The 144,179-nt window shown below is 36.2% G+C and overlaps 5 protein-coding genes, 2 long non-coding RNA genes and 1 pseudogene across 11 annotated transcripts; 5 read left to right on the top strand and 3 right to left on the bottom strand.

The window, feature by feature from the left end:
- Positions 1-9,179: 9,179 nt before the first annotated feature.
- LOC115994574 (chalcone synthase 1) lies at positions 9,180-12,135 on the bottom strand. The gene is made up of 2 exons (XM_031118777.1): positions 11,852-12,135; positions 9,180-10,356 (listed from the first exon to the last, which is right to left on the bottom strand). Exons 1-2 carry the CDS (start codon positions 12,027-12,029, stop codon positions 9,365-9,367), a joined length of 1,170 nt encoding a protein of 389 aa, XP_030974637.1. The 5' UTR covers positions 12,030-12,135; the 3' UTR covers positions 9,180-9,364.
- Positions 12,136-14,152: 2,017 nt separating this feature from the next.
- On the top strand, positions 14,153-20,290 carry LOC115994309. The gene is made up of 4 exons (XR_004093186.1): positions 14,153-14,565; positions 14,672-14,817; positions 18,648-18,706; positions 19,658-20,290. It is a non-coding gene; the product is annotated as an uncharacterized LOC115994309 (long non-coding RNA).
- Positions 20,291-35,345: 15,055 nt separating this feature from the next.
- On the top strand, positions 35,346-41,595 carry LOC115950006 (annotated as a pseudogene).
- A 4,965-nt stretch (positions 41,596-46,560) lies between these two features.
- LOC115950005 (translation initiation factor IF-2-like) lies at positions 46,561-47,623 on the bottom strand. Its single transcript, XM_031067260.1, has 3 exons — positions 47,540-47,623; positions 47,035-47,451; positions 46,561-46,962 (listed from the first exon to the last, which is right to left on the bottom strand). The coding sequence occupies exons 1-3, from the start codon at positions 47,621-47,623 to the stop codon at positions 46,561-46,563; spliced, it is 903 nt and encodes a 300-aa protein (XP_030923120.1).
- Positions 47,624-73,173: 25,550 nt separating this feature from the next.
- LOC115995084 (dihydroxy-acid dehydratase, chloroplastic-like) lies at positions 73,174-85,911 on the top strand. The gene is made up of 14 exons (XM_031119510.1): positions 73,174-73,836; positions 74,585-74,656; positions 75,298-75,345; positions 76,669-76,823; positions 76,911-77,105; positions 77,189-77,300; positions 77,466-77,535; positions 77,634-77,692; positions 77,810-77,933; positions 78,047-78,117; positions 84,522-84,623; positions 85,197-85,277; positions 85,421-85,579; positions 85,667-85,911. Exons 1-14 carry the CDS (start codon positions 73,300-73,302, stop codon positions 85,715-85,717), a joined length of 1,836 nt encoding a protein of 611 aa, XP_030975370.1. The 5' UTR covers positions 73,174-73,299; the 3' UTR covers positions 85,718-85,911.
- Positions 85,912-89,599: 3,688 nt separating this feature from the next.
- LOC115994412 lies at positions 89,600-99,467 on the top strand. 4 transcript variants are annotated; one of them, XR_004093209.1, is made up of 10 exons: positions 89,600-89,814; positions 90,709-91,721; positions 93,942-94,626; positions 94,723-94,809; positions 95,898-96,146; positions 97,901-97,998; positions 98,248-98,347; positions 98,521-98,619; positions 98,726-98,851; positions 99,174-99,467. XR_004093209.1 is itself a non-coding variant. In XM_031118551.1 (9 exons), the coding sequence occupies exons 1-9, from the start codon at positions 89,719-89,721 to the stop codon at positions 98,786-98,788; spliced, it is 2,490 nt and encodes an 829-aa protein (XP_030974411.1). In that variant the 5' UTR covers positions 89,600-89,718; the 3' UTR covers positions 98,789-99,058. The 4 variants fall into 4 exon arrangements, 1 of the variants encoding a protein (XP_030974411.1); XR_004093207.1 differs by having other exon boundaries at positions 99,141-99,467; XR_004093208.1 differs by having other exon boundaries at positions 99,186-99,466.
- A 21,273-nt stretch (positions 99,468-120,740) lies between these two features.
- Positions 120,741-126,558, bottom strand: LOC115994916 (3-ketoacyl-CoA thiolase 2, peroxisomal). The gene is made up of 14 exons (XM_031119257.1): positions 126,361-126,558; positions 126,016-126,092; positions 125,830-125,914; positions 125,523-125,649; positions 125,336-125,434; positions 125,045-125,112; positions 124,829-124,936; positions 124,670-124,747; positions 124,415-124,547; positions 124,222-124,318; positions 123,115-123,238; positions 122,924-123,032; positions 121,117-121,200; positions 120,741-121,015 (listed from the first exon to the last, which is right to left on the bottom strand). The coding sequence occupies exons 1-14, from the start codon at positions 126,472-126,474 to the stop codon at positions 120,906-120,908; spliced, it is 1,413 nt and encodes a 470-aa protein (XP_030975117.1). The 5' UTR covers positions 126,475-126,558; the 3' UTR covers positions 120,741-120,905.
- Positions 126,559-136,984: 10,426 nt separating this feature from the next.
- Positions 136,985-139,941, top strand: LOC115993968. Of its 2 annotated transcripts, none has more exons than XR_004093103.1 (3): positions 136,985-137,340; positions 137,669-137,846; positions 139,348-139,941. It is a non-coding gene; the product is annotated as an uncharacterized LOC115993968 (long non-coding RNA). The 2 variants fall into 2 exon arrangements; XR_004093102.1 differs by lacking the exon at positions 139,348-139,941 and adding an exon at positions 138,069-138,389 and having other exon boundaries at positions 136,986-137,340.
- Positions 139,942-144,179: the final 4,238 nt, after the last annotated feature.

Here is a 144,179-nt window from a genome sequence, read left to right as displayed (position 1 = left end):
GATTTGTGGTAGTGATTTTAATGTGTTAAATATAAAAGACCAACTATGATTCTCCAATTCTAGAGAGTTGGCTTAATAGTTTCTAAGACCTCATGAGATCCCGGGTTCGAAATATTTCTCCAACATCTTGGGGTCACCCTCATGAGATTTCTCTCTGTAATAACCTAGTGCGTGTGAAAGAAGGTCTGGATACTCTTGTTTGTCAAAAAATCTTTGTGATTTTCCAAAAAAGAAAAATCAAAGAACAACTAATCAATGAATTTTCTTGTTTTTTTTAGAGAAACTAATCAAAGAAAATTAGTATATCTGCATCTATATATATCTAATATAAATAAATAGAAAGTCTTTACATGTGATGTGCAAAGCATATCAAAAATCCGCAAAACACAAGAGTAACATTGATTTAGCCACTTCTAGAAATTAAAAATACTATAAGATTTGAATTATAGGCATTAGAAACATTGAAAATTTTTCATTTCATCTTTGGACATATAGGGAATAATTTTTGGGAGTGATCTTAGCATGCGTTTAGGTAAGAATGAAAAATTAAAATTATTTCACTATTCAGCTTATTTTTACTACTATTCATGGCCTCACTACACTTTTTGGTATTATTTATGGCCCTACTGCACTTTTTTGCACTATTCATGGGCCCCACTATATTATTTCAACTAACTTTTACTTTTATCTATTATACTTTCAACAATAATTTTTTAGTTTCAGCAAAATAAGTGATATTCAAACACACCCTAAATGTGTTAGATATCAAAAAAAAAAAAAAAAAAACTATATATGGTTCTCCAAAAAAAAAAAAAACAAACAAAGAACAACTAATAAAAGAAATGAGTACATCTATATCTTTCCTTTTTTTTTTTTTTTTTTTTTTACTTCTTCTGTTTTATATATATATACACACACATACATACATGCATACAGATTTCCAAAAATGGAGCTTGAAACCAAACGGCTTGAGCAAAGGAACACTCCCTAAAAAGATGATTGCATGATTTAGTTGCATCAAAATAGAGCACACAAGAGAAGGAATTGGAGATATGTCTACCAAATAGCTTGGTGCGGAGAGGAAGACTATTAGTGCAAGCTCTCCAAATGAAATATTTGATCTTAGGGGGAATCAACGAAGACCAAATATTGTTCCAAAAAGAATGCACACGACTAGAGTTTGAGGTTAATGCTGTGTTTCTAGTGGAGGCTTTCTCCAATTCTCTTTGAAGAAAATAGGCATTGTGAATTTTGAAATTTCCAAGTCTTATTTTTCATCCAATTTAGAGAATATGGGGGGAATATGAGATTCAAGGGGATAAATTTAGTGATTTTAGCCTCAAAGGGATAAAAGATAGAATCAATAAGAGTCACTTTCCATCTCAGCTAAAAGGAAGAGGCATCCATAAGATTTAAAACTCAAGCTTTTGAAGGTAGAATGGTTCGAGGAGAAATGACTCTCTGATTGAAAGCCATAGGAAGCCACTTACCTTGCCAAATATTGATCATTGTTCCAGTCTCCATTCTCCAATGACTTCCTTGAATCAAAAGATTACGACTTTGAGCGATACTCCTCCAAGCATACGAGGAATGAGATGGAATTGAAGCTTCCAAGAAAGAACCATCTGGGAAATATTTGGACTTAAACACTTTATAAAACAAAGAATCTTGATAGTGTAAAAGTCTCCACCCTTGTTTAGCAAGCAAAGCTAGATTAAAACTTCTCAAATCTTGGAAACCCAGTCCACCATCATTTTTAGAGAAACAAAGGTGTTTCCAATTCAGCCAATGTAATTTCTTTTCCACATGCTTTTGGCCCCACTAGAATTGCCCCATCATAGAGTTGAGTTCATTACAGAAGCCAATGGGCAAAAGAAAACAATTCATAGCATAAACCGAAATTGCTTGAGCGACAAACTTAATCAATACTTCTCTCCTTGCTTGCGAAAGCAATTTACCTTTCCAACCACTGAGTTTAGATTAAACTTTGAGTTTGATATCAGAAAAGGCTAGCTTCTTGCCCTTATCAAGGATAGGAGGAAGACCAAGATACTTCTCAAAAGGTATTGAAGAAGTGGCATTCAAAGAAACTCAATATCCTCCCTACTCTCCATAGGAGTATTTTTGCTGAAAAATATGGAAGTTTTATTACAGTTAACCTTTTTTTCCAAAGGCCATCTCATATATATAATCTCCTTAATGGTCTGACATTTTTCATTGGAGGCATTGCAAAATAAAAGACTGTCGTTAGTAAAAAGCAAGTGAGTAATCTTGGGAGCCCCTCTAGAGATTCTGATTCCATGCAATTTGTTGGTTTGAGTAGCATAAGAGGAAAAGATGAGGAGATAGAGGGTCTCCTTGTCGAATACCTCTAGAAGGCAAGATGTATCCAGAAGGAACTACATTCATTAAGACAAAGTAAGAGACCAAAGTGATCCCAATCATAACTAGATCCACCCAACGAGGATGAAACCCCAAATTCAGCATCAAAGCTTTAAGATAATCTCATTCCACTCTGTCATATGCTTTACTCATATCAAGCTTAAGGGCCATGTGGAACGTGTTACCCCACCTTTTGGTCTTCATGTAATGTAAGGTTTCAAAGGAGATTAAAATATTATCTGTGATCACTCTCTCAAACACAAATGCGCTCTAACAATCAAAGATAATCGTCCCCAAAATTTTCTTAAGTCTGTTAGCCAAAACCTTAGAAACAATCTTGAAAATTACATTACATAAACTAATAGGTCAAAATTGAGGCATATAGTCAGGATTTTTCTTTTTAGGAATAAGAGTGATATGAGAGAGACTAATACTGCTTAACACAGTCCCTAAATTAAGACAGTCAATAACAGCTCTAGAAACATCAGATCCGACAATATGCCAATAGTGTTGGAAAAAGAGAGGATTCATACTATCGGGACCAAGAGCTTTGGTAGGGTGCATCTGAAAAAGCACTGTCTTTACTTTATCATCATAAAAATATTTAAGAAGAATGTTGTTCATCTCGGGGGAGACTACCCTTTCTACATGTTGAATAACTTGTTGGAGAGAATTAGAAGAGACTGAAGTGAAAATATCCTAAAAATATTGAGTTATAGCAACTTCCAAATCAAATTGTTAAGAAACCCAATTCCCATTAGAATCTTCAAGCTTCAAAATCTCATTGCTGCATCTTCTTTGAGAGGCAATAACATGAAAAAATTTGGTATTACAATCACAAGATTGTAACCAGGATACTTTAGCTTGTTGATGCCAATAAGCCTCTTCTTGACAGACCAATTCATTCAACTCAGCCCTTGTAGCATTTCTAAGTTGGATTCAAAAGGAATTAGAAGGGTTAGAATGGCAATCCATCTCAAGACTTGAAAGAAGTTTCCTTTTGCAGCAATAGACTTAAAAAGGCCTCTAACATTCCCTTCTCCCCATTGAAGTAAAGCAACCAAAACAACTTTAATTCTTTGTGTAAGGCAATACATAGGAGTACCCCACTAAGGAGTATCCCAGCTATATCTGATAACCTCTTCACATTTAGGAATTCTAGTCCAAAGAGCCTCAAACCAAAAAAAAAAAAAAAAAAAAAAAAAAAAAAAAAAAAACCTATGTTTATGTCCTCTTGGAATTACTGATAGAGTAGCTTTGATTTTAGTCAAAAGAGCTAAATGATCCAAAAAACCAAAGTGAGTATGAAAAAGTTTAGAATGGGGAAATAGATCTAGCCATTCCTGATTATACAACCCTCTATCTAACCTCACATAGACCAGGTTGCCCTGGAATCTGTTATTGCACCAAGTGAATTTAGGCCCATTGTAGCAATTAAAGAACTTCTGTTGAGAAGCAAATTTTACCCTTTTTTTTTCCTTTGTTTATTTTGCCTCTTATAATTGGTTTTTTTTTTTATATATTTTTTTTATATATTTTTCTATTGAGGATATTTTAATTTAGACAGAGTTTGGATACAAATTTAGTTGTAGCAAATAGCTACAACTTTACTCAATATATTTTTATTGGATTTGAATTTTGACAAATACTATTTGGATAACATTTTCTTTTTATATCCTCCATACTTGCAAAATTTCTAAAAAATCAAAGAGTAATAGTTATGTTATCAATCAAATGATTAAATTTTAAGTTTTTGTAATATAAAATTATGCGCAAAAAATAAGTTTATGAATCAAATAGTAAATAATATCATATGGTACGAAATTTGACATGTGTATTAAGAATATAAAGAACTTGAAATCCAATAATTTGATTTTCAAAATATGTAGTCATATTGTTATTTTTAGTGGAAGTTGTAACCATTGGCTACAATCAAGTTTGTAGCCAAACTTTTTCTTTTTCTTTTTTATTGATTTGTTTTGTTTTAAATTTAGGATAAATAAAAATACAATTATACTTAACACATAATTTTATTTTTAAAAAATTGTACATAAATTGACAACAATAGTCAAACCACATTAAATGTTGGAGTGGGCATGACCCTCCATAAATTTAAAATTTTCTAATACATATCCCAAAAATAACACTATGTTTGGGAGTTTAAAAAACAATGAAATATGATGGAATGGATAATTTATAAAATAATGGATTGGAATGCAATGGAACATGATTTATATTGTATAATGTGTTTGGGAGTTTTTAAAAAGAGAAGCAAAAGGGAAAAAGAGTAGTTTTATTATTATACCATTCACCTTGGAAAAATATGGACAAAATCGTTATTTCAATTTCATTTTATTAAAACAATGAGTGTTCCTTTAACTTTCTCATAATCATTCCATACTTTGCTATGAAACTTCCAAACAAGGGAGGTGATGAATTATTCTTAAAAAAATTATTTATAATCCATCCCAATCCATTCATTTCCTCCCTTTCAAATGAACCGAACAGTTTATCCCTCCCTTTTTTTTTTTTTTTGGCCGAATAAGATATTCTATTAACAAATAAAGAAGGACAACCACAAACAAAACCAAGAAGAAGGGATGGGACTTCGCCAACTCCTCCTTCCACAAAGCGTCCCCAAATTTAAGCTGCCCAATGCCCCTCCACAAGGTAAGCCATTGGTTTGTTGACCCAATGGCCCAAAAAAGGGAAAAAAAAAAAAAAAATTGGCTTAGAGGCCCACTAATTTAGAATAAATAGCTCAAACTTTTATTAAACAAATGGTTCCTTTACGTCAAACCGAAAGAAGTTTGAAAAGTAAATGGCACGAGTTGATATCATTGAAGTCAATGGTAGGATAAGATGGGATTTTGTGATCATAATGGAATCGACGTGATGTGCAAAACTTACCACTTGTGGCCGTGAACTATTCTACTTTTCGGCCAAATCCCTTTGTTTAGACTTCCATTTCATTAAATTCACAGTCAAAATTAGGTCTTGTTACTTTTAGGACGTTTCTTAAAGTCGGACATGGTTTGTGTTTAATGTATTAGACACATTGGGATACAGACACGTATTTACATCTTAATGTGTCATGTGCAATTGATACACTAGACACAATCTCAATCCTTTAAAGTCAATTGTATTGTCTTATATAAATTTCTCAAATTTGGTGATTTTTTTTTTTTAAGCCTAATTTCATACGTAACACGGTTAGGGTTTCCTAACTATCCTAAGACGTCATTTATATAAATTAGTGGCTGTAGGACCTTGGGCATTCAAACTATTTGATAATAAATTTACAAAAAGTGTTTCTCTTATTTTTTTGGGTGAAATTCCATTAAAAATTTCCTTGTGAATGTAAGGAGTTCATAAAAACTTTATGGGTTGGGTTTATTCTTGAATGGATGTGTTCAATTTCTTAGGACTACCCCTTTGCATCACCTCTCTTCCCAAAAAAAGACTTTTTAGAATTCTTTTTTTTAATATATATATTAGCGATACTAACAAACTTTCAATTACAAAAATTAAATAGTAGATTTTGTGAGCAAGCAATGGAACTTCATATTGGTAAGTTCAACTATATATAGATTTTAAGGATATTTACAAATCATTCAACGTTGATCATGTATGTAATTTGGTTTAAAAGTTTTATCCTCTTGATCATTGAGCAATATAGACAATCATTCAAGATTTCATTTGCAACATTATAGCTTGATATATCAAAGCATCCAAATTTCCAAAATATGTATGATGGGGATTGCTCTTTTGATTACGCTCATCCTTGATATTAGTCAAGTAATATGAATTTCCACTAGACTTATCATATGTGCTTATTTTTTAGCACACGACAAATAAAACGACCTTCCATGTAGGACGAAGATGATGGATGATTGCCTAACATCCAATGAGACATAAAAGAGGGTAGTTGGACGAGATCTACAAATGGAAAGGCATGGCCACCTAAACTAAGGCCCTGTTTGGATGGAGGGAGGAAGGAAGGGAAGTGGAGGGGAGTAGAGTAGAGTTAGCAAAAAATAAGCTAATTTTGAGCAAATTCTACTTTACTCTACTCTACTCTCCCTCATCCCTCAATCCAAACAGACCATTATAAGGAGGTGGGCTGTGCTAGTGGTGTTGGGCTGCCTCCTGCTGCACTAAACCCAAGTTTTCTGGATAAGAGAGTTGGGACCGGCCCAACTTCAACTTAAGTTGGTCCGGCTTGTGCGCAAAAAGGCTAAGTCTGCCAGGGACATGTTCACGGTAGACAAAATTGTTTCAGACAAATTGTGACAGACAGACATAATAATAATAAAATAAACAAAAAATATCTAGCCACTTTATGGGGAATTGACCAAACTGTCCTTAAAATCAATTACAACAACAATACTAATTGTTTTCTTTTTGTGGAAGAGAAAAAGAGCATAACAAAGGATGTCAAATATTAATACGCATGGGTTAGTCATAATATTAGGGAAAATCGACCAAAAATCCAATCCGCAGGAGCAGAGCCATAAAGGGAAGAACTTTCCTTCTCAACGCAGTCAATCTCTCAGGAAAGAGTCCTGCCGTGGAGATTAACCGCCCTGAGGGAAACGGGTCTGAGTGGTTTTTCTGCGTAGATACTCTCGAGGTTTTCATAGAGGGCCGGATTTCATGAGGGAGAGAATGGACCAATCTACCGATGCATGCCCACCGTTCTAATTCTCACTATTTCTTTCTTTCTTGTGGTTTCCTTTTTTTCTTTTCCCACTCGCTTTCTTTGCTATTTCTTTTAAGTTTTCTGTTTCTTAGTCAAAGTTCCCGTTGTTCCTCCTCCCTTCTGTACACGGCAAGACCCTCCTTTTATAGTGCCTGCCATGATCAGATTTTACTGTTTTAGCCCTTAACTCCTTTTGTCTGGTCTGGGTGTACTGGCCGACCTCACTGTTTCGTCTATGTGTCACCCTCCCATCACCAGACAAGGAAGAGTATTTTGTTTGCTAGTCTGCCTTGGCACTCTTTCCTGCTACGGTCTAGGTTATTTCTCTCTTCCTATCTCTCATGGCATGCACCTAAAGGTTCCAACTCAGTTTGCCTCTTTTGGGTAGTAAGCCATCCCAGCAGGACACCTCTCCGAAAGAGCCTGAACCGGAACCTTCAAAATAGATTTTTCCCCTTTCCACACCACCAAACCATGCCCTCTGAATCTCTGACCCCCCGACCTCACCATGCTCTGTATTGGCTGGGTACAAACTGGTGGTGCCTAGGCCTTGCGCGTGCCTTCATTTCATATGTGTCCAAAACCTGCCTGCTGCCCATTCGTCTGCTGTGGTCCGGAGGCTCGCCGTCCGTGTTCTTTGACCTCTTATGTGGGCTGCTTTTTGTTTTCCCGCTCCTCTCAGGAGTTGGGCTCTATTTGATGATGGGCCTGACATTTCTTTGGCCCACTCCTTGGTTCCTCTCATTTCTTGCAATATGCTCTGTTATTCCTGCTATAATAATTTAATCCTGTTGGGCCTCTTTTAGGCCAGTCATTTATTCCTTCTCCCAGTGGCTTGGCATGACCACTGGTTTGCTTTTATTTATGGGCTCCTATGTCCCTTTTGTCTTTCCCTTGGGCATCCTTGGCCCGTTGGCTTTCTTTGGGCTTCCTCGGCATTTTTGCTAATTCTGCATTCCTATGGGCTTTTAGTAATTTCATTGGACTTCCCCGGCCCAATAACCTTATTCTCTTCCTTGGGGTTTATGGGCCCGCCATAAACCCCTTACTTTCTTAGTTTGTATTACTTTGGGCCTGCGGTAGCCCTTTCTTGCTTTTCTACCTCATACACTGCCCATGGGATGCTATTTCTCTCTTTCCGGGCTTCTTCAAGCCCACTTGCCGCTTCAAGACCCATTTATTTATTTCTTAGGCCTGTGATCCATTATTCCTGCCGCTTGGGTCTAATGGTTTTGCTGTCTGCTTTATCAATTCTTTACTGTCCTTGTTATTGGGCTTTCTTTCTTTCCACCTAGATTCTCACAAATGGCCCTCAACAACCATAAAGCGCGAGATTCTTGCCTCATCAACCCACCATTTGTAATAGTGGCCATTAAATCATGAGATGTGTGCCCTTTAACCCCCATTATGTTATGACTTCAGATGGGAGGGGGTATCAGGAAGTGAATGGGCAAGAAATACCTTTATATAAACATCGTACAACACCCATTCCAAATTAAGTATGAGAGAAGAAACCTAGAAACTCTATTACTTTTTTACGTAATTTGGTTTCCAGTGAGTTCCAACATAAGCATCGATCGGAGGAGCTTAGGTCGGAACAACACTAGTGCTCTTCAATTGAGTGTTATATTTTGCAAGTCTATCATTTGATTAACATTTTCAAGAAAGTAAAAAATCTATCATTTGATTGGTAGGCTGTTTCATTTTAGGTTGACTCCAATTATAAGAAATAATAAAACAAGTTTTTACAATCATAAAACTTTTAAAATATAGACTTTGTGATAAACTTAAGGATGCGTTTTTGGCAAACAATTTGATGAAGAAAAATCAGTAAGATTTCTACTAAAATTATACTAATAATAAAAGTATAACTTTGAATGAAGATATAAATATATATATATATATATATATGCTCATTGCTTATGATAGTTTTGAATATATGATTTTTTTCAGAAATTATTTGGTATGTATCAATCGAAATCAATAATTAGTATAAAATATATTTATGAGATAATTTACTATATTATTAGAAAAATAACATTGGTATGTTTTCAACCCTCCATTGGCTAAGAATTATAAAATTTACTTCACCATATCATAAAACAGAACAGAAATTATTATATCATAATATAAGTTGGTACATGGTTGCTGGCTCTGTTGTAATAAAACAATCTACAACATCAAAATAAAATATAACATACCCAGCGACGCTTTAAAGCGGTAAACACAACGAGCCAAAGAAAGCAAGAGCAGTAAAAATGGACCAAAATATATGGGGCTTTAAGCCGAGACGCTGTGGAGCACAACAGTCTCGACGGTGAGCCCAGGGCCGAACCCAAATAGCACACCCCACTCGAGCCCCTCACCGGTGGTCTTGAGCCCATCTTCCTTAGACTTCTTCCTCATTTCATCCAAAATAAACAAAACGCAAGCACTTGACATGTTGCCATACTCACTAAGCACGTGACGTGTGGCACGCATCTTTTCGGGCTTGAGGCCCAATTTGAGCTCTACTTGGTCCAAGATGGCAGGCCCACCAGGATGTGCAATCCAGAAAAGGGAGTTCCAATCAGAGATACCCAAAGGTTGGAATGACTCAACTAGGCTCTTCTCAATATTCTTTGAAATGAGGCCAGGAACATCCTTAAGGAGATGAAATGTAAGCCCAACTTCACGAAGATGCCCATCAATAGCTCCATCACTATCAGGAAGAATGGTTTGGTTAGCAGAGACCAATTCAAATAAAGGCTTCTCAACCTCAGGAATTGGGTCAGCCCCAATTATAATAGCAGCTGCACCATCACCAAATAAAGCCTGACCCACAAGACTATCAAGGTGGGTATCACTAGGTCCACGAAATGTGACTGCAGTGATTTCAGAGCACACAACAAGTACCCGAGCACCCTTGTTATTCTCAGCCAAGTCTTTGGCTAAACGTAGAACTGTGCCACCAGCAAAGCAACCTTGTTGGTACATCATGAGCCTCTTAACTGAAGGGCGTAGGCCCAAAAGCTTAGTGAGTTGGTAATCAGCACCAGGCATGTCCACACCACTAGTGGTGCAAAAGACTAGGTGGGTAATCTTGGACTTGGGCTGGCCCCATTCCTTGATGGCCTTTGTGGCTGCTTCTTTGCCCAGCCTTGGTACTTCTACAACCACCATGTCTTGCCTTGCATCCAATGAAGGTGCCATGTATTCGCATACATGTGGGTTTTCTTTTAGGACCTCTTCTGTCAAGTACATATACCTCTTCTTTATCATGGATTTGTCACCTGCATATGATAATTACCAACCATTTCTATTACTAAATTGAATTAAAATTTCTTGTTTGATTAAAGCATAATTGAGATTTTTTTTTCCTTTCTTACCATTCATTTGTTTGAAACCTCTAATTAAAGTTATTTGGTTGTCAGACTGAACATAATTGATTAATTACGCACTACTGCTATGAATGTTAACCTTAATATATAGGTCATAGAGAATTCTATAAGAAGGGGACACATTATCTTTTTTTTTTTTTTTTAATAAATATATATATATATATATATTTATTTATTTATTTATTTGTTTTGCTAGCTCGGCAGCTATGAACAATTGATCAATATGCCGCTACCCTATTTTATGAGTAAAAATTTTAAACTAATATTCACGTATTTATATAAACTCCTATATATTGTATGAAATTAAAATATTTCGATTTTTTTTTTTGGGATATTTGTATTTGTATTTGTATTTGAAAACATAATACACATTTTATTTTTATTATTATACTTGTACAAAAGTATTATTAAGTTTAAATTTAATATTGTCTGTATATACCATATAGTTGTTTATTACATCAAATTGTATTTCTATAATTGATCGATGAACTATTAAATTAATGATTTCATATATTTATTCTATTGATTTTTTTCTATGATTTGGATGATTGGATCTTAACATAAAATATGTTTTTTTTTTTTTTTCCTTGAAAGTATATGACCAAAATTTGAAGAAAAGTAATAAAGAAAAAAATATGTTATTTCTTTTCTTATAGTACTCAATATATTTAATTACTTAATTACAATAGTTGGCCTTTTAAAATATTTTCTTATAAAACTCTCTTAAAATAACAGAAGTATGCCATTAAATTGAAATATATTAAAAGAAATGATTTAACCTATAAGTTTTGTTACAGGATTTTTGTTTAGCTTTTATCTCATTTTGCTTACATACAACTTATCAAAGTCTTTTTTTTTTTTTTCTTCAAAGTACAAATATACTTTAACTTATTTTGTAAAAAAAAAGAAGCAAAATAAGTTAATGCTAAATCGGATAATGGTGGAACTTTCTTGATATTTCACCCATGTCCAATCCATAGTACATCAATATGTTTTTCTAAATTTTAAAATTTTTATGTTGAATTTTAAAAAATTAATAAAATGTGTATTAAATCTATTGGAATGATGATATAGGTCAAAAGTGGACATGTGTCACCATTGTAACAAATCTAATGTAACTGGACACTTTGACCCCAAACTTTGTCCTTTTGAACGTATTTTCTTCGTTGTTTCATTTATTACTAAGTGAGTAACCTCTTAATATTATGTCTTCACTATTCACATGTCATAATAAGGACAACTTAGCACCCAACTTTCTAAACTGAAAACATATATACCATATGCATGTATATGTATATGTATATAACAATATATGGTATTTGATCAGCCAGAATCTAAGTATTAATAAACTACAAGAAGAAGTTAAAAAAGTGAGAGAGCTGCTTACACATGCGCTTGAATTTCTCTTTGAGCTCAGTCTTGTGCTCGCTATTGGTGATGCGGAAGTAGTAGTCAGGGTAAGTGCTTTGGTCTACACAATTGGGAGGAGTGGCAGTTCCAATAGCCATGACTGTGGCAGGACCCTCAGCCCTTTGAAGTTTGCGTACTTCATCAACAGTCACCATTTTTTTTTTCTTTCTCTAAAAGAAAAGCTCAAAGCTTAGCACCTTCTCTACCTAGCTAGTTGCAGTGGCTACGATTGTATTTTAAGTTGTGGGTGTCACAATATGTTGGGAAGGAGTGTTTTTATATATAGGATTTTTGAGAGGAAGGGAGGGTAGCTGGGGATCACGTGCTTGACCAATGCCTTATGTGAAGCTCCCAACTCCAACAACTACTACAAACTAGTAAGGCTACAGGCTGGCACGTGACAAGTGGGTTTGGTAGGTTTGCCTTTCAAACCCACCGCATGATTTTCTTATTATTGGTGGTCTGGTGCTCTCCCCGTCTCACTTACCAAACAAAACAAACAACTATATATCCTGTATCGTCATCATCATCCCCTATTATTAACCAAACCCTTTGTATTGGAATTCTTGACTGTTCTCATTTTTGTATTTTGTGTACCCATGCATGACAACTCCAAAACTATCACCCCAAATTTTGGACACTTGTGTAATATGTCACACGGTAGAAGGTTTTATTTTTATTTTTATATATATGTATTGGACAGTGATGGCTCTATAAATTTTGCAAGGTGGTCATTATGAAATTTAAATAATACAAAATTGAATAAAAAAAAAAAAAGAATTTTATATATTGACAAAAAACATGTAAATGTATAAAATTTTGCAATTTCCTTCTACGATTTTTTTATTTTATTTTGAAATTGTTACATAATAGTCTCATTATCAATGTTACAAACTAAATCTTTTTCAAAATTTTAGTTTTCTCAAAAAAAAAATTTTAATAAATTTTTCTTTGGCTTTTCTTTTTTGTTTGTAAAGGCCAAATATATTGTTAAGGAGACTAAAGTTTAAGGATCAAATTTGGTTATAAACTTTTATTTGGAGAAGAAATTTGGCTATACAAACGTAATTGTAGCTTAAGGCTACAACTCTTACTAAACAAATTAATATGACTACATAATTTGAAAATCTAACAGTAAAATTGTATATTCTTTATGTTTTTTAAAAAGATCAAATTTCATGCCAATCAAATGTTATTTACTATTTGATCCATAAATTTCTTTTTATGTATAATTTAAGACTAAAAAAAACTCAAATTTTAAATATTTAATTGATGACATAGCTATTGATCTTTGATTTTATTGATTTTTTGCAAGAATGAAGGATATAAGAAGGTGGATTTTTCAAAATTCACATTTAATAAAAAAAATATTAAGTCAAGTTGTAGCTTTAATCTACAATCAAGTTTGTTGCAAAATTTTGTCCAAAGTTTATTTACATTGGGTCTAGAAAAATTTAGGATGATCACATTTTTTTTTTTTTTTTTTAAAAGTTAAAAGATCATAAAATTTTTATTTTTTTTATATATAATAATTATTTTTTCCCAAGTCAGGGCGATCCTGTGACCACCTTGACATCAATGTAGAGCCATCCCTAGCATTCGTGGATGTAAAATAACATAAGTTCCAAATTTTGCAACCAAACCCACAAAAATCATCTGATTTATTATGCATTTATTGTGCAAAATGTATTTTGTTATCATACTTGTGCAAATATACACAAGCATTATTGTTATATATTTCAATTTTTATTCTTTCTTTGCATTTTTTGAAGTTGAAAGAAGAGATAGATAGTAGCTGTGGTGTGTAAAAGAGAGAAAAATAATTATAAAAAATAAAAGGCTTTTAATAAAATAGAGTTTATAATAAATAATTTGATGTAAGTATTTTCAAAAGTAGTTAGGTAAAATAAAAGAAATAGATTTTTATATTAAAATAGATAAAATCGGAAGGTCAGTATTTGCACTTTTTTGATGAACAGGTCAGTATTAGTACTTGTTATGTGAGTCCCTGATAGTTTCATGTCATGAGAGGTATAAGGCTTTGGTAATAAAAGGCGTGACCCCTAATTAGGGTGTTAGGAGGATAACACAATACTTGGATGACTAAAATTATTGAAATTGAAGTGTCGTAAAGGCTTAAGAATTTGCAGATAACAAGCATTTCTTGTGGAACAGTGTAAAGGTTATGTGTTTTACATCATATCATATATATATATATATATATATATATATATATATTATATACTATATAATAAAAGTTGGGTTTAGAAGCAGTAATTGGACCAAGTAGCTTCACCAAGTTGCAAAAAAATTATTAGATGTCTCAAACTCAAACTCTTAATAACTAAACTTTCCCACCATGTTACAATTATTCATAAAGTGAAGGAAAAAAAATGTTAATATCAACATCAAGCTTTTGTGTTTATCCAAAAATAAATAGAGGAAAGTTGATAAGAAAAATTAAAATTTTGTATTTATCATTAGTAGAGGAAAAGTTAATAAGAACAATTAAGATTTTGTGTCTATCTCAAAAAATTGCTTCAATTTTTTGCTTACCTTCAAGTATATCTAAAACTTGAGATTAGATCATAGGGAATAAATCAATTGGGAAAAAAAAAATTTTAATTATAAATATTTTTGCTCTGCCTCCCTTGAACTGCTCATTCGGACTATGCTCTCTCTATCATGAAGGTTATATTTTTTGTATTCTTAGTTTTTTTTTTTTTTTTTTTTTTTTGTATATTTTTAGTTGGATGGTTTTGTTCTATAATGGGTTTATTGATTTTTAAGTTTTTAGGTGTATCAGCATCCTTATCCAATAGGAAATGGGTTAGCAATGGAAGCTATAATGGAAGCACCACAATGTATTGTACCAGGCCAGATTGTGTGGATACTTTAAGCATGCCAACAATGAAAGCTACGAGTTCTATTTTCCTCTCCAAGGTTATTTAACTCCATCCTTTATTCATTTTTTCTTTTTTATTTCATTATGTTCATAAAATACATCATATTTTATATACTACAAGTAACTATATTGGACTCTTTGAAGCTATAGAGTTTGAAGGAAACTTTGAAAAGCTTAGTTATTATAAGTTTGAATTGTCAGAACATAATTAATTAGATCTTCATCAGCCATAATCTATTGGGATATGATTGCAACAAAGGATTCTCAAGAGAGATAAAAATGTAGTTGGCTTAGCAAGTTTGGGTCAATTGAAATATACAGTATTGGAATAAAAGAAGAAAATAATTGCTAAAATGAGATTTATTGAAGGTATAGAGTTTATTGAAGGATATTGGTCAAGATATGCATGATCCATTGAAGTTTTAAACACCTGATGTTATAATCTATATTCCAAATGCATCATTTAATCATAATATAGATTGTTGTTCACAAAACTAACCTAAGAGGGATATGCAGGACCTCGCAAAAAGTATTACTTTTTAATTTTCATCACATCTCAATGCTAATGAAGCTATTTTTAGTTGTTGATGCAAACTTATTACCAGGTCTTAACTCTTAGTTTTTCTCCAAAAAATTTGTTGAAATTTATATTTACACATTTTGTTTTTATAGGTTGAAATTTTGTGCCTCCTCCCTCGCTTTCAAATACAAAAATTCAACTATTATGTTAATTTTTAATGTTTAGTAATTTGGGTTGTTTATAACTCTTAACTATTAAATTTACCAATTAAATATATTTTATTATTTAATTTTAATTAAATTAAAAAATATTTTCTTATTTTCTTCAATTTATACATGATTCTTGATTAAGTCGTGCATCGCATGGTTATAATACTAGCATTTATTATTACAGATTAATAATACAAGCTACTCGATGGTCTCAGTGCTAGTTCGGAAATGAGATAAATGCTTATGTTGGGAGAAGGTATTTTATATCAAATGATAACATATTAGCAGTATCAAAATCCAATAAGTGTGAGTCATGTTAGCAAAAAATAACTAACCCACTAACAATTGAAAGACATATGTCAATGATAGTTATTTTTGCACACGTCTCTCGTTTATTGGATTTTGATACTGATAATGTGATATCATTTGATATAAAATACTTTTTCCTACGTTGGAAGTTCAAAAATGATATTAATTCTAGTAATAGTACAATTTGTTTCATGTAAGGACGAATGTCTTGGTGATATTTAAATAAATAAATAAAAGACCTTTTTTTTTTTTTTGTGAGAAAGAATAAATAAAAGACTTGGTAGGCATTAGCAGAAACAGAGCAAAATAAATATATCAGGGCCAAGCTAAATCATATACTTATATTATATACTAGTCTTACCATACGCGCTTCGTGCATGAAATGTGACTTTTTTCATTTTTTATTTTGATTTAGTATCATAATGTTTAAAAGTGTGATAGAGATAGTGTCTTAATTCTTAGAATCTTTCTGTGTTAGTTTTTTTTTTTTTTTTTTTTTACATGGAATAATGTTTAAATATGAGATAGAGATAGTGTCTTAATTTTTAAAATATTTCTCTACATGAGAGTTGATAAAAGTTTTAAAATTTGAATTTAAAATAAAAAATGGTAATTCACATTGGAGAAGAGAAAGGAAAAAACCTAAAACTTAGGAACTTTTAAAAAAATAGTAAATTATTCTTTTAATCGGTTTGTAATTCTAAATTTAAAATTATTTAACTAAAAGATAAGGGCATTTTAGTAAATTTAAGAATTTGTGTAAAGATATTTTAGTATGCAAAATGATGAAACACAAATAGGAAATCCTGTTATTAGTGATATATAAATATAAATAATAAAAGTTGGCTTAAAAATTATAGTTGTGCCAAGTGACTTTACTAAATTGCAGCAATTTTTATTAGAGTCCGAATTTGGTATGGATGGGGTGTAAAACTCTTGTTTTACACTATCTAATAAAAAATTGTCACATCAGCATTTTACTTAAAATTGAATACATTTTATTACACTTAATAACATCTCAATAAATTCCTAATTTGATTGAATTTATATATGCGTATTAGATTGATTAGGTGTGGTTGTGCTTATTCTTAAATATGTAATAAGATAATATGTTATGTTGGGATTAGAGGGGCAAAACATGAGTTATATACCACATTCTTACAGAATTTAATTTTTTTTTAATTTTTTTTTAAGTTGTGGTTGTGCCAAGTGGTTTTACCAAATTACAACAATATACTAGATAAAAACAATTTTTTAGATATAGACAATAACTTATTTGTTCTTATCAATTTCTTTAGATAAAATAACAATAAGTGTTTAACAAAACATGCAACATGCAACTAAGTTTCAGTTGATAGAGATAACAACTTATTTCTTTTTATCAATTTCTTTAGATAAAGTAGCAATAAGTGTTTTATCAAAACATACAACATGCATCTAAGTTTTAGTTGACAGAGATAATAACTTATTCGTTCTTATAAATTTCTTTAAATAAAGTAATAAGGAATATTTTAACAAAATATACAACATACATCTAAGTTTTAGTTGATAGAGATGACAACTTATTTGTTCTAATTAATTTCTTTATATAAGGTAACAATAAGTGTTTTAACAAAGCATGCAACATGCATCTAAGTTTCAAAAATTTAAATCCTACTCTAACTAAAAATCTATTATCAAAATTTCAATACTTATATATATATTCACCAATGATCATTTCATAGAATCTCTCATGTACCCCACATTTTTTGTTTTGTATTTTTGAGTAGCAACTTACGCATATTATATGTACATGTGTAACCCCGTGCATATGCACAGGTACATTTAAAAAAAAAATCATAATTATATATGATTTAGAATCTAATTGGATTTAGACTCTTTGGTTTTTGCACTCAATAATTCACTTGCCATAAAAATTAAAAAAATTAGATGGGACACATGGCATAAAATTGAACTTCAATTCAAATTCAATTTAGAATCTAATTGAATTTAGACTCTTTGATTTTTTCACCTAATAATTCACTTGACACACAAATTTAAAAATTAGATGAGATATGTGGTGCAAAATTAGACTTCAATTTATAATTTAATTGGATTTTCTCTCAACTTTGGCTATATATATATATAGATTGGAATGATATACATGTTGTGTAGATTCATAGGAGTTGATAAATTTCTGTGATACTCTCTCTCTCTCTCAATTTTTTTCCTATTAAACAACTACTCTCATTAATTATTAATTTTTTTTTATTAATTGTTAGGATATATTTCCTCAAATTAAGGGATAAAATTAACAATAGTTTAATTTATGTAAAACTTTATCATTTAAATTTTAAAAAATATAATTCAATTCAAACTAAAAGTCTATTATAATTTCTTTTAACTTCCTTCCCTAGAAAAAAAAAAATCAATTCTAAACTAAAATTCAGAATTGCACACAACACCCCATGCTTTTTTTTTTTTTTTTTAACCTTAATTTGCATCTTACGTTTTATTAATTATTTAAAAAATTATTTTATTAATTGTTAGGATATATTTCCACGAATCAAGGGATAAGATATAATTATAACTTAATTTAGCTAAAACTTTATCACCTAAGTTTCAGAAATTTAAATTATACTCCAACTAAAAATCTATTATCAAAATTTTAAAACTTATATACTAATGATCTTTTCATAGAATCCTTCTTATTCCCCATGTTTTTGTTTATTGTTTTTTTCAAGTTGCAACTTACGTATATGTATCTATATATGATAGTTTTGATTAATGAAATTCATCTTACTTATTGTTATTTGTTTTTTAATTTTCATGTATGGATATCGTGTCAAAGGAAGTCTTCTATAAAGAAACAAAATAAGGGACACCCATTTCAGTTCTTGGTTTCCTTAAGTAAGTTATTTATTTATTTTTTTAACTTCTCAACTTTTGAACTATTTTGTGTGTTTTAGGTTTTGGTTATTCTATGTATTTAGCTTGTAAGTGTTTTGATTTTTTCAATTGACTATCACTACGAAAAATCTAGTTCAAAACATATCTTTTATGTGCTGTAGTGCAATCTAATTTCAAGTTACTTTTACTTATTGATTGTTAAGACTTTATCAATGTTTATCTATTTTTATATTTTAAAATTGTTTGTGATTTTTGTTAATTTCTTAGTATAGGAAATTCCCCCCATATATATAATTCAGGGTTCATGTGAACTTTTTCATGGTTGTATTTCTTCGAATTTCTAACAAAATTCAAGTTAGAATTCCTCCTATATCCTTTTAGATCATAAACAACATTTGGCTAAATTATATCCATCGGTCCAAATTCTTATCTAAGTCTATCTTTACTTAACTTCTTTTTCATTTTTTTTTTAAAGTTTAGAAATTTGGATTTTTTTCATTAATGAATTGAGATTTTTGCTTAATTTTGTTTTCAAATGTTTTAATTATTAAATTTATTTTAATATAAATATATGTGCTTTTAAAGAGTAAAGCATAATATAATTAGAGACATTAATCAAGTTGTATAAGTTAGGGTGTTAATCATCTGAATAAAATCAACACTAAAACAAATTATTTAAATATCAAAACAAGACTTAAAAATGAAATTTCTTTTAGGTGTACAAATACAATTGATTTTTTAATATTAAGTTTGGAATTAATTATTTTACGATAACCTTATTTATGCAAGTACTAGAAAGATTTAACTACTTGAGTTCAAATCACTCTATTCATTAATAAATAAGAAATTATAAAAAAAATAATTAGAATAGTTTTTATTGATCATTTTAATTAGATATATTATATATAAGGAAAAATATACAAAATTATGCATTTTATATAATAATTGTAGGGGCCCGAGAACCGAAGAATGATACAATGAGATGTGGTCATCACTATAAAAGCATTGTAAGCCCAAAGAGGGGATTTACTAGAGGATAGGAGGAGAAGAGACAAAAGACTCCTAGGAAGTCCGAATGAGGAGGATGGGGTTTAGAGAGAGAATCATGGTAGGTAAAGGAAGTTTCTAGTAAAAGGTCATCTACTGCCTCCGCATTAAATGACTGGCAACAGCTTTATCAGCTGCATTGATGAGGAAGTGACCTGAACAGTGGAATTCACAGCTAAGCAGTTCCTTCTACCACATTCAACAAAAGTTTAAGGGGACAAGTGTCATAGGGAGAGTCTGGGTAAGTGGAGACGAAGGGCCAGGATACGATGGGCCGATGAGTATATAAAGAAAGGGAACTTCCAGATGACAGGGATCCAGAGAAAAATATTCTAAGGACAGAAATTAGAGAAAGAACATTAAGAGAGAGAGAAAGTGAACAACAAATCACTTATTGTTTTAGCTTTGTCCTCGGGCGAGCTTGTAAAGAGCCTCTTATACATTAAACTGTGACTTCCAGTTGTTCCTTCTCTGTTTATATCCTTGGGCTAAGCCCTTCCCTTGTTTTACCCCACTCTCTTTTTAAATATTTATTGATTTGGGCTTAACTGGGTTGCATAGACCTCACTATTCTAAGTGGGTTTGGGTTGCTTGATCTTTGAGTCCTTATAATAATAATAATAATAATAATAATTCATTTAGTTAGAAAAGAGTTTTAAAATTATGTAATAATAATTGATTTAGCTATTATTTTTCATTATATATATAAAAAATTCATGACTAAAACCGTGCAATGCACAAGACTTTCACTAGTATATGAAAAAAAATTTAAATCTAAAGAGTGACCTCTCTCTCTCTCTCTCTCTCTCTCTATATATATATATATATATATATATATACATACTAGTATTATTCCCGTGCGATTAACAACTTTATGAAGATTCATATGTAAGCTAATTTTTTTAATTAATTAAAAATAAATTATTAAATAAATAGTAATAATAAATTATAAAATAAGTAAAAAATTACTTTATGTTCTAATTTTTTAGAGTTTATACTTTATCAATCTTTATCTATTTTTATATTTAAAAATTATATTTGTGCTTTTTGTTAATTGCTTAATATGAGATGTGATATGAGTTTGAACATTCCTATTTGAGTTATATTTAATTTATATCTTAACCAGCATAAATAATAATAATAATAATAATAATAAAGTTCCTTAATACCGATTTTTTTTCCTAGTGATAGTCTAATTAAAAAATCAACACACTCACAAATTAAATACAATAATATATATATAGTTGGGTTCAAGTTACACTTGATGTAACTTTAAACAATGTTACACCACTCAATATTTTTTAATTAAATGCGAATATTGACAAATATACCATTAAATTACATTATTTTCGTATATTCTTTATGTTTCTAAAATTTCAAGGTGATCAAAGATTAATAGCCATGTCATCAATCAATTGTTAAAATTCAAGTTTTTGTAATTTAAAATAATACATAAAAGATGAGTTTATGGATCAAATGGTAAATAACATCCGATTGATATGAAAATTGGCATGCATGTCAAGAACATATAGAACATGTAATTTAACTGAATTTTCAAAATATTAATTTAATAACAAGTTATTGGGTGGTGTAACATTACTTAGAGTTACACCTGGGGTAACTTTAAGTAATGTTACACCACTCAATTTTTTTTAATTGGATGTAAATTTTGACAAAATCATTGTTAGATTATATTATCTTCATATATTCTTCATGTTTGCAAAATTTCAAGGTGATCAAAGATTAATCGTCATGTCATCAATTAATTATTTAATTCAAGTTTTTGTAATCTAAAATAATGCATAAAAGGTGAGTTTATGGATTGAATGGTAAATAATATTCAATTAATATGATAATTGGCATGAATGTTAAGAACATATAAAACATGTAATTTAACAGCAAAATTTTCAAAATATGAATTTTATAACAAGTTATTGGGTGATGTAGTATTGCTTAGAGTTACACTATATGCAACTTGAACCCATATATATATATATATATATATATATATATAAAAGATGGGTTCAAGTTACACCTAATGTAACTCTTGTAAAGTTACACATTTTTACATCATAGATTTATAAGAAATCTAATGGTTAAAAAAAAAGTCATTAATTGTTATTGCTTTCCACCTTTTTCTCTCTCCTTATTTATTTATTTTCACTCGATTAAAGGGCACACGCCATTTTCAACAACCTTCTTTTCAAATGATTCATCCTAAAAGAGAAATTAAATATGTAGAAAAATAAATAGATATTTTGATGATGAAAATATTATTTAAAATAAAATTTATACAATTGAACTTAAAAGCTAAAAGTTGCTTTTTATTTCTATAAATTTTGATAATAGACTTTTAGTTGGAGTAGAATTTAAATTTCTAAAATTTAGATGATAGCATTTTATCTAAATTAAATTATTATTAAATCTTACCCCTTAGTCAAGAGTCTTGTAGCTTAATATCCTAATGAAATATTAATTTACTAAAATTAACTTAAGGAAAAAAAAAAAAAAAAAAAAAAAAAAAACACTTGGGTTGTGTGGGATTTAAGTTTAGAAAATTTTGTTAATAGACTTTTAGTTTGAATAGAATCCCTTAATCAAGAGCCTTGTAACTTAATATCCCAATAAAATATTAATTTAATAAAATGCATTGAGGAAAAATAAATAAATAAATAAAAACGTGAGTTGTGTGAGATTTAAAAAATTTTGATAATAGATTTTTAGTTTGAATAAAATCCCTTAGTCAAGAGCCTTCTAGCTTTATATCCTAATAAAATATTAATTTAATAAGATGCAACTTGAGTGGAAAAAAAAACATGGGTAATGTGGGATTTAAGTTTAGAAAATTTTGAAGATAGACTTTTAGTTTAAATAAAATTTAAATATGTTGAAATTTAAATGATAAAGTTTTTATCTAAATTAAACCATTATTAAATGTAAGGACCAGATTTGAGTTCCTAGCCCAAAAGATGGGTGGACTTAGACCCAAAAAGTCTAAAACAATGAATTTGTAGAGAGTAGGTTGGAAAAACTGGGCTTTAATGAATCAAACAAGCGCTAAAGTGGATTTCAGATCACAAGAGAATGAAAATAGACAAGTTTATACTAAAGAAAATTGTCCTCAGCACAGTCCGAGGAGATCAGCTCTTATATATTCCTTTCAGGTTTGATTACAAAGTCAGTTCTTAATGCTACAGTGTTTTTCTCTTTTTCTCCCGATCCTTTTCTCCCATTGCTTCCTTCCTCTTTTATACTCTCTTCTCCTTTTATCTCTCCTTTCCATGTGCTGGTCAGGTGGTTGGTACTGATACTTATCTCATCAACACCTTCCTAAAGTATTCATGTAGTAGCTGTAAAGTGGATTTCAGATCACAAGAGAATGAAAATAAACAAGTTTATACTAAAGAAAATTGTCCTCAGCACAGTCCGAGGAGATCAGCTCTTATATATTCCTTTTAGGTTTGATTATAAAATCAGTTATTGATGCTACAATGTTTTTCTCTTTTTCTCCTGATCCTTTTCTCCCATTACTTCCTTCTTCTTTTATACTCTCTTCTCCTTTTATCTCTCCTCTCCACGTGCTGGCCAGGTGGTTGGTACTGTTACTTATCCTATCAGCACCTTCCTAAAGTATTCATGTAGTAACTGTAAGGCTAAAAACCACTGTTCTGGTATCACCTCCACTTTAATGCTGCCAGAGAGTTAGTTGCAGAGTATTTAATGTGATGGTAGCAGCTTTCCCTTTAGATATTTTAGGACTCTCCCCTATCATGTATCTGTGCAATGCTTATTCGTACCAACATAATTTCTTGGAACGTTCCCCTAGACGACAAACTACCTTTTCGGACCTCAGCTATGGTTAGTTGAGGAGGCATTCATCCTCGGACCACCCTCCTGGGCCATTATGTTTAAAACTAACTTCTTCTTCCACTAACACGGACTCCCTTGACAATTTTTACTCATCCTCGGACGACCCCTAGTCCTCGGCTTGGGCCCTAGGCCCAATATATACATAGAAAATGAGCTCCTGGGCCCAATAACCCTACATTAAATATTATCCCTTAATTTGAGGAAATATATCCTAATAAATAATATAGAATTAATTTACTAATTAGTGAAAGTAGCCATTTGGCATAACCACAGCTTTTAAACCCAACTTTTATTGTATAATAATAATAATATATGATATTAGTTACTAACTTGTGTGATGAACGAATAGTTAGCAAATGTTAAAGATCTTCACTTTGTATAATGTTACAATGAGTTAAAAACAAATGAAAATCAATAATTATAGTTCAAAATACTGGTTGAAAACAGATATAAAATTATTGGTCTTATATACAACGATCAAGAGAACAATTCAATCTAATTTCCAAGTGAAGATACTCGAAAAAATCTGATGGTTATAAATCAAAGCTTATGATTCTTGAAAGTATAAGGATAAGAGCACACAGAATTTTTTTTCTAAATAACAATAAATATTAAAAAATTTAGTTAATTGTCACATTTCAAAACAATTTTGAAAACTAGCATCTCAAGTGTCTAAAATTCGAGTTCCAAGATAAAAATCGAGTTTTTAAGTCTCGATTTGTAAGTGGATTAGTGTAAAGTGGAAAAAAATTAAGCTGAAAATCGAGTTTTAAAGACTCGATTTCTATTAATTGAATAAAAACGCCGCTATAGGTCTATAAAACGTCACTATAGGGATTAAAAACGCCACTATAGGACTCCATAAATCTGTCCTTATGTAAAAAAATTTTCCAGGAAAACGCCGCTATAGGGCTTTAAAACGTCACTGAAAGGCTTAAAAACGCCACTATAGGTGAAATTTTTTTCGCATGAAACTCGAGTCTTAAAGACTCGAGATTTATGTGGCGTATTTCTAATATGGATCTCGAGTTTCTAAAACTCGAGATGCTACTTTTCTTTATTGTTTCAAACGTTGCCTAACTAACTATATACAATTCTTTACCATTGCTGCTTTGCACATTACCTCGAGCACACAAAAAAAGCTTTGCATATAGGTGTAATACATGTGTTTTGGTTTCTTAAGAATGTTGCTACAAGAAATTGCGATGCATCCATATCTATATATATAATAATAGGTGAAGCTGAGAGAAACTCAAATTAGATTTCAAACTAGAGTTCCAATTTTGTTACATGTGTTTAGATTTATGTGGGGACCACACTATAATTATCCTTCCAATTATTCAATTCTAATATGAAATTGGATTCCAATTTTGGACCATCTGTGTAAATTTAGGTGGGACCACGTTATAATTATCCATGCCTCATTTAAAAAAGTTGTGCTCCGATGATGTCTTCTCTCTAGGTTCTCTCTAGAGCCCTAGAGGTGAAAACTCTATCGTCTCAGTACAAATGGCTCTCTCCACTTTACGGTAGAAATGGCTGTTAAACACTTCTCAAGGAGGCTATGGATGATATTTTGAATAGATGCGCGGGTTTACAATTATCAAAGAAGGAGGAAATAGAGATTGTTATAGGCGCTCCAGTGATAGACAGTCGTAGAGTGTTGGCTGGGAAGTTCTTTACGAAATGGCGAGTTAATCTGGAATTGGTGGCGCGGGTTCTGAGATAAGTTTGGAAAACGACTCAAAATTTTGAGGTTAGTGACTTAGGAGTCGAAGGGTGATGATAGATATCTCGTTTCCAACTTATAAGGGTGATGATAGATATCTCGTTTCCACTATGCAGGAGTCGAAGGGTTCATTTGGAAGGCTTGAGTTAGATATGGGTTGATTTCAAATATGAACGAATGCCAATATTCTGCTATCTATGCAGCATGGTGAACCACAATGAAAATGATTGTTTGGTAAGGCTTCGTCGTATAGAAAGGTTGAATTCAGAGGATTAGCTGTTTGGCTCGTGGATGAGGGCAACTCAAGAAAGGCTCCAAAAGCCTCAACTGGTCTTGGCACCATCGAATAGTGACAGGGAGACACAACGAAACACAGGCATTCTCGCTCAGCCTGCCATGGTAATGGATTCTTCCTTACGAAGTGCAGCGGAGGGAGGCCATGCCCAAATGGCGACAGTAAAGGATAACGAAGGAGGTAGGGCTGACGTGGAGAGTGTGTTGGTGCATACCGATAAGGAAATCCCTAGAATCCCTCAATCTCAGTGATTTCATAATTTTAATGAGTAGTTAAAGGAGATTGATGTCGCAATTTATGGGTATATGGCTGGCGCAACTAATCCTCACCATGCAGAGTACATTACGGGCACGATTGATACACTATGTAATAATTTCCATTCTCCTCATGCACAAGAGAAGGATATTGGTTCAGCTAGTCACAATGGGCCCCATGGTGAGTTTAATAATGGCAAAAATGGCCCATTAGCATTAATTTTTGAAATAATTAGCAACAGAGCACTGTTTCGGAAATAATTAGGGAAATACCACTTTTTTCCGAAAACGCCGCTATAGGGCCCGAAAACGTCACTATAGGGCTTAAAAAACGCCACTATAGGGCCCCTTGAACCTGTTATGGGAACTATAAAAAAAATTTTGCAGGAAAACGCCGCTATAGGGCCCAAAAACGTCGCTATAGGGCTTAAAAACGCCACTATAGGGCCCCTTGAAATTGTTATGGGACTTACAAAAAATTTTTGCAGGAAAACGCCGCTATAGGGCCCAAAAACGTCACTATAGGGCTTAAAAACGCCACTATAGGGCCCCTTGAACCTGTTATGGGACTTATAAAAAAAATTTTCAGGAAAATGCCGCTATAGGCCCGAAAAAGTGGTAGATTGCTATATAGTTCGGAAACAGTGTTTCTGAGCAAATTATTTCCAAAATTGATGGTAATGGGCCATTTTTGCCGTTTAATAATACTATGGATACAGTAATTGGGCTACAAACGATTAACTTGTTAGAGGATCAGGCCCAAGTAATACTTCAAACAAATACTCCTTTTACACTAGGCCCAACTTCACCGTTTTGCTCGACCAAGTCCAAGTCGAAAAGCTCTAAACAGGCATCTCAGAAGAAAGGTAGAGTGGGTCTATCCATGCAAGGAAAAGAGAATAGTTTTCGTAGCGTGACAAAGGTGAAGGAGAGGACCAGACTTGGGAACGAGTAATATGATGGAGTTTGAACTTATTGATCAGAGTGGTAAATGCAAACCTCGTCCTCCTCTAGAAGACATCTCGGGTATTGTAGAGAACGTGGAAAGGACCAGGTTGGAAGGGGAAGTCATGGCCTTTAGCAAACTCATGGCTCAAGAACATGGATCGGCGGTGGCTATAGGTCAGCCCCGCTGAGAGCAATGAGTGCGATAAGTTGGAATTGTAGGGGGCTTGGGAACCCCTTCACATTTAACGCACTCAACAAAGTTGTGATGGAGGAAGATCCCACTTTAGTCTTTTTAATGGAGACTAAATATGATGTTACAAAGATAAAGCAAATTCAAAGGAAGATGGACAGAAAAAAGGGGCCTGTTGTACCGTGTGTTCATCGAGGGGGTGGACTTGCCCTTCTATGGAGGTGTTCTACAATTGTGGAGGTGCAAACATACTCACCCAGTCATATAGATGCTATCGTGTTGGAGGAGCAAGGTGCAAGGAAATGGAGGTTCATTGGCTTTTACGGATATCCCAAAACTAGTAGACAACATGAATCATGGGCTTTGTTGGAAAGACTCAGCACTTGCAGTGACTTACCTTGGATGTGTATGGGGGACTACAATGAGCTCATGTTTGCAAGTGAGAAGGATGGTGGCAATGCTAGACCAGAGGGCCAGATGAAGCAATTCCAGGATATTAATAGATGCAATCTCAGGGACATGGGGTATAACAGTTCGGCATTCACCTGGAGTCGGAGATTGGGCAATCGTGGGTGGGTCCAAGAACGGTTAGACCGTGCACTAGTTTCAACCAATTAGGTTGGGATGTTCCCACGTACCAAGCTGTTTCATATTGCCTCCTTCACCTCTGATCATAGCATACTTCTCCTAAAGGAAACCAACTCTTTTCGGCAAAAGTATAGGAGGTCTAAACTATTTCGTTTCGAAGACATGTGGCTTAGAGATGAAGGGTGTAGTGAGATTGTGCAGGAAGCTTGGGAAAGAGGCAAAATTATGGGCTCTCAATGGCCAATTACTAGCTGTTTGGAAGAATGCCAATTTGCATTGATGTTGTTGAATAAAAACGTGTTTGGCCATGTGGGTAAAAGAGTCACGACCTTGTAGTAGAAGCTCCAAACATTGGAGAATATGAACTTGGGTGGCTCGGCCTTGGAGGACATCCATGAGACCAGATTACATTTAAACAAAGCATTAGCCATTTAGGAAGATATGTGGTTACAGAGGTCAAGAAATAATTGGTTGAAAGCAAGGGACAAGAATACAACTTTCTTTCACACCAAAGCATCCAACTGTTTGCAGCGTAATACTATTAGTAGGTTGCTGGACTCAAACAATGTGTGGATAGAAGATGAGGAGTAGATTGGCCGAGTGTTTGTGTAGTATTTTGACGACCTCTTTACTACCTCAGAGCCTCGAATTGAGAGAGAGCTTATTGATCTCGTTCAACCCAAAGTTTTGGACAGAATGAATGTCTTACTGAATAGGGAGTTTCAAGCTCCAGAAGTGGAGAAAGCCTTGAAGCAGATGCACCCCATGATAGCCTTGGGCCTCGATGGTATGCCCCTTTTGTTTTATCAACATTTTTGGCCTATTGTTAGATCTATTGTTGTATGTACTGCTTTGAATTTTCTTAACCATGGTATCGCACCGCCCAAGTTTCACGAGACTCATATTGTGCTTATTCCAAAAATAAAAAATCTAGAAAGAGTCATGGATTACCGACCAATAAGCTTGTGCAATGTGGCTTACAAATTGGCTTCAAAAGTGGTGGCAAACCAAATGAAGTTAGTATTGCAGGAGATTGTGTGTGAAAACCAAAGTGCTTTTGTAGCAAAAAGGTTAATCACGGACAATGTTTTAGTGGCACATGAAGTGATGACTCACATTGGCAAACAAAGGAGAGGTAAAAGCGGGGAGTTGGCATTGAAGTTGGACATGAGCAAAGCTTATGACCGTGTGGAGTGGGAGTGCTTGAAGCAGATTATGTTAAAGCTAGGATTCCATAAACATTGGGTGAAAATTGTCATGAGGTGTGATAGGCCAAAAACGAATTGACCCTTTGTGATTAATTAGCCAAGTTTATTAATTAATCAAATTAACATGCAAACACATGGTAGTACAAACAAATCACCAATTAAACCATGTGCAGTGGAAAATAAATTGACACAGTGATTTGTTTATGAATGGGGAAAACCAACATGGCAAAAACCCTACCGGGTGATTTTAAGGTCACTACTCTCGAGAATTTACTATTATCACAACAAGCGGTTACAAGTAAAGGAACCCCAATACCTTATACCAACCTACAGTTGAACCCTTACCCCAATACCCAATTGGACTTGTTCTGTAGTGACAAACTCTCCTTGTAATGCACGGCTCCCATCACATGACTAACCAATTGCGTGGATCCTAGTACGCGACTTCAATCACCAACTAGAGAAGGTTGTTGGTTGCAAAGTTCTTCAGTTCATCCCAACAATGAAGATCAAGAAGATACTTGGTCACAAAACCCTACGGTGCACAAACACTGCAATTTCTTCACAAGAATGATGAATTAGGGCAAATTTTGTCTCCGATTACAATTTGCTTAAACAAACTTTACTCAACACTTGTGCAACTTGTGTCCACTTTGACGGCCCTTAAAATAATCATTTTATATGTCTAGGGTTGTGAGAAAAAAGGCCTAAACACATAATCACTAATTAGAGTCAAAACAGAATTGAAATTCTGTTTTTCATAAACCTCGATAGATGCCTATTTGTCGAGCTACTGTCGAGCTACTGTCGAGCAGTTGTCGAGCCACGGGGCTGGAACAGCTCTTCAAACTCGATAGATAACTAGCTATCGAGCTAGCTGTCGAGCTTTAATGAACTTGCACTTTTCAGCTTGAATCTTGGATAGACTTGTATGGCTTTAACACTTGATCTTGAAACACAGTTTCTTGAAGTATTAAACACATCCTAGATCTATCCAAATGCAAATAAAGTGTGTTTTGTCAAAAGATTAGCCAATTACATAAAATAGTGATATATGTTCCTAACAAGTGAATCACATATGTTCTAACAATCTCCCCCTTTGGCAATCCGTGATAAAACTACAACAAACAAATGAATATATAAGAGAAGTCATAAATCACTCAACTCATATTCACTTGTTGAATACAATAAAATCTATCCTAACACAAACTCTTGAAAAAATTTGCAAGAAGAGAGTTTATGGCAAGTAGACTTTGACAACCTGTATTTCTAAAACACTTTAAACGAAACTCAGCAAGGCATATTTGTGTGAAAAAGAAATAATAGATTGCATACAAGTAATAAGAAGCATGTGCATAAAGAGAGGAAAAAAACAACACATGTAAGGGTAGGTGAAAGAAACATACATCAACATATAAAGAAGATAAGTACAATGTATATCAATAATGGTCACAAGACCCATGTACAAGAATAAATGTATCTAGAATAGAGAAAAGAAAAATATACAAATAATCCTCACTACATCCCTTAGATATCAACACTCCCCCTAACAAAAATGTCCTACACTAACTCTCCCCCTAAGAATGATTACTCTCATATCCAAAACTACTTCCCCCTTTTGTCATAAGTGACAAAGAGTAAAAGTGTCAAGTAGACATCTCATTGGTAGAGCTAGCATCTCCATCATCATCATCATCGGAAGCATCATCGTCATCACCATCATCATCATCCTCAGCCTCAGAATCAGAAGCCACTAGAGGAGGTGGAGGAGAAGCCTCAGGAGCGAAGCACCCATGCCTGATGCCGTGCAATACAGCCGACATGAACGTTCACCTGATACAGCTCTGTAAAGAGTGTATCAAGGCGAGCATCCATGCGCTGAAGCTGTGCCATGATGTCTTCGAGTGACACATCGCTTGTAGAAGAGGAGGGAGCGGATATGGATGGAGCAGATCAAGATGGAGCCAAACGGGAGGGAGGAGCTGCTGACCCAGATGCCTCAACCTAAATTGCGCCTCACTACGTTTAACGGTAGCGTAGTCTATGGCACACATAAAAGAAAAGTGGTCAGACGCTAGAAAGGGAACAAAAAAATGGCCTTATCAATCTTCAAAGATCCATATCCTTTTTTCCTACCTTTCTTCTTTTTCAAGGTGTCACAAATCTCATGTGCAAGCAGAATATTATCAGTAATTATCCTACCCTTGATAAAGGCATTCTGATATGGAGTTATAAGTTGATCCATCAAAGGTTTAAGTCTAAAGACAAGGATTTTAGATATGATCTAGTAGGTAACATTGTAGAGGCTAATAGGTCTGAATTAAGTAGCCTCCTCAATAGGAAAGGTCTTAGGAATGAGGGTGATGAAGGTTTGATTAAGGGACTTAAGCATGGTGCCCGAGTGAAAAAAGGCATGCACATAGTTAAAGATGTCCTTCTTTACAACACTCCAAAATTCTTGATATAATAGAGCTAGTAATCCATCAAGGCTAGGAGCCTTGTGGGATCCCAATTGAAAAACTGCCTCTTCAATCTCAGCATTTGTCACTTGCCTATCAAGGTGTTGTTTTTGGGATTGGCCTAGTTTTGGTATTGAAAGAGCTTCTAATTTCCTTAAAATACTATGCACATCCTTTGAATCAGACTCGTGGTATTGGGATTTGAAATGATCAACCAAGAGTGCCTCAATTTCATTCAAATCTTCTATTTGTTGTCCATCAGACTTCTTCAGCATTGTTATTCTAGTCCTGGCTCTTCTCTGTTTCACTAAGGTCTGAAAATACTTGGTATTCCTATCACCTTGGATGATCCAATCACTACAAGCCTTTTGTGATCACATAAGTTCTTCCTTAATCATGAGATTTTCAATCTCTTCCCTTAAAGTTTTTTCAGCTTTAATATCCTTAATAGAAGAGATTGCATTTTGGATTTCTTGCAATTTCCTTTGTTTTTCTTTTAAATCCCTATCCACCCTTCCAAAGGTATCCCTATTCCAATTAATGAACTGCCTCCTAACATTTTTGATTTTTTGTTATAGTTTGTAGGCCCTTGACCTCTGTGTGTGAGTAGTCCATGCATGTTGTGCCATAGTTTTACATTCAGCATGAGTGAGCCACGTTCTCTCAAATCTAAAAGGTCTCTTCCTAAAAGGTTGTCTTAGATCAAAATCTAACAAAATGGTCCCATGATCAGATCTTATAATAGGTTGGTTTTGAAGGTCATAGTGAGGGTAAGTATTAATCCAATCAACAGAAGCATAGGCTTTGTCCAACCTTTCCATAACAAAGGTATCATCCTCATGCCTATCCGTCCAGGTATACTTCTGGCCTTTAGCTTCTAATTCATAAAGCTCCAAATCAAATAAAGTTTGTTGGAGTAATTCAGCACCCTCAATCTTTCTAGATTTAAAACTAAACTTCTCATTTTGGGAGAGGATTTGGTTAAAATCCCCAATGCATAGCCAGTTCTTATGAGCAATTCTACTAATAGATTTTAAATCTAACCAAACTATGTCTCTCTTAGACTGAATTGGATGCCTATAAATAAAGGAAATAGATAGTGGGTTACCTCTGTCATCAAGGAGATTTGCATGGATCAGGTGTTTGGAGCTGTATTGAATTCTTAGCTTGTAAGGTGACATCCATCCCAGAAGTAGTCCACCACTAAGGCCTTCTCTAGGGACTTCCCAACCCTCCATAAAGCCACATTTTTCCAAAAGTTGTTTGCCTTTGTCCTTACTTAGTCGTGTCTCCATCAAAAATATGATATCTGGTTTGCTTACTTGGGCCTTTTTTTGGCATTACAGAACTGTAGAGGGGCTGCCCATTCCTCTACAGTTCTAGCTTAGGACCTTCATGGTTGTTGGGGAAGCTGTTGAAGGCCAGCTTCTCGAAGCCTTGAACTAGAGCTAGATTTTGCCTCAAAAGATACCATTCGATCTGAATCCTTTTCCTCATGTGTCATCTCCTTGTCAAACACAGCACATAGAATTCTCTGCTTGATATTCCTTCCAAATTTGCCAATTTCCTTTCTGATTCACTTCCTAGAGCAAGGTTTTGAAGTCTCCATCCCATCCGGCATAGGTCTAGACTCATTACACCAAAGGCTAGGTGTTTGGACAGTAGGGGTGGGTGTTGTGTGTGAAGTGAGAGCTCCTGAACCCAGGGTTAATTGTTTAAATGGGCCCAAATCTCTTACATTGGGCCCCAACTCAATGGGTACATCACTGCCTAAATTCCCACCCTGAAGGCCTTCTTGTGTCACTCCTTGACCAGAATTTCTTATCTGTGTTGTCATCAGCCCAGGCCCATTACTTGAATCCCCCAATTCAAATCTAAACCTCCCTCTGTCTACCTGTTGAACTAGGTTTTCAATGTAGGAGTCAGGGGACTCAGGAATACATCCTTTCTCCCAACCATGGCACTGCATGACCTCTGGACGAGTCTCATTTAATCTATCCAGGTTGAACAAGGTTGCAGTAGTATCACTACCTGATTCTGAGTCCACAAAATGTGGGTTAAAGCTCTGTCCATTAGTGATGAAAGGATCACTACCCTCTATCCAAGCCCATTGTAAATTAGAATTTGTAGGTGGTTGCCAAGATGTTCTATTTGAGATGGGTGGTACATTGGTGTCAACAGGGGTATTATGGTTACCCAGAATGTCATTTAAATGCTCTTGGTTGGATTCCATTATGGCAGGGGATTTAATAGGGGTTTGGGGTACAATGGGTGGTTCAATAGGTATGTTCTGAGAGGGTTGGATATTTTGGTCCATGATGTTAAGGTTCAGTACGTTAATTGCTGTCTGTATGATGGAAGTGGGATTGGCTTGAATCGGATTAGATGGTAAATTGGTTGCATGTTGGAAATGGGATGTGCTAGGTGTACTGGGATCAGGGTATTCATTAAAGAGATGATGATTATAAGCTTGATGAGGGTTTTAGGTTACCTGTCCAAAACGAACTTGAGTAGTCCATCTTCTCCGATGATTATGAAAAGCACGAAGTTCATTTTTGAACTGAGGTTGAAGCTCATCAAACCTGTACTAGACTTGATATAGTTCTTGTATTCAAAGCCTCTATCTAAACAACATTACCTCCACATCATCCAAACTGTGAGAGTAATGCCCCCTTGTATGCCCGATTAGCCCACATCTCGTACACAACTTATGGAGACACTCATAATGACACTGTATCCAAACCCTTGACCCATCATCCAAACAGAGCATGAACCCAACAATCAATGGTAGCCACGGATCAATATGAACCTTGATCCTCATGGAACGAATATTCCTAGGAAGAGTATCTTCCCAATCCACATGCTCCACTATGCCCATCATCTGCCTCATTCTCTCCACTAACTTAGGGTATTGGTACTCTAAAGGCAATCCGTGTAGCTGAACCCACATGGAAATGAAGTTAATTTGCAAATTCCCTAATATTAGATTAGGTCTCCACCTTTCTACGACCAAAAGGGAACCATCCACAGCCCAAGGTCCTTCATGGCAGATGTGGTGAAGATCCTCCAGAAACTTAAAATGGAAAATGTAGAAGTAAGAATCCCTACCAACAATAGTTACATTCCCTTTGATCCGCCATACATGGTTGATAATGTGTTGTAAACGATGAACGGAGAATTTTCTATAGTCCATTATAAACCCAATGGCACAAAAGTTCCAGAATTCCCTTTGACTTGCAACATCCTTTGCATCAAGTATAACCAAAGGACCATGCCTTGCAAAAGGCACCTCATCTTCATCGCTTGATAGTAGATCAGACTCCATTTCTTCTTCAAACAAATCAGTACTGAAATTGGAGTCACTACTGTCAGTCCATCCATACTCTCTGACGTTGATGTTGTTGTCCATTAAAAGATGGTCACTGGGAGTACTAGGAGGAAACTGGTTACATGCACAGTCTCAAGATAGGAAGACACTGGTTACATGCGTAGTCTTAAGACAAAAGATAGTCACAAAATGATGCAGCTAGTGAGATATTAATACTTTAAATGAGTAGTAGTACGATTTAATTAATTTTAAATGAGTATTAATACATTTAATATATATATATATATATAAATATATATAAAGAGGCCTATTAATACTTATATATTTTGAGTAATGTTACCTACACAAACTATTTCACAACATTTTTACAAAATGCTGATGTGGCAAATTCTTACTTGTTCTAATATGGATCAATCCATCACTAACATCTCATTTTTACTTATAATAGCTATTTGGAAAATTCTAAAGCCACATCAGTAGTTTGTAATAATGTTGTAAAATAGTTTGTGTTTATAACATTACTCATATATTTTCATGAACGTATGCTTTAAAAACTCATGAAATTTATGAGTTATATATGGTAGAATAAAAGTGAATATTATCAGGAAAAAGATTAGACATTAATGCTCCTGAGCTTTTAAACTTTTTTTTTTATATAAAAAAAATGAGGTGGTCAAAAAATTTTTTTTTTTTTGAGAAAAAGGATGAAAATTCCATTCATATATGAGGTAAATATGCAAAAACAAAAAATTAATATTTTTTTATATAAAATATGTGGGTGTTAATTGAGTAAAATTGAAACAAAATTTTAAATTTTTTATTAACGAATATAGGAGGAGGGGGTTAAAAGGCCAAAGGGCCCTTTTTAAAATTTAACGTATCTTTTTTTTTTCTTTTTCTTTTTCTTTTTTCCATTTTTTGAGAGAGTTTTAATAAAAAGATAAACGTATCTAAATGCACAAGAAAAAAATAATAGCATGGTGAAAATTAGGAAACAAAGTGCCAAGGTGTAATTAAAATTTTTGAGTGAAACCGTGTATGTGGGACTGAATACAAATTTACCTTGCCATTTTTTATGTTTTACTTTATACTGTATCAATTGTGGTATGTCATGTGTTTATTTTTTTTAATTTTAAATTCAATTATTTTATAAGGGAAGTAAAAAGAATACATGATAAAGTTGTAAATGGAGTACGAAGTGGAATACAATTTTTTTTTTTAAAATAAATAAATAAAGTGGAGTACAAAAAGTGATACAAATAATTTGTATTATCATGACTAGTCAATGGTAGAATGAAAATTCTCTATCCAATTTTTCGTGTTCCATTTTTTTTTAAAATTTAATTTTTACTCCACTTTATATAATAAACTTGTTGCATACTATTTTTTCTTTCTTCATAAAATAAACAATGTATAAAATGAAAAAAGAAAAAAAAAATCGGATACATATCATTATGCAATTTTTTTTTTTTTTGGTTGAGAAAAATATCATTATACAATTAGTTTAGTATAAAGTAAAACATTAAATATTGAACAAAGTTATAGTTCAATAATAATGACATTCGTTATGGTGTCATATGCATATGATTCAAACCTCACCCCCTCTCTCCCACTATCTATCCATTTGATAAATAAAGAGAAATTGAGAAAAAGGAATAAAAATTCTGCCCATAAAAGTTGGACCTATGGCATTTTACAATTGGTGGAGCACAACTCCTATCCATAACTTCTCAACCCCTTGCATTTAAGTAAAGCAATTAAAGTAGAATACAAGAAATGAGTCGCTTTTGGAAATCATAATATTGTTTTATTTATTGTAACAAATATTAGACTACATACAGAATTAAATCTCTACCATATAGGCTAGTGCAAAATTTAAATATCTAACAAGGTTGCTATTTTTCTTTATAAGAATTTGATAGTTATAGAAATTATGATTAAAAAGAAAAGCAAAAAATATCACTAAATTGAAATAGACTTATCAATTAATAGGCTATTACTTGGAGGATTTTAGAGCCCATAAATAAACTTGCTTTGAGAACTTTCTCATTTCCATCAAAAGTCCTGTGTCCTGAAGCTTTAGATAGGTCAAAATATTGTGTTTTCGACTGGGATAGAGGATAGTGACTTCATAGAAGAAAGGTTGTACGTTTTTAGACCTCTTAAAACACAACCAGATTAACCTAGTCAATTAGCCAAGTGATTACTTAGTCAAATTATTCAAATTTAGGTTAACACAAATATATCTTATCATTGTAAAGTGCGGAAAATAAATAACACAACGATATGATAACCCAGGAAAACCAAATCAGTAAAAAACCTGGAGAGGATTTAACCTAGCTATCCTCAAGGTAAAAGAGATCCACTATGAAAGAATTGAAGTTTACACAATAGCGACTTAGACCACTAACATTCTATTGCTACCTCGAGTAGGAAACTTATTACCACGACCACATGATAGCTCCGAGTTCACGAAATACTTCTTTCTTGGATTCACAGCAAGTACAAGCACTCCTGCTTGTGTATCTTTAAGCTCTTTATGCAGCAACCGAACTAATCATCAAGTTCTTGACATAATCTTGATTCTTGATAACCCTAAGTATATGTGAAGGCAAACACCTCTAAATCTTACAAGAGATTCACACACACAGCATAAACAACAACTATAAAATGTGGCTAGGGTTTTCCTTTTATACTTAAGGCAAAACATAAAACCCTACACGTCAAACGGGCTTGGGCTGAGTTGGAAAATTTTGCAGGAAAATAATCTGCATAAGCTTCGATCGATCGAGTCTAATTCTCAATCGATCAAGCCAGGCGAATTTACACATTAAATCTTGTAGTACACTCAATTCAAACTTTACACATAAACATACTTTGAGCAAGTCTAAAACAAGACTAAACGTTTTGATCATGGTTTGCCAACATTACAAAATGAAATTCTAATATATTTAAACCTAAAGTCTTAGAACCCAACAAAGGTCACAAGAAGAAAATAATGTAGAAGAAGAAGAACATGAACATGAAGTTGATCAATTCATGGGACTGACAACGGTTTCAAATGTAGAAAACGTTCTAGGAAAAACCTTGTTAGACTTGACTCTTTCAATTTGGAGGCTGATAGATTCACCTCCAGTCAAGTCCCTAGATTTTCTCAGGTATTTTATTTCTTTCTCTCAAATTTTATTATTCTTACAATACACTATAAGGAAAAAGACTTAATGCAACAAAAAAAGTTGTTGCAATAACAACTAATGTCGTTGTAATAGGTGTTATTGCAACGACAAAAAAGTCGATGCAAGTTGTTGTAATAAACTTTGAGGTAATAGATTTATGCAACACTAGATTTTCGTTGCAATAAATTCCATATATTGCAACAATTTACTTTGAAAATCTTGTTGCAATAGTTTTTTTTTTAAAAGAAAAGACAATAAGTTTATGCAACACTAGATTTTCGTTGCAAAATTCCATATATTGCAACGATTTACTTTGAAAATCTCATTGCAATAGGTTATTTTTTTATTAAAAAAATGTTTTTTTAATTTAAAAATAAATAAATCATTTATTTATGTGAAGTGTTTGAGCGCAGGCCTTGGATTGGGAAAGCAAAATGAAGCTAGAATTTCAGAGCATTGGCTGTGTATGGTGATTTGGGCACGTCGCCTTTGTACGTGTTAGCAGACATTTTTCCTACTGGGGTTAAGCACAATGATGATATAGTTGGCGTGTTGTCTCTAATCTTTTACTCACTCATGTTTGCATTGTGCTGACAGCCAACGATAACAACAATGGTAATTGATAATCTTCTCTCATGCTTAGCAATTTATTTTAATAGATTAGTTATTGTAATTCTTGGATTTTCATTTTTATTGCTAGATGATAAGTAGAAAGAAATTAATATTTCTTGATGATAAGACTTGCACACAAAATAAAAATGACATTGGGTGATGCTATATTAGTGTGTCAATAATAATACTTTGAACTTTGAATGGTGTTGATATGTTACATATTGAATTGCTAGCAAGGAATACATTGTCATCAAACTATTCATTATTTTATAATGGAAATTGTATTGTTGCAGGAGGAACTTTCGCTCTATATTCTCTCATATGCCGCTATGCCAAGGTCAGCTTGACGCCCAACTAGCAGGCTGAAGACAAAGAAGTGTCTAACTACCGACTAGATGTGCCAAGCCGACAGCTAAAGAGAGCATCCTTTATCAAATCTATGCTTGAGAGTAACCAAATACTAAAGTATTTCATCTTGTTCATGACCACGCTTGACACCTCCATGGTGATTGGAGAGATGGCATCCTCACACTATGCATATTAGGTACAATAGAGTGATATTCCTAAGTCCTACTTATCTCTTTACTGTTGGTTAAGATGGTGTAAAAATTAAGTTGTTTATTCAATTCATTTAGCTTAGTTACAATTATTTATAACTTCACATTTCATGAATTCTTTGTATCTAATATTCTGAATAATAATTTACATTATGATTTCCTCCTTTATGTAGTATTGTCAGCAGTGGGGGGAAGTTAAGGAAGCTACTAGTGCGCTTACTGATAATATGATCATGTGGATTTCAGTAGGAATCTTGAGTATTTTGTTCCAAGTTTAGAGATTTGGGATAGTTAAAATTGGCTAAAGTTTTGCTCCAATACTAACAATTTGGTTTATTTTCATCGGAACTATTGGCATGTACAACTTTGTGAAGCATGATCCAGGGGTTATCAAGGCAATCAATCCAATGTATATTGTTGACAATTTCATTAGGAATAAGAAGAATGCATGGATTTCTCTTGGAGGCGTCATCCTATGCCTAACAGGTGTGTATCATAATCTCATCTCATTGTTTAAGCACTTTGAATGTACAGAAATGAGATGTAGTGATGGACTTAGGCTGTTGCATAGCTACTGTCTCAAGTTTCAGCTTTAGAAACATACAATTTACAGTAGTGATTGGAATTATTTCTAAAATCATAGTAAATTTTGATAAGAAAAAATCCTTGATGATCCAAGCACAATGCTCCTAGTAAAATGGTTAAGTGCAGCTTCATTATCAGTCCATCTCAAATCCCAAATTATCCCTGATTGCGCTTTCATCGCAAATAATGGTTTCCTTTATTAAGAACATGCTTTGAATTTTCTACAAATGTCTTGTCCAAGACTATGAACTTACTTTGAATAGTCCTAACAAATGATTGTTGTCTTAAGTATTGTTTGAAGTTTCATAAACCAATAAATTTATGGAAATATGCAAAACAGACTCATTGGAGGTTTAAGTTAAGTTCAAACAGGTCTCTTCACACTTTTAAATTAATGTTATTGACTACTGAGGAACATTAGTCTCATTGTCACAATTGACAGAAGTGATGAAGGGATCAATTTTGTCATTCTTGATATCTTAAGAACCAACAGCACTAAACCAAGAGTATAATGGATCCATTTGAAATTTTCCTAAACCTCATGCTCTTTTTTACTATTGTAAACTAAAAAAATATTAGTATTGCTTCAGAACCTGACATTGTTTGCAGATCTTGGTCACTTCAGTGTTCGTTCAATTCAAATAAGCTCATGCACTATAGTTTTTCCCTCGATTGTTCTTGCCTACTTTGATTAAGCTTCATATCTCTGAAAACCCAATCAGGATGCTAGCAATGCCTTCTATAGTTCTGTTCCAAGTACGTTTACTATTCCTTATAATATGGTGTTTTTTTTTCCCTCTTGCTATCATATTGAGGTGGTATCTTTATTTTCATATGACTCTCTCTTATGCAGAACCACTGTATTGGCCAATGTTTATTGTGGCTATAATGGCAGCCATCATTGCTAGTCAGTCGTTAATCTCCACTTCTTTCTCCATCATCCAACAATCTTTGGCCCTTGGCTATTTCCCATGGGTTAAGGTAGTGCACACATCCACTAAATACAAAAGGCAAGTTTATGTACTAGAGATCAACAACCTTCTCATGCTGGCTTGTGTGGGTGTCACTCTTGGCTTCAAAAATACATTGAAGATAGGGAACGCTTATGGTAAATCACCTCAAACTTTTCTTTATCTTTTAATATAATTTTAGAATTCTGAGAGGTAGTAAAAGACAATTGAACAATTTTTTGGATTTATTTGGATGTTGATATGAATTAAGACTTGTCGAAACTCAAAAGCCATAAAAATATTAAGAGTCTTGTGGCTTAGCGTCAAGCATTACCTGGAGAGAACCTTATTCAAAATCCTCTTCCCATGATGATGATGATGATGTTTCAAAGCAATGAAGTGTCCTAAAATGAAGTTAAAGTAGTCAAAAAATGTCTTTTGTGCTTGTTTATGAGAGTTTATTTTCATTGACTTTTTAGGTTCTAAAATTAAGTGAGGAAAAAGTTGCTTCAAAACATTGTACATAAGCTAAATAAACATAATAAACAACTTAATTCCATCATACAGTTCATTCAAACGAACACTTAAAGTTGTATTCTTTGTATCAATATGTTATTTTACTATGTTGTGTTGTGAAGAATGAAATCATTTTCTGTTAGCTTCCTTTTGAATTCTACATGTGCAAGTTTTTCCAACTTTTTTTCTTGATATTCTTTCAACAGGAATTGCAGTGGCATTTGTATTTACAATCACATCTTCGTTTCTTCTCCTTGTGATGGTCATGATATGGAAGACAAACATCTACTTGATCATCATGTATGCTCTAACTATAGGGCTCTTGGAATTCCTATTCTTTAGCTCAGTACTCTACAAGTTTGTTGATGGAGGGTACCTTCCTCTATCTTTTACCTTGACTCTTATGACCATTATGTATTTATGGAACTATGGCTACCGGAAGAAGTACAAGTATGAACTAGAAAACAAAGTTTCTACTCATAAATTGGTGGAGGTAGCCTCTAATCCTAGCATCCATCGGGTTCCGAGTGTTGCCCTATTTTACACTGAGCTTGTCCATGGAATTTCCCTTATCTAATGGGTGAAAATGAAGTGATGGCTTCAATGGGGTCTAGCCTTTTGAAGAAGTTAGCTATAAACTATGCCTATAATTGGTTGAAAAGATGTGTGAGACAAGCAGATGAAGTTTTCATGATTCCTCGCAATCGTCTTCTCAAGGTGGGGATGACTTATGAGGTCTAGACTTTTTGATCAATTTGTTGTGATTTTCTTTCAACTTGGTTTGCTAATGGCATGAAAATCCATTTCAAATACCATGTAGTGTTTAATGCCACTGCAGCCACTATAGTTTTTAAAAAGGTGTTTTTGCAACGACAAAAAAGTCGATGCAAGCTGTTGTAATAAACTCCGAGGTAATAGATTTATACCATACTAGATTTTCGTTGCAATAAATTCCATATATTGCAGCAATTTATATATTGCAACAATTTACTTTGAAAATCTCATTGCAATAGGTTATTTTTTTATTAAAAAAAAGCAATAGGTTTATGTAACACTAGATTTTCATTGCAAAATTCCATATATTGCAACGATTTAGTTTGAAAATCTCATTGCAATAGGTTATTTTTTTTATTAAAATTTTTTTAATTTAAAAATAAATAAATAATTTTTTAAATAATAATTTTTTATTAACCTATTTTGCAATTCAAACACCATATTTAGGTACTATACTAACAAATTAAAGATATGCACAAAAGATGAAAAATTTGAAATACTTCATTTCAATACATATGTCAAAAAACACAAATATATACACAACTTGTTGAATTTATATTCAAACACATATTTGAGTGGCATTGTGTTGTGTGGATTAAGAAACCAAGAACCAATTAAAATTATGTGTGGAAACCGTGTGTGTGACCCTGGTAATTCAGTGTGGCTTATCACAAACGTACTACTTGATATCATCACGCAAGCCATAAATATAAACTTCTATCTATAACCAGGCCTTTCTTGTCAATCCCTTCCACGAAGTAAAGCAAATACAACTAAAAGAAACAGGATTAGCCTTAAACTTAAATAAATAAAAAATAAAAAAATACGAAATTCAATCCTCTACATTAGAGAGAAAAAAAAACTTTTAATTATTCTTTTGTAATTTTCGAAATTATTTGATTGTAATATTTATCCTTCTGTTTAAATAGTTGATGCATGTTCAAGAGTAGATTTTTTAGGCAAAGATTACTAGTAGTAGTAGGACTAGAAGTCTAGGAAGGATTTTTGGTAGATTTTTGGTGGAAACTAATCGGCAATTAGAGCCTATAAATTACCTTGCTTAATTAAGGGCTTTCTCATTTCAATTTTAACTCCTGAGTTTAGATAGGTCATAAGATTGTAAGTTTGAGTGAGATGGAGGGTGTTGATGCTAAAGAAGAAGAAAGCTCACAAGAAAAAAAATCATGTAGAAGAAAAAGAACAAGAACATGAAGTTGATCAACCTGGGATTTACAATGGTCTCAAATGTAAAAAACTCTCTTGGAAAAATATTGTTAGATTTGATTCTTTTGATTTGGACGCTGACAGATTCACCACCAATCAAGCCCCTGGATCTTCTCAGGTATTATTTTTTGTTTTCACTTTTTAACTTTTCGTTTATCTTGTTATTCTTATGATATATATAGCCTATTTTAAAAATTATAGGAATAATATAATGTTAGATAAGCAATAAACTACTAAGTTAGTCTAAAAAATAAAAATAAAAACTAATCCAATTATTATTGTTGTTATTATTTCATTTCAAATATGATATTTGAAGTGTTTAAGTGCAGGCCTTGGATTGGGGAAGCATAATGAAGCTAACATTTCAGAGCATTGGGGTTGTGTATGGTGATTTGGGCATGTCGCCTTTGTGAAAGTTTTGTGGAAGCAATATAAAACAAAAATTTATATCTTCATTTAAAAATCGTTGTAACACACAACCATGGATTCTAAATAGAACAAAATTGCATACCTCTCTTAGCAACCCAAGCGTGCTGCCTCCCAAGGTATTCACATCTCTCCCTCTGTTTGTTTTTGAGTTTTCAAAAGACTACAGTATCACTCAGTAGTTCTAATGGCCAACAATTGATATGATATTTTAAAATCTTATTTTTTATTTAAGACTTCTAAAACCCAAGAGAGAGATTGGATGTGGGATCCTTAGGGATCCTAATCTTCAGCTAAAGGATTCATCAATAACTTTTTGAACGTTATTGACTTATCTTGAAACTCTTTCAAAATTATTCCTTAATTTTTTCAACTATATCAAGAAAATATTTGAACTTCTACAGATTGCAATAATATCCATCAACACATTGCAATTGACCCCTGAAGATTAGAGAATTACAAATGAGGTCCTATTGCTTACAATTTTATATATATGTCCTTCCACCATACTATATTCCCACAAGCCACTAGGACTAGATTAATATCACTGTCATGTTCCTAGCTTATGTAACCCTTAATTTCTTGATTTCATAATTTCTATTGAACTCCAAAATATTTTGAAAAACTCTTTAAATATATATATACAATATTATATATATGAAAAACATTTTTGAAAAATGTCACCGGGCGTTCGCAACTCTAGAGTGCCAGAGCTGAGGTGAATTATACGTACCTGTTTTCTGAGAGTCTTTGGGTTTTTATAGTGGTGTAAAATTGAACTATTATGCTTGCGTAGCAAGTCTTTTCCATATAGGGAAGATCCTCATTAATGAGTGTATCTTCCAGAATCTTCTTTGTATTAAAATTCTATTCGTATTGGGATTCTATAGATTAGGGTTAACCGTGAGACGCAAGTCGTTTCCATTTAGGATTTCTTGGGGCCCACATAATGAACAACTAAGTGCCACGTGGCCTTTTGGTCCGTCCACCCCTTTTGTTCGTCCATGTAGGATCCGTCTATTATTGGCCCATTTGTTTAGCAGGCCGTCCATATAATCTGATCCATCACCTCCAATATTCTTCCTCTTCAATAACAATAACTAAATTTTTATATTTATCTAAAAAATTGATAGAGATGTATAGAAAAAGTTGATAAGAATAATTATAATTTTGTGTCTATCATGGGGTGTTTTTAAAAAATAAAAATAAATTAAATTAAATGTTTTTTTATAAAAAATTAAATGTTAAAGACTTTGGATTGTAATATTAAGAATAAAAAAATGATTAAATGAAGAATTTGGGTTGTATTTATTATTAGTATTATTCTTGTGGGGCCAGAGAATTTGTGATCCCGGCCCACTTTCCATTAGGGCCCAAGGCCCGTGCCGAGGAGAATAGTTGCCGAGGACAAGTATTAAAATACCAAATAGCCTAGGAATGCAGCCGAGGATGACCATGTCCTCGGCATCCTAAGGCCTAAAAGGGAAGAACGACACGTCATCAAAGGCAGCCTCCAAAGCGCTCCCAGAAGAAAAGGCGAGTAGAATGGGACACGCACGGGGGTACAGTGTGGGATTGGTTCAAGGAGAAGACGTCACCTCCGCATTGAATGCGCCAACAAACGTCCTAGCCACATTGATGGGAAAAGACTCATGAACAGTGTGGCTTTGGTTATTGCAACTAACAGAAAGTGGGAGGAGGCGGTTGATGGGACAGGCACTCGAGTAGGTATCTGCCTGATCAACAGATGGAAGGTCAGGATCAACTGGGAAGAGATATATAATGCAAGGGCTAATGCGCCAAAAGGGAAGGGGCTGGAACCATGGTATCCAAATAGAGAGAGGAATAGTAAGAACATGAAGGTTCATGGACAAGATCCTTGTATAAACTTAGTACATCTCTGTGTGCCCACCATGAACACGATGACCAACCACTGTCCGATGACCAAGGCCTAGCCTTTCAGCCCACGCTCTACAAATTTTATTATTTAAGCCTTTAATATACGAACTCAATACCAATTTGGGATCGTTACAAATTGAGTCCTTACAATTGGCACCGTCTGTGGGAAAGGCTTGTGCGTTAGCCCAGGCGATGGTAGGTCGAGCTCTTGTCAAACAAGGGTCTGCGGAAACCCTTCCATCACTTCCAGCAGCCCGCTGTTGTTGCCCTAATATAAAGTTCCACTAGGGGCTACACTTCGAAGCACCAGTGGCACGGGTAGTTCTAGGGGCTTCCAACATCAGTTCAACGCCCCACACCTTGGCCGAGGGGCTAATCCTCGAAACTTAAAGAAAATCTAAGTTTTGGATAGAATCAAGGTATTGCATGGTCCTCAAACTCAAGCCTATAGGAAAACCAACTACTTAAAGAAAATCTAAGTTTTTGACAGAACCAAGGTATTGCATGGTCCTCGAACTCAAGCCTATAAGGAAACCAACTACTTAAAGAAAATCTAAGTTTTGGACAGAACCAAGGTATTGCATGGTCCTCGGACTCAAGCCTATAGGGAAACCAACTATTTAAAGAAAATCTAAATTTTGGACAGAACCAAGGTATTGCATGGTCCTCGAACTCAAGTCTATGGGGAAACCAACTACTTAAAGAAAATCTAAGTTTTGGACAGAATCAAGGTATTGCATGGTCCTCGGACTTAAACCTATGGGGAAACCAACTACTCAAACCTAAGTACCAAGCTCGGCCTAACAACACACTCGGCACCTCGGATGATACCATTGGCTCCCTAGAAGTATGGTCAGATACAAGTTCAACGCCCCATGGGCATGGGTAAGTTAGAATTCCGAGATGTAATCCCAAATAAATCATATGCACAGCCATTCATACATGTTAAAATAACTAGTTCAAAAACCATGAGATTCGCAACAATAGTAAATATCGGTAAGGGCAACGAACATGTAATTTAAAGGAAAAAGGAAGAAAAGAATTTCATATAAGTGGTCAAAGAGTACAACTGCAAGCAAACTCTAAAGTCCTCAAAACAAAAGCGAAACTAGTTAACATTTAAACTAGAAACAAATACAAAAGTTGGCCAGGGCTTCTACTTCTTCGATCTCGTTTTGGCCACATCCTGAGAAGGCTAAGCAGGACTAGCTTCGAGGCCCTAGGAGACATCCCCTTCTTGGGAAGACTGAGCAGGATTAGTTTCAGTGCTTTTGGGGACATCAGTAAGGGGAATGACCTGTAGGGGCTGAACAAAGATGGCTGGCTCCTCGACACCAGAGATCTGAGCACTGACCGCAGGCTCGGCACCCTCTTTAGGCATCTCGGGATCCAGACCTCCAAGTGCTTCTGTCGCATCATGAGGCTCTCCTTCTTCAGTCGACTTGCCAAGAGTGACGATGATCTGAGCAACTTCTAACTGAGCAGCCTCAGCCTCCTGTGGAGCACTCACAGCCTCGGAGCTAGCGGAGGCGGTCTCACGGATGGCTGGAGGATAAAATACGCTCTCCGCCTTCCACAAGTCGGACGAAACTTCCACCCCAGCTCGTTTGAGGGCCTCTTCCTAAACCTAGGAGCAGTATAGCCTGCATACTCCAGGGATTTGAGCTTTGAGGGAGGTCTAAGTTTCAGCCACCCCCGCCTTGTAACCCTCCTCCTCGGCCTTGTCCCTAGCAGCTTCGGCCTCAGTTCTGGCAAACTCAGCCTCCTGTTTGGCCCTCACGATTTTGTCCTTGGCAAATTCCACCATGCCCTTAGCATTGTTTGCCTCGATCAGTTTCTTCTTTAAATCACTGATATGCTCCTTAGCAATCTGCAATTGCTCCACGGCAGCGAGTAAGCGCTTTGTCTGCTCCTCGGCCTGTTTTTGGGCACCAGTCAAACCTGCCGCAGCATTATCCCTGGCTCGGGTAGCCTCTTTTAAGTCCTCCCTGGCCTTCGCGAGGTCAGTTTCGGAAGTTTTGAGGGTCCGTGCAGCATCTATTTGTTTACTGCGCTCAAGCTCGGCGGTCTTACTCTGCCCCTTAACTTCTTCCTCCATCTTATAGGTAGCCTGGATAGCTTGTCAATTGAAACAAACACATTAGGAACGAGAATCTAGGAGTAAGAATCAACGGAGTTATAAATTTTAGGAGCCTTACCATACCCAGGTACCTCTTCGCGCTGAGGAAAACCTCCTGCATCCTCATATTCTTCAACTCTTCCATATCAGTAGGGAGCAGCATGGTTCTCCCTAACGCGTCGGCCACATAACCGCCATCGCCGTCTCCAATATGGATATTTTTTAAACTTTTTAGATCAAGATTTAAAAAAAAAAAAATTTAATTATAGGTTACACAATTAGAGTATATTAAGAGCTCTAAACAATTTGAAACATATAAAAATCTAAAATTTTTTGAATAATTTAAATAATAATAAACTTAATTTTATTTATTTCTTTTTTTTATACAAGATAGAATTTCTACTCTAGCCTAATCTAAGTGTATATGTGTGTGAAGCTCCCTCCTGGAGACTTGAACCCCGGCCCTTGCCCCCCACACCTCACAAGCACTTATACTTGTGAAGTAACCATCGTACCAAGGGTGTGCGGTGGTTAATTTTATTTATTTCTAAACATATGTAAGTCAATATAAGTAAAACACAAGAATAATAAAAACTAAAGAAAAACATTATTTTGCATGAACGACAAATGCCATATTGATCTCTAAGTCTCTCAACCAAAAAATCCGCAGTCATTTTTCTTCTAATAATTAAAAAAATAAAAATAAAATTTCAATATCCATATCTTTAATTATCTCAATGCAATTATTTATTTATTTATTAAAAAAAAAAGGTCTAAGTTTGGGTGAATAAAGAAAATTTATATTAAAGAGACTGACTCAGCTCTTTCTAGGAGCTGAATTACTCTCAATCTCATAAGTGATATTAGAACCCATAAAGCTTAGCTAAAGGTAAGGACACAATTTTCTTAAAAAAAGAAAAAGAAAAAAAGAAGAAGGTAAGGACATAACTTTATTCTCTTAAAGGATGGCATTCCAACACCAACAGGTTAATTGAGACTTGGCCCAACATGACCTCTACCTTTGCAATATATTAGACTTGGCCCACTAGGCCTCCACCAAACAATATGAAATTATTGGGCTATCAAGAAACAATATGTTCATAAAAATAGGCATAGAATAAATGAAAGTGTTAAAATGGTTTGAGAGACCGCGCCCCCAGCCCCTTTTTGAGTGTTGGGCCAAACCCACATGAATGGGTGTAGTCATGTTATTACCTCTCAAAATGGAAGTTCAACTAGTTATATTTTTCCCTTTAGATTAAGGGTTTTACAATGGAGTCACCACTTATTTAATTATTGGAAAAAATAAGAAAACCAAAATTGAAAAATTCCTCATTTTATTGATTTGCAAATAAATTTACATTGATCATAGGAAATTACATGGCTTTGGTCCTAGATACAATCTAAGATAAAGTACATGACTTTGTTTCCTAGTTACAATCTAGAAATTGAAAATTACATGGATAAACATTTGATCTACTAATCTTTTATCTAAGCTCAGAGGCTATATTACAAGGTGGGAAGGTGTTAGGCACCCACCTTGCCTAGTGAAAACAGTATTCTATACTATGGTGGCCAACATTCATATCATATCATCCAATATGTCAATTAATTTGCATGTTAAATTTAATGTGTGTGCGTGTGATAAACTCTAATTTAATTTACTAAGCATTGCATTTGGATTAAAAAATAAATTCTAGTGTATGTGGGTGGTTGGTGATATCCTAGATTCAAGGATTTGAAAGGATTGTGAAACAAAAATCTTTTTTCATATTTTTTATGTGGATTTAAGATCAAAACTAGTGTTATGCATAAACATATGATGAACAACCAAGAACATATGAAAAACATATAAGAACATTTAAGAACATTCAAACATATTCAAGGGAATTTAAATAATTACTATCATGCTTTAATCTTAAATTCTCATTATGACAACACAAAAAACAAGTTAGTGTGCGTTTGCATATTGCTTTTTTGCATCTGTATTTGCATTTCCCTGGGTCTCGTGCACTGTTCAGGGGACTTGCAAGTACGAAATCTGACAAATTTTGCTTTTAAATTGGGTCTCATGGCACTATTCACACATTTAAAAATTATTTTGTTACAGTGTTTTCAGTAATAAGTTTTCAATTTTCAACAATAAGCGGTATCCAAACAGAACCTTAGAGAAATAGATTATACATTCATGCAAGATCCATACAGTGGAGGAAGAGACTCTTGGTGGAGGTCTTAAGGGTGGAAGGAAAAGAAGAGTTAGGAGAGGGAGAATGAGTCTCACTCAATACCTTGAGTCTCAGAAAGACTAAGATATAACAAAACTACTCTACTTCACTAAAACTCAAGAGAGGAGAAGAGAGGGTTTTTTTTTTTTTTTTTTTTTTTTTTGTATCTTGGAATGGAGGAGAGTGGGGTTTATATAGTATTGGTGGAAAGAATATGAATGGAAGGTCATTTAATGAGGGTTGACAAAGAATCATGAACCTAAACCTTATTTTAGTCTTTGAGGAAATCGAGTGCATTAAATGTAAAGATTGGTGGGAGTGAGGAGCAATCAAAATTTGGTTTTCCCGTAACTACTGTAACAACCTGTAGAGCCAAATTCAAAAAATAATATCCTACTCAATTCTGATCGAAATTGTCTCTTTCTTATGCTCAAATTGAAGCCCCGGATTTCTAGTTTCTGGAAAAATTAACCTCATTCATAGATTCAAAATATTAAAATAGATATCAATGAAATGGTGAGCAGATGTCATTTGTTAGAAAACAATTTCAGCACAATTAACATTAATAGATCCCAAATTAGTTTCCAATTAACATTAATAGGCTCCAATCACTCCCATTTCAAATAATTAGTTCCAAATTTACCTTAATTAAAAAGATAATTGCACGAATTACTCATTAAATAATTAATAATTAACTATTTAATTAATTAAGTGTGTGCAACCTTACCATAAAATGTAGTCCTATCCAATCAAGTTATGACACGTCATTAATCTCAAATTGATTATAATTATGACCAATTCGAATCAATTGTTCATAATCACATATAGTCAGACTCAATTTGTGATAGTGCATCTCGGCCATTAAAACTTGATTTGATGATAACTTTCAATCTGATGGTCCGATCAAGGCTTATGACCAGTCAATTTGATCGTTATAACATTAAGACCAATTTGGTGAAATGAGATTAAGGATTTAATGACCAGAATCAAGATCTATATTGTCAAGGCAAAATTACATTTTTACCCTCCATGTGAGGTTAAATGCAGGTTGCAAAATGGGGTGTCAACAAATGGATGAATGGGCATTCCAAAAGGGATAAAATAAGAAGAAAAAAAATTTATTCTCTAAAGGTGGGGTGTTCTTAGATATTTAACCCAATTTCTAGATATATGAGATGTGAAAAATAAATATGTGCTAAAGAAAATAGTCATACAAGACAAGATTTACGTGGTTGGATAATGTACCTTTGTCCACAGAGCTGTAGATATTTCACTATTATCAAATCAATTACCAAATCCTTTCAAGTTTATGTCTAATTTAAGATCCACAGCAAATACAATAATACTCTAGGAATAATATAAACTCACCTAAAATCTTTAGTCACACTCAAAATAAAACAACTACTCGTGGTTGTAGTATCCAAAAAACTTATCCCTCGAGAAAATCTCAAATTAATCTTCTCTTGTGTGTGTCTCACTGCATCATACACCTGGCTACTCTTCTTTTTCTTTCTTCACTCTAGGCTAAACACTTTACTTCTCTTTTTATGCAACTGCCTCTCCTTTTTTCATAAAACCCCCTTTAAAGTAATCGCATAAAAAGTTGCCAAATTTTGTAAAATACAAAAAGTGATTAATTTTACACATTTTAACCAAAAAAACACACACATCAGTGCTTGCAAAATTGTGCATATATACAAAAGTGCTACAGTAACCATGCATTTTAATATTTTATTATTTGTTTCTCTCTCCTTCGCCTCACTCTCTTTTTTGCATTGTTGAAGGAAATAATAAAAAAATGTAAAAGAATGAATATTTTATTGAATAAATGTTTAGAATAGATAAACTGATGTGAGTGTTTTATAAAAGTGAGTGTGTAAAATAGAAAAAGTATGTTTCTTTTGCAAGATAGATAGAAATTTTACATCCTCTGATGCGGTTGCTCTTACGTTAGCTTCACTTATATATCATTGCCTTCCCCTATTTTTATTTGGAATAGGAGACCAAGATTAAACTAACAAGGAGACGCCTATACAATTGGGCCTTCACCACCTAGGCTGGACCAAGGTGTTTTATAAACCTCAATAGGGGTGGCCAGTGGCATCTATTGATCAATAAATGTGCCAGTAATAAAAGGCAATGGATTCAAGTTGATATGTAGGAAGGCCTCAAGGGAAAAAATAGCCAAAAAACACATTTTTTCAAACTATGTTGCAATCTTTTGTTATTATGACATTCTTTTCTGGTTGTTTACTATTTTCACTTTGCTAAGAACACATATTTGATGAGATGATTAAATTAGTAGCTAATTTAGCAGCCTATGTTCCTCTACGTCGCCCCATCTGAGATCCGACCTCAAAGTCACAACTGATTTGATTCCATATTCAATAAGTTATGTTCTATTACTCGGCGTGGTGGTTGGCTCTGATACCAAGTGATACAATTACAAACCCATGGGTAGAACTCACCCTTAAAAACTAGCTTGCAAGAGGAAGGTGTCTAAGAACTTATATACACATGGTTAAGATTACATTTAATACATGTAGGACTCTAGGATCATAATAATATCCCAATATATTTTGGTCACCATGTGTTGTGCATACCCTCAAATTGGCTTTGAAGAATATAAGTGCACCTAAATGCTCTCCGCAAAATGATGTCACACATAATGAATGTCAATGGATTGTGCAGGTTGCTGATGAGGCATCTTTAATTCATATTTTTATCATGAATCATTCAATGAGATTGGGAAATTTTAATGTATTTTCCCCTTTGAAATTACATGTTGTTGTTGAAACTTGATATGCTTCAACAATCACCATGCTTAAAAGATTACAACAAGTAAAAAAGAAATCTTAGAGCCATGGTCGTTAATGACCAATGGATGTCTTATAGAGAAGATGATTATGGAAAAGCTCAAACTGTGAGAGATTTTGTTTTGAATGATACGTGGTGTGTGGTTGACAATATTTTTCGATTCACAAGACCTATTTATGAGATGCTTCGAGCGGTTGACACAAATGCACCTATTCTTCATAAGGTGTATGAAATGTGGGATTTAATGATAGAACAAGTGAAGAATGAAATATACTAGCATGAAGGCAATCAAGAATATGAGTCATCTCCATTTTATTAGGTGGTACATAATACACTCATTAATTGGTGGAACATAAATTACACACCACTTCATTGCCTAGCTCGCTCCTTGAATCCTAAGTTAGTTTTCTATCTTTTTAATATTTTCCTTTTCAACCTTTTGAAATAAAACTCATTAATATTATTGTTATTATTACTACTTATTTATTTATTTTTAACTAATTATTATACCATCATTCAATGGATTGATGAAGCAAAAGATTGTGTTTTTCCACAAAAGGATGTTGAAATTTTAGAGGAGAGAAACAAGTGTTTCAAAATATTTTTTTTCCTAATCCTAATGATAAAAAGAAGGTGAATGTGGAGTTTGGTTTATTTTCAAGACATTTGAGCTATGATGATGATTGCAAGGAAGAAAGGTGGAGGTTAGATTCATCACTTTGGTGGTTAGTCCATGGGTCCAAATTACCTATGCTTTAAAGCATAGCTGTAAAGTTTCTTGGACAACCTTGTTTGTCATCATGCATTGAGAGGAAGTGGAGCACACATGGTTTTACTTATTGTTTAAAGAGGAACAAAACTACTCCTAAAAGTGCTAAAGATTTAGTATGTGTTCATTTTAATCTTCGAATTTTTTCAAGAAGAAGGAAAGAATACATTAAAGGAAATCTCAGAAGTGGGATATTGGTGGATATCCTTGGGATTAGCCATCTAGAGGACTTGGGTTGCTTGAGAATTTCATGTATTTATGTGTATGTGTTTTCTTTTTTTTTTTTTTGGATGTCAATATATTTAAATTCTATTTTTATTAAATTTTGTATAACTTAAATTTTTTAATGATCACCTAAAAAAAATTCCTAAAGTTGCAACTGAGACTGACTATTTAGTAGTCACCCTCTATATAGCTTTCTTTACAACCTAACCTACAACTCACAACTACAATATAGATGAGTTGTAGCAAAGTGTGTTTTTAGCTGTGGTCCTTAGCAATAGTGTAGATGCCACCCTTTTAGGAAAAATTATGGGTGAGGGAATTTCTGGGTTTGGTCATACATTAGGTTTTTGGCAACTTGACTCTTGTGTACTTGTGTTTCTAGGGTGGGGGGAGTCCACTTTTCTTATTTTTATTTTAGGAGTCACCACCAATCATTGGTTTTGTATTAGGTGTAATTGGTCACCTAGATGTCTAATTTATTTTGAGTTATCTAATTAACTAAACCAAATTTCAAAGGTTCATTAATTAAGGTATACCAAAAGTTTTTGAATAAAAAATCTTGGACTCGGAAGTTTGGTTACATGTGGGGAAGGTGTTAGGCACCCCATAACGCCTATTCAAAGATAATACTTCCTTTTAATTTATTTCAAATGTTAACTTTTTATGAAGAAATAGAATACTTGGCATTTTGAATTTTTTTTAAAAAGGTTTTTGCAAATAATATACATATATATGCATGTGAGTAAATATTTATGTATGGGGCAGAGCCCCGGGCCCATTGGGCTTTGGATCCTAGCCTTGTGGTACTGTACGGGGCAGGGCCCCAGGCCCGTTAGGCCTTAGGGCCTAGCCCTGAGATACAACACCTAGCCCTATCCTTGTCAAACCTATGAACTTGATTCGAACACACCTTAGAGCCCAATCTGAACCCAAAAACCATAATGGGACCATTATGTCTTGAACGTCAAAAGTGAGCCCCTCCCAATCAACTTCAACTTGGTCGGGAGTGTGATTGCTCAGGGATACAAGGTCTCGACGGCCTAGTATTGCCTTGGAGAATATCGCTGCTGAATAGCCTTTTGGAGGCAGGAACCAGTTCCAATGCCATTACCACTGTTCCCAACAGAACATCCACTTAGAAGTGATGGAATTGGACCCCCATCCGCATGAGTGAGATCAGGAAATAATCATAACACCTCCACTTACCTCAAGCTATAAATAGGAGGATAGAGTGAGAGGTTAGGGGGTTGGCAATTTTGGAGAGAAAATAGAGAGAAAAGAGCAACTATATCAAGAGAAAAGGGAGCAGCTCTGTGAGAAAAAAGAGAAGGGTTTGCAAAACAAGAGTGTGCAACTGGGTCTCCAAGCATAAGACTACCCATGGTAGGAAACTCAAAACCCACAATATAAATAGATTGTGAGCTCAAATATAGGTTGAGCCTGTTAACCATATATTGGGTGTGCACAATTTACGTGTGGCTAACATGTGAATATTAATTCCAAAGGATATATACAATCAAAACATGTGAGGTATATACATAGGTAATATATGAAAGATCATGCAAGTAAACTATACATTAGCACGTGAGTATTTATTTGCTATATAGCTATCATGTGAATGTAAGATAAAATTTAAAGTTGTAGCGGAAAATAAATAACATAAACATACCTTTAGGCTCTAGCTATAGTTGTTTAAGTGTTTAGAGAAAAACAAGATTCACTATATGATAGTGTATATAAAAAGTGTTTTCTAGTCTATGGCCTTTACCTCACATATTTCTTTTTGATGGAGACACGCAATATCTATAAGCTAGACTATGAACCCTTTTAAATTAAGATTTATTCCATAACCCTCTTTTCATCAAGGAGTTTAAAACTTGTAATATCAAGGTTTTTATTAACCAAATGGGTTATACCAATTGAGAGTTACTTAAAAATTGTTATTTATCATAACGTCTTTCACAAATAAAATCATTAAAACATGAGTTTTCATTTATCATTTAAATGTGGGCCATATAAAATTTCTTAAAATCTTACAATGAATACTACACAAAAATAAATTAAAACGTAAACTACCTCATACACTGCCCATGGGATGCTATTTCTTTCTTAACCTGGCTTTTTGGAGCTCGCTTGTCTCTTCAAGACCCATTTATTTATTTGTTGGGCCTGTGATCCATTATTCCAGTCGCTTGGGCCTATTTTTCTATCTATTTTGTCAATTCTTTGTTGCGTTCATTATTGGGCTTTCTTTCTGTCTACCTGGGCTTCCACAAATGGCCCTCAACATTTAGCCCCTTGAACATATGAAACGTTCCTTCGATTCATATGTGAATGAAAAGGCGTTTCTGCCCTTCTCTCATCTTTTTTCTTCTTCTCTTTTTCGCGAGTCTTTTTTAAGCTGTGGACCCCTTCTTATACATATATATATATATATATTTTCCTTCCTGCTGCAAACAGGGTTGTCTCTTCGAATTTCCCAGTTTGGCAGTTATTTTCGAAACAGAGTCGCCACTTCATTAATTTCATCCCATTCTTATGGCTGACCCGTTACCTTCTTTTGTGCTGTTATTAATGACCAGGGTATTTAAGGAAGAATCCTTCTGCACTTTAATCACAAACTCTTTCTTTTCCCAGAACACACACTCTCCGTCTCTTAGTCTCCTTCTTCTTTTCAAACACCCATACCCATTTTCTCCGACTAAGCCTCCTCACCATGTCACCGCCAAGGCTCTTCCGGCCACAAAGGGAAGGCGATTGCTTCTGATTCTCCCGCCATTCCTGATGTGGGTGAGGAGATGGAACGTTCCGATTTGGAGCTGTCCGCTGAGGAAGAGACACAGCGCGACCCCGACAACGAATGCGCTCCTTTAATCGACCCATGGTACTAAGTCAATCCTCACTTCCCAAAAATCCCTGGTGACTATGTACCGCTGCCGTCGGGTCGTGTATTGATTGCCCTTATCCGGCGAAACCCCGACGTCTCTTGGGCTCCTTTAGCATCTTCAATCCCCGATCTGTCCATTCGCCAAGGTACCTCGCTTCTCGTACCCCTTCATTTTGAATTTGGGTCCCGGCACAGCCTCGGGTTAGAAGGAATGGGTTGACAGTGAGCTTTCCGACACGGGCTTTATGGGTTTGTTGCAACAAGCTAGCGTCTTGAAGGCTATAGTCTTATCTCGCTGATTGTCAAATTTTTGGGACCTCTATAATCTCCGTCATTTGGTCTGGCGATGGTGCACCACCAACTACACCTTCTTTTTCTCGTACGGCGAACTCACCGTGACCCTTGAAGATGTGGCTAACCAAATGCTCTTGCCCATTCTTGGCGATGCCGATCCTGCCGCCCTAGAGCTTTCTCCGAAGGAAGAGACCATTGAGGTTGAACTAAGGAAAAGGATGGCCGGAAACGCCAAGTTGTCCTACTGGGTGAGTTCTTCCTCTAAGTTTTCTGTTGCTGCCCGCCGTGCGGCTTTTATTGCATTTTGGCTTTGCAAGTTTGTTTTTGGGTCCCACCCCCACTATGCCATAAAGCCTTTGTACTTTCATTTGACTATCAAAATATCTGCTGGGGTGAGCCTGCCGCTGGCCCCCATGTTCCTGGGACACTTGTATGTTCAATTAGATATTCTCCGTAGTGATGAGAGTCAGGCTGGGTCCTGCCACATTGTTACCTCTTCCGTTCACTGTACCATACTTCAGCAGCTGTTGTTTGAGTGTTGTGCTCAGTACTTGACAAAGTGTAGACCCGCTTGGTTTACTAGAGAGAAGTACCAAACATGTCCGAGAGTGATTACTGATTTTTGTGGCAAGTTTGAATCCAATTTTCCGCTTGCTTTTCGTTGGTCTGGTTTGAAGTCGATTGGCTATTCTGTGGTTGAATCTTTTGATGAGGGCGTCGGTTTCTCTTGGAGAGCCTATAGAAATTTGGGTGTAGATTACACTTGTGCGGATTCTACCATGGGTTCGTTTGTTGACACCATTAGGACCACTTCCCTATTGGTTAGCTTTAATGAAACTGGGATTACCTATCTTGCTGCTACCAATGCCGGATGGCTGCCTTACCTAGCCGATGAAGGCATTAGGTTTGTTCACTATCCTGCCAACCGGGTAAGAAGGCAGTTTGGGTTGGATCAAGACATCCCCGATGACATTTCTTTCCTCATGGAATCTCCTACGTCAGTTTGTCCTTTCCTGCGGCACACTGCCTTTGAGTTTTGGAGGAAGCGTTTCAACGCCGTTACAGTTCCTGGTTCACTAAAGGAGGGTGTCTGTACTTTTCCCATGCACGGTTACTGGCATGCAGTGATGGCTACATTTGTGGCTGAGTTAGTGGGGAGTCGTGGCTTCTCCCTTATTCCTCCTGAAGGGCTAGGTATGGTTATCTCAATTAACCCTCGCTTGCTGCTTCCTTCTAAGTCTGTTTTGGTGTATGCTAGAAAACAAAGCCGGTCAACCATCTTTGAATGGGACGCAGAGAAGAAATGATGGTTTTGGCATGTTGGTGACTATTCCCCTGGTTGGGAGAAAAGAGTTAAAGTAATAAACATCTCCGTACCGAGCAAGAAAGTGTCTGCCAAACCCAAGTTCGCCGGCAAAACCAAGCCTGCCACACCACTACCTCCTGTAGGTGCTCCTTTGGCTAGCAGAACTCGTGGTAGTAAAAGGAAAACTACTCCTCATCCCGTATCTGCCGCTGAACAAAGGGTAAGTTACTTCTCCCCTTTTTTTTTTTTGTTTCTTCTTTGACAAAACTTCTTAACCTTCTTGCTGCTAACTTGCTAATTTCCTCTGCCCTTTTTTTTCCTTTTAGTCCAAGCATAAGGAAGACTCATCAGTTACCCGCCCCATTTTGCTTGATGAGCCTGAATTTGAGGTGAGTCCCTTTTCTTCACTTCTCTCCTCTTTTTCTTTTTCGCACGCCTCTGCCATGGATCTTTTGTTTTTTTTTTAGGAGGAGCCTGAGCCTCTATCCAAATATCGCCCCACTGCCGAGAAGATTTCCGCCTCCATGGGTGTACCCATGGAAGGCTTTTTTGATGGGGTCGATGTAGTATTCGCAACGCCTGCTCCTTCTACTACTGCACATAAGGCTCCTGACAAAACTCTCACCCCTTTTGCCGAGCCAGTACCTAGAGAGGGTACTCATGTCGAAGGGGTTGGTGAGACTACACTTTTGCCTGCCGAGAGACCCACTCCTTCAGAGGGAGCCATTCCTCCTGCCGCTGTTCAAACCAAGGTCACTTCTCCCGTTCTGCCGCTTATGATTTTGACTAGTGACCCTTTCGCAGCTATCTCCCAGGCTGTAAAGGGAGGTGCCTCACTTGTTGTTACTCCTTCCTCCATTCCCGGTTTCGCTACCCGTGGTCCTGATACGGACTTATCCTCAGAGGGATCCGATGACATTCTTGAGGATCCTGATGATGCACCCGTCCTGAAAAAGAGAATTTCCGATTACGATGAAGAGGGGAGTGCTTCGCCCGAGCTTGACTTCATGGGTATGTGTCTTCCTTCCCCTTTTTTTTTTTTTTTTTTTTTGTTGTATTTGCGTTTCATTTGTATACTTATCTCCCCGCTTGCAGAGACTTCTGAGGGGCCAGAAATTGCAGTAGGCGTGGGAATGACTGCTCCTGCCACACCTATAGCGCCTATTCCTACCGCACCTTCAGCACCTATTTCAGCCGTACCTACTACTCCTGCTTCTTCTGTGCCTGTAGTACTTGTTTCTGCTACACCCGTAGCCCCCATTCCTGGTAACTTTGGCAAATTTCCTTTTCTTCCTATTTCATCTTCTTTTTCTGCAAGTCTTTTCTTCCCGTGCCATGGCTTTTTTTTTTTTTTTTTTTTGCCTTGCGTTTCCTTTTTTTATAAGTCCACTTCCTACTATCCCTTCTCAGTTTGAGGCGGGTAGTAGTTCTACCGCCATCCTGGATGATGCTGTGACCTTCCTTGCCCGCTTTGACCAGCCAAAGGTTAACGACCTTGGTCCGGTAGACTTTTGGGCTTCCGCTCCTCCTTATGTAGACTTTTATGGCTTCCGAGTCCCTGAGGATTACATCTCTCACTTAGTGATGATCTACAACCGTCACGACAACTTTATGCAGGAGTTTTGCCTTGGTCGTTCTACTAGGGAGCATTTCTTGAAAATGCTGAGGTGTGTGCTGAACGACATTGAGCATAACTTTATTGACTCTGTTTCTGCCGAGAGGATCCTGCAGTGGAGGGTCGTGATTCAAGAGCTCGTTAGTGTGGGTTTCACTGTGGAGTTTGTTCTTCATCATCTACGTGAGGTTGCCCCAGCCTTTTTTATGAGGAGAGTTCAACCAGTTGTTGATGTCATAGACGCCCGTATCGAGCTTTTGAAGAAAGAGGTGGTGGATTTGGAGGGTCGCCGTGAGCGTCTTCTTTCCGGCGTTAGTGGGCCTAGTCGCTTTGGAGATCAGAGTCTCATTTCCGGACTTCATTGATGATGGCGCGGTTTCCTTTCCTTTTCTTTGTTTCTCTGTTTTTATTATGTCACACAGAACACTTGTATGTTTCCTACCGTAGTTACTTGGCTTGTTGCCACAGTTTGGGTTTGTAATAATGCTACACTTTGCTACTTTTTCTTTACTATTGCTATGACATGATGCTAATACTTCGTACTTTTTCATTGCATATTCATGAAAGCACATTACAATTTCTTCTGTGACATAGTCACTTGGAGGAATAAAAAAAAAGAAAAAGTGAAGGAAACATAAACAAAAAACTAAAGAAAGGGACAACCACATAACTTTCTTCTCTAAGCAAAATAACGCTTCAGCTATTTTCCATTGATGGGATCCATCAAGTCCCTGCCATCCATTTGAGTTAAGCGATAATACCCACTTTGATGCGCTTCCCTTATCACAAGGGGTCCCTCCCATTTTGGTGTGAACTTGGATGGTCCTGCCAGACCTCGCCTGACATAGTTTGCCACTTTTAACACTAGTTGTCTTTCCGCAAACACTCTTTCCTTGGTCATCTTGCCGTAGACTTCAGTCATCTTTTTCCTGTACTTTCGACTTCATTCCTGGGCTTCTTCCCTCCTTTCATCCAGCTCTTTTAGGTCCTCGAACCTTTTTGCTGCGAAGACTTCTCCCTCTTTTTCTTTTTCTCGCATCTGCATGACCCTTAGGGACGGTGTCATTATTTCTACCGGACTCACTACTTCAGTTCCGTAGACTAAGGAAAAGGGTGAAAAGCCTGTGGCTGACTTTGGTGATTTTCTGTAAGCCTAGAGAGCATCTGGTAGGTGCATCGCCCATCCTCCCGAATACTCTTGGCTCATTTTGCTGATGATTTTTATGAGAATTTTATTTATTGCCTCTGCCTGCCCATTCCCTTGAAGGTAATAAGGTGATGACTTGTGGTGCTTGACTTGGTAGAACTCTAGCATTCTCCATACATCACTGTTGACAAATGGTGTACTGTTGTCACTGATGATCCTGTGGGGCACCCCAAACCTCACAATTATATTTTCTTTGATGAAGTTTGCCAACGCTCCCCCTGTGGCCTTGCGGAGTGGCACTGCTTCTACCCACTTAGTAAAATATTCTGTAGCCACTAATATCCATATGTATCCACGTGATGGTGGGATGACTGGCCCTACCAAATCTAGCCCCTAAGTGTGGAAGGGCCATGGGGTGACCATGCTGTGCAAGCCTTGTGGATAGGTATGAATCAAGTTGGCTTATACCTGACAACTATGACACTTTTTTACAAATTTTGCAGCATCTTTCTTCTTGGTTGGCCAGTAGTAACTCATCTGCAACAGGCATCTATAAAGTTTTTTCTTCCCTTGATGTTCACCACATTCCCCTGAATGTACTTCTTTTATCATTTCTTTAGCCTCTTTAGGGCCTAAACACCTTAAAGGGTCTCCATCATATCCTTTTTTGAAAAGGACCGTGTTATGCAAGAAGTAACGTGTTGCCAACCTCTTAAGCTTGTACCTTTCACTGTGCCTTTGTGGCAGGACGCCTTCTGTTAGGTATTGCATGAAAGGGCTTCTCCAATCCTCACTGATGAACACAGCATAACTTTCCTCCCTGTCTGCCACAAGCTGGCAAGTCCCACACTGGGTTTGGACTTGATCTGCGTCTTTACCCATGCTTGGCCAATAGAAGCCTGCCCTCTGGAGTCTGCGGTAAAGATTGACTTCCCCGCAAAACCCTCAAGTCTTGTCGTGTATTTCTTTTAATTTTCTCTGGACTTCCTCCTGCCCCATGCATCTAGATAAAACCCCACCTGGCATCCTGCGGTACAACTCTTCTTTTACCAAGGCATAGTCTTTTAATATCTTCAATTCTGTTGCATCGTCTCCCTTCACCAAGGTTTCCTTTATGGGGATTCGCCAATCCCTTTCGCCCTGTTACTCCCGGAACTTTTCCTTCAACACCTCAATGATGGATTCTTCCCTCTTGCTGACTTCTATATTAGTGTTATTCCCTTTGAAAATTATTTGCGAACCCAATGCAGCTAATGTGTCCACAAACCGATTTTCGTTTCTCGGAGCATGTTCTATCTCAAAGGTTGAGAATTTTTCTTCCATTCTCTGGGCCATCGCTCTGTACGGGGCTAGGCTAGGCTCCTTTAAGGAAAAACTTCATTTGGCCTGGCAGACGACCAAGTTCGAATCTCCCAGTACTTTCAAATGTTTGACTCCCATTTCAAGCGCCGTGGCAAGCCCAGTTAGATAGGCCTCGTACTCTGCTGTGTTGTTTGAACAGGGGAATTCCAACTTAAATGACAGCGCCACTGCCTTGTCTTCTTTATGATACAGAACTACTCCCACCCCTCCGGAATGAGTAGTAGAAGGCCCATCGAATTTCATTACCCACTGTTCCCTAACTTCTTCTGCCATAGCTACTTCCCCTGGAACTTCATCATCCAGTGGGAATTCTTCCTCTCCTAGAAACTGCGCCAATAAATCTGCTATAGCCTGACTTTTCACTACCCTAGGTGTCCCCATTCTCAAGTCGTATTATGATAATTGTAGCAACCACTGTGATATCCTGCCGGAGAGAATCGGCTGTTGTAACAGAGCTTTAATGGCATGGGACTTAGTCATCAGCCATACTTCGTAGGCCAAGAAATAGTGACGTAACCTCTACGAAGCGTATACAATGGCTAGACATGCTCTCTCTGCCCTTGGGTAATGAGTTTCTGCATCTTTTAAGGCGCAGCTGATGTAGTATATTGGCTGCTCGATACCACCTCCATCTTCTTGAGCGATTAGTGCGCCGATGGCGTGTGAGTTGGTAGCCAAATAGAGTAGCAGTGGTCTTTTATGAATAGGGGTCTGCACCATGGGGAGGTTCATCATTATCTGTCGTAGCCTTTTGAAGGCCGTCTGTTGTGCTTCCCCCCATTCAAAACTTTGCCCCTTCTTAAGCAACTTGGTGAAGGCAAAGGTGATTGATGCCAACCCAGGGATGAATCTCCGGATATATGAGACTTTTCCTAAAAAGCTCTTCAATTCTTTTACTGTGGTCGGAGGTCTCATAGTTGCTATGGCCGTGGCTTTGGCCGGATCTACATCTATGCCTTTGCTGTGAACCAGGAAACCCAAAAATTTCCCAGAGGACACTCCGAATGCGCATTTGAGGGGATTCATTCTTAACTTAAAAGCTCTGCATCTTTCAAATACTCTTTTTAACACCCAAAAGTGTTCTTCTCTTCTCCTTGACTTAACCACTATGTCATCCACATAGTCTTCTAGCTCCTGGTGCATCATGTCATGAAATATAGCCGTCATTGCTCGTTGATAAGTTGCACCTGCATTTTTTAACCCGAAGGGCATCACAGTATAGTAGAAATTGCCCATGGGTGCTCTGAAGGCAGTTTTCTCTGCATCCTTTGGCGCCATCTTGATCTGATTGTACCCACTGAAAGCGTCCATGAATGAGAACATGGTGCTTCCTGCTGTGGAGTCTATTAGTAAATCCATGTTCGACAATGGGAATTCGTCCTTTGGACAAGCTTTGTTGAGAATTCTGAAATCTACACAGCATCTTATCTGGCCGTTCTTCTGCTTTACTGGTACTATGTTGGATAGCCAGCAAGGATGCTGGATAGGCTTGATGAATCCTACGGCTAGCAATTTCTGCACTTCTTTGACTATCTGCCTTTCTATTTCTGTGTGAAGTATCCTGGCAGGCTGGGCCACCGGCTTGGCCTTTGGGTCCACATTCAATGTATGCGCAACAAGCCCGGGATCGAGCCCTGACATTTCATTGTAATCCCAAGCAAAAACGTCTTTGAATTCTTTCAACAACAGTATGAGTTCTGACTTCTCCTTTTCTGTCAGGCTTGCACTAATTGAGATAGGCCTTGGTTCTCGCGAATCAGACCCTAAGTCAACTTCTTCCAACTCTTCCTCTGCCATAACCTGGATGTCATTTTCTGCCGCAACTGCCTCATCCTTTTCTTCTTCTTTTCCCAAACTTCCTTTAGCAACGCAACACACTAAACTCTTGTGTTGCCCTTTTTGGGTGGGACCCACTTGCATCTCACCCGTGGGCCCCATGCACCTTCATAATTTATACACAATCCTGCCATCAAGGCCTTGGACCCTGATGCACTGAGGTATCTCGTCTGGCTCTACGGCAGGCGCTTCTTTTCTTTTCTTCTTTCGCGCCAGTAGCTCTCTTAAGTCGGGTTCTGAGTCATCTTGAACATCTTCCCACCTAGGCACAAAGGTGCCTCGTGGCTTTGAAACCGAATTTTCCCCAGATGGAGCCCATTGGTCATAAAACATGGTTTCCACCAAGTGGGCTTCTGCCTGCTCGAACGGCGAGGGATTTGCAGCTATGCGTATCATCCTGCCATTCAATCTTCCTTTCACACATTGGTGGTAGGTGGACGGGACTAGTCGGTGTTTGTGTAACCAGGGTCTTCCCAAAAGCACATGGTAAGATACTTCCGTTCTGACCACGTGGAAGCGAGCTAAAGAGGCTATAGGGCCTACTTTCAACCATAACTGAATGTGGCCTGCGATGTACTCACCTCTTCCACTGAACCCCGTTACTTCCATCGGGCATCCTTGGATCTTTTTCTCTGAAATTCCTGTGGCTTGCAAGGTGCTCAACGGAATGAGGTTTACGGAAGCACCCGTATCCACCAAGGCCCTTTTAATGGGGATTTGATTTATAGATGCTGCTAAATAGAGAGGCCTCCTATGATCTAGGTGCCCCACCTCCATATCTTCACTGCTAAACATGATTTCTGTTGATTCCTGCAGGAAGGACCTGTCTTCTGGCATCTCTGCTGACAGGCATTCCACCCCTGCCCCGGAGGCGATGCTTACCAAAGCCTCCGTGGCTATTTTTCTTTCTTTTGCTGTAAGTCCCAACTGGTCAAATAGATTTTTGAACTTGGCACTTTGCTGAAGAGTGGTAATCGCCACGGCAGGCAGGGCCATGTTTTCTTCCTCGTCTTCTCCCAGGTCTGCACATATCACCACTGTTGCTACATCCTTTCTCTTGTGATTTGGGAGTGGGTTTCTTTGGACTTCCTGCTGGGTCAGCTCTAATGTGCCTTCTTTAATTCTGCGGTGCACTAGCCTGCGGAGCGCCCAGCATTCTACGGTGGGATGTTATACATAGTTGTGCAGGCGGCAGAAGCAAGGATCCCTCCTTTCTTTCTCCGTAGGCTCTCTAGAAACCTGGTTGGGTTTAAAGATCCCGTCCACTATCCATTTGTCAAGTAGCACATCCAGCTCCTTAGAAGTACATGGTAAGGGTGGGGGCGTATCATACTCCCTCCCCTCTGTTTTCCTTCTCTGGTTTCCAGTAGACACCGCCATAGCCTGCGAGGCATTTCTCTTGTCTGAACTGGGTTTCACGAACTGAGCCATCTTTCTAGCTTTCTGCAATAGCTATGCGAACTGGGAAATCTCCAGATTCTCCAGGACAGCTCAAAATTCCCGAATCATATTGGTTATGCACATTTCTACTAACGTCCTTTCTTCACATTGGTCATAGCAATCAAGTGCTATGTCCCTGAACCGTTTGATGTATTCCATCAGATCCTCTCCATTTCTTTGCTTGGTCGCTTGCAGAGTTGCAAGCGTTACCGATTCTTCCCCGTGAAAGTATTTAGTGCAAAATACATCCACCATGTCATCCCAGGTTGGGATGGATCCTGGTTTTAAGCCAATGTACTAAGTGTATGCCCGGTAGCACAGTGACTTTGAAAACTCCCGCAGACATAAGTCTTCGTCTACTGCATAAGGGCCAAGGGTGTTAATAAATTTGCTCACGTGCTCTACTGCACTTCCCTTCCTGCCATCATATTGGGCAAAGACCCTTGGTTCATATCTCTCGGGGTATGGTTTGCTGAGTACTTTTAGAGGATAGGGAGGTCTTCATGCGTAAAACCTCTCATTTGGTGTTTTGGCTCTCTCTTGCTCCAAAAGAGCCACTACCTCAGCCATGGTAATGAAACGCTGTTCTGCGTTCCGTGGGACACCTCCTGTCAGTGCCTCTTCTCTGTCTGTCGCATGATCCGGGTCATGCTGGCTGCCTTTCTCTTTTGTTTTGTCTGCCTTCAGTCGACGGATCTCTTCCATCATTCGTTGCTGCGAGTGCTGTAATGATTGCAATACTTCGATGAAGGTGTTAACATTGTCTGCGGGGACTCTTGTCTAAGGTTGAGGATCAGCCCCCGTTCTGTTGGCACCTTCTGTTTGGTTAAGTTGCTGTTGGTGAGGCGTCGTTGGCCTGGATTCTGCTTGTGAAGGTACGGCACTCATATTCCGTGTCGTCCTGGACTTTGGTGGCATCGTTTGCGAGAGGCTCTATTTTCTTTTCCTTTCCTTTGCCCCTGTCTGCTTCCCAACTCCCCAGTGAAGTCACCAATTTAATGTAGGGGTCTATTTTATGTATGGTGTGTTGGGCTAGGTTGCCTTCTGCGGTGATGGGCCCGAATGTTTCTGAGTAAAGGAGTAGGGGCCGATCCAATTGTAACTCAACTTGAGCCGGTTTGTGCATAAACTTATGCCTTGTCTACAAGCAGCACTGTTGCAGACGAGTGACGGCAGGCAGATATAATAATAACCAAAACAGAGTATTCTAACTATTTAAATAAATGGCTATGTAATCCCTACTTATAAAGCATGATTACAGTCATGATGATGTCAATCACATAGAAAGTAAAGAAAATAATACGAACTAATCAAATGGGCATAAATCAAGTTTTAAGTCTAGTTTGTTGAAGCAAAGCCAAAGAGGGGAGAACGCCTCTTCTCAGTGCAAATAATCTCCCAGGAAAAAGATCCTGTTATAGGGATTAATGGCTTTGAGGGAGTCAGACCTGAATGGTTATTGCCCAAAAAGGAGTCCTTGTTTACGTTTTGGAAGAGAGCAAGATTTGAAGGGGGAGAGAAGGAAACCGATCTATCGATGCATGCCCATTGTATTACCTCTCATTCTTCCTTAATTTTCTCTCTTTTCTTCTCTGTTTTCTTTCTTATCTTTTTTTCTCTTCTTTTTACTCTGTTTTTCTTTCTACTCCGTAAATGCTCTGTTTTTCGATCTCTTTCTCAGGGCACGGCAAGGGCCCTTTTATAGTGCCTGCTGTGACCGATCTTTTACCATTTTGCCCCTTAACCGCCTTTGTCTGGTCTGGGCGTACTTGCCGACCACCAAGTCTGTGTGACATTCACCCTTGCCAGACAGAGGCAGGTTTGTTTCGTCCCTCAGTCTACCATAACACTTTTTTCTTGCCACGGTATAAATGTTTTCTCTCTCTACTCTCAAGGCATGCACCCAACGATTCCCCCTCAAACTTGCCTCTTTTGGGTAGTCTGTCATCCCAGCAGGACGTACCTCCCAAAAGGGCTTGGGCAGGAGCCGCAAAACAGATCTTTTCCCCTCTCCCCACCACCAAACCATACCCCCTTACCTCTTACCTCTAGCCCATGGCCCCACCACGTCCTATATTGGCTGGGTACAGGCTGGTGGTGCCTGGGCTTTGCGCATGCTTCCCTTTCAGATGTGTCCAAGAGTCTGCCTGCTGCTCATGTGTTTGCCGTGATCTGGAGACTCTCCGTCTGTGTTTTCTGACCTTTCATGTGGGTTTTTCCTTGGTTTCCGACTCCATTCAAGAGCTGGACTTTGTCTGATGATGGGCCTTACATTTCTTTGGTCCACTCTTGATTTTCTTTATTTCCTGCAACGTTGAACTGTTATTCCTGCCGTGATAACTTAATCCTGCTGGACCTCTTTTGGGCCAGCTGCTTATTCCTTTTCTCAGTGGCTTGTCACGGGCACTGTTTTGCTCTTACTTATGGGCTCCTATGTCCCTTTTTCCTTTAGGCATCCACGGCCCGATTGCTTTCTTTGGGCTTCCTTGGCCCGTTTGCTAATTCCACACTCCCATGGGCATTTTACTAACTTCATTGGGCTTCCCCAGCCCAATAACCTTATTCTTATCCTTGGGGTTCATGGGCTTGCCATAAACTCCTTACTCTCTTAGTTTGCATTGCCTTGAGCCTGCGGTGGCCCTTTCTCACTTTTCTACCTCATACACTGCCCATGGGATGCTATTTCTTTCTTTTCCTAGTTTCTTGGAGCCCGCTTGTCTCTTCAAGACCCATTTATTTATTTGTTGGGCCTATGATCCATTATTCCTGCCGCTTGGGCCTAATGGGTTTTTCTATCTATTTTGTCAATTCTTTGTTGCCTTCATTATTGGGCTTTCTTTCTGTCTGCCTGGGCTTCCACAAATGACCCTCAACACATAGAAATAAAGAGAGAGATATATACACAATATACACAAGAACATGAGAAAAGAAAGCAACTATGAACAATAAGCAAGATAAAAAGAAATGATTTTATATATCTGGAAATGATGTGGACAACATAATAAAGATGGTGGGATGGGTATAGTTATTAAGAAACTAACCCATTTCTATAACCTTACCCACAAAGATTACAAACAAAAATGGTGAGGCTTTTTTTTTTTTTTTTTTTTGGGTGGGTTTCCGAGAGAGAGAATTTTCAAAATTTTTAGGCTTATTTTTCCAAAATTTCCTAATTTTTTCTGATTTTCCTCACTTTTTTCTCCCGATTTCTCTATTTTTCACTCATTTAATCTTTAAAATGGGGAGTATTTATAAGAAAAATGAGGAAATGGGAGGCTAGCATAAGTCTAACATGTTACACTTGTGCTAGCCTCCCAAGGCAAAGGGTGGCTAGCATAAGTGTAACATGTTACACTTATGCTAGCCTCCCATTTTTGCCACCTCATCAGCCTATTTTGTCACTCAATTTGAAGATTTGGTTGTTGAGGGATATTGCGCTCGGAAGGAAGGTGACGCAGAGCTAATAAATTTTGTGACATTTTTTCTTGAAAATTACATATCTTCCAATCCAAAGCAGATATCGTCAAGCCCTTTTGATGAAAATTAGTTGAGACCTTGTTCTTCAAGATGTTCTAGTCTGCTTGTTCCAATTCTTGTCCAATCAGTACATTTTATTGCACGAAGTCAGGAAAAAATTGCTAGTTTTTCCTATAAAAAAAAGTTAAGATTTTATTAGGGTTTTTGGTATTTTGGTGATATTTCATTCATTTTAACTCCGATTTTGGCTTGTATACTATCGTTCAAAGGGAAAATATGTCCTACGAAACTGTTCAAAATTCAATATGATCCAACAGTCGAATAAAAAAGTCAACTTTTTGACCATACCCAGTTAGGGTTTTGGTCTTAATTGCTACAAGTGGTTTTATTTATTTATAAATATTGTGACCTTTGATTTGCCATCCAATCATGTTGTATTTATTTTTATCTTTGTTGTCTTCAAAATTCATAATTTTGCACATTTTGTCAAAATTATTATTTTTTATTTTTATTTTTTTGGTCTTTGTTTTGACTCATGAATTGGGGCCAGAGAAAATATGGTATCGACAAATAGCATTACTGATTTGAAATCCCCCAATAAGGGACATGATTTCTCTTTAAACTAGTTGCTCTCTAAATTTCTCATAAATCTTTATATTGGATGTGAATTTTGAAAGTCTAATTGTTTAATTGCATATTTTCTATGTTCTTAACGTATATGTCAAATTTTATTCAAATAAGATGTTATTTACTATTTGATCAATAAAAATATTTTTTTATACATAATTTTAGATCACAAAAATTTAAAATTTAAACATTTGTTTGATGATGTAGTTAAAATATATATACTAGTGTTATGCCTATGCAATGCACGGCTTAATAGAAAAGTATATGTAAATTAAACATAACAGAAATACAAACCCTTGTAGGAGAGAATACAAAATTTGATAATTCTTAAATAATAAATAGATAAACTGTAAGTATTTATAATGGTTTATATAATGGATTTCATGGATTTAAAATTGCCTTTATGACTCATAAGCAAAATCTTTATAAAAAACAAAAACAAAAAAGAAGGAGAGAAATACATACTTGCAATAGTGTGGATAGTAGATTTGATAAAGCATTCTGCTATGGATTTCACAAATATCAAATTGCCTTAAGTAATACAAACCTAAGTAATAAGAAAAAACAAAACAAAACAAAAAGAGAGTTAGGTTATGTTTGGTAACAGTTTTTATTTTTTATTTTTAAAAACTTGTTTTTGGGAATATAAAGAAAAAACAATTTTCTTGTATTTTTGAAATCAAAAACATGTTTGGTTAGTTGAAATTAAAAAAGATAGTTTTTTGAAGAAAAAAATAAAAAATACTAAAATATGTTGTTACTAGAATTTAAACTCTAATGCTAACTCATTAAATGAGATAGATTCATTAAATTAAATGCGTATTTTCATTGACTTTTGAAAATTAGAAATTGAAAACAATTTTTTGTATGTTTTCAGTTTCCTTTACAAATTGAGTTTTGAGAACAATTTTTGTTTTCTATTTATTTTGGGTTACCAAATAAGTTTTTTAGTCTCAAAAATAGAAAATTGTTTTTAGAAACAAAAAATAAAGAGAAAAAACAGTTACCAAACATATCCTTAGATTTCTAATCAACATAGAAATTATGAGAGAATGAGAATTTTTGATAATAGGGGAGAGTACTGATTAGAATAATAAGTAGTGTTTCTACTTTCTATCAAAAAAAAAAAAAAAAAAAAAAAAAAAAAAACCATAAAAAAGAAGAAGCAGTCGTGGTAGGAATATATAAGAATACACTAAAAAAATTTCTCTCTCTCTCTCTCTCTCTCTCTCTATATATATATATATATATATTAGAAATCCTAACTTAATTAGGATTCAAAAGTCTCCATCTAATCGATAATCTCAAAAAAAAAAAAAATCATAATAATTTTATCTAATAGATAATCTCAAATAATAATAATCATAAAAAAATTTCAATTCACGTAAAGGACACTCATAATTCTAACTTGATAATTTCAATGTTTCTCTCTAATTGGTCTATCTCTATAGGAAAAAAACTTGAGTTATCAAAAAAACAAAAAATCGGGTAATAAATTTATGTTTTTTTTTATATAAATAAATAAATGACTTTATAGGGTTACCAAGTAGACTGGAATGCAGTGGTGGAGCCACTTGAGGACCAAGGGGGCCTTGGGCCCCCAAAATTTTTGAAAAAATTTATAAATTTTTTTTTTAATATCTTAAATAATTTGAAGATTCTTAAATAATCTTGTCATTTTGGTCCCCATCCCTGATAATATACCTATATAAAGTCTAAAAATAAACACAATTTTCATTTAAATTAAAATACAATCCACAATTACCTCAACAAATAAAAGTGAAAAAAAATTCTAATTTTCATCCCAATACATCTAAGGCTTACTTGTACACGACAAAAAAAATTGAAAAGTTTGAAACTTTGTCTCTCCCACACGGCCACACAGTTGCAACAATCTTGCAAAATAGAAAAAATCTTTCTTACAGACTTACACAGGTGACTCTCTCTCTCTCGCTCTCTCTGTCTCCGTTGAGGACTTGGGGCTTTGCATTCTTCTTCTTTTTCTTCTTTCAGTTCTTTCTCTTTGCCTTCAGCCTCCTTCAGTCCTTCTCGCCATTGCACTGCCTTTGCCCTCTTCTTCTTTCTTTTTTTTTTTTTTTTTTTTTTTTTTATCTTTTCCGATTTTAGTTCTTTGCTTTTCATCCCTTTGTTTAAAAGTAAAAGTTTTGTCTCTTTGTTTAAAAGTAAAGGTTTTGCACTTTCTAGAATTGCAATAGTATAATGTATGTACTATGTGTTCAATTTTTCTTTGGTAAACGTACTATGTGTTGAATTTAGATAATAAAAAGTGACTAATTTTGTCCCTTTCTCATTATCATTTTCATTAACCTATTGTTGTGGGCCCCTCAATTTGTGACTCAATTTTGTGACGAAAATTATATGTTGTACCCGGCATATATGCCGGGTACACCATATATGAGCTCATTTTGTGAAGCTTCTGTGCTTGAGCTTGTGCTGTGCGCTCCAGGTATTTGTATTTTCTTTGTTTAGTTTATTTATTTATTTTTATTTTCATTGCTTTCTTTTTTTAAAATTCTTATAATATATTATTTATTATTATAATAATCAATATATTATAAACAATATATACATATATATATATATATATATATATATAATTGTTAAAACAAGACTGCGTAACAAAATGGAGGACGAGTTTCTCTCAGATAACTTAGTTGTCTACATTGAAAAAGAATTGCTGAAAACTTCACTACTAACTCAATACTTGATGACTTTAGATCTCTTAAAGAGCGTAAATTACAGTTTTGAACAAAGATATTTACCTTTTATGTTATTGTATGTTTTGCGACTTTGCCCATTTTATAGTTGATTAAAGATATTAAATCATTTTTTCAATTTTGTCTCATGATTGTTTAATTTTAATTAAATATACTTTGGTTTATACATATTCAGTTATGAAGTTTTGTACATTACTATTTTACATTTCATACACACACACAGAAAAAAAAAAAAAAAATTATACATGGCCCCTCAAATATAAATTCCTAGCTCCGCCACTACTGGAATGTGTATGTATATTCCAATGTGTACGCAACTCCTTCTATTCACGTAAAAAGAAAAAGAAAAAAAAATAATCGTGTATAAAGAGTAAAAAAATCATAATAAAGATTGGTTTTATCTCAATAATCAAATAGATATAGGTTATACCTCTCCAACTCATGCACATGTCTAATTATTCCTAACTATGCCCACTGGTTTTTTTTTTTTTTTTTTTTTTCATTTTTAATTTTTTAACTTTAAAATTTGGTGAGATAGCATTAGTAGGTATATTAAAAATTTTGTTATTTTTATCTTAAAATTAGTGATAAAGCAATAGTTTATAAGAACAAATAAGATGTTTTTTTTATCTATAAATTTGTAGAATTGTAAAACTGAAATCTAAATCCTAAAAATAAGTGGCATGTGAAGAGGAAATCCAAAGAAAAAAAAGAGGTAACAGTGTGTGAAGAGGAAAAAAAATAGTAAAAAATAAATTAATAATAAAAGGATTAGAATTTGTATTGTAATCAAATTAATATTTTTATCATCTTAGAAATTATAAGAGAAGAAGATAAGACTAAAAAAATTATATCTATTTTTTAACAAATTAAAAAAAAAATTGTAATTTGATAAAACCATTTGGCACCACCTCAGTTCCTAAGCCCGATTTTTATCTTATTGAGAGAGAGAGAGAGAGAGGAGTTTTTCCAACAAGATTCACTTCTTCCAAACGTCAAATTGTCAAAAGTTAAGAAAGGCACGCACTAGTAGCAGTAATAGTACCCTCATCATCATCATCACCACCACCAACAATGCAAGCCACGCTGGTAAACCCAATCTCACGCGCCACCCTAAGCGCAACCACCAAACATGTCCCCCACCACCCAAATACACACCGCACCACCTTCTTCTCCATCCGCTCATCCCTCTCCTCTGTTGATGAATCGTCAACCTCATCAACACCAACCCAAAAGAAACTAAATAAGTACAGCTCTCGCATCACTGAGCCCAAGTCCCAAGGCGGGTCTCAGGCTATGCTCCTCGGCGTAGGTCTCTCCGAGGAAGAGCTGTCGAAGCCCCAGGTGGGAATATCGTCGGTTTGGTACGAGGGCAACCCTTGCAACATGCACCTCCTCAGGCTCTCCGAGGCTGTGAAAGAAGGGGTACGTGAGGCTGGCATGGTGGGCTTCAGGTTCAACACTATTGGGGTCAGTGATGCTATCTCTATGGGGACTCAAGGCATGTCTTATAGCCTGCAGTCTAGAGACCTTATTGCTGATAGCATCGAGACTGTCATGAGTGCCCAGTGGTACGATGCCAATATCTCTATTCCTGGTTGTGACAAGAATGTGAGTCTCTCTCACTTTTATTTCGTTATTTATTATTTTTTTTTTTGATTGGTTTTTGTGATATTCTAGGTGTTTTTTACTTTTGAGTTTTCACGTTCTTTATTGAGAGTATGATCAACAACTTCAAAAGAAAAAAGAAAAAAAGAAAAAAAGAAGAAGCAATGTTTGGTATTAAAGTTTGAGCTTCTCTTTTGATATTAAAGTACCATATGTTCCTATCAAAAAAAAAAGAAGAAGAAAAAACTACCATATGTTAAAAAAAGTTTTGTTTCATTTCTCACCCACATACCCTTGCTTCACAAGGACAAGAAGCATATTGTTATCAGCACAACATCACTTTCAGTGGGATCATCACTAACATCACAATCAGCCCCGTGTGCAATGAGTGAAAAATGTTGTGGAATTTGTTGTTCCATTATACTTATTATTTTGGAAAAACAATCTCTCCATTTGAAATGGATCCATTCTATAACTCAGATTATCTCAGGCTGTATTGAGCGATATGCCATTTAGAATTTTAAGTAATGTGACAGTTTGTACACTATCCAGTATCCACGGTGAACTGAACTCTCATCTCTTTCCCCCAGCTATACTACTAGTCTGTGATAGTTACGCTCTGTTGCTTTTGATTTAGTTTCTTTCTTAATTTCCTTTTTAGTAGAATTGGCATGAGGTAAATCGGCTATTTTCTTGTGCAATTGTACAATTATGTGAGTCTTATGCTTCTAATTTTTTTTTTTTTTTGCAGATGCCAGGAACAATAATGGCAATGGGTCAGCTTAATAGACCAAGTATCATGGTTTATGGTGGAACTATCAAGGTTCAGACTTTGACTACTTAACAAGATTTGCTTTTAAAAATTAGGTTTTTAATCTGTAATCTTAATAAATAAAGACTTGATGTTCACCATCTGTAAATATAAATCTTACAGAAAATTTATTTGTGAAGTTTTTCCAAAGTTACTATCAAATTTCAGTTCTTGTTCTTTTGGAATTAGTGACACTAGAGTTAATTTGTCTTATAAATAAGCTGGAATAGGAGTGTGTATGTCTATGAGGTGGTAGAGCAAATGGTGAGGTATCCACTAGTTGGATGAACTAGAAGCATTAATTATCTTTGAACTACAACGGGAACTCTTTATTACTTGTCCCCAAAATAAATAATTTCTTTGGACTTTGAAAGGAACTCTACAAATTAAGAAGAAAAAAAGATAAATGATTTATTGGAATTGTGCCAGATATATTTGTTTCTGCATTAGTCTATTAATGATTGAGAAATAATGATCACCTATCATATGCTTAATCACATAATTTTTAAAGTTTTTTGTAAAAATCTGACTTCTTTCTTTTTCTTTTTCTTTTTTGTTTTCCCGTATTCAAATTGTAGCTGGTTAGAGAGTAGAAGATTTTTTTAAGTTGCTAATAAAGTATCTTCTTTTGATTTTTTTTCCCCCTTTTGCAGCCTGGTCATTTTCAAGGCCATACTTATGATATTGTATCTGCCTTTCAGGTATGCGCACTAATTTACTGTTATTTATTTTCTTTTTTCTACCTTTTGTGAAACCTTTAGCACCTATAAAAGAACCAACGGAGAGTTTTGACATTGCCACTTTAGTCCAATAGATATATGGAATGCTTTATTCTTTTGTTATTCTGGTATTTTGAAACATAAAAGTAAAACTTTTTGGGCTGAATAATCTGGGTTTTATAATTTTGGCTGTTTTCAGTGACAGGCTTGACCTTTTATGGGTGCTCTGGTGTAATCTGATGGTTATCAATTGTCAATCCAGCTTAGTGCAATTAAGCTTGTAACACCACACCTTAGTATAGGAAATGCTACTTCAGTGAGATATTTCTAATAAATTCTGTGAGAGTCACAATCCTGTTTGGACTACTCGTTGAGTGAGTTGGAGAAAGGCACCAAAGTGTGCTAGTACCATTTTTGTTTTGTTCTGCAGATTAGGCATTGAGCCTTTAAACACTACTATTAAATTGTGTTGTAAGAACTTATTTAACAGCCAAAGCTAATAGCAGATATTTAGGCTATGCTGGTGAATATAATAGGAAGAAATAGACATGGAAAACAAGGTTGGGCATATAGCTTGATGTGTCTCTCCCACATTACCTTTGAACTTTCATTGCATTGAAGATGTGCGTCTGACTTCTTGTGTGATAAGCTATATGGAAACTTGGGCTCAAAAATGTTAAAAAATGAATTTTTTTTAAAAAAAAAACACAAATAATGAATAAAGTTTTTGGAAATTGCTTTCTGTTGCATTTACACTTCATAAGTTATGCTTTTACAGTTTTACCACACATGGGTCATGGAATAGTTGAAAGGAGATATAATTTTTTGTTCCAGTAAAGGGAATTTGGTATGTTGGATTTTTTTTTTGTCATGACTTTTAGGTATAAACTTGACTGAAAATCTTATAAGAGATACAAATCACCAATTGTTATTGCATGGGGAGGGAGGGATTGTAACTCATGTAACCGTGGTTGATTTACATGTAGCAGTGCTTAGAAAGGTGCCTCTAGTGTATGTCATATGCTGCTGCATTACTTTTGCATCTATGAAAAACTAGGACCTACTAATTGATGGATCTTGCTTAATTAGTTTTACACATTATTTGAATATCTTGATCAGATATTGAGGTCATATTTAATTAAATTCTTAAGTACCTACTTCCAATTTTATTATATGATTGTATGAAGATATATATCTGTTGCCTACGGAAAAAATAAAAATAATCTGTGACATGTAAATGCTGTAATAGATTCTTTTGTTATCCTAATACTGTAACTAGTTCATTTGTCATCTTAATTACTGCAGTGTTATGGAGAATTTGTCAGTGGATCCATAAGTGATGAGCAGAGGAAGAATGTAATCCGCAACGCATGCCCTGGGGCAGGAGCTTGTGGTGGGATGTATACAGCCAATACTATGGCCTCTGCTATTGAAGTTATGGGGATGTCACTTCCTTACAGGTAGAGACTTGTCTCTGCCTGATCACTTGAATTGGCATCAGCTAGCAATGTAATTCCAATCCTCATAGTTTTATTTTTCCTTTAAAGCTCTTCAACACCTGCTGAAGATCCATTGAAGTTGGATGAGTGCCGTTTAGCTGGAAAATATCTTTTGGAATTATTAAAAATGGACTTGAAACCACGAGATATTATCACTCCAAAATCCCTGCGTAATGCAATGGTTATTGTCATGGCACTAGGTGGGTCTACAAATGCTGTGTTACACTTAATTGCTATTGCAAGGTGAGGACTCTTTGGTACCTGATTTCCAGTGCATAACATTGATTAAATCACATAGAGGTTGCTAATGGGAATCTTATTGGCAGGTCTTTTGGTATAAATTTAACTCTTGATCATTTTCAGAAGGTCAGCGATGAGGTTCCATTTCTTGCAGATCTTAAGCCTAGTGGCAAATATGTCATGGAGGATGTACAAAAGGTTGGCTGTTTAATAAAATATCCTTTCTTGTGCTTTCATTTCACTACTATGAAGAAGGGTTTTTTTTTTTTTTTTTTTTTTGGATATGAAAATTTTTATATTGTTTGCTTTAGTTTGTTTATCACCGTTTCCTCTTAATGAACCCATTAATGATTGTTTTGATAGATTGGAGGAACGCCTGGAGTCATCCGCTACCTTTTGGAGCTTGGTTTTTTAGATGGGGATTGTATGACTGGTACATATATTTGGATTGTTGCGTTCCTCTGAACAAGTACTTTGTTTTAGTATTCTCATAATTAACCTAAAAGAGTTTTTCCCCCCCTCTCTCTCTAGTTACTGGGAAGACACTGGCTGAAAATGCAGCAAGCGTCCCTCCCTTAGCCACAGGGCAGGTTTGACAGCCTTTATGTTTTTATTTATGACACCTTCTATTCGCAATGTTTCTGTCACTTTTACTGTTGATTAGACATGAAATTTAATGCAGTTCTTTCTTTCTTTTTCTCATATAGGATATAATTAGACCAGTGGAAAACCCCATAAAGAAAACAGGCCACATCCAGATATTATATGGAAATATTGCGCCAGATGGTTCTGTAGCAAAAATCACAGGAAAAGAGGGGCTGTATTTCTCAGGTTTTATTATATGTTCTACTTTTGGGCTATTATGCAAGTTCTATGTTTTATAATTAAAATCTATATTTTGGTGTAGTCTACTGCAAAAATATTTACCCAAAAATGTTCAACAGGCCCTGCACTTGTCTTTGAAGGAGAGGAATCAATGGTCGCAGCTATCTCAAAGGATCCTTTGAGTTTTAAGGTATGTGTTCTAGTCAACATTGTTGTACAATCAAATCTGTATGGTTAGCATTTTTTGATGTTTTGTTACTAAGTTATACAGAGTTTAGAACCCAAAGTGCCAATGAGCTCTAGCTCAAATAGTGTTTCCACCCCTCACAAGAGCAAGGTGGAGGGTGACAGCATAGGTTCCAAACCCATTTGGTATGTGTGTAACATACTAATAAAAATAATAATAAAGGAATTTCATAACAGAACCCAAAGTTGCTTGAGTGAGTGCAGAGACTTGAAAGAAAAAAAACACTGTTATGCCTAATGCTTTTTGGTTCATTTTATATTAAAAAAAGACTGTTGCACCTATATTGCACATTTTCAATGACATTACTTACCAAAAAAATCTGGTGAATAAGTTTTGTTTCTTTGTGAAAAACAAGCATCATGGCTAAGCATTGCTCTCCCAGAATGAGAATTATCTCCAGTATCTGCTGCTCACATGTGGGCCCTGCATGCTGTGAGAGTCCCGCTACGTTAGGAACCTGGTTCCTAATGGGGATGAAAAGGAATTGTAGGGGAATGTATGAGAATTGTAGAGGAATTGACTTATTTGAGGTAGTCACCCTCCATAGAGAAATATTAAGTGAGAGAGAGGAAAATAGGAAATGCACTAAGCAATTAATTGATTTATTCTTCAATATCTAATGTTGAAATTACAATCATGTATTTATAGGAGACTAACTCTAATCTCATTAGGCCATGTGGCTTAAGATAATTGGCTATTTATTTTTTTGATAGGTAATGAGAATAATATTAATCAAGATAGAAAAACGAAGAAAGCAAATACAAGGTGTTCATGATGGTGAACACAAGAAAAAGAAACAAACAACAAGAAGGAAGAAAACTTAAGGTGAAATTCTAAGAGAAGAAAGAAACTCAATGATAGAAGAACAATTCGAGGAGCCCCAATACCTAGACCAATCAAAAAGAGTCTTTTGGCATAGAGCTTGTAACTGAACTAGTGATTTCTCAGTAGCCTCAAAAGAGCGCCGATTTTTTTCCGTCCAAAAAATCCACATCAAACGGCAAATTCCATATGTTCGAATTAAATTTCCCCAGCCAATAGCTCCAAAAAAAAACACTTAACTTTCCGTAGAGTCTGGCATGACCCATTGGATCTCTAAAACCTAAAACATATGCACCACAATGAGTGAGCTACAGGACAATGGAGGAAGATATGATCCATAGATTCCTCATTACAGCAGCACATACAACATCGATTTGCCAAAGAGCGGCCCCTAAGTACAAGATTATCCAAGGTAAGGATCCGTCCATAAACTGCTGTCCACAAAAAGAATGCCACCCTTTTAGGAATCTTAACTTTCCAAATACCCTTCCAAGGAAAATTGGAGATAGAAGCACCCCCCAAATCTTATTGTAATAGGACCAAATATCAAACTAGCCATTCCCATTAAGGCACCAATAGGAACTATCACACCCAACCTATGAAGCATGGACGCGGCACCAGAGGTGCCGCACCAGCGTCGGACGCGGTGGGATGCGGCGACGCGCGAGGGACGCCACTACCCGCCCGTCCGGCCGTGTCAGGCCACGTGGCGTTTTCGTTTTTTTAGCCGACTCGCGCCGACACGGCTCCGACTCGGGCCGATTCGTGCTGAATCGGGCCGACTCAGGTCGTATCGGCCGTATCGGCAGTATCGGCCGAAACCGCCAATACGGCCGATTCATGCTGATACGGCCAATACGGCCGAAATTCAAAAAAAAAAAAAAAAAAAAAAAAAGGCACAAAACGCACCGTTTGAGCCAAATATTAAACCCTACTGAAGGTGAAGTTCACACAAACAGCCAAACTTAGCTCTCTGCCTCTCTCTCATTCCGTCTCACACTCTCACTCGTCTCTCACTCTCTCTGTGCTCTGATCTCTGCCTCTATCTCTGCTTGGCTGCTTGTATTTGATTGTCTTGTTGATTATCTTTTATTTTGTTTTAGTTTCAAATTTGCTTGTTGTATTCTAATTTCCGAACATTATGAATGTTTTAGTTTCAATCTTGTGGGTTGTGTTTAATTTATGAACATCATGTTTTAGTTATTATCTACTATTGTCTATTGCTCTTAAATTTGGTATATGTTTGTATAATGTGAAAAAGTATGCTTAGCAATATATTAAAAATATAAATAAAAATATTTTTAATAATTTTTTAATTGCCGAGTCCCGCCGCACCCGCACTCACCTTTTTCAAAAATTGCCAAGTCCCGCACCCGCACCCGAGTCCCAAAACGCACCCGTGCTACATAGCACCCAACATCCCTAGGAATCCTAGATTGAATGAAATCATGGAAAGAGAAGGTAGCCTCTAATTCACTAACATGAAAGTCCCAATAAAATCTCAAATTCCAAATTCTATCATTTCCACCCTCCTGATAGCATAGAACATCAGAAATGCAAGCTTTCTTGTCATTTGAATGCACATACAATTGAGGATAGAGCATTTAAGTGAATTGTCCCTAACCCATATTTCATGCCAAAAAAGAATACGAGAATCATCACCCACCACTAGGGCCACATGTTTGGAGAAACTCTCCCATCCATCGTGAATACCACGCCATAGACCACACCCGTGGGCCCTTCTACATACTGTAGTATTCCACCCCCTTGATACTCTCCATATTTAGTTGCAACAACCCTCCACCGGAGATGGGTACCTTCTCATCCAAACCTCCATAACCATTTCCCTAATAGGGCTTGATTAAAATGCACTAACTTCCTGATCCCTAAACCACCCATCTCTAATGGTGAACACACCTTCTCCAAAGCTACCAAAGGATATTTGAAACACTCCTCTAAAGACTCCCATAAAAAATTTCTCTGAATACGCTCCGACCTATCAACCACAGCTACAAGGATGGTAAATAAGGATAGGTAGTACGTAGGAAGACTTAAAAGGGTACTCTTCAACAGAGTAAGTCTACCACCCTTAGATAAATAAAGACACTTCCAACCTAATATTTTCTTCTCCATCTTCTCCAAAATAGGATTCCAAATGGATGCTATCTTATGCAGAGTACCCAATGGCATTCCCAAGTATTTCATAGGCAGACTACCCACCCTACATCAGAGTATGTTAGCCAAAGCACCTATATTACCAACCTCCCCAACTGGAACAATCTCACTCTCCCCCACATATACTTTCAAACCAAGTCAAAGCTAGCCTAATGGACAACAATTGTTCTCTAGAAGCATCGCAAAAGAAGATGATATCTTCTGCAAACAGCAAGTGCGAAATGTGTACCCTAATAGAGTTAACTAGCCCCATATGAAAACCACGAAGAAGACTACACTCCTCAGTTTTCTTCAAAATCTGACTTAATGCTTCCATAATTAAAAGGAAAAGAAGAGGGGACAACAGGTCACCTTGTCTCAACCCATGGGAGTTTTCAAAAAAACCTGCCGAAGATCTATTCACAAGAACAAAAAAACTAATAGTAGTGATGCAAACCTTAATCCACCCCCTCTATTTCACCCCAAAACCCATCCTACCTAACAAATAGAATAATGCATCCCAATTCCCATGATCATAGGCTTTTTCAATGTCCAACTTACAGACCACACTCGAAGCATGACACTTCAATCTACTATCTAGACACTCATTTGCAATAAGCTCTGAATCCAAAATTTGTCTCCCACCAACAAAGAATTTTGAGACTTAGAGATGAGACTGTCTAACACCACCCTCAATCTATTCGCCAACACCTTAGACATCAGCTTGTACACACTGTCCACCTAACTGATAGGCCAAAAATCCTTAATATTAGTAGCATTAAGATGTGCTCAAGAATTAAGCTACATGTACTTAATTCCTAACTAACTCGTCCTTATCTTAACTAACTAATTAACTAACTAATGGGAATACAACAACTATTAGGAGATTACAAGGCATTTGGTATAATTTGGGGTTCCTAACACTTCCCTCCCCTTCAAAACACCTTGCCCATAAGGTGTTGTTATGAAATGACACCTTCATGAGGGGGAACCAGCCACTAAACCAATACTTCAAGGCATTCTGACTATCAAACACACCAACAACTCCAAAGATATTAATCACTGTCCAGAACAGAGTAGCATAACTTGAAAAGCTACACCTAACACCAGCACTCATTGGAAATCCACATCGTGTTTCAATGTTGTCCTCCATGTCAAACAATGAATAGTGGCAAGAACCAATGTGAACCATAGAGTTACCTTCTTTGGATTCTAAAAGTCGGTTAGCATTGTCAAGTTGTAACATTGAAAAGGGCAGTTGGATTTATAGTAGTAACATTGCCGCATTGACCTTGTAAAAGTTGCATTGCATTGCCACCTTTGTTTTGCTTGTGTTGGTAATATTGTGAATATCATTGTTTTTGAAGACAATTCTTGAAACTCTTCCATGTGCTCTAGCCTAAGGGAACCAAGACTTCCAGTATTTGCAAGATACTTTCCATTATATGAAAAAACAATGCTAGCATTGGAACCTTTGCACTTCTCACTGCTGTCACCAAGAACGTGAACGTATCGGGCCCTCTGGACACCATTTGCTGATAAGAAGGCTTGGGAATATGTGTTGGCTTCCATGAGTGTGGCCAACAAAACTTCTTGGAGCATCAACTTGGGCTTCAGGCTTGCATATATCAGTACAATTCAATCTGACCAGAACACCGAGAAATGTATATCTATCCCTTTGCCTTGGTAATAGGCATGTAAGAGAAAGACTTGGTCACCATAGCTAGGTCCAAGTTCAACTTCACCCCCACCTAATATTATCACGTCCCATTTCTTGAGGAGAATAGGCTGATCCTAAAAAACTACTTTTCCGATGGAAACCATCAACAATAAGGCAAGCGTATCAATGTGCTCAACTTCAAGATTGGTAAACTGTGAACCAAGTGACACATTTTCATTGGCACATTTATGCAATATAGGCTTGTTGATGGAGATGCATGTGGCGTCATCAAGAAGGCCTGGGTTGGTCCCAACAAGTTTATTTTTCTCCAACTCTTCTTTGGTCATTTTTACCCCAGCTTTCATTGCACCAAGAAGCTGAAACTCTTTTTCTGTCATACTCTCAAGTGCCTCTTGCACTCTTGAAAGTTCTTCTTTCATGGCCTTTTTCGATTCAGCCAAGACCTTGACCTTTTCTAAAATAGCCTTGACATCCTTTGAAACTTTGTTCACCATTTGCTATATTTCTTTCCAAAGTTTTCTTTGGTCACATCCACTCTTTTCAAGATCATCTGCTCTGATACTACTTGTTAGGAATCTAGTGGTTCCTAATGGAGATGGAAAGGAATTGTAGGGGAATGTATGAAAATCATCGAGGAATTGATTTAATTCGAGGTAATCACCTTCCATATAGAAATATTAAGAGAGAGAGGAAATGCACTAAGCAATCAATTGGTTTATTCTTCAATATCTAATGTTGAAATTACAATCATGTATTTATAGGAGACTAGCTCTAATCCCATTGGCCCACTTGGCTTAACATAATTGGCTAGTTGATTCAACATGTGGTCTAAAAATTAAACCATGTGTTAAATGAGCTACATGTGCTCGATTCCTAACTAACTCATCCTTATCTCAACTAACTAAAGGGAATACAACAACTATTAGGAGATTACGAGGCATATGGTATAATTTGGGGTTCCTAACACGCTGTATGCAGCGGATGCAGGAGATATCCCCTCATCCCAAAGGGTGGCTTTTCTCTAATATCATTTAGCGTATATAATGAATAATGCTTCCTTGAATGTTGAATATGATTCTCCCAACTGATCTTTTGCATAAGGAAATCCATTAAAGAGGTAATTGTGTGAAATATTCTCAAATTGTATGAATTACAGACATCTGTGAAAGGACTCTTAGGCCCAAAGGGCTAATTATTATTCATTTGATAATTTTTCTTAATTGAATTTTATTATTAAGTCTTCTACAAATAAAGCTCTGAAATATGGATTTTGTAACAGACAAAACTTCTGTACTCTGAATTGAGGGGCTGAACATTTACCTTTCAGGCTTCTTCTCTAAGCTTAATGCTTTGTTTTTTGCCATACAGACCAGTATAATGTCCATTGTCTGCCAAAACTCATGAAATCTGTAGCTTCAATGGTCTTATTCTTCCATGTTTAAATTCCTAATTTCTTATGTTAATAAATTTCATATTCTCTGCAATTTTTTTAATGTCATAGGTATCACCTATTTGCATTCTGCAAATTTTGATAATTAGTTAACTGCACCGTGTAAGTTGGCTGCATTCTGCATTTATAGCAGCATCTTTTCTGGTTTTGCTTGCATTCATGTGGTTACAAGATGTTACCATGAAACTTAGATGTTGTAATGGGATATCTGATTTCTTGTTTATGTTTGTCATGTTGCAGGGTAAGGTAGTTGTTATTAGAGGAGAGGGGCCTAAGGGGGGACCAGGCATGCCTGAAATGTTAACACCAACTAGTGCCATAATTGGAGCAGGTCTTGGGAAGGTATGGTTTTAATTAAATCCTAATCTTGCCTTATGGACAGAATATTTTTCCAAATCAGTTTATAGGAGAATCCTTTCAACTCACTATATGGAAATTCAAATGACTATATCTACACATTCTTCTGATTACATTACTTATTTAATAGTCAGCTGCCTTGTTTGATGACTTAATAGGTCATGTGATTAAAATACACATGGATCGTCATTTAAGTAGCTACTTGTGCTAAAGGAGACTCCAAACTGGTTTGGGGAAAAACTTTTTCCCGACTTATGATTAGTGGTCTGTTTTTTTCATAAAATGAGTCAAAATCATTATCCTAAAGCCTCCCAAAAGACAACTTTTAGATATAGCATGTTCGAATTATAGTGTACTTTATCAATAGAGTGACTTTAAGGTCATGAATCTACTTCAAAATTAAAAAAAGAAAAAATTGGTTACTTTTAGATATTACTGGTACCTTTTCTATTTGATCTATCAATATGTTCTTTTCATGGTAAATGCTCTAACTTAGTAGAGACAAAAGTTGTTTCCTATGAATGATGTTTCTTTGGATACTGCTTTTGAATGCTACAGGATGTTGCTTTGTTGACTGATGGTAGGTTTTCAGGAGCTTCACATGGATTTGTTGTTGGCCACATATGCCCTGAAGCACAGGTGCACTAGCTTTTTATTCATCTAGAAGGATAACAATATAAAATTTTAACGGAATGCAGAAAATTTTTCCATCTTTAAGGAAATAAAAACTACAAATTTTCTTCACAAACTACAACTAGGAATGCATTGCTAATCTTTTTCAGGAAGGGGGTCCAATTGGTTTAATTGAAAATGGAGACATCATCAGCATTGATGTTCAGAAGAGGAGAATAGATGTTGAGATAACAGATGAGGAGATGGAGCGGCGAAGAAAGACGTGGACTCCACCTGCATTTAAAGCTAACAGAGGAGTTCTTTACAAGGTATGTGGGACTCAGCCTTGACATCCAAGATTTTTGTGTAATTTGTTGATGTATTTATTGAACAAAGACCATATTATTTCTTTCCAGTACATCAAGAACGTGCAATCGGCTTCAAGGGGATGTGTGACTGATGAGTAGTGGAGAGGACATATGTATAGATGGCATAAAGTGTGGCAGCAAACCCGAGTTAGTACATTCCATTTAGGGTCTGTTTGTGTAGTGGCTGCGGCTGCGTTTTTTGAGATTGCATTTTTTTTTGGGTTGATCCATGGCACTGTTCATAAAAATGCATGAATAGTAATTTGCAATAATAAAAAAATATTTTGCTACAATGTTTTTAGTAATAAATTTTCAATTTTCAACAAAATAAGCGGTATCCAACGCATACTTAATCTCATTAAATTCCCATTTGCGGCTCTTTAATGGCCAGTTTGGATGAAGGGGAAGTAGAGTAGAGTTAACTGGAAATTAGGCTAATTTCCAGCCAATTCTACTTTACTCCCCCTTTATCCAAACTAGGCCTAAGGATATCTATCTAGATCCTCAACATTTAAAAAAAAAAATATTCCCTCAAGAATTGTGCATCTCAAGGCAGTCAGCTAAAAGAATGTTTTGAATAGTCTCTGAATGTTCTTTTGATCCAACAGAACGAAAATCCTTAGCTCATCGACCAAGTCTTTGAATTTTTTGCGATTATAAGAAATTTAATAAGGGCTATCCAGATATTAAAAAAAAAAAAAAACAAAAACCTGTTAATTTGAATATGATCAATTTGGGACTCACAACTATAAAGTTATTATTCACTCTCTTTTCTTTCTTTTTTTCCTTACATTATTTGGGGGAGGGGATTCTTGTTCTCTTTCATGGGAGAATTAAATAATGCCACTGAGAAACAAGAATTTTGATTTTATGTTCTTCTCAGCTAATTAATTAGCACAAATAAAATTAATATTCAATTACTTGTGTGGTTTTAATACATGCTTTTCACTACTAAATTTGTTGTCGACCTCAAGGGTTTCCTCCTTGTGTGTATAAGACGATGGATTGCACATACTTGATTAATAATCAAGTATTCAAAAAGGTCTAGACACTTAATATTCAAGTACCTTGTATATTGTCTAAGACACATGACATAAAAGAAAATGTGTTTGTTCACAGAGGAAAAATAAGTTAATCAAGAAGAAATTGGAAGAGTTTTCATTATTTGAATACAAAAAAAAAAAAAAAAAAAAAAGTATATGATTAGTTTTCAATCCTTAAATGCAAAACAACAAACAACTCCTACAAAAAAACAAAAAAAAAAAAACAATAAACAATCAATGTGATTGGTCAAGTTTTTTACATTCTTTTTGAGAGAGTGGGGAGTATATATAGGATAAAGTTTAGATACAAAACTAGTTGTAGCTTAAGGCTACAAACTGCTTTAATAAATTGACATGTGTTAAAAATAGCATGTGATTACTTAAGTAAACTTAACCCAAGTAACCCTAATTAACTACACCACCTATTAAAAAAAAAAAAGATAAAAACTAAAACACCTATACGTATTCTCTCTCTCTCTCTCTCTAACTTCTTGTGAACCTAGAAACACAATCCCTCTTCTTCCTCCACCATGGTCACCCCAAACCCATCTGTCTCCATCGTCGACCACCCCAATCCCTCTTTTTATTGCAATTTCATATATTAGAAAAGATCGATGACATCTCTTCTGAGACAATATTATAGTCATGGAGCGTGAAGGAGAAGCACAATTAAAATTCAAAATTCAAGATTTACTTCAATTGTAATTCACAATTCAAGAAATATCACATATATGATATACCTAAATGGGAAAACATTGACAGTCACAAGTTGAAAAAGTTGAGAAAGCTTAGCTAAAATACAAAACACAAATCAGAATATGCAAGTCTGATAGAAAGAGACCAGTTGCTAGCTTGGGTTGGATCAGAAGAACAATCATGAGTCATTGTGAAGAGGCTGGAGGCGCAAGGACAGGTGCACAGTAACATCCAGATTTTTTTTTTTTTATATACTTTAATTATTATGTTGAAATCCAGTGATTTAAGGCTAAGGATTGGGCTTTCTAGTGTTTTAAAAAAAAAAAAAATTATATTATAGATTTGGTTTTTTTTTTTTTTTTTTTTTTTTAATAGGTGGTGTAGTTAACTAAGGTTAGTTAGGTTAAGTTTATTTAAGTAATCATGTGTAATGCACATGCCATTTTTTACGCATGTCAATTTATTAGAGTAATTTGTAGCCTTAGGCTACAACTATATATATATATATATTATCACATTGGATGCACTTGATAATTTTACATATGGGAGAGCTGTATCTCTTTTACTCGATGGAACAAGTTTCTCATAGCTTGTGACCCCTACAAATATAGGAAAACAACGTATCAGAAGAAGCCTACTCAATGTGGGCATGAATGATAATGATTGCAATAAGTTTAGGGACACAAATTTTGTCATGACAAGCATATTTAGAAATTACTTATTTCCATTAGCAAATTTTTTTAAAAAAATCTAACTTATTTTCAAAAAAATTGAGACAAAAGTAGTGAGTGAACCACAAAAAGTACAAAAAAAATAAGCAAAAAGCTAGTTTATAATTGTGGGGCACAAGAATTCAGATAAGGTACCTATGCCACATGTCGAATCCATAGCCGAGGAGCCCATTATCGTGTCAATGAGGCCACACGCTTGGACAGTAAGACCATGTCAATGGCACATTGCCAGAGGAGGTCCTGTTGTTGAGAAAAAATTTTGGAGAGGGGGTTAGCCCTGACATGACTGGTAGGATGGTGGCTGCCTCCACATCCAATGCATCCCACCAAAACTCCTGGCTGCATTTACGTAGAAAAGACCCCTGAATAGTGCTACCTTGGCCACCGCAACTCATAAGAGGTTTGAGAAGGTGTATGATGGGACAAGCACTCAAGTGGTGGACTGGACAATCAACAAATGGAGGGCTAAGATTGCCTGAAGGGAGCTATATAATGTGAGAGACCCTCCAAAGGGCGGGGGACACAAAATCTGTAGAAAAAAACACTGTAATAACTGTAATCAAAGCTAAGAGAAATATATTCAAGAACTACTTTCTTCGGACATTGCTAAGGAAGAATTTCTGTGCATCACATTTGTCTATTTATTGCTTTTCCTTGCTCTCTTACCATCCTTAGCCCATTAAGGGCGTAGTCCACTTCGTTGAAACCTAACTTTTTAGCCCACTCTTTACAAATTTATTGTATTGGGCTCTTTGAGCCTTAATCCATTCATCTTTTGAACTTAAGAGCTAAAGCTCACCCCTACAATAATCATTCCCCAGACAAACATGTTAACATGCTGAAGTTGTTGAGTTGACTGAGTAATGGACAATCACTTAAATTAACCAAGTTGTGAAAAAAAAAAAAAAATTAACCAAGTTGTGAAAAAAAGAAGAAGAAGAAGAGATATGCTATTGTTCATAACGCTTTCACAATAAATCATAAGTGACATATTCTTAATAGTGGACAAAAAAAAGTAATTTCAGTGATAAGTTTAAATTATGACCAATAAATCTTACTATTTATAATTTTTCAATGATGAATTCAAATAAAAAGGGTAAAAACTTACTATCTATTTGTTATAAAAGTATTTTGAAAATATTGTTATAAAAACTTGTCCCACTTTTGAGAAAGACTCGAGTTCATAGAATTTGACAACAAACTTCACACCTACTGATGTGAGAGTCTATGGGTGTGCTATAAAGTGGTGGTCTCAAATGACAATGATGTTTCCACTAATTATAAGTGTGAAAAAAAAAAGGTTGTGAAATTTGTTGTGCTTATATCCTAAAGATTTGCTCAGCCCACCTTTTGTATTGGGTCGGTTGGGCTGATATTTAAGGGGCATATGGCTGAATAAGTTTGGGCTGTAGATAATGCTTCGAAGCCCAACCTAACAAAATCCAATAGTTTAATAAGGAAAAAACCCTAGTCCAAGTAAAGAATCCGACCCAACGTAGGGAGTCGACCCGACCCAGAGTTCCTGTGAGCCCCTCTCGCCATTGAGTCTCACACACACGCACACGGAGAGCAAAAGAAATGAGATAGAGATAGAGAGAGAGAGAGAGAGAGAGATAGAGAGAGAGAGTGTATGGGTGCATCCTCGTCTTCCTGGGAATCTTCCTATCTGAATTCAACTTCTGGTCTTCTCTCTCTTTTGGATTTGAACCCTAATTATCTAAATCAGGTCTTTCTTCTCTCTCTTTCCTCTTTTATTTTTTGTCAATTTCTCTCTTATTTTTATTTTTAATTTTTTTTTATTCTCTCTTATCTCATATACTTTTTTTAATAATTTTTTTATTCGTTGAATTAGGTAATTTTTTTTTATCACTCCATGTTTATATTTCATATTTTTACTCAAAATTGGTGATTCGTTTTTATTTTTTAATTTCATATATATTTTTATTTATTTATTTTGCTGTTGTAGAATGTATCTACCAATTCCTTGATCGTTAATGATTTTCTGTGAGGTTTATTATCTGGGTATGTTTTATATGATCGGTTACATTTTATTTATTTTTGTTATATTTATTTATAGTAGCCAAGATGAATTATTTTCTGATCATGATGTGATTATGATATATATAATTTTCTTCACTTGATATCAGATCATGGGAATATATATATATATATATATATATAAAATATAAAGTGAAATTATTTCTTTCTTGTACTAATTGGAATGTTGAGGCTGTAAGTGATTGATATAATAATAAAAAATATATATAATTTTCTTAAATGGGTAATTGATATTCGATGGTCCACATTTGTTTGTTTGTTTTTTAATCAATAAATTACATGTGCATCCGATGGTGGTGAACCCATGACCACGTTCTCCAGGTTACTCTTATAAGTGAAGGAGGTGCCATTTGAACAAGAGCTCATTGGCTATTCAAGATACTACATTTAAGTGTTTTTAAGTGAAACTTTTCCTTTAAATTATTGTTGATTGTACATTTGATATGTAGTTCTTGGATCCTGTAGAGAGATTGATGTTATGTATAAAAGTTGCTTGTTAGTTGTAGTGTCTGCTGAATTTATTGATTGGATTTGATTGCCTGAATTTTTTTGAATGATGCAGGATATGGACGAAATGGACTTGGATCAGGTAGTCGATGTTCCTGACACACCTGATAGGTTAGCTGCCCATCATATTATTGGTAAGGATAGTGCTGGAAGAGAAAGCAATTCATCATTAGCTGGTCATTTGAGGAATCCTGATTTTGTGGGTGAAAAATGTATGAATGGATTGAGGGGCAGGGGTAGGCTGGCCAATGATAATTTCCAGAATAAAAGATTGGTTATTCGGTCTCGGAAGAATCTCAGCGATGATGAACCTAAGGGTTGCAACAGCCCCATTATTATTTCCCCACCGCAGAACTCATACACCTCCCAGAATGCTCACTTATTCAGGAGACCAGCAATAGACAAAAGCTTTAGTCATAGGAGCAGACATTCCATTGGAATGGAAAAGAAGGATAAAGGGAAAGGCATGTGTACTAAGTTTCCTCCAAATTCATCTGGTTTCCAAGAAGGCACTGCCTCTTTATATTTAACAGAACAGAGTGGTCACACCCAAAAACCTGAAACCGGTTTTCCATTGGATGCATTTGAAGATCTTCTTGCTGAAGATGAGAGAAAAGAACAAATACCAACTTTTGGCGGTTCGTCTTCATATTGCCTTCCAGTTCCTCCAAAGGCATCCAGCAATGCCTACAAGGGGAAGGAGAAATTAGAGGACAATACATTTAAAAGTACTGGTTTGGCTTTGGCTCATGGAAAAGGGGCAGCTATGTCCACTGAAAAACAGATTTCCACTCCTGTTCATTGTCTTACCATGCCAAGAGTCAGTGGGCAAAAAAGGTTAGTTCGCAATGGATGTATCTCTCCACATAATATAGCAACAAGGGCAAAACAATTAGCTGAACAGCAGAGTACCAGTTCCAATGTTGATTTGGTTTCCAAAAGTCCTCTGATAAACATTAGTGATATAGTTTCTGGAGACAATAATGGTGATAGAGTGAAAGGAAAAGGTGTTATAAATCATCCTTCAGCAAACAAGCCAGGGGCTAATATTATTCATATAACTGGCAGGTAATTTGTTTACAATGCTCATTCCTATGTAGATGCTCCCAAATGATTGTTATATTTATGTTATTAAGCAATAATTCTTTTCCCCTAATCTCACATTCATAAATCTGATAAGCTTTAGTTGATATTTAACAGTTCCTGGGAATTCAGTGGGTACCACAAAATATCAATGGTACTTTTGTTGATATATCTTTTTTTCCTAGTCTTTCTGATAGTTTCCTCAGCAAAATCAGTGGTTTTCTCCTGGATTTTTGTTACGATCCAAGTGTCCCACATGGCTTAAGTGTAAGCTTAACCATGTGAATATAAGCTCTTCGACACCCTTCCCTTGCAAGCCAATTTTTAAGGGTGAGTTCTACCCATGAGTTTGTATCATTTGGTATCAGAGCCAACCACCATGTTGGGTAATTGGACATAGCTTGTTGAGGATGAGATTAAATGAATTGCGGCTTTGTAGTCAGACCTCGGAGGGGGCAACCTAGAGGCTATATTAAAATATCTTGTTAAGTCATTGAATAACTAATAGGTGAGTGGAGCCTCCAAAAAGAAAAAGGGCTACCATCAGGTCAGTGTTGATAGAGTGAGCCATCATGGTTGTTGGCCAGGAGCTTGGTGGTATGTTATGATCCAAGTTTCCCACATGGCTTAAGTGCAAGCTTAACCATGTGCATATATGCTTTGGGCACCCTTCCCTTGCAAGCTGGTTTTCAAGGGTGAGTTCTACCCATGGGTTTGTATCAATCTTCTTCTTTTCTTCTTCTTTTTCCTCTCTCATGGACAGTGGCAACTACTATTATGATGTTCTTTGTCATTGTTACTTTTCTTACTGGCTATGTTTCCATGTGTCAAAATGGCTGTTACTATTTTTTTTTTCTAACCATTGACATAAGCTTGGAAACCTGATATAGGACATAATTTACCATTGGTTCTGTCCCTTTGATTGCAGTATGTTGAATTTTCTTTTAGTGCAATAATAAATGGTCAGTGGGGAACATTAGTATAAAGTTTCTTTTGCAACATGCTGTCTTATTTGAGCAATGTGAAGAATTTCATTTGTCCCATGTGATGTCTAGTTCATCTTGAACCAAGTTGTTCATAAATAGCTCGGGCTTGGCTCGATAAAAAGCTTGTTCATGTTTGTTTGTTTATATGAACAAGTCAAGCTTAAGCTTTAGTTTTAGGCTTGTTTAATAAACGAGCCAAGCCCAAATAAAAAATATTGTTCGTGAACAAGCTTGTGAACACCAAGACTCCATACAAAAGTAACAAAACAAGTTGAGCCTAGGCTTATTTATGAGTTTGGTAATAAAATTGATATAAGCTTGACAAGTAAACTCATATCCTTCCAAGACTCTAATTAATTATAAGTTGAGACCACTCATCTAAACCAAATAGGCTAGATAATAAACTTGAATCATTTACAGCCCTAATTTCAATTATGATTTTTGTGAGATCTGTCTTGAATGAGTAATCATTGTGGAGTTTGTTATGCTTGTGCCATGATACTTATTGGTATGGCTTCAATATTATCTCATTCCTGTAATTTTCGCATTAATATAAAATTGATAACCATATTTTTTTCGTTTTCCTTAAGAGATGTTTGTCTGTACTTTGTTGCACTTTGATGGGAACTTACATCATGATTTTTATTATGCTTATCTACATGACAATTGGTGTTCACTATTTAATGACCATTTAGCTCAAAAATCTAGTTTCTGTATGCTTCCTCTTTGACTTCTTCAATTTACTGTCAGCGTAGTTATGACTCTTGTCTTAGTTGTTACACTTCTTTAAATATTTTAAAGAATTATTTTGAAGGATGGGCACTCTTGATGGTCATCATTGGCATGTACTTGCATTGAACATATAGGGTTTACCACTTAGATTTTTATTATACTGTTGGTTTTGTGAATAACTTTTAGATCTTTAGTGAATTGGCCTTATTTTTTGGATATTTTATTCGTTCTTAATGTGCCAATTTTCAGGCAATTATTGATTTTTAATTTCTTTGGTCTAAATTTGTCAAAGGTCTGGCATATACTAAAATCTTCTTAACTCTGGTGGAAGTTTCAAATAGCTCAAGAAAAATAATTGAAAATATGACATTGTTAAAAATTTTGATCCTGTTTTATTGTTGCCAATTGTGCTTGGATTAAAACGGCCTGTCATGTTTTTGAAGTACTTGTATTCTGATACCTTTAGCCTGTTATGTTTTTGGAGCAGCCCTGTGATTGATAATGGAGAAGCTGATGGACACAACAATGCTAGTAGAGATGCATTTGCATTGCCCGAAAGATTACGTGGTTGGAGAAGTACACGGAGTCGTTCCAAGAAAAATGATAATCCTTTGTCTGATGCAGCTGGGTGTCTTTCTGGGATGAATGGTGCTGGAAATTTTGTTAGTCAACAGCATGAAGACAGAGCAGAGAGAAGGGATACAGGGAGTGGAATAAACTGCAGGGCTCAATGTGATGTTGCAAAAGATTGTGATTCAGCACAAACAGCTGCTGAGATTGTCTCTGAGGTTGACCAGATAGCTGGACTGCATTATGCACCAAATACACTCAGTAGAAGGCAAAAGAAACATAGATTGACTTCAAGAAATCGTGGTGAGTGCTCTACGTCAGTTACTGATGACTCAGATATTGTGATTCTTGGTTCCTATGGGGAACCATCAAATTCAAGATCATCCAGAATCCAGACTCGTCAACGTAGGGGCAGTTTGGGTCCACTTATTGAAGTTGATGATTTATCAACTGAAATGAGACAAAACCTCTCCCATGATTTAGACCGCACGAATAATGATGACTCAGATGCTAGGGCAAGACAACTAGAAGCAGATGAGATGTTGGCTCGGGAACTGCAAGAACAACTATATAATGAGATGCCTGTGGTTGGAGGTCATGAGGTTGGTTCCTTCATATGGATGCCTTTCTATGTGACTAAATCTTCCAATCAGATGCTCTTTTTTTTAGGTGTCTCACTGTTTATGATCTTATGTCAGATTGATGAAAATGTAGCATGGGAGATGCATCAGGAGTGGGACGTTTTCCGTTCTGCTTCTGGTGGAAGTCACAGTGATACACACCCTGTGAGTGAGCTTCTATATTTTTTATGATTTGCTGAAAAAATGAAATGCCATAGATTCATGTTAGTCACTGTATCTCTGCTATCACATAATAATCATGAAAATTTTGATTGAAATTATAAACTGGTTTCTTCATTTAATATTGATTGTAATACTAAATACTATGACACAATTATACCTTGGCATGTAAATAAGTGGGGGACCTGTCCAAATGTTTGTATATATTTATGAAGCATGATGGGCCTTTTTATTTCCATGGCTTGGCCTGGTCAGTACCTCATATGGATAGTATTTTAACATGTGATAGTGAATATCTTCAATATAATACAAATCTATCATACCAAGGGCTGCAGTTTGGCTGAGTCAAGCAAGTTTTAAATGCATGAGATTGGTTTTACCTCCAAATATTTGAGTAACTGTAATGTATACATTTTTGGACTTGCACTCAAGCCTACATTGTGAGATCACAGGTTGTATCCTGTATGGATGGATGATAGCATGAGTTGTGTATTTATGAGGATGGTGTAGCAGGTCAGAACAAAACTTGCAGGCCCTACCTATTCATACTTTGTTTAGAGGTATATGGAAAAGATCGTGCAATATATTAATGCCCTACTTGAGTGATGATTATCTTTCAATACTGTGGATCTGTTGAGGAGGCCTGGAAAGTTCTAACTGTACTAAATTTGCTGTTGATTTTGCAGTAATCTTACTGATAGCTTTCACTCAAAAGAAGGGTTGTATCAGCATGTTGACTGATATGTTGCTTTTTGACTAAAATGATTTGATGGATTAAGATAATGTTAATACAAATTCCCAAATGAATTTTTTCCCTGGAAAATGACACCTATTTTATTGCATATTTGGTATCTGTTTTATGCGTTTACTTGGTGTTTTTTAATCATTTGCTGGAGTAAATTACTCTCTTTTTAAAAAAATTCTTACTTGCACACACACCTAGTGGGTCTTGATCCCATGTCCTCACCCTCGACCTTGTTATAAGAGGAGGAAATGCCATTTGAGCTAGAGTATGTTGGCAGAGTGTTCTACTAGCTTTCACTAACAGTTCTTTTGGTTTGCATGTTTGTCAGAGAGGCTCATCAGTAACACATTCGTCTAGACAACCTCGGTCACGGTCTTCTCATAACCCTTCAGTTAGGAGAGCAACCCAGGCTCAAGCTCCTACCTCTAGTCGAATAGCACAGTTGATGGGAGCCCAGGCTAGAGTTCCCACCTCTAGTAGAATAGCACAGTTGAGAAATCGCATCTCCAGACATTCTCCTTCAGGATCATCAGGTCGAAGGAATCTCCACTTTCCTTCATACATGGATTTAGACATGGTACCTCTCTTTCTCCCCCCCTTCTTCTGTTTCTGTTCCCACCTGTTTATTTATTTATTATTCTGTGATATAGTTGATATTTTAGTATAGACTTATTTGATGGTATATATCTTATACTTATAGTGTAGCTGTATAGGATGATCAAATGTGTGCATTGTTTGAAATTCAACTTTGGGACACCATGGTCATAAAATTTTTGGAAAATATTTGTAAACTACTATTCTTAATCCTTTTGTGCTGTGTAAAAAAAAATTGTAAGAGGACTATTCACATGTTTTATTGAAAAGAGAAAAGGTAAAAAGGGAATCCAATATGGGACCAATGTTGAAACTGATTTTTTTTTAGGAGTCACTAGTACCAAGTTTTGGATGAGGGAAGATACCTTGATTTTAGTCATATTTTCCTTGTCATTGTAACTTCTTTTTTTCCTTCTTGGGAACTTTTCAGGTTATTTAACCATGATTTGAACTTAGAAGTATTAGGCATTCCAGTTTAATGTTAGGAACTTAGGATGCAATTTGATCTTTGTTAATGAAAAAGGACGAGGTGCAATTACATAATAAACTAAAGAGTTTGACCTTGATGTCAATTTGCAATTGCATCAATCTCCATCTTATAAGTTTGAAGTCATGGCAATATGGACCCTCAATAAGTCTTAATAAAATTAAAAAAATATGAAAACCCACATGAATTGCAGTTGGGATTTTTTTTCAATTTTTAAAGATGGAAATCACTCTAGGACTTGGGATCTATTTGGGCACTGAAAACCTCTGGACATGAACCACATTTGGTATTTAGGATAATAAAAATATTTGTCCATGATATGTGGTGTAGGCTCAATTTTGGTCCCTCAAACTTTAAAAAGTTCGGATATAGCTTTTCAGGCTATGCTTAGTTGTGATGATTTTTTTCTTTTTTTGTTAATTACTATTATACCAATATGGTGGATTAAATATTGTGGGCTGGATTCTAAATGCCAACCATCCTTGTTTTCCATCCTCCTAGTTTTCATTCGTACCAAATGAATGCAAATTTCAATCTCTCCTCTATTTTCTTCTTCCCATTAACCCATGACCTCATCCTCCAACTTTCTCTTATAGGGAAGAGTACCATTTATAAGCTAGAGCTCATAGACACGTGAGGATGCACAGTTTTTGGCTCTTATAAGGTTCCGAATTCCCAGTGCTGCTCAATTGGCCTTTTGCTACTTTTAGAGGATGGAGATTTACTTGGGGTTGAAGGTGCTATGATTTTAAGTAATAGGGGACATTGTTGTAATTTTCATGGTATGCACTGTGATCCCTGATCAAGTAAAAAATTTGACACTGATTTCAAATTTTAACATAACAATAGGGATCCTCAATGATTCTTGGTTAATGAAATGTTATGAAAACCTACATGAGCTGTGCTTGGGATCCCTTTGGGCCCCAAAATGTTCTTGACATGAACCACATTGGTATTTTGGATTAAAGAAAGAGGTGCTATATTCCTCTAGATGTGTTTATTTACTAGGTTTTACACATGAGGAAGACTCATTTGGATGGAATTTTGGGTTTGGAGTTAACAGAGACGCACGTAGGGTTTGGAGTAGAATGCTTACACTTGGTTTATTTTATGTAATGACCCCGAAAGAAAAAGAATTATTCTCTTTTTACCTCACTTGAACTGACAGTGGTGATGGATATGTTGGGTTTGTGATTGACATGTAAAGGGCCATTTTAAAATGAAAATTGCTCTTGTGCTTTGTCATGCAGAGACTTGATATATTGGAAGCATTAGAGGCTGCAGTTGGGGACCTTAGTGATATGAGTATGGCTAATCACGCCTTTCAAGTTCAGCGTGATTTTAATGAGTAAGACTTTATTCTCTTTGTTATTTATGCTCTAATTCCTGTTGTTTTCCTATTAATTCTTAATAAATAGTGGAGTTTTTTTATTTTTTTAATCAACTGTTCTCTTTGTTAATCATTATATATTTTCTGCTTCTTTTTATTAATGTTTAATGCATATCCAAGGTCTCTTTTTTTCCCAGTTTTGTTTCTTATCAAGCATAGCATATATTCATTTTCTTGTAGATCATGCCTATTTTCATTTTCTTGCAGAAATGATTATGAAATGTTGTTGGCTCTTGATGATAATAATCACCATCATGCCGGTGCATCTGTCAATCAGATTAATTGTCTTCCGCAGTCAACAGTACAGGTATGGGTGTGGGTGTGGGTGTGTGTGTTTGTCTGGTCTATCTGTCAATTATATGAATTGCAGTACAGGTAGGGGTGTGTGTGTCTGGTTCTTTCCTTTTCTGTGGACATGCACTGGTTTTTTGTATTTGCAGATTTATTTGCTATTTCATGCTGTTCTGTTTTCTGTGTCAGACTGATACCAGTGAAGAGGCTTGTGCAATTTGTCTTGAAATTCCAACTATTGGAGAAACCATTCGGCATCTCCCATGCTTACACAAATTTCACAAAGATGTAGGAATTATCTTCTCACTCTCAACATTAAATTTTTCTTATAAAATAAACCATCAAACATCTGACTATTTCTTTTATTTTATTTTTTTCCCTTCTTTGTTGTCAGTGCATTGATCCATGGCTCAGCAGAAGGACATCATGCCCAGTTTGCAAGTCTTCCATCACTTAGTTTGCACTGGGAGTTTAGTGCTGAATTACTCCACATCTGGAGCATTCTCATTCTGGGGTTAAGGTAATAATTGTTTCAATTATATTATTGTTCCCATTGGATGATGTTGTAATCAAAATTGTGCACAGTGGCAGACGGCTATCTTACTTTTGTTCCATTAGATTTTTAAATTATAAACAATTTAAAGAAAGGCTCAAAATGATTAGAGCCGTGAAAAATTCTTTGGGATGGTGTTGTCAATGGTGAATTGTCTCTTTTTGAATTGATCTATTGGCTCATCTTTAGCAAAGTTTGTATATTTGGCTTTGGAGGTTTCAGCATGATCCCCTGAAAAATTTAAGTTCTAATGAAGTTAATGCAACTCGGATGGCATACTGAAGTCTAGGTCTAACTTCAGATCAATGTGAGCTGGAGGCCAATAAGACATGGGCTTAGGCGGCTGATCTTGGGACTGGGGTTCCCAACCATATGCAAATGGCGCAAGGAATCATTTCGCCATATGGGCGATTGAATGCAGCATGTATGTGTACTGGTAATTTACTGGCATTGCAGTTGTATATGTGGCGTTGCAGTTGTACTGGTCATTTTCTGGGGGATGGTTGGTGACACTTGCAATCCTCTCTTAATATTGAAATTTAAGCCCGATCCTTTATTACAGCCTTTAAATTGATATCTATGCTTGAGCAATTTTCTTAAGGGAAAAACATAGATATAGTTCTGTTGATGTTGTCCATTAGGTTCTCCAATTAAATTCAAACTCATAGTTGCATTGACCAATGAAGCACTAATAGTGTTATGTTTTTCAAGGACCATTGAATTCAACACAACAATGTGTTTGAATTTCATTAGAGAACCTTATGTGCTGCATTGTTATGCTATTTGTGTGTTAGTGTGTGCGTACTGCGTATACAAATATGTATACATATATATAGTTATATACATGCACGTAGGGTGAAAGACATGTAACTCCAAGGGGTTGATGTAGTGCTTCTTAAAGCCACAAGTTTGCTGTTAGGAAAATTTTCAGGTTTGGGTCGTTGTTTCTCTTATGTTTGCAGCTCGACCTACATAAGCCCACACACTCAGCCACATGATAGGCTATGGTGTATGGGCTTGACTTAAGCAGAAAAAAGAAACGAAATTTGAACATAGAATCAAGTTTCTATGCATGGGCAATTGGACAAAATATTTCTTCTAACTTATTGTCGCAAAAGAGATACTAGTTGGAAAAACTTGGATTGATGAATGTTCTTGAAGTATTAATTTTAGCTATTGGTATTCTTCAACTTCAAATGGGGTTCTAAAAAATGTTAAGACCTTTCAATTGAAAGACCTAAAAAAAAGCGAGTAAGCCAAAAATCATTCTCCAATATCCCCTCCATATAAATAAGTGGTAATTTATTAAATGTGGTAATTATCAATCTCATAGGTGTATCATATATAATGGTATCAATCTCCATAATCCCCCTCTTCAATTAAATTTTTTTTTTTTTTTATAAGTAATAAGAATTCATAGATAATAAAAAAAGATACACCCAAGCACACATGGAGTATACAGGGGGAACAAGTCAAGAACGAAAATTACAAAAGTCAAGTAAATCCAAAATAGAAAAAGGATGGTTTCTCCACACAGAGAACCATTCAAGTAAGGTTCGGATGAAAAGAAGCTTGAGGTCAAGCATAGCACGCTCAAAGTCTTCAAAGCATCTACTATTCCTCTCCTTCCAAATACACCACATCAAACAAAGAGGAACGACCTTCCAAATAACTACATTGCGGTGGCGACCAAAGTGACCTTGCCAGCAAGCAAAGAGTCCAACAACAGAGGAAGGCATGACCCAACACACTCCAAATAAACCAAAAACCATATCCCATAACTCCGAAGCAACCGGGCAATGAAGGAAAAGATGGTCAACACTTTCACTACTACACTTGCACATATAACACCAATCCAAAATGCAAACCTTTCTTTTCCTTAGATTGTCAATAGTCAAACATTTCCCCAAGGCTGCGGTCCAGACAAAAAAAGCCACTCTAGAGGGGATCTTCTGCTTCCAAATACTTTTTCAAGGGAAAATATGCTCACTATGGCCAACAAGAAGATGGTAGTAAGCACTAACCGTGAACCCCTTACTCTTACAAGGCAACCAAAATCTCTTATCCTCCTCGATTCCCCTTACAAGAGTGCTATAAATGGAGTTGATGAAGCTCCTGAAAGCTTCCAATTCACGATTATGCACCTCCCTACAAAACTGAATCTCCCAATGGAGGACTCCATTGGAGAATCTCATAAGATCCGCCACACTTGCCTCTTTGCTACAGCTAATCCTATATAAATTGGGATAGCAGACAGCGAGAGAGGAAGTCCCACACCAACGATCTAGCCAAAACTGCACTTTTGAACCATCTCCAATATCATACATAATAAACCGAGACAAAGAGTGCCACCCCCTGCTAATATTTTTCCACAAACTGACACCATAAGGACTAGAGGAAGAGCTAGAACACCAACCACCCCAATCACAACCATACTTTACCTCTATCACTTGACGCCAGAGAGCATCCCTTTCTTGACCGAATCTCCAAAGCCATTTCCCTAAAAGAGCTATGTTGAAAGTTCTCAGGTTCCTAATCCCTAAACCACCTGGAGAAAGCGGGGTACACACCGTAGACCAATCAACCAAATGAAATTTGGGCTCATCTCCTAGGCCACCCCACAGGAAGTCCCGCTAAAGTCTAGCAATATGGTTGGCCACAGAGGCAGGAATAGGGAATAAAGAGAGAAAATAAGTAGGAAGGTTAGAGAGAGTGCTTTTAATTAAAGTGACTCTACCTCCCTTAGATACATATAATTTTTTCCAGCCTGCTAATTTTCTTTCCATCTTCTCAAGAATTGGATTCCAAATAGACTTGTCTTTGAATTTTGCCCCCAAAGGAAGACCCAAATATTTCATTGGGAGAGACCCTTGTTTGTAGCCTAAGATAGCCACCAAAAGATCCATGTTATGAACAGCCCCCACAGCCACCAGCTCAGACTTACCCAAATTGACCTTCAGAACGACACAGCCTCAAACCAAATGAGCACCATACGGAGAATCAACATTTGATCAATATTAGCATCACAAAAAATTAAAGTATCATCAGCGAAAAGGAGATGAGAAACCATCAGAGATCTACCAGCAGAAGCACCTGCATTAAAACATGACAAGCGACCTTCATGAACAGCCTTATCCAACATTCTACTGACTGCCTCCATAACCAGAACAAATAATAAGGGGGACAAAGGATCACCTTGCCACAACCCCCTAGAACTTCCAAAGAACCCATGGGGAGTACCATTAATAAGGATAGAAAAACGAACAGTAGATAAACAAAAAGAGATCCATCGCCTCCACTTATCAGGAAAACCACAACGCTTAAGCAAGAGAGTAAGAAAACTCCAGTTCACATGATCGAAGGCTCTCTCAATGTCCAGTTTACATAACAACCCTGGTTGACCAGACTTCAATCTACTATCAAGACATTCATTAGCAATAAGAACAGAGTCGAGAATTTGCCTATTAAGAATAAAGGCATTCTGAGGAGTAGAGATGATCTCACCTAAAACCAAGTGAAGACGAGAAGCCAAAACTTTAGCAAGAATTTTATAAACTCCCCCAACAAGGCTAATGGGCCGAAAGTCTTTTATTTCCACAGCTGCGGCTTTTTTAGGAATGAGAGCAATGAAAGTTGCATTCAAGCTTTTTTCAAACTGGCCAGTGACATGGAAGTGATGGAACACAGCCATGATGTCTGTTTTGAGAATCCCCCAGCAAGCTTGAAAGAAAGCCATCGAAAAACCTTCAGGCCCAGGAGATTTATCCCCATTGAACTCCTTGATGACTTCTAAAACCTCAGATTCCTCGAAAGGTTTTTCTAACCAATCCACATTGTCCCCAGAAATACATGGGAAATCCAATACATCCGGAAAAGGGTGCTGCACTTGCTGCTCAGAGTATAGGTTTATAAAGAATTGTTCAACATGGTCAACAATCCTATCCTGGTTGGAAGTCACAGCCCCATCATTCATAAGGGTTTCAATACAATTATTTCTTCTATTAGAATTAGCCATTCTATGAAAAAATATCGTATTGGAATCGCCCTCCTTTAAAAATAACACTTTGGACTTTTGCCTCCAACTAATCTCCTCAAGCAAGGCAGCCTTCTCAAGATCGGCGCGAAAGGAAGCTTGATCCAATTTTTCCTCTTCAGATAAGGGTTGAAAGTCCTCTTTTACATCTAAAGCATTCAACTTACTCCATAGCAGCTGCTTCTTTACTGTGATATTGCTAAAATCGGACTCGTTCCACTTCTTTAGGTCCGATTTTAGAGCATACAACTTCTTGGCAAGAATGTAACTAGGGGTCCCTTGAAAATGGTAATTCTCCCACCAGGACTTCACCTTATCTAAGAACCCTTCCGCCTTCAACCACATATTCTCAAAACGAAAAGGGATTCGCCCTCTTCGATGACTCCCACTCTCCAAAAGAATAGGGAAGTGATCGGATAACACTCTAGGAAGCCTTTTTTGGGAGAAGTGAGTGAAGTGCTCTACTAGAGCTGGAGAGAAGAGAAACCGATCAATTCTAGAGGCTGAGGTGGAGTTAGACCAAGAGAAGAGACCTCCCTCTAAAGGAATATCCATAAGCCCATGAAGAGCAATAAAATCCGAGAAGTCATACATGCAGCGAGAGAATCTTCCCGCCCCTAATCTCTCCGAAGGAAAGCGGATGACATTAAAATCACCTCCCAAACACCAAGGCAAATTCCACCAACTGATCAAGCCTGCCAGCTCTTCCCATATAAGATGACGATTCCTGTTTAAATTTGGACCATAGATACCAGAGAAGGCCCACTCAAAATGATCATAGACATTTTTGAACTTACACGAAATCGAAAAATTCCCCACTGCTTCCTCTAACTTTTCCACCACCCTTCTATCCCACATGAGAAGGATACCACTGGAAGCACCCTCAGAGCCTAAATATAACCAATCAATGAAGGGACAACTTCAAATGCTTCTAACTAGGCCTCTTATAACCCATTCCAGTTTTGTCTCTTGCAAACAAACAATATCAGCCCTCCAAGTGCGTAAAAAATTGCGAATCTTGAGCCGTTTAACATTGTCATTCAAACCTCTAACATTCCAGGATATAATCTTCAGATTCATTGGGAAACAATATGAGCCCTGTCCTTACCATGACTAGAGCGTCTTGAAGACGGGGAACCATAATTGACAGAGCTAAATAAGCCCCTTAATTCCCTTATTCCTTTCCTCCCTGAGCTCTTCTCGGCTTTGTCAGTTTTATCCTTAAAGTCCCTCTGCTGTATCTCAGTTTCAACAGCCAACAAGAATTCGATTGCTGGCTCTTCTAAACCTTTAAGGGAAGTCCCAAGAAAATCATCAAAGCCACGGAATTTATCCTGAAACCATTTCGAGTAACTGCCCTTACCCAGCAAAGTCTCTACTACCAGAGTTGCTGGCTGATCAGAAACATCCGTGGCACCCAAAGGTAAAGAGAAAGCCAGAGGATCGACATTGAGGGGTGGCGAAGAATCAGTGAACTGAGAGGCATTCTCGGAGGAAAAATCTGAAGACCAATCCTCCACAATAACATCAATCCCTTTTTCCGACTCAGAATTAAGCTCCTTAGATTCCGAATCCTTCGCCGGAACTATCGCTAAATGGTTTGAGTTGTCCACTCCGACAACGTCATCTCCCGGAGGCAAAGAAATATGAATCGGAACTACCACCCTCTTCCCATCTCGTAATTCGAGAACCCACTGCTCGGAATTCCCCCATTTCCTGATGACATCGTCTGTGTGCTGATGAATGATTTGTTGGATGTTACATTGCAAATCCACATCATCATCGGAGCACCAGGAATCATTTAAGGAAGCATCGGAGGCCAAAGACTCTGTGACGGAGGTGTCGGAGCTGTCAAGAACTGAGAGAAGCTTGTCGGTGCCTGTCGGATCCATGTGGGTCAAAGGCAGCACCGCATCGAACATCTCGCTACTCGTAAATGAAGGTGACGGAGAGAAAGGGAGAGTGGGAGGGACTTGCGAGGAGTAAGGATGAATCTGGTATTAAGTCAAAGAGGTCCGGTGGGGTTTGGGCTTCCATATATAGGTGGGTTTAATATTGGGCTTTGGGTTAGAGGCTGGAAGGGCTTTGGGTTTAGAATTAGGCCACCCAAAAGCTCTGGTTTGAGTGGGCTTTGGGTTTGAGAAAGGCTTAGGCTTTGGGTTTGAGATGGGCTTTGGCTTTGGGTTTGAGATGGGCTTTGGGTTTGAGGCTTGAAAAGGCTTAGGGGTTGAGTTTCGGCCAACTGTAGGAAGTTTGGGCTTAAAGGGATCAGTGGGTTTTGGGTTAGAGGGTTGGCTAAGTGAGGAGTCCACCTCAGTGACATTGGACCAACTGATCTCCCACGTACCAAGAGGCCCACGAACCAGTCTAAAATAAATATCTAATTGCACCTCACCTTCAGTCCCATCAGAGGAGACAGGAGGGAGCTTCGTCCTGATCAGAGTTTTCTCCTTCCCAAGGGAGCTCTCGCGAGAATCCTAGGTCTAAGAACCCAAAATTGCTAAGTTAGGATTTCGAGAGTCCAACAATAAATGCCCAGGATTTACTTTGTCGCAAGAATCCTGGGTCTGAGGAAGCTCCTCCGCTGCCAACCTGTGAGCTTTGGGTTCACTCCGACAGCCTTGTACCACCGCTGCTACAAAGGATTTGGAGGCTTGAAGTTCAGACCCAGGTAGGAGTTTAGGGGGCAGATTAATGGCAAGATTCCCTGGAGCTAAAACCTTCTTCAAATGCCCAACAAAACCTCTCCAACCATTGCCCATTCTTCCTTCCGGGATTACTAAGAAACCTTTCCAACTACCATGTAAAAGTTCAGAAATCATAAGAAAAGAACCATGAGCATTGGAGCCTGATTGAAGAATAAACACCGTCTCTCCCTCTCTAACAGTACGAGTATAGTGTCCAGGGGACTCAGAGTAAATAAAATTCTCCATTAAAGAGAACAATCTCTTAGCACTCTCTTTGCCCAAGAACACTGATCGGAGAGAATCTCTACTTCTCTCAAAGATACGCAATAAGAAAAAAGAACCCCCTTCTTCAACAGAAAATTCAAAAGATTTTTGACTCAACGAAGAAAAAGAGAGAGCCACCCATGCTTCAATGCAAGAACACTGATCGGAGCCACCCATGGTTAAAAGAACCCCCTTCAATTAATTACTTGCTAATATCCCAGTATGGACTAAGAATGTATAAAATTTGTTGGCCATATTTGATAATTTTATTGTCAGATAAACGTAAAGGGTGTCTAGTCACACCCACGAACTCGTTTTCATGGTTTTATTTTCAATATGAAGATGATAAATTGAGAGAGAGAGACTCATAAATATATTTTGATCAAGGGTCTGTTTAGATACAGCTGAAAACTGAAAAACACTATAGCAAAATAATTTTTAAATATGTGAATAGTACTGTGGGACTCATTTTTAATAAAAAGTTACTGAAAAGTGAGGTTTGTGGGCCTTGTGAACAGTGCACGGGATCTACTGATGTGGCTGAAAATTGTTTGACTTGTCAAATATTGTGGCTACTGTTCATAAACAATAACTGTAACAGTAAAATTTGTCCCTAAAACGTGTGAAAAAAAAAAAAAAAAAAAAAAAAAAAAAAAAACGCCAGACGCAGACACTTTCAGCCGAATCCGAACGTACACCAAATGCAAAATGTGATTGCAGTAGGAACTTCGGCTTCAAAGATAGATTTGAGAAAGACTTTCATACCTAAACTCTGATCAAATGCCTACTCTGAAGAGAGAGAGAGAGAGAGAGAGAGAGAGAGATTCTGTTTTTATTTTATTTTTCATTTTTAACCTTTTTTTATAGGAGGTACACAATTTTTAGACCGTTAAGTTCTATGAGATCCAAGGGCAAAAAAACATTAGTACTCATGTCATGTCATCAACTTTTAGTGAATTAATGATTCAGGAGCATTGACTTCATCCCCTCTCTCTCTCCAAAAATAAATGGCTTCCCTTCTTAATTAAAATTTCCAGTCCACGCTCCCAGTGCCTACCTTAAGAAGATCTTTTCTTTTAAGCCAAAAATAGATTTAAGTTCTAACTCATGACCAAATAAACGTCATAATCAAACACCAATTACATCTAAAAGTTCCACAACACTGTTTCCTCCAAAGTACGCAACCAAATAAAGCGAAACAATTTTTTCAACTCTTGCAAAATCAAAAAGTGCTTAATAAAAAGCTAAAACCAGACTCATCCATATATTTGCAACTTGAAAAACACCTAGTGTTTATGTTTATTTGCACATCCAATTTGGTGTAAAGTGCTTCTTGAGTGTACATGACATTTATGGTGTGGTAAAGATTTGTATTACTCAGTAAAATTATTGTTTGATCCAACATTGCCCTTTAGCTGTCAACTTCGATTACAAAGAAAGGGTAGTAGAGAAGGATGATTTGGACTTGTTATGGGTGCAATGGAGGAGAGGGGTCTAGGAAGTTCAGAATATTGGAGAGAGAAGAAGAAGACATAGAGGCTGGAAAGGGTATTAACTTTAACTTTTAATGCTCTCATCCAAAAAATCACATTAACTTTTTTTCTTTTCTTTTTTTTTTACAGTTTTTTAAAAGATGGGCGGTAGTTTAAAATTAAATTAAAATAAGTTCAAACCTTTTGAAAAACTCAAGTCCACTTATTACTTTACATATTATGAACTAGGTATGACCTATCCACATTAATTTTTTCCCACATTCTCCAAAATATAGGCTAGCATCATAAAATAAGACACATTTTGAAAGACTCTTTGTACAATCTTCCTGATAAGACTCTTATTATTAAGTGCCACATAAATTTGCTCTTTCCTCTTCCTATCGTGATATTGTACAGGAGTGCATAAGCTCTTACCATGTGGTACTCTAATATTTCATTTAGCACTTTTAACCCCTTATTATTATTATTATTATTATTACTGTTATCCAAAAAATCACATTAACTTTTTTTTTTTACTATTATTTAAAAGATGGGCTGTAGTTTAAAATTAAATTAAAATCAGTCCAAACCTTTTGAAAAGCCCAAGCTCAATTATTATTTTACATATTATGACCCAGGCATGACTTGTTCACATTAATTTTTTCCCATATTCTCCAAAATATGGGCTAGTATCATAAAATAGGACACACATTTTGAAAGACTCTCTACAATCTTCCTGATAAGACTCTTACTATTAAGTGCCACATCAATTTGCTCTTTCCTCTTCCTATCGTGATATTGTACACTTTAATTAGCCAAAATAATTAAATAATTGTGAATTCATTTAGGCTACATACATATATTCATATTATTAATTATGTATATTCATAATAATTTTGGTTCTTTTTATTTTCTTCCTATTAGTGATATTTATAATATAACTGAACATAAAATGAGTGTTATAGGGCCAAAAAGAATAGTTAGAAATTATTTTAAAATAAAAGTATAAGGTATCCGTGCATGACGCGGGACATTGATTAGTTCAAATCAATGGTTTAAAATAGGTATTCTTTTAAAATTATGTCATTCTCAAAAACCTTACTTTTCTTCCACATTCGCCATTTCCAAACTTACCTTTCTTTGACACAACCAATTACCAAACCCTTGTTTGTGTCCTCTTTTTTTGTGGCATAAATCCACAACCCACCCTTTAATATCTTATATCAGTTATCATCCCAATCCAAAAGAATTCATTCCTCCCTCTCGTTGATAATAGCAACGCTAATAGAGCCAGCACCAATGACCATGACTAGAGCACTTGAAAACTTAACTGTAGGTGGAGCAACATTTTTCTCTTTTGTTGTTGATTAACAAAAAAATTTCTAAGCAGACCCTTTAAATTTGCTTTGTTTATGTCCTAATATTTATAAATTTTGAATTTTTTAAACAAAATTTCAATAAAACTATAGTCAAATAAAATTCATTGGTAAATTTTTTGGAGAAAGTATTCATAAGTCATATCCATACCTGAGAAGCCATGGCCCAAGGGAGGAATGGTGTTCTTGTACTAAGGGAATGAATATTACTTTTGCTTGTTGATTCCTGTTTTCTTGGATTATTTTACAATGCAATTTACAAAATATACTGGGCTTAATCACATGGTTATAATTTCTATTAAGTCATAATTATTTGATTATATTTTTTTTCCTAAAACTAAAATTTCAACATGTTTATTGATTTGGATGGTGTGGAGGAGTAGATTTGAGTCCACCTCGAAAGCATTAGCATGAGGAAAAAAAGTTAAGGCATCCCTTCCACGGTGAGGCGTTCGCGTGAAGGCCCGGGGGGATTTGAAGGGGTCCATGGTCCAGAAGAAGCAAATCAAGGTGTCCCGCGGAGCTCGTGTTCTTGATGAGGCACAATATTACCAGGGAATATCCCTCCTTTTTACCAAAAAGGCTTCGTCTCATCGGATTACCATTGGGATATATCAAGAAAAAAGCAGAACCTAACGCAATAGTTACCTCCGCATTTAAGACTCCTCTCACCTAATGTTATTCGCATTAATTGTTGATTGACTAGCCTAAACAGAAAGGACAACCCTAAAGTCTGCCCTTATGATCACAAAATGACAGAAATGTGTGCTGATGGGACAAGCATCACCCCAAAATTCCAACTGAAGAATAGGATAGTTGGAGGAGGGGAGAGGCTTTAAAAGGAAAAGGGGATCAGTAGGAAGGGGATCCAGAAAAATTGAGAGAGCAACTAGGAGAGAGAAAGTGAGAAGAGCTTTTAGGAGTGTTCATCTTCTTTTATCTTTTTATTACCCTCAAGAACACTATTTCTGTCTGTAATCAGTATTGATTTAGCTCTCTTGGCCTTTGATCATCTATTTGATTCTCCCATTGTGGATTTCCGTCTCATACTTTTCATAAATTAGTTGAATACATCAAGAACATCAAAAGTGCATTCAAGTTCTTGTAGTTTTGTGTTTTTGACCCCCACAAATGGATTCAAAAAATGTAAAGCCAAATTCTTAGAAAGTAAATTAGTAGACCAAGCCAAACCAGATTACATCAATTTGGTTTAAATTTTCTGGGAGATAATTTAAGAGATCTCCATCACGTGGGCATGAAGCTTTTACTTTGCACCATCTCTAGCAACTATTGTTGAAGCCAACTCAAATTCAAACCCCTTTGGTCAACCTCCTTAAGATCCTCCTTGTTGACATCACCGTCGTTAATGCAAGTGTGAGAGACCTCGATGAAAAGCGTCTCTCAAAAAAGAGATTCGGGTACCTTTTAGAGCACCTCTCTTTTTGGGTAAGTGGTATGGAGTCGCCACTTATTTTTCTTTATACAAAAAAATAAGAAAAAATACTAATTACAAAATACATGATTGAATAGTTCCATTCATTGATTGAATAAAATTACATATCTGAAAGAAAATTAAAAAGTTACATAACTTTGGGTCCTAGTTACAATCTACCAAATATTTACATGGCTTGTTGTCCTAGTTACATTCTACTCAAAACAAATGAAGACAAGGCTAGATCTACTAAACCAAAAACCTAAATCCGGAGGCTAGGTTACGGAATGGGAAGGTGTTAGGCACCCATTCTGCCCAGACAAAGTCTGGTCTTCTAGACTCTTGTGATTAATGTACTTTCTTATGCATGTCATGAATGATATGTTGAACATGTGAATGAAAAATTAAATCACACAAATTTATTTATGAATGAAGTTTTTTCTTTTGTTTTAAAAAAAATTCAGATCTATTTTGATTGGTAAAAAAATTTGATTTTGATTTGTCAAAATACCAAATCTATTTTGTAGTATTTAGAAAAAAGTGGTTTTTGGAGATAAAAATTCAAATATATTTTGTGATGACAAAAAAAAATGGTTTTTAATGACAAATAAATCAAATATGTTTTTATATGTTTAAAAAAAATGAAAAAGATTTTTTTAAGAAGAGAGTTTCACTCATAGTCCAAATTTATGCAATCATGAATTAAAGTAAACACAAACACAATAATACACACTCTTTCTTTATTTCAACAATTTGCATGTATTAAGAAAAAGAGATTTGCATCTTAAGAAAGATGCAAATCAGTTTTGATTTGAGAAAAATTTAGATCTGCGCCTCATAAAGATGCAGATCTCTTTTTGTTTGAGAAAACTCAGATCTACATTTAAGGAAGATGTAGATTTGTTTTTATATTGAGAAAAACTCAGATCTACATCTTATAAAGATGTAGATCTGTTTTTTATATTGAGAAAAATTCAGATCTACATCTTATAAAGATGCAGATCTGTTTTGTTTTAAGAAAAATAATTATTCACATGCAGATTTATTGACATTCAAGAAAAAGATTATAACAATCACATAAAAACAATCATGCTTTAACGAAACAACAATTTACAATTCATGTCATGGATATTTGAAAAAGAAAGAGATATAACATGCATCATCACATCACAAGAAAAAGGGTGAAGGAAACAACCTCTTGCATGAGCACTCTTTATTCTTGAGAGGATGTTTTAGGGTTCAAAGAAATTTATGCAATTCTCTTTGAAACCTAAAAACCCCAATTTAAGCAGCAACACTCAGAGAGGGGATCAAAAAATATGGGTGGTTTGAGAGTAAAAAATGTATGCCTCTCAGTGTAAAAAAAAAAAAAAAATGTTGAATTATGAGTTTCAGTCTCTATTTATAGAGGCCAGAAGACTCTAAAAAATAGGTATGGAGGATTAGGGTTTTAATCCGGACGCGTCCTTTTCCGAAAAGATCGAAAAGGGTATGCATAATCGTCACCCGAAGGCCGTTGGGCCAAAGCCCACATCAAGGAAATTCGGCCCTTTTAGAGCACCGTTTAGCACTCCAAAAGTGCCGACTTGTCCCTATTGCTTCGAATGCACTTTCATGTTCGGGTGCCGTTTAGACTCTTCTTCTAGGGTTTTTTGGCCGGTCCTTGTACCTAGACGCATTTTCATCCTCCGCCTACGATTTTTCATCTCTTTTTTAGATAATTCAAGATATTTAAGGACAATTATCTTGTAAATAAATACCCTAAAATAAATCTTGATAAAGTTTAGATTATCCACAGTTTTATTTTTATCCAATCATCCATTTTATTCCCATGCATGCATCCCTATTTTAAACACTAATTATCAACCAATCGCAAAATTATTTAATTAATTTTAATTGTTTAACCAATCAGAATTAATTTAAATTGATCATGTGTGGTCAATTCCACCTAGACACAATGCATGTTGATAGTGCAAACTTGATCATGCAATATCTTTCGATCCGATAGTCCGATTTGATAACCGGAAACACCACTGCAACCGTTAGAATCTCAAAATCATTTTTATGATATGCAATAAATGAATTAATGCATGTAATGCAAAGAAAAAATGATGCATGTAATGCAAGAACAAATTGATGCATGTAATGCAATTATGATTTTTGGGGTACATGGATTGGTCATTCAAGTCATTCTCCTTGATTAAATTATGGGTGCAAAATTGAGTGCCTACAGCGAGCTGAGGAATAGGTTCTTGTAGGTGGGGGGGATTATATTAATAGGGTCGAGAATTACTTGTGGTGGGATCTAGAAGAAGTTGAAAATGGTGAGTGTTAAAGCATTGGAAATTATTATTATTATTATTATTTTTTTTTTGATAAGCTACGATAGATGTTATTGTTGATGTGGCAACAAAATTTTACTCACGATAGATCTTTTTCTTAGAAGAAGGTAAGCAAAATTTTATTAAAGAAAATAAGGAAAATCAGATTGGAAAACAGATTCCAAATCACAAGGTAGTTCTTCTACCCATACATTAGTATTTGTAGTTGAAACTACTCTTCTAGCTAAACTAAGAGCCAACCTATTCCCCTCCCGATGAACATGCTGAAACTGACACTGTCGTAAAGAAAAACCAAGTCTTTTAGACTCCTTTATAATGTGCCTAAACAATGTATTGCATCGACCAGAACACCTAAGAGGTTGTACCACTCAGAGACAAACTCCTTCAAATATTATATGGAAGAAACTAAGCTCCCTAACCAAAACCACAGCCTGTCTCGCTGACAAAGCTTCGGCCATCTCAATCAAGTGGATGGACTTGACCCTCTGACTTAAGGCTGCGATAACACTACTTGAATGATCCCGAAACACCACGCTTATCCCAAAACTGCTTGTTCCATCAAAAAGCACTGCATCAAAGTTCGCTTTATAGCTAGCTTCAGGTGGAGAGGACCAGCGGACAGGTGGTCGATGAACAGGTCTTTGCGGCTCCCTATGATTAGCATCCTAGAACTCCCGAACTAGCTCCTTAACTCTGTCCCTAATCTTGTACAGCTGCCAAGCATTTTGATGCTTCCTCAGTTTGTTCCTCTTCTGCCACAAGCAGCATGCCACCGTAGCAAATAAAGCACAATTGAAAGCAAACTCTTCACTGAACAAAGCCTTCAAGACTGCAAAGAATGACCTGCATTGCTTCTGAACCAAAAACATAAAGCCCGAGTCGGACAACCAAACTAAACGAGCTTGATCACATAACCATAGGCAATGCATGAGAGATTCCAAATGACCACCACAGCCATCACAAATGCCAACGATAGGAATATGCCGAGTTTTCAAATTCAACTTGGTAGGGAGCAAATCTTTCATATCACGCCGCAGAAAATGTCAAATTCTATTTGGGACTCTATGCTTCTAGATTTTCTTCCATACCACCTGCGAATTACCTGGCGTGGAAGAACTCAGCATTGAGAGAATTTTAGCTTCAACTAGCATACAAAGGCACTTTTGACACTATACTCACTATCCAGAGTTAAAGGCCATATTAAGATATCTTCATCCCAACCATCACTCACATGAATCCTTCCAATCACCTCAGCCTCCCAAGGGAGAAAGTAGCTAGCCAATTTTCCAGGATCCCAAATCTTAGAGTTTGAGTAGAAAAGATCACAAACCCGAGATACTAAGGAGCCAGATTTTGGAGACACAATCATGCTACTAGTGGGTTCAGGCAGCCAGTGATGATTCCAAACATCAATTTTTTCACCATTCCCAACCCTCTAAATTGCCCCTTTATGGATGACCTCCCGAGCTTGCAAGATACTCCTCCGCGCATAAGAGCACTTCGGATGAATAGGGTCCTCCAAAATGCTACCATTAGGAAAATACTTGGCACTAAACACTCTATAAAAGTAAAGTGTCTTTGTAATGAATAAGACGCCAAACCTATTTAGCCAACATAGCATTATTGAACTTTTGGAAATCCCTAAAGTCCATACCCCCAATAGATTTAAAAGAGCAAGGTAAGCTCCATTTGACCCAATGAATTTTCTTTGAATCACCATTACCCCACTAAAACTTTCGGATCATTGCCTCAATATCTTTACAGAGACCAACCGGAAGCTTAAAAACACTCATAGAGTAAACTGGGATAGATTGGACCACCACCTTAATCATTACCTCTTTGCCCGCCTAAGACAAGAACTTTTCCTTCCACCCCTGCATCCTAGCCCATATCCTTTATTTGATCTGAGTAAAACATGCCGTCCTATTTCTACCAACAAAAAAAGGAAGCCCCAAATATTTCTCATAATGCCGAATGGCCGAAATAGTAAGTGCCACTTTGTCTTTGATAGCTTCCTGCTAAAGAATAGAGTTGTTTTCGACATAAAGAAAACCCTCGGATTTCTCCTCCTACAGCAGTATTGCGCAAAAAAGCTTTAAACCCTTCTGCACAGAACAAAAACAAATACAGTGAGAGAGGATCCCTTGTTGTAGGCCTCTTAAAGGTGTAATTATGCCCTTGGGTTCTCCATTGACAAGAATAGAATAGGACACTGTGGTGATACACTTCATTATCAAATCCACCCACGAATCCTGAAAGCCTAATTTGAGGAGGATTCTTTCAAGAAAACTCCATTCCACCCTATCATAGGCTTTGCTCATGTCCAACTTCATAGGCATGAACCCTTTCTTTCCTGTGCAGCTAGTCTTCATATGATGCAGAGACTTGAAAGCAATTAAGATATTATCAGTTATTAATCTATCTGCAAATAAAAGCACTTTGGGTCTTTGAGATAATAGAATTAAGCATAGGCTTGAGGCGGTTAGCAATCACCTTGCTAATAATTTTATAAATCACATTGCAGAGGCTTATAGGTCTAAAATTAGATACCCTTTCCGGATTATTAACTTTAGGAATTTAAGTAATAAAGGTATGATTAACAAATTTTAGAATGGAACCCGAATTTAAACTAGATAGGACAGCTTGAGTAATATCCATACCTACATTAGTCCAGTAAGTCTGAAAAAATAAGGGAGGCATACCATCCGAACCCGAAGCTTTGAGTGGGGTCATCTCCTGATTACTGTGCATACCTCTTCACTAGTATAGGGTTTACCAAGTTCAGCTCTCATCTCCACAATAACCACTAGTTGTACCCCTTCCAAGATACGACTGAGAGCATGTGGGTTTGAAGAGGTAAAAAGCTGGGAATAAAAATCAGTCAACATGGTCGAAAATACCTCTTCATCATCCTACCACACTCCCTACCCATCACGGAGACCCTTAATGAAATTCTTTCTCTTCTTTTAAGTTGCCAAGCCATTAAAAAATCTAGTGTTCTGATCCCCATTCTTCAACCACTGAATACAGGAACGTTGCTGCCACATCTTTTCTTCTTTATCGAAAAGATCATTCAAATCCTTCTTCAATCAAGCAACTTCCTCATGATCACCAGTTCTGACCATAGCCGCCTCTACCCTCCATAAACAATCCTTTATTTGCTTAATATTCTTCTGCACATTACCAAAGTTATCTCGGCTCCAAGCCATCAGGCTTTTCTTGCACTTATTCAACTTATTTATAGCAACAAACATCGGTGTACCATCCAGAGAACAATCCCATGCTCTCCTTGCATCAAAAATCTGACACCCACATTGCCTCAAAGCAAAAGGGTTTTCGACACCATTTTTTATGCTCCCCATCCACATTCAAAGACAACAGAATTGGTCGATGATCCAATGTGAAGCAATTCAAATGTTTCACCCTATCCATTGGGAACTTAGCCAACCACTCATAGTTTGCAACCCCCCTGTCCAGTCTTTCCCAAATCAACTCCCCCCGACGCCGACCATACCAAGTGTAATCCGAACCTGAGTACCCTAAGTCAACAAACCCACAATGATCAAGAACATCACGAAAGTCTTGCATCAAATTATGAGTCCTAGGAACCCCTCCTCGCTTATCCTACACCTCAAGCAATTCATTAAAGTCACTAAAACAACAATTCATTAAAGTCACTAAAACAACACCATGAGAGTTTCAGTTTTGAGCTCAATATTCTTAACATATTCCATCCCTCGCTTCGGCAACTTGTATCAGGCTCTCCATAGAACCTAGTCAATCTTCACGCATTTTCTGAACCACCATGAACAATGGAATTAATATGGTAATTCAAAAAACTATACACCCACATATTGACACCTATTTTCCAAAGAAGAGCCAACCCCCCCCCCTTCCATCAGATGGCACTGTAAAACATCCATAAAAAATTATCTTGTCTCGAACCCACTTCATATGCTCCTTCTTTAACTATGTTTCTGACAAAAATACAATCATGGGATCTTGTGCTTGTTCTATATCAACAAGCTCGTAAACTGTACGGCGATTCTCAAGCCCCCTACAATTCCATGCTAAAAGTTTCATGGCTGTCGGTGGGGCTAATCGTCAACCTCCACCGTTAAATCATTGATAACAACTGCTTGCTTCTTCCTACTACCACTCTTTTCCTCCATCTCCTTGGCAAAGTCTTGCCTCGTACGTCTGGATAGGATTGGTTCCATCAAATCTTTAGACACACTTCATTTTCTAGGCACTCTAGTGAACTATGCTACTGTTGAAGATTGTCTGCATGGCTCCGTCTGGGTAAACAAACTTGTCAAAAAAAATGGCCAAACCGACTGCCCGAGACCCCATCCCACCTTGCTGCATTACGAAATCACCCTCTCGTCCCTCCCCCATATCATCAAAATGAGTTAGCTCGACATCAATATCGTCCAATTAGGCTTGAAAATCCCGAGAAGAGGAAGTATCAGGCTGCATAAGCTCCTCGCCAATCGGTGAACTATAGACCTTAGTACCCATACCAACCCCTATCTGATCCTCTTGTAATATGAACTGCCTATGGTCCTTCATTAGTTGAGGCTCACTGCTCTTCTCTCCCCTCACTCACTGGTTCAGTGCTCAACCCAACCCGTCCTACTCCATTGTCCCCCCTACACTTGAGTTAATCTCATTCTCCCTACTGACTTCCTCCTCATATCCAACAACGTGAACCAACATTTTCTTTGGAAGGTTCGGAGTGGATGTCTGTAGCCATGACCTAAATTGTTGATCACCTTCCTTCAAAGCCCCCTTCCTTTTTTGCCATATTGAACAGTCCTTATCATGATGAATAAGACGTCCATACCAATAGCATAAATTGGGCAGAGCCTCATTGCGACATAATCGGCACAATCCTTTGTCCTCCTATGCAGCCATGTCACCACATCTCACTATCTCTTCCACCACATTCACCTCTCTCTTGCCTCTTCGATGTGAACAAGTGTGCGAGGGCAGGAGGAAAATACAGAAAATGGTGAAAGAAGGGAGACAAAAAGTGAAGAAAAAAAAATCTTAAAAAAAATAAAGTTAAATTTATGAAAAAAATTAACAAATTATATTAGTGTAATATTATCTTCGCAATATTTTTTTTACAACAAATGTTAGGGAGGAAGCTGTTTTTGGTTTTAATTTGAACTATCACTAACATTAATTTTTTACCCATCAATAACAACTTGGCATCTAAATTTATTGTAAAATTATTTTGATAATGTTGTGGTCCTTGCATTACTCATTATAGTAAGCACAAAAAATGAAATGAGCAGTAACTATTAATGAATATGAAAATAACAAAAGGAAAAAGATAAGTCTTAATAAAATTATAATTTGTACAAATTCATACTATGAAAGGTTTAAGATAATTATTGAGTATTCCATTACAATGAAAATTAAAAGTGTCATTTGTTAATGACCTTTGACAATAAATTAATAATCTTCTAAAAAAATATATCAATAATAATAAATAACAACTATTATTATTATTATTACTATTTAGGAACCATAAGTAGGAAAAAATTTCCTTATGTATATTTTTTTCCCTTTTGGTAATTTATACCTCAAACTGTAATTTTGATAAGTGTTAGTCAAACACTTAGGTTTTTTATTAAAAAAAAAAAAAAAAAAAAAAAAAAACTTTTTAACAACTTTTATCAAACACTACTTTTTTAAAAAACTCAATTTCATACCATACTTTTTGAATCCACCATTTTTTCAAATAGCTGAACCAAACTCACCTAATGGAGCCCAACTTTTAGCCCAGTCCAAAACTTAGCATTTTTTTTTTTAGAAAAGTTTTTCATGAAAATTTCATCCATTCTTATAAAAAGGTTTTAAGGAAAGAGTTTGGCAAAGACAATTCTCAGGGATTTTTTTTAGAAAACATGTTTCGAGGAAAAGACTTTTTCTAGGAAAATTCCGAGTTTTAGGTAATGTTTGGATAGTGTTGAGTTTTTGCTGCTTTGCGTTTCTGCGTTTTCCCTCTTTTTTTTTTTTTTTCACGCGTTTTTCCCACAAGCGGCTACTGTTCATGCAACAGTAGCCGCAACTTTTGACCGGTCTTATGTGAACAGTGCATCCGTGCACTGTTCAAGGATCCACAAATTTCATTTTTTATCAATTTTTTCATTAAAAATGGGTCCCATGGTACTATTCACACATTTAAAAATTATTTTGCTACAGTGTTTTCAGTTTTCAATTTCAGCAAAATAAGTTCTATCCAAACAGACCCTTAGAATAAACTTTTTCTAAAAAAATAGTTTTTTTTTGGGGGGCTTTTTAAGGAAAGCCCATGATTAAAGAATAGGGTCCCCCCACCCTCTAAAAAAATAAAAAATAAAGAAGAAGAAGGTTCTCTAGGAAATGGACTTTGAAAGAGAAATGGGTTTTTGGAAAGTGTTCTCTAGGAAAATGATTTTTTTTTTTTTTTTTAATCCCGTGAGTTTTTGGAAAGAGATTTTCTAATTTAATGTTTTTTAAAGGAAAATTTCATAAGATTTTGGAAGAAAACATTTTCTAAGAAAAATTTTATAAGAATAATAATAGGGTTAATTGCAGTTTTTTTTTTTTTTTTATTGGTTAAAATAAAAGGCAGATTTTTTTTCCTTGCGTGAATGAATGTATATATTCTTATTGGGCTTGGCTGTAATATTGGGTTAAGAACTGACAATATATTTAAAGCATGGACTTACGTTTATTAATATAATATAATATAATATAAGTACATCTGTATGAATTGATACCATAATATTTTGTTCTGACTACCAAACAGAAATGGCTTAGGTAGAAATTGACTCTCTTGATATTTCCAAATTATTTTGCACTCACATCAGCGAGCTCTCAGCTACTATTGTTGTGGCCTTGCTACCATCCATAATTTTCCCAGTTCACATGTCTAACTTGTATTGCTTTCATGTTCAGATTACCGCATGTGTTTTTTACAAGAAAATAAGGAAAGCCGTGCAATGCATTTATCTTAGCCGTCAGCGCCTTCATTCAAGCTCGTTGCCCATCTCGTCTGCCAGTTAATACTATCATACATTACATCTAGTAACAGAGGCAGCCTCTACAGCTTTGTAGTTGAAGATACGAATTGAATGCCGGTAATTTATTAGAATTTGGACCAAATTGTGTGTCATGTGCAATATATTCCATCATTCCTCGTTGCAAATTAGTCAGCAGCACATGACAAAAGAATATATTATACATCCAATAACAAAAAAATATATATTATACATCCAAACCTTAGAGATGTTAATTGTATTTTACCTTATATATATTTTTTTTTCTTACCATATGAGTTCCACACACTTTGAAAATGAAGATGTATTTTAGTCACATAAAATAATTATTTAAAGAAATACTATGATCACAATATCTTCACAACACTTTTACAACAAATCATATCTGATAACTATAAGTTATTATTAATTTGAATTATTTGAATTCACAACCAATAACAATTTGTCACTTAACACCATGTACACTTGGTGCGATAATTACTCTACAAGTGCTTGTGGGGTATGGGCAATAAGAGCCGGGTTCAAGTCTCCAGTAGAAAGCTTCATACACATATATACTTAGGCTAGAGTAAACTTTCTATTTTGTATCCTAAAACAACTAGCCACTTAAGATTTGTTGTAAAAATGCTGTGAACATTACATTTCTCAATTATTTATGTTAGTCTCTAGAATTCATCATATTTATCATAACCCACTCTTAATTGCTCTTTTTAAAATGGAGGAACTGATTCAGTATCATGGAAGAAAAAACTGCCCCATCCATCTCTATAAGATGAGGCAGTGCAAGTTTTTCAAGTCAAGCTAGCTCTATATTCCGTATGACAATTAAATTAACATTCTTTAGGGGAAGAAGCTCACCTACAAACCAGGTTGCTGGAAAATTCCTCCAGGTTGAAAAGGCAATTAATTAATATACACGACTCCTACTTATAGATAGTTGAAAAAAGATGATTGAAAAGTATCCTTACCCTCAATTTGGAAAAGTTGATTCCTTAACTCAAATTCGCTTGGACAGAGTGCACTGAGGGCACTCAAATCGCACTTTTAAGTCCATATGACTACTACATAGAAAGTTTGAGGTCTTGAAAATTGGAGAAAAAAAATATGGGATTGCCTCCTTCCTATAGTTGGGAAGGTTTGCATCTTAACACCCTAAGCATAACCAAATGATTTGACTTGATACTAAGACGCAGAATAAGAGTGCAGAGAAGAAATTTTAACTAATTACTTCAATCCTTTAATCCCTGTAGATTTTTAACAAAACATAATGTCAAATTATTACAATGCTTTTACTAGGAGTTCCAATCCCAGTCATGACATTATTCATAGGACTTTGCCATAAGCAGCAGGAAAAAATATTCTACCAAGCATCCTTAGATAAAAGACTATTGCTTTGAACTACCCGGGCATTGCAGAGGTCATCAACAGCATCCCCCCGTTCAAAAACAGCGGCTGCCCCCATTCCAGAGCCTGCATTTCAGTTAAAAACATTTGTATTGAGTAGCATACCCTGCAGATAAACATGCTTGCACTTGCACATCATTTACACACACAGAAGGGAGATAGAGTACCTATGCACATTGATATCACTCCAAAGCGGCAGTCTTTTCCACGACGCTTCATCTCATGCAATAAAGTAGCAACACAGCGAGCGCCTGTAACAGACACAACAGTCAAACAAATTTCTTTGTTGATAAAAGACAATCTCCATACTATGTTGAAGCTCTAACTAAAGTATAAGACAACAATTTAAGCTTGTCACATCCCCGGAAACAGCGCTTTTGTTTATCCATTAAAAAAATATGTACTTGACACCAATTTGAAATGATATGAACAGATATCAAAATGATATTCCAAACTTTGTCTTCAGCAATTATGCATCAAGGCATATTGCAAAAGAGTAAATAGACAAATGCTCCTACCTAAAGTCTTTGCATCCAGCAGCTGAACCTAACTTTATCAATTAATGATGACAATATACTAGCAAAATGAAAGTTGTGCTCAAAGAGGTATTACTCATCAGCAAAAGCACAATGCGGATAGCAAAACCCAACTTGCCCTTTTTGGCAGGTGCTGCTTGAGCGCCCATAAAGTAGGTTCTCCAAATGATAACAAGGATTTCAACAGCCTACTAATATGCAACCAAACAAGAACGAGTTTGTGTGTGAGTGTTGTTATCTTTTGGAATTTGGGAAAAGGGGGGTGGTTTTTTTTTTGGGGGGGGGGGGGGGGGTTTGTTGGGGATGGGATGGGAAGAGAGTTGACAAGGATGAATTCTACAATAAGCAGCTAAGTAACCAAACAACTATTACAATTTTGAATAGACTTCTTCACCAATCTTATGGAACTTTTCCTGATGAGACTTGGAGATTCAAATATAACAGGACATTTGTGTTCCGACACTAATACCTTTTTTACAAGTAAAGAGTAAAGATACATTTTAAGTGATTTTATGGAAAGCTTATTTGGATAGGACTCATTGAGCAAGACAATTGAGCTTCAAATACAAAGCTACGACAGCTTGATTCAAATCGCATATGCATAATGTCCTCCTTCCATCCTCTTTAACCTACTTCAAAGTTGTCGACTGCCACAAACTTCTCTTCTTTTCAACCAAAGTCAGTTCCAACAGTAATGTCATGTTAATTATGCGATCCTTAAAATTAATTGCAGAAAGGTAAATTAAAAATTGAATATCAATGTGAAAATATGGCAAACCATCAAAATAACATACGAAATATCAGAAAAACATGATGCCAATCTTATTAATTGATTATTGCTCTATGTTAATTGCTATTAATCTTCAGTGTAACAGTCTAATCCCAAAACCAAGCAAGTCTTGATGCAGAGCAAGCAATCAGCATAGAAACCCAAAACCACCTGCTTTACGGTACTTGCAACACATTCCAAACAAATTCAACATAAGAGTAAGAATAAATGAAAAGGAAATGAAAGGAAATGTTTGCTTTATAATATAAGTTCAGGTTCATCGTAGATTTCTTTTCAAAGGAGAGAAAGAAAGGGTGGGGGGGGGGGGGTGATCATTACTCAATAAAAACACTTTTAATGAAGCAGGCTCTCCTTTGTCTATTGGCATACTAGCCAGATGAGCATTTCCGAGAAAATGATTCCTATAAAACCTAATAAACAAGGTCCAACTACACACTTAAGTCAATCACCAATAGCATCTTCATGAGACGCTTGAGATGTAATACTAACTCACTCAAAAAACAAGCTTAAGAATTACCATATAACATCATGCTTGCATCTTCTATTTATCTTGCGCATTTAGGTGCATGTTATATATATCTTGTAATATCAGCGTTTCAAAATTATAGATAGTGTAATTTAACTTATTTTGAATTTTCTAGTATATACCTGTAGCACCCAAAGGATGCCCAAGGGCTATAGCACCTCCATTCACATTGATTTTTTCTGGATCAAGTTCCAGCTTGTTACGACAATATACAAATTGGGATGCAAATGCCTGCACAGTTACAAATTTCCGGATTAATTATATACTCACAGTTCCTGAATACGAAATAAGTATTTCTACCATAGTTTAATACCTCATTAATCTCAAAAAGGTCAATATCATCAAGCTCTAAACTGGCAGCCTTGACAGCAGCTGGAATTGCAGCGGCTGGGCCGACACCCATGATTGCGGGATCAACACCAACAGCAGCAAAAGTCCTGTAGGACCAACATATGGTAATTATCTTAGTATATTAGAAGTAATTTCAATTGTTTTGCATTAATTTATTGGACTAGCCATAAAATAGTTTAATAGTTTGTTTGTTAGTCTGTTTGTCTTTTTTTTTTTGGATAAGTGAAGAAAAACATAAAGTTTAATAGCAAAGGGGAAATAGATCCTCATTTACTAGATGGGTTAATTTAGTCTAGTAAATCATGCTAAACGCTAAGTGATTAATTATCTACATCAAGGGTAAAACTATATATATATATATATATATATTGATTGGTAACACATGCACATTGTGGGTCTTGAACCCACCTCACCCTCCACCTAGCACATGCAAGGGAAGGGAGGGGAGGAGGAAGGGGAGATTCATACTAGTGACATCCATGTCTTGAGGCACGGTACCACCCGAGGGTGATACCCTAGGGTTCACAAAGAGCCAACTCTTAACATATAAAAAAAAATGAATAAGGTTTCCAGGTTGAGGCTAGGAGAGAAGTATTCATCCTACGTGGAGTTGTAAGAACCTCTTTACTGTGTTTTGAATCCTAGAATATAGGATGGTAAGGTCAATGAACAATGTAAAACCATGGCGAGGAAAATTCATGACAAAACCTCTTTACTATGTTTCACTACATTGTCCCAAAGAGCCACTGAAATTACAGAGCATACTTATTAATTTACATGGTTATTTATTTGGGTGAGTGCTGGTGGATGATACTCCACTTCAAATAACTGTCCATGAAACTATTTGTCAAATTTGTTCTTACCAAGAGAAACTAGGACTAGGGAGTGGTGAGGCTTCCAACAAATATACGTAGACCAAACAGAAAGTGAGAATACCAACAGAAACCAAGCACTATAATAAAGTAGGCTTTTGTGCATTAAAGTGAGAATGTGAATATTGCCTGTGTGCTGGACATTATTTGTGCAACTTATAAGATAAATGAATAAGCATGATCCAGAAGTTACATACCTGAATACACCAAGGATGGGTAGTCCCTTTTGCACTGCAATGCTTCTCTTCATGAGGAGAACAGCCCCAGCACCATCACTCACTTGGCTAGAATTGCCTATGATAAAAGTACCAAATTATGAAATGGTATAAAATCAAACTAAATGTGATATGTTTATGAGAAAACTAATCATGAGTGTTATGTATCCAATACCAGCAGTGGTACTCCCATCTTTCTTAAAAACAGGCTTCAGCTTTGCCAGATCTGAAAATCTTGCATTAGGTCGAATCCCATCATCAATAGAGATTGTAACAGGCTTCTCGTCACCAGTTTTTGGGTCGACAATCTATTTTAAATGAAATATGGATCAATGCCCTAATGAAAACCATATATGTTCTTGCACAAAAAAAGTCAAATAGAAGTGCAATAGAATAGTGAAATTCTGCTCAAAGCCTAAAACTGAAATACCTTGGTTGGCACAGGAATAATTTCATCCTTAAATTTACCAGAGGCAGTAGCAGCAGCAGCTCGTTGATGTGACTCGACCTAACAGGAAAAATTTAAGAAAATCAATAGAAAAAAAATGCATTGGAATGCTTTGAACACTGAAAGGTTCATTCAACTTACTGCAGCTTGATCTTGTTCCTGCCTAGTTACACCAAAACGATGTGCAACATTTTCTGAGGTTATCCCCATGGGAAGAAGACAATTTTGGGCTTGTTCAAAGATCTTTACCTGTAATTATGAAAGGAAGATCATATGAGAACCTAAATATCCTGTCATGTATTTTCACCAACAATCTTATGCATATTAGTAAAACGTGATGAGAGAGAAAGAGTGTACTTTGGGATTCACCGATCCTTCCCATGCCATTGGACTAGAAGTCATGGATTCCAAGCCAGCTCCAATGCCTGTATGAAATTAATAAATATAAATATTTATCTTTAACCCAAGAAAATAAAAAAATACAGGAAGAAGAAAAGGGAGGGTGGGGCAGAGTGAATTATTAGGTCCGCTTGGTGGAGCCTGTTCCATTATCACATGACTGTGCCCCATGTGTACGGGGCCCACCTTCATGAGGCGGACTATAAACAGTGGACCTAATAATTTCCCTTTGGGGGATATTCTCTTTACCAATGTCATAAAATCCAGCTCTTATAGCTGCAGCAACATCAGCAACTGCCTGAAGCCCAGATGAACATTGCCTATTCACAGTCCTGATAGGCACAGTTTCTGCACAACACAATTGTGACATACATGAGCAATAAAACACCAATAACTTCAAGGTTAACAAATTAAGGGCTGAAAAGGAAAAACACACCAGGGAAACCAGCATAGAATGCAGCCATCCTGCATTCAGTTGCTCTTTGAGATCCTGGGGCCAACACGGTACCCACCACAATATCCCCAACTTCACTAGGATTCACATTGGTTTTCTCTATCACTGCCTATAAACCAAACAATTATCACAAAAGTAAGCTACATCTGAATAGAACACCACTAAAATAAAAACTTTTCGCTATACCCAATAAACCAAAAAAAAAAAAAAAAAATCGGATTTTGTCCTCCTTACAAACTTTACAGGAAAAAAAAAGAAAACAAAGAAGAAGAATTCAATAAAAACCCACCTTCAAAACTGGTGCAAGGAGATCATCGGCATATGTATCCTTGAAACCACCACGCTTGGCTTTGCAAATTGGAGTCCGATACGCTCTGTTAATATCGAAAATTCATGAAATTCAATTCAAAACAAAGGTGAAAAAAATTTGGAAATAACTGTGAATTTAAAGCTAAAAAAGGATGAGCAAGCTTACGCGACAATGACAACATCGTCCCCAAACACCGAAGTCCTATGGTACGCAGCACTATCCCCAGCTGCACATGCTGATGCCTACATATTTTTATCAATCATCAATATTTCTTTCTTTTTATTTAAAAAATAATAATAATAAAATTGAAAGGTTATACTTTGAAAATCATATGGTCGGAGATCGAACATGTCGAATAAGCATAACAAATAGTAAATTAATTTTATAAAAATTATGAGTATGGATCTAATAAAGGATTTACAATTAAATTGAAAAATTGGAAAGGATTAGACTGAAATTCAGCGAGATAACGATGGATCCGAAACGAAAAGAGAGAAAGAAAAGCAATACCGCGATTGGAGGAGGAGGAGAAGAAGAAGAATCGGTGCCGTAAACAAAAGAAGAAGAAGAGGAAGGTCGAAGGTGTTCCAGCAGAACACGTTGCCTGTTGATAGCTTTCTCCATCTCAGACTTTCTATCTCTCTCTCTCTCTCTAGACTATAATGGTAGAGACGCCTAAACAAGAAACAGAAGGCCAAACAAGCAAATAAAATTTACTGTATTTATTAATATCCAAAACTTAGGATAGACTTCAAAAAGTTTTAATATTATTTTTTTATAATAAAAAAATTGTAAAAGAAACTAGTCAATTTTTTTTTTTTTAAAAAACATTTTATAAATTAATATACTTAAGACATCCGCTATTTTGCTCAAAATAATATATATTTGACAAATAAAATTTTGTTTCTACTAAATTAATTTTTTAGGGGTTAAACATTATTATTATTATTATAAATTTGGTAGTAACTCTTTGATTCTCAAACCAAAAAAAGAAAAAGAAAAAGTCCCTTTCGATAAAAAAAAATATATTGATAGTTATTTATTAAAAAAATCCGTTTGATGATATATGATATTTCTTTCTTTTTTTTTTAATGGAAAACAAGTAGTATTTATTTGTAGAAAGTGACAAATGAAATAAAAAGAAAAAGAATTAAAAAACATCTTACAATACAAACAGCGCCAACTCAGCTTTACATGCATATGATTTGGATATCCAATCAAAATGCTTATCTAAACCTCCCTTATGCTCACTTTTCTTGCGCGTGCTTGCTACACTGTCCAATTCGCTATCCTCCAATTTAGATTTGAGACGATTATTTAGAGTCTATTTGGATAGAATTTATTTTATTGAAACTGAAAATTGAAAATACTGTAACAAAATAATTTTTAAATATGTGAATAGTACCGTGGGATCCATTTTTAATGAAAAAATTACTAAAAAGTGGAATTTGTAGGTCCGTGAACAGTGCACAGATGCACTGTTTACAGTGAAAAAGTCAACATTTGTGGTCACTGTTCATGAAACAGTGCATGAACAATAACCGCATTCCCTGAAACGCGTGAAAACCCAAAAAAAAAAAAAAAGTAAAACGCAAAACGTGCATACATTGAAACACAACGCGTATCCAAACATCACCTTATTAGTAGTGGAGAAAGTTTACTCCCAAACCATTCGGAAAATAGTTAGAAAGAAATATACACATTTATTTTAGTCATTATTGTGGTTAATTTGTGAAAGTGCTATGTTTGGTAATTGTTTTTTACCCTTATTTTTTGTTTCCAAAAATAATTTTTTATTTTTGAGACTAAATAACTTGTTTGACAACTCGAAATGAATTGAAAACAAAAATTATTCTCAAAACACAATTTGCAAAAGAAATTGAAAACATATAAAAAACTGTTTTCAAAAGTAAATGAAAACATGCGATTGATTTAATAAATCTGTCTCATTTAATGAGTTAGCACTAAAATTCAAAGCCTAGTAACAACATATTTTAGTATTTTCTTTTTTTTTTCTTCAAAAATTTTTTTTTTTTAATTCAACTAACCAAACATGTTTTTGATTTCAAATATACAAGAAATTTTTTTTTTCTTTATACTCATAAAAACAAGTTTTCGAAAATAGAAACAAAAACTATTACCAAACATAAAATGTGATAATTTTTTTTTTTTTAAAAGAGTTAAACCCAAAATTTAAACATTCAATAAGTAGATCCATCACAAAAACAAGTTTAAGCATTCGTTTGTGTATCTTGTAGGTTCTAATAACTTATTTGCATAGTGTGGGTCCGGGAAGTTTACAATCTGGCCCAAACTCTATCTGGGCCCATGGCCCGTGCCGAGGAGGTCTCTTGCCGAGGACGAGTGATCGATGGCCAAGGCAAGGGGGAGCGGCTGAGAAGCTACCCTGTCCTCGGCACTCCTGAACTTCGATGGGAAGATCAACGTCCTAATGAAGGTAATCCCTAAACAGCCCCCTGAAGGGGATGTGAGCGGAATGGGGCCCACGGGAAAGCCAAGTGTAAAATTGGATCAGAGAAAATGCGTCCCTCCTTCAGTAAATGCGACTGCCAATACCCAGAGTTGATTAATGGGAAAAGACGTTTGAACGGTGTAAACTTCGATCCCCGCAACTAATAGAAAGTAAGAGGGGACGAGTGATGGGATGGATACAGAAATAAGCACCTGCCTGACCGACAAGTGGAGGGTTAGGATCAATCAAGACAGACTATATAATAAAAAGGTAGGTGCACAAATTGGAGGGCTGGGAAAAATGGCCAAAAACCAGAGCCTCCCAGCCCACCTCCAGGAGAAAGACTCTATGGGTGAAGATAACCTAGACACGCACGAATACCACGAAAAACCCACCTCCTGGCGATCAAGGCCTACCCTTTCAAACCCACGCTCTACAAATGATATTGTTTGGGCCCTTTTTACGTGCGAACCCGACACTGTTACGGTCCGCCACGAATCGTGTCCTTACAATTGGCGCCGTCTGTGGGGAAGGCTTGTGTGTTGGTATAGGAGGTGGATCGATAGAGTTTCTTTGTTATTTCTAACCGTTGGTTATAGAGTTCTAGTATAAAGTTCTGCTAGGGGCTACGTTTCTTGACTAGGGGCTTGGCTGAGGAGCTAACTCCCTTAAAGCCAAGGTCCCCCGTAAAGAGCAAACTAGGCACTTGGTAGCGTTAATCGTATGGATAAACTCTAGGGGCTTGGCTGAGGAGCTAACTCCCCTAAAGCCAAGATCCCACACAAAGAGAAAACTAGGTTTTGGACAGAACCAAGGCATTGCATAGTCCTCGGACTCAAGCCTATGGGAAAACCAACTACCTGGATGAGGAAAACTAGGTTTTGGACAGAACCAAGGCATTGCATAGTCCTCGGACTCAAGCCTATGGGAAAACCAACTACCTGGATGAGGAAAACTAGGTTTTGGACAGAACCAAGGCGTTGCATGGTCCTCGGACTCAAGCCTATGGGAAAACCAACTACCTGGATGAGGAAAACTAGGTTTTGGACAGAACCAAGGCATTGCATGGTCCTCGGACTCAAGCCTATGGGAAAACCAACTACTTGGATGAGAAAATTGGGCACTAAACAAGACCTAGCTACTATACGCGATGTCGAAAATGGTTCCTATATCTCCGTTAAACGATGGTTAAAAATGATTCTAAAGCCTCTACGGGTGCAAATAAACTAAAGTGTGGGAAACATGATGATAAATGTATTGCATACATAGATATTCGTACGTGTTAAAAATGAATCAGCACAGAATTTGTAAACAAAAGTGCGTATCAACGAGGGTAGCTAACGATGTAACCAGAAGGAAAAAAGAAAAGTAAGATTTCATATATACATGCTCAAATGTTTGCACATCATCACTAAATTAGAAAGTTTTAGAAATAAAAAGAAACAAGTTAATCGTTAAAATAGACACGAATACAAAAGCCTAGCCTAGACTTCTACTTTTCTGCTTTTTTGTCGGTCTCATCTTGGGAGATAGGAACAGGATCAACTTCGATGCCCGGAATGACGGTCCCTTCTGGGGAAGGCTGAACAGGGCCAGCACTAGTACTCTGAGGGACCATAGTAAGGAGAGTGGCCTGTGGTGGCTGCGTAAGTGTGGCTGGCTCTTCTGTACTGGACACCTGAATACCAACCTTGGGCTCAGTAACCTCTGTAGGTGCCTCAGGATCCGCATGCTGCGATATCACTATCACATCCTGAAGTTTTCCCCCTTTGGGCACCTTGCTAGAGGAACCGCTGGCTTGTAAGTTTTCCGACGGGGTGACCTCTTCCTTGGGTTGATCATCCGTAGCCGCAGAGCTAGTGGAAGTGGTCTCGCGGATGGCCGCTGGATAGAATATGCTCTCCGCCTTCCACAAATCTGATGAAGCATCCACCCCAGCTCGCTTCAATGCTTCTTCCCAGACCTGGGAGCAATAAAACCTACACACTCCAGGAATCTACGCCTTAAGGGTGGCCTGGGTTTCGGCTACACCCATGTTGTAACCGTCATCCTCGGCCGTATTCTTGGCAGCCTCTGCCTCATTCCTGGCAAACTCAGCTTCCTGCTTTGCCCTTACGGCTTCATCACGGGCATATTCTGCCACTCCTTTCTCATGCACAGCCGCGGCCAGCTGCTTATTTAAATCCTCGATCAGGTCTTTGGCTATTCGCAGCTGGTCCTTGGCTTCAAGTGCGCGCTTGGTTTGGTCCTTGGCCTGTTTTTGGGCACTAGCTAGGCCCGCCGAGACGTTATCCCTCTCGCGGGTAGTTATTGTTAAGTCAGCCTTGACTTTGGCAAGTTCATCCTCGGAAGCTTCGAGAGTCTTCGAGGCCGTTATGCGCTTCTTGCGTTCGTTCTCGGCTGCCTTACTCCTGTCATGCACTTCTTCCTCCATCCTATAGGTGGCCTGGAGAGCCTGTCGAGAAAGATGAGCGTGTAGTCAGTGACAAACCAGTGGCATGAGTTGATAAAGTGTTAGGTTTTAAGAAATCTTACCATGCCCAAGTACCTTTTGGTGCTGACGAAAACCTCCTGCATCCTCATTCGCCTCAGTTCATCCATGTCATTAGGGAGTAACATAGTTCTCCCTAATGCATCCGCCACGTAGCCTCCCTCGCCGTCTCCAAGGTCCCTCAGAGAGGCCGTCTCCAGTAGTGGACCCCCGTGAAGCATTGGGGCAGGAAGTCAGGCATTCGGTAGGGATTGGGACTCAATCCCCTTTCCCTTGCCTTGAGAAGTTTGAACTTCAGTTTCTTTGCCTTTGCCTTGGTGTCTGATCTTCAGTTGTTTTGTGCACGGAGTCTCATCCTTCTCCTTAGGAGGTTGGGATTTTCCCTCGTCCACAACGCCCTTGCCCTTGGGGCTCCTCTTTCTCTTGGAATCAGCGCCTTCAGGTCGAGGAGGCCGAGCTGGTTGGGAGGAAGTGGGAGGTTCGGGGCGGGTGGATGGTGGTTGGGACTTGGTGGAGGATGACCTGGTTTGGATAGTAAGGGGCCGAGGTGGTGGAGGAGGGGCATCGGGTTGTGGTGTTTCCTGTGTATCCTTCCCTGGTTGGCCCTCGAGGAGTTGGAGAAGAGGGGTTAAGGGTATTCTCTTGACTCCCATCTCGGCTTGAGAAGAGGTGCCTATGGACGACAACTCCACCTCGGACAAAGTTGGGTCACCTATGTCACCAGGAAGGTCCTCGGATTGGTAGACTCGGTCAAAAACCTCAAAACCTTCCTCGGGCCGATCTGGTTCGCTCTCGTCCTCTGCAACCTGATGAGACGAGGAGGGACCCACCTGCGGGACGTTCTCGGGGACAGCTGGCTCTTGGGAGATTAAAAATCCCTTCTCAACTACGGTAATTTTGGGAAGCCAAGGACGGCGGGCACTGATCACGTGCTTTGCGTCCCCAAATGAATTTTGAACAGGAGGGTACCCTAGTATTTTGTGAGCTGCTCGAACTTGGCCATCACTGTCATTCACAAAAACCGCCGTTTGTAAAACGGTCTCCAAGTCCGCCCGATTGACTAAATGAAAATTCCGTGTGTAGGCGTGTTCATCTACAAAAGCAACAAACATATATGCATGGTTAGTTATCGAACGACATTAGATTAGAATGGTTTAAAGGGTTATCCCTCTTCCATTCCCAGTACCCCACCTGGTTCTCCTTCTACTACGGGGCATGGATCGCCATCGTGTCATTCCCCAGAGAGGATAAGGAAATCCTTGTTCAGTCCTTTGTTGGAATCTGGGAGGCACTGGATCAACCGAACCCTTTCGTCCCTCGACCTCATGTAGTAGGTTTTTCCTTTCAATTTCTGGAGGTTATAGCACCAGTTTACATCATGGTGGGTCAGTCTTAAACCCATCTTCTCATTTAAAGCGTCCACGCAACCCAAAATCCTAAAAACGTTGCCGGCACACTGGGTAGGGGCTAAACGGAAATGTCTAAGGTAACCCCTCGTCACTGGCCCCATAGGGATCCTCATACCTCCCTTTACAAAGGCGAGGACGGGAATTACAACCGCGCCCGTTCCCCTCTTAATGTGCCATTCCCCCATCTTACAGTGCTCCAGACTTACGTTGGGGGGAATTCTATAATCAACGATGAACTTATTCATCGCCTCTTCGGTATCGACTAATTTCCTCAATCTCAGTTTAGTCATCTTTGTAATTTACTAAAACAAACTCGACCCGCGACAGGAAAGACAGGGAGTCAAAGAGAAATAAACTCGGAAAAGAAAAAGTACGAGTTAATGGAGGTAGGGAACTTACATAAGAGAAGAATTACGCTTCGGATAGACTTTATGTGCTCGAGATAGACTCGAATTTGGGCGGAAGTTCAGATGAACCCAGGATACACGCACTAAAACTCTTAAGTGCAGAACTGAAGAGACGGATCCATCTCCAAAAAATCTTTTATACTTTTTAGAGTAACTGCGCACCATTTCCCGCCCAAAGAGGCTAAGAGATCAACACCGTTCGATTTTCATCACATCGTTGAACGTGGGAAGCACAAAGCCGCCCGTATTTAATGAGGCCACGTTTCGCCTTCCGGGAGCTCTAGGAACGTGCTTTGGGCAGGTGAAAGGTCTCGGGAACCGATAGGTGATAATGACTGACTGGTGTTGGCGGATCTCTGATCTCATCAAAACCCTCCTATCTGTCCGAGGAGGCGGATAGCAGGATTTTGAGGGGCTATTGTGGGTCCGGGAAGTTTACAATCTGGCCCAAACTCTATCTGGGCCCATGGCCCGTGCCGAGGAGGTCTCTTGCCGAGGACGAGTGATCGATGGCCAAGTCAAGGGGGAGTGGCTGAGAAGCTACCCTGTCCTCGGCACTCCTGAACTTCGATGGGAAGATCAACGTCCTAATGAAGGTAATCCTTAAACAGCCCCCTGAAGGGGATGTGAGCGGAATGGGGCCCACGGGGAAGCCAAGTGTAAAATTGGATCAGAGAAAATGCGTCCCTCCTTCAGTAAATGCGACTGCCAATACCCAGAGTTGATTAATGGGAAAAGACGTTTGGACGGTGTAAACTTCGATCCCCGCAACTAATAGAAAGTAAGAGGGGACGAGTGATGGGATGGATACAGAAATAAGCACCTGCCTGACCGACAAGTGGAGGGTTAGGATCAATCAAGACAGACTATATAATAAAAAGGTAGGTGCACAAATTGGAGGGCTGGGAAAAATGGCCAAAAACCAGAGCCTCCCAGCCCACCTCCAGGAAAAAAACTCCATGGGTGAAGATAACCTAGACACGCACGAATACCACGAAAAACCCACCGCCTGGCGATCACGGCCTAGCCTTTCAAACCCACGCTCTACAAATGATATTGTTTGAGCCCTTTTTACGTGCGAACCCGACACTGTTACGGTCCGCCACGAATCGTGTTCTTACACATAGTATTTATCAAATTTATATAATTTTTTATGTTAAATGTGTGACAAAAAGTTAAAAGTAATTACTTTTTTTAAAACTAAAAAATAAAGGATAAAGAGTTAGATTATTTGTAAAAAAATAAAATAAAATAAAACTGACACAAAAAGCAACCCAAAAAAAAAAAAGAAAAAAAAAAAACCTTTTTGCCTTTAGCTAAACGGACACCAAAGGTGCTAGACAACATAAAGATGGATAACACTCGCTTATATCTACTGTTTTGTACATACAACATGATAGTAATTTTAAGAAAGGACTCTATATCATTGCCACATTCACATCAAACCCTTAATATTTTGCTACTCTTAAGTTGCTGAGAAGGTTTGAGTTTAGTTAGTATGGTGATTGGAGGAGTGAGGATTTGTGAGATTTTTTGATGAGTTTTTAATGCAAGATCTAATAAAAGGTTTTATAGCAAGCTTGGGACGTCCCTTGGGTCTAGTTTTTGAATAAAGAGTGAAGCTATTTTCCCTTATGTTGTTAAATAAGTGTAAACTTCATATTGTCTTTTGCTGAGGTAAATAAAGGAGCTATTTTAGTTATGGTTAAGGAAATTTGTTGACTAAACCTGATTGGCTGCACTTTTAGAGCTAAGTCAGATAGTAAAGAAGATGCTTAATGTGACAAATCTTGTTAGAATTCAACCAATGAAACAACGTACTGTTATGTTACAAAATATGTATAGTCGGCCCAAAGAGAGTCGAGCTTTGCTTTTCATTGGACTTGTAGGATTTTTGCAAAAATAGACATCAACAGCTATTTTAATAAGGCATGTGACTTGTTTTAAGTGATACATATAAATTGCAAATAAATTTTCACATAGTATGTTGTAGTAGGTCTCTTCGATCTGATTGGAGAAGAACCTTGTCCTTAGTGAATAAACTAGTCTATAACCAATGCACAAGATAATTTTAATAAAATATGATTCTTAAAAAAATGATTTTTTTTTTCCTTTTCTTTTACTATTGTCTAAATATGAAATTTGATAATTATAGTTTTTATTAATAGTCTTTTATTTTTTGCCTAAACATGAAATTTAGTAATTATAATAGTCGTTAAGAGGTAATTATGATTAAGAAAAAGGTAATTATGGTAATTGATCATTTTTTTTATTTTAATTATAGCAAGATTATAAAATGGAGGGTTTGAATATAAAATATACTTCAAACTCAATTAAAATACAGAGTTATTATCAGGAGTAGAAGCCATAGAGGGTTTGAATATATTAGAAGGAGCATATCATTTGCAATTTCCTAATACAATCCCTTCAATATAACATACTTGGCCCAATCAATATTAGCCACCTCAATTAAAAATCCAACTGACACCCACCTTAACAAAATTAACAATACCATATTATCAACTCTTAGTCACTCCCACTCTCTCTGTCATTTGACCAACCCCTCCTCTCTCTCTCTCTCTCTCTCTCTCTCTCTCTCTCAATCACAACCTTTCATGGTGGTGGATTCATGGTTGTGGGTTGAGGTTTGAGATGGTGATATATGGCAGCAAGTTGCATGTGTGGGTTAGTGATTAAGGAGATAAGATTTGGCCATTGGGTATTATTAAGGTGATGGTTTTGATGGTTTGATGTGGCGATATGAAATTTTACGCCAGTCTCTCGCTAATTAGTGTCTTGGCTCACCGAGTCATCTCTCTTCGCTCTCATTCCCTTCATATTTTCTCTCATCTTACTACTTTGTTGTTGAATTGTGGCGTCTAGCAACCCCCAGTGAACGCAACTAATTAGTGTCTTGGCAGACCAAAGTCTCGCAGTTGTTGACATCCTCCTCATCATCATCCATCACCTCTTTCTCCTAATACAATGCACTTGAATCTAAATGTCATCAAGTTCACTTTCTATTTTTAGATGCCTTTAAGCTTTTGATATGATGCGTGGATGCCTTGAATCTATACTATTTCTAAATTAGAAAGATAAAAATGTATATGTGCTAAATTATTATTGTTTGATGATGACGATTTTTCAGTGGTACATGTGGCAATCAAAGTTGCGAGGGACAGTGAGGAGACAAATGAAATAGTTTCCAAGTTAACGAAAAGAGAAGGTGGTTCCACTAGTTTTGCTGAGATGGGTGTGAGTTAGATTTTAATTGGGGAAAATTACAGGTCACCCCATAAATTATGAGAATACACATTTACTTCCTAAACTATTACTTACATAACACTTACCTCCTAAATTCTGAGAATGCACACTTACTCTTAAACTATTACCCGTTTAATACTTTGTACACCATCTTAAAGGTGCTTAAGGAATTAAGTGTGCATTTTCATACCGTTACATATGGGGGATTTGTAAAAGCAGTTTAGTTTTTGGTAGGTGATGGCTTGAAATTCATTGTCATTTATGAGCTTGTATGGGGTAATATAAACATTATAAATGGGTAGAAAATAATATCCAACTACATAGTAGAACAGTCAAGCAAAAGTGAATGTGATACTTTAAAGGGTACATTAATGCATAATTATCCCAAATTAGGACATCAATATGATTATTGTCCAAAGGACATTGCACGTTAGGTGATAAATTAAGATTGAAAAAGTGTGTATTTTTCTTTTTATTTAATAGACTCAGTTAACACGTGTCCTTAAAATATTTGTTGATTAGGTTCGGTTAATGTATGTTTTTAGAACACAAATTAATTATTCATTTTAGAAAACATTTATAGCAAAACTGAAAAAACTATAAAAAAAGTGAATCACTTTTTTCATTCCCATAAAAAAATTCTTTAAATGGTTTATAAATATATGTTCTAAGGCCATACATTAGTAAAACTCTTATTAATAAATTATTTTTGAAAATTTTAGATATAATTTTTATAAAAAAATAGAAAAAATTATCAAAAAAAATATTTTTACTTAAAATTTTAAAATATATTTCATTAATGAATGTCCTTGCAAAATCCTTATTTTATTTCCTTTTATTTATCTTAGTGGATGGTTAATTTATTTATTGAGTCTTACATTACTCATTATATTTTTCTCTTGAAAGGGCGTCGGTGCACGTGCTTCAACGGGCGTGGTTGCTGTGGTCTTCGGGCATAGGAACGCGTGCCCAATTGAGAAAAGGCTAACAAAAAAATATATTTCTTTTTAAAAACATCGAAAATTTCAAAATGTTGATCAAATTTCCTCCAAAAAAATAAAATAAAAATACTGCGTCGGGCTGTCCAACCCAACTAAAACTCAAAGAGATAACGTTAGCCACTTTTGCATATCTTTTTTTATTAAAAAAAAAATTAATTATTTTTCGCCACCATCACCTGAACGCTCAGTCCTCTCTCTCCTTCAAAGCAAATCGGTTCCCCATCTCTCTCTTTTGTTACAGACCCTTTCCCCCTTTATTCTATCGTTTTCAGCCCCAACCAATGCCACCTCCGCCGGTCCCACCCAAATTTTAATCAATTAAACACAAATTTTTTTAATTTGTTTGTTGAAATTTTCTGGCAGATATTGCTTCCTACAGTTGTGATCGATGTTGTTGTTAATAGCAGTTAGGACGCAAGTCGATTCACCCTGCACAGGCACAGTCGTGAGTTTCCATCAACCCTTGTCAACTTGATTGTTTATCTTTCATATTATTATTGGTTGCTCAAGAAAGTAAAGAAATTTAGGGGTAGTTGTTTTCCTTTCTAAATTAGGCGTAAAAGGGATCTTTCTTATCTCATCTCGATCAATGCAGATAGATTGTTTGTACAATGGTCTTTCAAGATGAAATGCTGAATTTTTAAATTATAACTTTTGTTCTTAGTTGCATATGCTTTATATTTATGTTTTTGATGAAAGTAAAGTAAAGGACGAGACAAAATGTTTTTTTTCTTTGGAAGTAATGCCGTTATGTTTCTATGGAACTGGAACAGGTATATCCGGGAGGGAAGGAATGCTTGTGGAAGTGGGCAAAGGAATTCCCACCCTAATTTCCAACAAGTTTTAGAATTATTGTTGGCAAAGGGAGAGTATTTGGCTTTTGCACCAGATACAGAAGAGACGAAGACAATGATTAACTTAATGTCAATGAAATTTCCCTTATTGAAGAAGGTACCCATTTTTATCTATTGACAGTGTGGGTGTGTATGTGTATGTGTGTGTTTTTAGATTTCATTGCTACTCCTGTTTATCCTTTATGGGCCAGTCTAAGGTTGCCCCCTCTTGTAAAACCTTCTTTGTTTCAAGCTCATACTTCTTCACATTTGTTTTGTTCATAATTATGCATTGTGTATGCGTGTAACTAAACTTTGATTACCGGTGGTAATTGGGTAGGGATACTAGAAGTTATGAAGGAGGGTGGCAGGATTCTTGGAGGAGGATTTGACGGTGGAGTTTGGATTGTCAGCCAACTGTTGTACAAGGGAGTTCCTTGCTGGCTGGGTGGGGTTTTAGGAAGGATTACAAAGAACATAATGAGAATGAAAATAAAAAATTGACAGCAAAATGAAAAGGCCATTACAGACTTGTGTTAAAGCAGAGAAACAATTAGCCAATACCCCCTGTTTCTGCATAATTCAGAGCAGACTTAGGGGAATGGTTTCAATGTTCAAACTCATGCTTAAGTAATATGTGGATTTTCATAGTTTGTGGGTAGGCATTAAAATTGTGATGTGTTAATTAGTAGTTTGATATAAATATTTATATATATATATATATATATATATTTGTATTACATGTAAATGCATTACGCACTTTCTATGCAATGATTGAATGGGGAATCAAAATGCAATAGGCTGTTATGTTTGGATGGCTTAGTTGAAATTCCTAATCCTTTATCCGGCAATTTGTGAAGTCTTGTACTTTGTATTTTGAAAGGCAAAGTCGCTGCACTTGTTCTCAATAGTAGCTCTTAGGTTTGCAGCCTTTGTTATGGAAAGCAAATACGAAGCTGGGAGATACAAGCTGTTGAGAAAAACATTGTTTAATATACTGTGATCACAATTATCAAAGGCTTAAAGGTGCTAAGTCATGTTATTTTGTCTAATCTATTGTCGTAATTGAGATTTTGAAAATTGATGATGCTAGATGTCTATAAAGGCTTAAAGGTGGTATAAAGTTCAAACTTTCTTTTTTGCTTCGTAAATGTTAAAATAAGTTTCTTTGAATAGATTAAAGTCTAAATCAAACTAGAGAAAAACACTAATCAAGAACCATAATGTATAAAATGACATTGCTGGATTTTCCTTTGTGAAATTTTGCACTAACTTTGTAATGGACTTCGTAAGAGTACAAATTTGAGTGCTACTGGTTCATTTATATATAATTCCCATTATCCAAAAAAAAACCATGGGCTATTTGACATGTACATGTGGTTTGAGTACTGTATTTTTGTAGAAAGGGACTAGCTAATACAAGCTTCTATACCTTGGTTTAGAAGCTCTCATATTGATTTTATCCCTCAATAAGTTATGTTTGAAAACTGTATTCACCATTGGCCTTATTATATTTATTCTTTTTTATCATATATGTCATATCATTTAATGTTTGCATATATAAGATGTTTAATTTTATTTATTTATTTATTTTTTATCATGATTTTTTCAACACATAGGAAATGGGAGGACGGATGTAAGCAAGGGTAAGCAGGAAAATGAAAAGAAAACCAAGAACTAAAAATGAAGGAGAAGACAAAAGTTATTTCAACTTTGCTATGTGGAGTATATGGAAGAGCAGAAATTCATGTCTTTAATAGGAAAAATCCAAATCCAAATCTGCCTATGGAGATCTACAACCAAACATTAGAGTTTATGTATTGTGTGACTTCACCACGAAATCCAGTCCGCAAAACTAGCAAAAGAATCTGTTGGGAGAAACCTCCATCAGGGTGGAAGAAGTTGAACACCGATGGATCGTCTATAGGTTGTATGGAGCAAATTGGATGTGGAGGTGTAATTAGGGATGAGCATGGAAATTGGGTTGTAGGATTCCTAAGACACGCTGAGCAACTAACAACTTTACTGCTGAACTTTGGGAGCTTAGGGATGGTCTTATGTTGTGTTGTAACTTGAATATACCCTGCCTTATTTGTCTTAACAATTTTTCCAACACCATAGTCTTGTTCAACCAAATGACTACAACAGATAGATTCCTACATTCTACATTTTAACAAATTTACGTCAATGACATGTTTATCTTATTATTTCAAGTAGTGAGGTGTTCATTATATATATATATATATATATATATATATAGAGTTGGGTTCAAGTTATACCTAGTATGACTCTAAGCAATATTAAACCACCCAATAACTTGTTATTGTATTAATATTTTGAAAATCTAACCGTTAAATTACATGTTCTTAACATGCTTGCCAATTTTCATATCAATCGGATGCTATATACTATTTGATCTATAAAATCATCTTTTATGCATTATTTTAAACTACAAAAATTTGAATTTTAACAATTGATTGATGACATGACTATTAATCTTTCATCACCTCGAAATTTTGCAAGCATGAAGAATATATGAAGATAATGAAATCTAACGGTGGATTTGTCAATATTCGCATTCAATTAAAAAAATATTAAATGGTGTAACATTACTTAGAGTTACACGTTACACCAGGTGTAACTTGAACTTGACCCATATATATATAACTAATTCTTATAACTAATTCTCCCACATAGTCAATTAGGGGTTGTTTGATTTTAAAAAATCATCACTTGTCACTCAATTTTCATCACTCATCACTTAAAATACCCCAATTTCCTAAACCCCCACACGTTTGGCACACTGTTTTCAGCTTCTCATCACTCAAATATTTCTACTTTTTGTTGGACCCATACCTGACCCACTGCCTGAGCACCATACCCTTATGTATCCTCTCTCTCCCCATAAATCCCCTTTTCTCCTTTTTTTTTTTTTTTTTTCCATCACTCTCCCCCAATACCCAAACACACGGTTCTCTCTTCCTCTCTACCCCTCCATTCTTTTCCTCTCACCGAGTCCAAATAGCGTCGATCTTCACCTCACTTAGTGTTGACCTCCACCAGCACCCAGTTTGTAAGATCACCTTCGACGAGCAGTAGCAGCACCGATCTCCTCCATCATGACCTATGAGTTTTATGCTTCGCCCTCCTTTATTTTGTTATTGTGGCTCTATACATCTCTCCGGTTTGAGTTAGTTTGAGTTAGGAATTTTATGGGTATATCAACGATGGGTTTCCTTTGTATGGGTTTGGTGCTTGTAATTTCCTCTTTGATTCATTGATTTTCCAATCCGGTGGGTTTCAAATTTTGGTCAAAGTATTGGGTGTTTTGAGGCCTTTTCGAATCCTTGACATTAATTTGAGATTACCCATTTTGTATTGTGTATTAAGTTCTACCACATGAGTGGATTTGCATTGATGATTTGAGTTGTGTTTGACAAATTATAATCTTTGAATGTGGGTTGTGTGACAATATAGGATGGAGTGGCAAATCGAGATGAGAAAGAGCAGCTACCAATAGGTATGTAGAGGCCGGCTTAGGAAGAGAAGAGAAAGAAATTAATGGAAGGGAAAGGGGTTTGGTTTGGTATAAAGAGAGCCATTGGGGGAGCAAAGGCGGGCATTGAAATGACTATACACTGATCGTAGGGCCCATTAGTTGAGTGAAATTACCAAAATGCCACCATAACTTTATTTCCATAACTTGAAAACACCTAAAACTTGTATCCAGTTTCCATAACTCATCACTCAAAAATCAGAGAATTGAGTGATGGAAACAAAATTTGAAAACATAGCCAAACAGACTTCCTCTCCGTGGGACCCACCAGTTTTGAGTTATGAGTAATGAAAACAGAGTGATGGGTGATAAAACTTGCAAATCCAAACTACCCTTTAGGCTATGTTATGGGAAGGAAACATTTCCTTCTTTTTTTCCTTCTTAAAGAGGGGGGGGGGGGGGAGGGAGAGAGAGAGAAAAAAAGAGAAATGCAAGATTAGCTTATAAATTCCAATTACAATTCTAACACACATTCATTGCTTCCCCCAAGCACAAGAGATGGATAAAGCGTGACCAGATTTCCTATGAAAAAGAAAACCAAACCTTATTGAAATTGTGTAACTTCTTAAATTACTATCTATCAAATGGCTAAGTTGCCTATCACATGGATGAGCTTTACCAAATTTCCTAAGAAAATATCTTTGAGTTTGTGGAGTTTTTAGTATTATACTACTTTCCATGAACATCTTGCTTCTCATGAAAGCTGGTAGATGGAGCAACTTGGTAATTATCTAGGAAAAGAAAATGCACAATAATTATTATTGGTAGGTTGAAAAGTACTTGAAAACTCAAACCCAAAAATTTATACCTGAGTGAAATTATCTATCAACTGTGAAACTTGTTCAACATTACTATGTTCTTCAAGAAAATTAATGTCAACTGAGGAATTGGCTTATAACATGTGCAAAGAATAATTGTCACATAAACTTAAAATAAATTTATAGACATATAGATTCATATATTATAGTGCAATGTAACATATCTTACTTTATTTAGGCATCCAAGTGATTGAACTTGTCTTGACTCACATGCCTTTTTTCTTTGAGATTTAGGATTTCTTGGCCGTTCTAACACACCTTTCAACCTTGATTTTGAACGTCCAATAGTAGGTTTTGTTTTAATCCCACGTATATCTTGAAAAGTTATGTCCTCATGGGATTGACATCCGTTATCACCTTGTAAAACATCCCCAAGAACAACTTCATCATAAACCTCTGTCTGATCCTCCATGTTAAGAGAATAACATTTTTTCCTTATTTCTTGCAAATCCTTCAATAATGTGTTAGAACATCTTTTGGCATAATCATATATTATCTCAAACTCTGCTGCAAGTATGGAAACTTCACGAAAATTGTGACATAAATGAGAGTAACGCTTTCCTAATGACTCTTGAGCATTACCTTTAATATCAACACCATGATAGTTCTAGATAGAACCAACCTTTGCATCTTATGTCCATCTTTTCAATATATAATGAGTTGGAAGTATCTTAATGTTTTTTTTGTTAAGAACCTTCAAAGCATGGACACAAAGAATTCTTACAAAGCTGAACTTCATGCAACTGCACTGAACATTAGTTGTTGAGGCTTCATATTTAACCAGGTGCTTTTGAGTTTTTTTGCCTATATTTAACTTTGTATTCAATGATAGTATCAGATTTACTAATCTTGAAAATTTTACAATCCCCCATCTTCATATATCCATCTTGAAACATTTTGAACATTTTTGGGGTGTACAACTTTACAGCATGTCTCAACATCTCTACATCAAGTTGTAAAACTGGTGTTGTTTACCTCATTTTGAACTCAACTTGTAGTTCTTAACGTCTCCTATCAACCAAGACTCTAGAGTAATGTCCCAAAAAAGGCAAAAGATTATATTTCGATTTCAAGTATTTCTTCAACATATTGTTCATTGACTCATTACGTTGAGTGCTTTTCATATCAGCAGTAAACATATGCCGGCCATATACCATGGCCCATTTTTCTTTTAGATCAAATATCTCACACAATCATTTATTATTAGTAAGATTATATTTCTCAAGCATATTATTCCATACAACTAGCCATTCATTTTCATCTTCATAATCATACATGCAATTGCTCAAATCAGTTGCAAATTGCTTTGATGAATGAAATACATGACTTAGTTTCTTAGCAACATTTTGATAAATATGCCATACACATAAATGATGATTCGATTCAACAAATACCTCTACTATTGCCTTAGCCATTGTAGCAGACTAATCTGTAAGTATAGTTTTTGGCTGCTTCCCTGACATTGCACTTAAAAAAGTTTTAAACAACCACTTAAATGACTTTATGGTTTCATCATAAAGTAACCAAAGATAGTTGTTTGTTTGTGATAATTAACCCCAATGAATGGAGTAAAGGGTCGATCATATTGATTTGTCCTGTAAGTTGTATCAAAACACATAACATCTTCAAAGTGGCCATAATCTACTATTGGTCTAGCATCAGCCCAAAATATGTTTAATATTAGACCATCATCATCTTGTACAGAATAAAAGTAAGATGAATCTTCTAATTTCATATTGTTGGATATTTTTATAAAAAATATTATATTTATTTTAATACTCATTTATGTGTATCAATTATCCCTTAATGTCAGATACGTTGATTGCTAAATTTTGAAATTTAAATATAATTCAAAATTTGAATAGCTTTTGTCAATGGTTTTAATCAGGAAATTTATGAAAATTAATGTGAATTTTAATACCATATATTGCCAGCTTTTAGTAAACTTTCCTTTATAAACTTTTGCTTTAAAACTTTTCTTTTAATATATTTAATAGCAACGTTATAGATAGAAAGTATCAGATATTGTACAACTATATATTTATATAATTTACTGTTGATAGGTTATAGCATTATA

The sequence above is a fragment of the Quercus lobata genome, chromosome 6, assembly GCF_001633185.2.
Source record: "Quercus lobata isolate SW786 chromosome 6, ValleyOak3.0 Primary Assembly, whole genome shotgun sequence".
Classification (NCBI taxonomy): Eukaryota; Viridiplantae; Streptophyta; class Magnoliopsida; order Fagales; family Fagaceae; genus Quercus; species Quercus lobata.
Note: the sequence above shows the minus strand (reverse complement) of the source record. Positions and strands in the feature narration are given on the sequence as shown.

What these genes read in the sequence shown, in the direction of transcription:
- LOC115994574 (XM_031118777.1), bottom strand. Translation starts at nt 12,029, where the DNA reads ATGGTGACTGTTGATGAAGTACGCAAACTTCAAAGGGCTGAGGGTCCT. An exon ending in AGAGAAATTCAAGCGCATGT is followed by an intron (nt 10,357 to 11,851) that starts GTAAGCAGCTCT and finishes TATCATATGCAG; the next exon opens with GTGACAAATCCATGATAAAG.
- LOC115950005 (XM_031067260.1), bottom strand. Translation starts at nt 47,623, where the DNA reads ATGCTGCTCCCTACTGATATGGAAGAGTTGAAGAATATGAGGATGCAG. An exon ending in CGAAGAGGTACCTGGGTATG is followed by an intron (nt 47,452 to 47,539) that starts GTAAGGCTCCTA and finishes CAAGCTATCCAG; the next exon opens with GCTACCTATAAGATGGAGGA. An exon ending in AGGAGGGTTACAAGGCGGGG is followed by an intron (nt 46,963 to 47,034) that starts GTGGCTGAAACT and finishes TCCTAGGTTTAG; the next exon opens with GAAGAGGCCCTCAAACGAGC.
- LOC115995084 (XM_031119510.1), top strand. Translation starts at nt 73,300, where the DNA reads ATGCAAGCCACGCTGGTAAACCCAATCTCACGCGCCACCCTAAGCGCA. An exon ending in GGGATGTCACTTCCTTACAG is followed by an intron (nt 76,824 to 76,910) that starts GTAGAGACTTGT and finishes TTTCCTTTAAAG; the next exon opens with CTCTTCAACACCTGCTGAAG. An exon ending in TTGGAGCAGGTCTTGGGAAG is followed by an intron (nt 84,624 to 85,196) that starts GTATGGTTTTAA and finishes TGAATGCTACAG; the next exon opens with GATGTTGCTTTGTTGACTGA.
- LOC115994412 (XM_031118551.1), top strand. Translation starts at nt 89,719, where the DNA reads ATGGGTGCATCCTCGTCTTCCTGGGAATCTTCCTATCTGAATTCAACT. An exon ending in GTCACAGTGATACACACCCT is followed by an intron (nt 94,810 to 95,897) that starts GTGAGTGAGCTT and finishes CATGTTTGTCAG; the next exon opens with AGAGGCTCATCAGTAACACA. An exon ending in GTTCAGCGTGATTTTAATGA is followed by an intron (nt 97,999 to 98,247) that starts GTAAGACTTTAT and finishes ATTTTCTTGCAG; the next exon opens with AAATGATTATGAAATGTTGT.
- LOC115994916 (XM_031119257.1), bottom strand. Translation starts at nt 126,474, where the DNA reads ATGGAGAAAGCTATCAACAGGCAACGTGTTCTGCTGGAACACCTTCGA. An exon ending in CTCCTCCTCCTCCAATCGCG is followed by an intron (nt 126,093 to 126,360) that starts GTATTGCTTTTC and finishes AAAAATATGTAG; the next exon opens with GCATCAGCATGTGCAGCTGG. An exon ending in TCCTTGCACCAGTTTTGAAG is followed by an intron (nt 125,650 to 125,829) that starts GTGGGTTTTTAT and finishes TTTGGTTTATAG; the next exon opens with GCAGTGATAGAGAAAACCAA.